This window comes from Xiphophorus hellerii, chromosome 23 (genome assembly GCF_003331165.1).
Source record: "Xiphophorus hellerii strain 12219 chromosome 23, Xiphophorus_hellerii-4.1, whole genome shotgun sequence".
Classification (NCBI taxonomy): domain Eukaryota; kingdom Metazoa; phylum Chordata; class Actinopteri; order Cyprinodontiformes; family Poeciliidae; genus Xiphophorus; species Xiphophorus hellerii.
The window spans coordinates 6122212-6235901 of NC_045694.1; the positions used below are offsets into that span (position 1 = coordinate 6122212).

Sequence of the window (113690 nt, forward strand, 5' to 3'; positions counted from 1 at the left end):
AAATCTCTAACAATTTCTAAGCTAAATTTCTGTTAGTCTCAACACTTGACAATGCCAGCAGACTTAGTGAGCAGCTCTTGAAGTGCTGATTCAATTTTACTTTGTTTTGCTAAAAGCTCTGAAGATGTTATTTGATAGATAGATTTTTATTACAAACTCATAGTCCATATCACATAAAACAACAATTAATAAAAATATAATAAAAAATAAATAAATAATAATAATAATGCCCACGTTTAAAACAAATGTTATTATTTAAACATAATCTCCTTAAATTGATAATATAATTACATTATTGATCTTTTTGTTATGTTTGATAGCTTTTTATGATTTTACCGTGTCCATATTTCTTATAAAATGTATAATGTGTATAGTCTATATGCTCAAAGGTGGATAGCGGTTTACCTGGTGAACCTCGGAGAAGCACGTGCACTCTCACGAGAACGAGCACGCGCGTGAGAAGAGGTAAGGTGAGAGAGCGCGCGGATCTCGCTGGATGTTTAAAGGCGCGTAAACGTGCTGGGCTCAGACTGAGGCGCTCAGAGAGGAAGCTGGAGGAGTTTAAATGATGTCGAAGTCTCCAGACTGATGGAGCGCACATGTGAGGCTGAATGAAATGGAGATCATGAACAGGAGAGCAGATAGGTGACCGAGAGCAGGAGAATGAGACGGGTCAGCTGAGCCGCTGTTTTCCAGTTTAGATGGAAGGTGTTTACCAGACTGACTGGGGAGATGTTTGCCGTCACAGAATGTGTTTTCCTGAGCCTTAGAGATCGAGATTGCCGTTGATCCTCCGTGGGTGTCCAGTGGGATAAACAAAAGACAAAAGTAATGTCTTCTGAAATATCCTGTCCTACCTTTGGAGGCTCGGGCGCGTAAAAAACTGAACCGCAGCCGAGCGCGCAGCCATGCGCACCCTTTCCGGCTGTGCCTAGTCTGACCTTCGTGCGTTATGCTGAATGGACCCACTTTCCGCCGCTACGACCCGATGCGACTGGTCGATCCAAGGCACCTCCCGCAACTGATGTCCCTGGAGGACCATGAGCCCACCATGGCGGGAGGGACCCTGGAGCCGCGCAATTCCACGGCAGCGGCGGGCGAGGAGGGTGCCCCGGGTCAGCAGCAGCACTCCTTCCCGTGGGTGGCCACCGTGCTGGCCGGCGTCCTCATCACGACCATCGTGGTGGATGTTATCGGGAACCTGCTGGTGATCGTGTCGGTGTTCAGGAACAGAAAACTCAGGAAAGCAGGTACAGACACGGACACAGGGAGCTGTTTGACAGTGTGAACTGAATGAACCGAGAGGTGTGAAAAATCCTCAATTTGATCACTTTTTCAGCCAATTTGATGCTCTTGTGATTTCGTATAACATTAGGAATCCCTGTAAAATTATTTGAATTCCAACAATTAAACAAGAAACATTTTTTTTCTGTAGGACTCATTTCAAAAAGTTTTATTTTCCTAAAAATATATATATATTTTTACGTGTTACTTAAAAAATGTAAGTAACACGATAAAGTAAAAATGTTAAAGTTAAAGTAGATGTACACCAAAATGGTATACCTAATTAATGACATTATTTAGATAAAGTCCCAGGAGTTTTGGATCAAAAGGAAGTTGCTGCTCATTCTCTAACCAGGCAACATGACTGATGAGTCTGGAGATGATAAATCCTCACTTTGCCCTTTTTGTTGTCTGCCATGAAGAAAGACCTGCAGCGGATCTGACTCACCTCGTTGATTTCTGAAGGTCTAAACTTCTGAAGCAGACCTTACTTCTCCTGCAAATGAGTTTGTAAACCTGATAGTTACCCCATTCTGATTAAAAGTCCCACTGCTCTGCACAGTAAAGCGAAAATAATTACAACTAATTAAACAAGAATTCAGAAGGATTCTTCTGTTAACTCTCATTAATCACCAAACCCGAGAATGATTTGAAGCAGAAAATATATTTAAATCACTTACCAAGGATGCTCACCCTATTAATGTTCATTTGACAATATCAGAATAATGATAAGCAACATTTATGAGTTACTTATAACTCATAAATGTTATGAGTTTGGCAGCATGCAAATAGTGAGGGAGGCTTGACTTCCATAAACAGGAACGTAAATCCAATTCATGCCTTTCTGTAATAAATAAGAAATAAAGTGCAATAATGGTCATGCTAATTCCAAAGGCAACAGAGGAGAAACGGAGGAGGAGAAAGGCTACATGTCCTCCCTGGAAGCTCAAATCAAGAGGCACTTAGTGAGACACTTAACTCAATCAGTGTTAATGGAGATCAACAGGAGGTTGAACATGCAGCGAGCCGCAATTAAATTCACACCTCTGCTGCACAAACAGAAAAGTGACCATAAAAGACTGAATGGAACAATATTTTAGGGGAAGCTTAACTTTAAGAGAGAGATTTTTAAAATATGATTTGGGTGCATATAAATATTAAATATTTATTACCTGAGTTTTGGTTAAAACACCCAGATCAGTTGGTACGGTTTTGTTGTTTTAGAGCAGCTTTATAGTAGAGCTGAGCCCAGTTTTTGGGACCAATACCCATTTTCCTTTTTTATCATAAAGATCATGCTCATGAATGAAACAGAAAATTAAAATATTAGAAGATATTTCATATTTATGCATCAAAATTATGTCCACAAACTTTATCAGATTTTTATATTTGAAGCATTTTTACTTTAAAAGTGGGGCTTCATTGTTTTCTGTGCATTTATTCAGCAGTTAAAAATATCAGCATATGAGCAGCCAGGAACTGAACAGAGCTGATGAGGAAAAAGTTGTGATCTCTGGCTGATTGATCAGTGAGTCTCTGTTCAAAAGGTTTGCGTTGCTCAGCAGTTGTGCGATCACACTCTTTAGAGAGCAAAAGCAGGGAAAATGGCAGATGCGAAATATCCACCTCACAACTGGACAGGTCAGCTCTCCTCTATGAACTGGCTTAAATGCTCCATGAAGAAAAGTGTCTGACAGGAAATTTCACAGAAGCTGATGGGTTCCTCTGAAATTTCTCTCCACACGTAGAAAAAAGTTGATACATTTTGCTCTGTCTTGATCCAAATTCATCGTATGAACGTGTATTTTTGATAATTGCACAAACAGCACTGAATTATTATTAAAAACGACAAAAGATAGATTTAATAGTTTGACTATTCAGTGAATGTTTTCAGCCACATCAACAGGTGTTTCCGTTTGCACTTCCATGCGCTTCCACAGTGTTTTATCAGCCAACAAATGCAAACTATTTTCAATAAATGTGTTTTATTTTAGTGCTAAAATAAATAAATAAGCTAATATAGAGATAACCGTCCATGACAGCAAAGGGTAGGGGTGAAATCTTGGAGTTTTTCATGTCTTTATCTTATTTTTCTAATACTGCTAAACTGCCTCTAAGGCAGTAGATAAAGATAAAAGCCCAGATGTGTCACTTTTTTAATGGTTGTGCTGCTCTGGTTATATGGATTCTGTCTCTGTACTCCTTGATTCCCAGGCCAGGAATGTAGCAACCAAAACTAGAAAACCTCATGGACTGCTTCCTTCTTTTTTATATTCATCCTGTAGCTTTGCTTTCTGTCCTCTCCTCTCATTTGTCCTCCACATTTTCCCCTCATTCATCTCCTCAGCTCATCCTTCAATTAAGCTCATTCTTTTCCGTTCTGTCTTTTCTTGCTCTTCCAATTTAATTTATCCCTTTAAGACTCTCCTGCTCAGTCGTCCTTTCAGGTGTCCTATTTTCCTTTTTCAATGACTCTCCGTTGCCTCATTTCTTCTCTCCAAGATGCAGCTGTTGAATTACTCTCATCATCTCTTCCTTATCATTCAACTGACACATATTATCAGATCAAAGCGAAACTATTGCTATTGTTCATCATGTAACTGCCACCTGATCTATGAAAAGCTGTCAGAGTACCTTTAGTCATAATGTGCAATCTCTCCTTCTACTGACATCTTCTGCAGGAGAACGTGACCTGAAATGGTTTACATTCAACGGGTCAGAACACTCAGCTCAAGTCGCTGTTAAATCAGAGAAGGAGGAGGGAGGAGCGCTTTGTGTTTGGCATGGATGGGTTTTGGCTCACTGCCAGATCCCGCCAAATTAAACTCGTTTGCTGTGCCTGAAACCACGAGCTGCTGCGTTCCAGATGGAAATCAATCTGAATGAGTCCGACTGTTTCATTGATCCTCTGGCCAGTAGATCAGCGGCGCTCAACCTTTTCAGAGGCAGAGGACAGTCCCGCCTGGATAGAGTAATCCATAAAAGACTGGGCCGGTTGATGAACTCAAAATATCACCCAATAGTATCTATGACCATGCATTTCTAATACGCCTCTTCTGTTGCTGCTGCTGCTGACCTCACAGGAAGACATGTAAAGAATTTTTTATCAACTGAAATGTATTACTAGACTGAACCTTGAGAGAAAAAAATAAAAATCTGTGACTCTTCCTGGGGCTGTTTCCAATTTGATATAACAAACAACAAAACAAAAAAACTCACTATTTGTAAATATGGGTAGACTGCATCTATACAATTCTATTTCAAATGTTAAATATTTAGAGTAAACCGTTTTATTCTCCTGAAAACTGATTTTATGACACAAATATCCATCAGAACCTTACAACTACCTCTTTGCATGGACATCTGCTAGCCTTTTGCTTTTTTAACCACATTTTCATTTTCTTTAGAAAAATTCATAAGGAATCATCTTGGGAAAAAAGAAACTAATTTAAATGGATTTGTCTCTGTGGAATATCATTAGTTTAAAATCTTCCTATTGTATTCTGACATTAGTTGCAATCTTTATGTCTTGGCTTAATTAACTACCTTTTCTGGTGGAAAGCAATAATGTGCCAATAGTACCATCTGCTTGGTACTATTGGCTTAAACATATTTATTGTTTTTAACTTCTAACTTATATGAGGAGATAAAAAGGAAGTGGGAAAATGCAGAATGGCAAAAATTTGATGAACATTAAGGCTTTCTGATAAATAGTGTCAAAGTTTCACAATCTTGTCCAAAAGGCTTTAAAACATTCCAGCCTTGGTTTTTATTCACATCATTAGGTCACTAGTACGCTAGTACAGAGTTTGCTGGGCAAACCTGCCCGATGTAAGTATATTTGCATAAACACTGACATGAATAGTTTTGGAAAACAACTGAAAGGGTAGACAAATTCTGCTGGATTTTCAATTTTACTGTAAAAAAATCTTTTATGTGGAAAAGCACAGGTGGGCACCACAATGAGCCCTTTGTCATGCCAACGTTGGGGCATCCTGACTCAGTCTGTGTGTGGGCTTGCTTTTCATCCAAGAGAGTGGGCTTCCTCTCAATTCTAACCAAGAACACTGCTGTGAATGAAGAATGGGATAAAGACATCCAGTGGTCTGCCGTAGGCACCGGTGGTCTGTGCAACCCATCTCAGTTTCAGCTTTCCTCACGTTGAGACTGAATGAAACCATCTGTGTATAGGGTGTAAATGTAAATGAATTTGCTCTGACCCAGATCATTACTGAAACCAATTTGCTGAACATTTTCCAACTTCTTTCTAAACCAATTCCTGATGCACGTTTTCTTGCCATTATCAACAGTCACAGAACAAGGCTTCAAGATTGTGATTTTTAAGCTACTTCATGAAAACAGGATCATTCTTCATCTTATTTCTGTCATTTTTATGGTTGTTCACAAATGGAAATTTATCTGATTTAAGACTAACGAGTATACCTCGTTCCCAAAGTTACGTACAATAAAACTCAGCAGATGGTTGTTTTCCTGTTGCAGAGCAGAATCAGAAACTGGAAAACAGTGGGGCAGTCGGTTTGACATAGAAATACCACCAACTGAGGGGATTTGTTTGAAAAATAAGCTCACGATTCTTCCTTGACATTCATTTTCTTCTTTACATCCTTGGAGCTCCCTCTGAACATCTCCACAATGCCCTGTAGCTCTCTGCCTGGGAAGATTATTACGTAAATCAGTCAGCTCTCTGCAGAAGGTGGCCCCGAATTGTTTGGAGGCATCTGCGAGGACCAGATTTAAGCATACACGAGCAAACACACCGACCGGCGATGTGATTAGATTTAGAGGCTTTAAAGAAGTGAATCTATCCATCACAGCATCCTTTTAAATATATATTTTTTTATTGTTAAGTGAACAACAGCAGATGGATGAGAAGGTTTTATGATAAAAGCAGATAAAATCAGGACTGGTACAGCAAAAAACACTCCCTAAAACTGCAGAAGTCTTAATAAATGAATAATAGAAATTAAAACCTGATGTGTGAAGAATAGGATTTGCTTTGCCACAGCAGAATGAAGCCTAAGTCTCTGATATTAAAGTGTTGAAAATAAAGCTTTTGTTGGAATTATTATACTCTATCCATAATGATTCCTTCTTATGATTAATATTATGTCTTCATATAAAATAGTCACCTCCAAATTAAAAACATCAGTAGTGTAACTATTTGCAACAACTCTGAATTAAATGTATTTTTACAATGATGAACCTTAGTGTACACAATGTGGTGACATTTAACATTTTTCTCAGGATTTTTTTCCTCTATAACGTAAATATCAGTCAACAGGAATAAAACATTTTTATTCATATCTAACTTGTTTGGACATGTGCCTGAAATGATCATGACAACACTATATTTTCCCTATGGAAAATGACATTGTGAGATGTAAAAACTTACTTCGCAAGCACAGTATTTTTGGGCGGCTGTGACTTTTTTTTACTCTTTTGACTTTTTGTCAAACTTTTCCTATATTATCTTTCTTTCTTTCTATTTCTGCTGCTCTATTGTCATGTTGGGAGCTCAGAATATCATTATATCCTGCTTCAATTGCACCACAACTGACCTATCTGTTGTGTTCCTTGGTCTTCTGCTGTCTAACACACATGTGAGGCAGCCCAAATAACCTCTACAGAGGCAGGTGTCCATATTATAGTTGCTTCTCTGCTCAAACACATTTTATTCAGAAGTTAATGACCTCCTCAGCATTTCATCAAACTCTACAGGAGCCTGGTAATTCACCCTTATGGAATATATCAAACCAGGGAGGGATCTAAAACAGGTAGGATACTAACTCTTAATTAGGTGCACATTTTATTTTGGTCTCAGATTAATTTTCCCCCATAAGTTTGTTGCTGTAACATAAATGTGGAAAAGTTCAAGACACAAATATTAAGGGTCACTGTCAACAGAAACATGTTGTCGATCTTTACACATAAAAAAACAAACAGATTTTCTATTTCAAATGTACAATTAATATGAAGCAGAACAATGACAGAAAAAGTATTTTTTTAGTTTTTAGAAACATGAACCCACATTGACAATATTGTTCACAAGTGAAAGCGACATTCCTGGAAACTTCCTCTGGGTTTTCAAATAATGCAGCCTTTGATATCCGCTGGATATGTGATACCTGCTTCTTACTAGCCTTTAAATTAGCTGTTTTATCGCCCTTTAACAACTGCACAACTTTTGATAAATATTTCAGTTTAATGTAAAGACCATTTCTGGCACAACCTTGACAATAAAGAAAAATTAAAGCTGCAAGAAGCTTCGAACAGCCCTGGCAACTCACCACCTCAACACCCAAAACAAGCATGTCAATTAATTCTTCATGTCACCACTAGGCGGAACAATGAGTGAGTCTGAATTTTACTTTCAGGCAAGCTCCTGTGAGAAGGATTTAAAATTTGGTGGAAATCGAATCTTGATGAAAGCTGCTTTTGGAGTACTTTAGCCAGGCCGGCCATTCCTGAAGATTGTGAAACTTCACCACTGATTTCCATAATTTTTCAATTTTTAGATAATAGCTCACTGAGGTTTGCTGAAGTTTCAAACTTCTTAGCATTGACTTTGTCATGTTATCCAAGCTGATATTGGATTTTTCTTGAATCTCTCTAGATCAGGGCATGATGTGTTGCAATTTGCGACCAATTAACCTTCTTCAAAGAACTAGCAGTTAGGCCTGGGTTAGGTGGCAGAAATGGAAATAAACTTCTCAAAAATATGGTCAACAGTAATACATGAATTGACAAGGGGGCAATTTGTCACACAGAGCAACGTTGGGTTGGATAGCTTTTTCTGAGCAAAACACAAACAGAAACAATCTGTAAAGGGCACATAGTTTTTCACAGTGGTATAACTGTATTTATGTCTAAAATCATCCAGACACATGTACTGTTTCATTCATGAGTGAATTAAGGATTTATTGTTACGTCCTTTTCAAACCTGGAGACAACCAATAATTACCTTGGCATTGCTGATAAACATATCAGGCAATAATTCAGACTAATATCCATAGTTCTGGGTTGGTTATTATATCATCTTCCTGCCTCAGAATCTCACTGATAAAAGTTTCAGTGCTTGTCTTTCTCTCCATCAGATTTAACCCTTTTGAGGTACAGTAAAATCTATGGACTTTGAGATGAATATCTTTTCTTCTGTTCTTTGCAAGCACTCGATACCTAGTGGTGAAGATGTAGGAAAGGTTTCTTTCAGATGACTTTTACATAAAGGTCATTGAAATGCAGGCATGACTGCACACTAGATGAGAGCGTCGGCTCTCCAGAGTCTCTTGAATTCTCGTTTTGTGCATTCATGCAGGAGGTTTGATTCTTTCTCTTTGGACAGTTTTCTGAAGCTATCCTAGACCTTGAACCCAACTTACAAACTGAGAACAAGAGATATAAAACAATCTTGCCATCTCTGTATTGATTCTTGCACCTCTGCGAACATAAATAGGAATTTTCCAGCATAACTTTTGGGTTTTCTCTAAAAATCAGAGTTTCATTGTGTTTGAGTCTGTGTAGCAAAGTGTCATCATTTTAAGCTGTTTGATGAATTTCTTTTTGGTGAAAAAAGTATATTTTCAAGCATTTTGATACATAAATGATACCTGTAGATACTTTGAGTGCTGGTAATTTATTTTCTCATTATAGTTTCAGCTTTTCTTAGCTGCGGTTATTTGGAGTGATGACAGTAAGACTCTGTGACCCATGGAGAGCAGACGAGAAATGCTGTGATAACAACAGCAACAGCTGGCAGAGAGCCTAACAAGGCAGCAGTCATGCTCTCTGGTGTGAAGGCTCGTCCCGGCAGCTTTTCCAACACAGAGTCGCAGCCTCTCTGTCCTCCCTGACGTCACGTCCAATGGTGCTGACCTGAGCTCAGCCCTCATCCTGCCGCCGTCGCTGTAGCTCCAGGAGTCAGACGCTCATGTTTGCTGCCGAGCCTCCGTGATTTATTTTGTCTAATTTCCTTTAAGCGCACAACGCTTCATCATTCGCTGTAACCCTGTTTATGCTCTCAGTGTAGGTGAGGATGCATCACCTGCTGGAGGCCTTTGAGTCAGAGCTGTGATGCTCATCTTTAACTCTCAGACCCACCAATGTATATCTTCAGTTTGTTTGTCATGGGGGTAAAAATTAGTCTGTGCCCTGAAGCCACCCAGTCCAGGTTTGTTTGAGTTTAGGCTGCACAAACTGTGTGAGTCTGGAATTTAAAAGTACTAGATTCTCAATCTTTGGAAAACAAGGATCAAGGCCCAATAACTTTGGGTCTAGTCAAAGAGCCTTTTTGTTTTCAGAATGTTTGAATAGAGACTATATGTTTTTAAAAACTATAAATGAATAGAGTTGTTTTTTTAATTTTAAGGTGTTTTCACATCTGATAGTTTGGTAGACTCGGTTCGATTGGGGACCAAAGTTGCAACATTTGTCACATTTTCAGCTTCTGCAGTTTGCATTCACACTGGACTGTCAAATGAACCAAACTCTTTGAGTAACTTCTTCACCTCCTCATCTGTGGTGGTGCTGCACCAAGAACCACTTAAGGAAATGACACTGAAGAAGACATGAACTTCCATCTTGACAAAACAAAAATGTAAACAATAGAGAGGCATCAGATTTTAGTGGTTGTAGAATTTTTTTGTTGTTGGTAAAAGACCATAACCTATTTCTCTTTCTAGTGCTTGTTTTGACAGTATTTAACCCGGCTGTTGGAACGGTCTTTGGTTCACTTGGCATTCACATATGCATGCAAACCGCACCAGAGTTCACTTAAACCTTACCAAGACCTAGGTTTTTAGGTGGAGCAGAGTTTGCTTGTTTGGTCAGCATCAGAGTTTGATTACGCATTCACAACTTCCCAAATGAATGACCTTCTAGACAAACAAACTACAGAATAAACTGTGCCGGTGTGAATGCACCCTTAAGGAACAGGGCTGCACATTAGTTGGAAGTTGGTCAATACTGATATTTTTGTGGAATATTAACATGACAATATAGGTTGTGATTAAGCCACATTTTCCTCAGTTTTCTAATTCTTTTCCATCACCATCATGTCGCCTCCTCTCTGAGTTTAAGCATCTTGATCACTATTAATTTTGCAGGTATCAAACACCAAACCAGCAGCTTGAGCTTCATCGTTGGTATTGGGAATCCATCTAGCCCAATGTATTATGGCTACATTATTACTCTTTGCAGAGCATTGATGCATTTCTTTTGAAAGCCTACTAAGTATTACAGTTCAGATTTCTAAACTTGACAGAATCAATTTTGCAGACCATACTGTCAACCAACTTGACATTGGTTTTTTGATGATCCTAGGATTGACAGTGACAATCAACTGTATTTTAATTGCCTCTAGTTGAAACTATGTAATATGGTTCCCCAGGTTCTTTCAGAATAATTAATTTTAGTTTTACACAGTTGCTAGAGGGTACAGGTCTTGTCCAAGTCATTGTCTTATTTCTCAGCCACTCCCTCATAACTTTGATATGAGCTTACTATAATTGTGCATTTGCATTTCTGAGTTCTGACTTTTGCCTTCCTTGAAATTAAGATGTCAGTACAAAAACATTAAGATAATCAAGTATTAGCATTTATAGATCATATCTCAATGCATTAAAAATTGTATTTAATCTCCCACCTTATTAGATTGTGGTTTTTGCACCTTTTATATTGAGATTAATTTTGGGCTTCAACATATTTTTCATTTTGCTTATTTGCAAGACTTTTTGTGGTTCCCTTCTCACGTCTTTAATATTCAACACCCATGAGAAGAAAATTAAATTTTCTATTCTATTCTATGAGTCATTACAGATGAATCTCTCAGTGTGATTCAAACAAGAAATCCATGAGTGGAAAAGAAACATAAAGAAACTTCACCTTCCTCATTGCATCACCATAAATCACATGCTGTCATCCCAATTTGAATATTATGACAGATGTGGAACATTATTCTACAAGCTCATGTCATCTTATTTTTTCCTAAACTGATTGATACATGAACAATTTCTCAAATTACATTGGCATTATTTTCATTCAAATACATACAAAAAATAAATAAATAAATTTCACACCACTCATTGTCTTCCGCTTTCTTGAGGTTGAGGTGTAGAGACAACGGGGTCAGAAGGTCAACATGCATATTGTTCTCCCCATTAACAGCCTGGATGTTCTGGATTTGTTCCTCAGGAAGATCAAGTTGCTTCTATGAATGTATGTAAATCAGATGACCAAAACCACTGCTCAGAAAAAAAACACCACATTAAAACTGCAGTAGGTAACGTAAGTAAAAATATGTTTTTTACATATTTGTTAAATCTGTCACTATGAAGTAAATAATCAAGGTCCTCCGCCTCCTCCTGCACTGCCATTTGCAAAAATCCACCGCTCCTGATGAAAAAAAGAATTCAGAGCCCAGAGAAAGGTCTCAGCATTTTCAATCACACTTGTGTACATGCTGCAGCTGTGCTAATGGCAGAGAAACAACTCACCGTTACAGAAAAACTGGCCATGCTAACTAGCCGGAGAATTAATGGCAGGCTTCAGTGTGGGAAACTACTGTAGCTGTAGTGTAGTAGAGAGCAAGAAGGATGGTGTGAGCACTGTTTACACACGGATGATTGAAAGCTCTAACACCCTCCTCTTGGCTCTGATTAGTTGTTTCTGACTGTAGAGTGTATTGCTGCAGATGGCAGTAGAATCACTGGCAGGAGGCAGAAAAGCTTGAATTTTTTCACAGATTATCTGTCTCATGTTGTTAAGACATAGTAACTATAACAAATATGTGAAAAAAATAAAACATTCTTTAGAAACGTTTAACAAATGTTTGTTTTACAAACGTTACTTTGCTCTAAAATGCTAGACCAAAGTGAACTATGTCCTGGTATCCTCTCTAATCAAAGTGGTACAAAAGAAGATGTAACAGTATATACAGCAGTGCATTGAGGAAGTTGGATTGTTGAGTCTTGGCTTCTGAAGTTCAGCCAGAGCCCATTTACAGGGGCTGTTAGTCCTTGACGCAGCTGTCCGGGTTTGAAATCTACAATAAAAGCTTGATAGTAAAGAAAAAAAGATTATGCATCAACAACATGGCACTATATCCATTACAGTCGAGTTTAATTGCACACTATACACTATAATCAAGCTTAATTACCACAAAACATTGGCAAATATATTACAATACCAATTGTAATATATTATTTCAGTTTTTAGAGAAGATGTAGCTTTTCAGACATAATTACAGGGTTGACATACATCTACAAGCCTGACTTGACAGGAAACAGCAACAAAGAGATGTTAAATATCATCATGACAAACTAAACACATTTTTTGCTGCTTTTAACTTAATAGAAAATGGATTCTGCTTTTATAAACCACCCTCCATTCAAACAGAAATTGTAGCCTAAGCCACTTTATCATAACAACTGATGACCGCTTATCACCCGCTGTGACACCAAGTAGTAAGAGTAAAATGTTAGACAGCATGTAAACACATAAAATATAATTTTTAGGACTAGATAAGGATTTGATCAAAACTTTGAGATTCTTCTTTGCAAGCAAAACCATGAAAATGTGATTGAAGACTTAAAAATAGGTGACAGGGATCATTTAATTAATGGATGTGTGACGTTAGAAAACCAAAAACCAAAGAGAAATAGTTGAAAAAAATATCAGTTAAAATATGCAAAAAGCTGGTCATCAATTATGTAAACGAGGCCTTTGATTGCTTATTCTTGTTTAATGTTTGATTTTGCAAACAAATTATATCTGTTTTAAAATGTCTATGTAGTATTCACTTTGAGCTGTTTAAGTGTGAAAAACAAGAAGGAAAAACATGTTTCATTAGCTTTTCTGGACTTTCGTCAGTGTTCCTAAGTCTCAGTTATGTTCTACTAAAATGATCTAATGACTCAAGCCATGCACGGATCAAAGGCTGTGAGGCTTCTTTAGCTACTTGCTTGCAGCAGCACAGCTGGTCTGCTGATGCAACGCGTCCGTTTGGTTAGCATCAGTTTCTGTGATCTGAAGTCCTCCTGTGACAGGCGGCAACATGAATTCAAAGCAGGAGTGAAAATGTCTCTCAACTCCAATTTTCACCAAAAAAAGATGTTTAAATTTGTATTCTGCATTGTTGTTTTTTTTTTTAATAAAGCGAGTCCCTATTTTTAGCCTTCGTTTTAAGATTTTCTAAGTTTATCACCCTACGTTTAGGGCCACTGATTTAGAAGCAGAACTGAGCTTAGAGTGACTTGTTAGAATATTAATGCTCTTCGAATCTTTTCACATTTTGTTGTGTAACAACTACAGGTTTGATTATATGATTTTATCCTGACCCAGAGTAATACAAAATGGTGATGTGAAAGAAAAATGATAGATATATTTATTAAAATAATAAATATCAGTGACTTGTAAACATCGATTTGCAAGTCTTACCAAAAATTCTCCATTAAATTTATGTCTAGGCCAATCGAGCAGTTGAACATGCTTTGATATAAATTTTATTGCACTTCTGGCTATAAGGTTTGGGATGTTGTCCTTCTTGCAGGTGAATGTCGGCCTCAGTCTCCAGCCTTTCAGAGCCTCTAAAAGAGTTATCTTGCCCTGTGTTTAGCTCAATCCATCTTCCCATCAGCTCTATCATGTGTCTTTTAGACAAAAAGCAGGATGTGCAGAGCATGTCACTGGAGTTTCTGGTAAACTTTGTGGGATTTGACCAAAAATGTCATTGTGTGCATTACTCTCTGTTCATCCACTTCAGGCTAGAAAGCAAAGCGACAAAGTTTTGAATTAACAAGTAGATAATCACTGTGTTTTCTGTGCTGACGCATTTGTCTCAAACCAGCAAGTGAACCTCAGTCCCAGGCTCAAGCCTTTCAGAGCATCTGAAAGGGTCATGTTGCCCTGTGTCCATCTTCCCATCAACTCTATTATGTGTCTTTCAGACCAAAAGCTTGCTGAGCATGCCACTGGAGTTTCTGGTAAACTCTGTGGGATTTTATCAAAAAACCTCATTGCTTGAACTACTCTCTGTCCATCCACTACAGAGAAAAGTGACTGTTTTGAATTCAACAATTAGATAATTGCTTTATTTTTTGTGCCAATGCATTTGTCTCATACCTGCTAATGAAACAGGGAGGGGGGAGGGGGGGAATAAGAGGGAGAAAATAATGATGAGACACGATGTTGCAAAAAGCAGTGTGAAGGCTTGTGATGGAGCTCTGGTTCCACACAAAGCAGCTGCTGTGCATCTCCTCCAGTGGGGGGCGCTACACAATAATTTTGCCACCACTGCAGAGCTTGCTGAGAATGGGCAGCAGATGAGTGTGAGTGCATCTGCATGTACAATGAAAGAAAGACGTTTTTAAAATGTCCTCATATTTTTATACTAAAGTAAGCTTCTAAATGCTAAAGTTTTATACCATGAGATTAAAACTGATGAAAAAAGTGGCATAACAAGTTTAAGCTTGTTTTGTTTTCTCTTTGTGTTTTACTGGCAGCTCTGATGCTCCTAAATGAAACATTTAGGTGATGCTGATGCTCACCTAAATGATGCTCCTAAATGAAACATTTAGGATCATCAGTGTAAATTTAGATTACATAAAAAAACTAAATGTAATTAACGTTTTGATTTCTTTTTGCATAATTACTTATTACTATGAAACATAAAGAGTTGTGTATGTCTGTTTTTAACTGCAGCTGACAGAGCATTACTGGACCTGGTTTATCCATTGTAACTTTAATTCTGTCTCAGTCATAAAACTAGATTTCCCATAAATGTCAGCCACAAGGAAATTGAAATATAAATTACAGTGTTTTAGTGTCAAGATGATGATAATTTTGAGCTGATCTATTCTCCACTGATTTATGTGGCTTTACTTTTAAACTGGTTGAGCATTTCATGTCCATATTTTATTCAGCCTGTTTAAAATTTAGATGACCTGCTGAGTCCACATCTTAGCACATCTTGGCTCTGTCATGTCATGGGAGGGGCTGTTTGCTCATTTCATTTTGCGTTCAGAGAAGCTTAAAGTGAGTGAAACAGTGAGAGCCTCAGACAGAAGGACACCCACCCGTGTTAAGGGAGCAAATACTTTCCTTGGAAATCTTCCTCTCACACAGGCACATGTTAGCCTGCTCATATTGTGTTCTAAGATAATGTAAGCTTACAAAACTGAAATGAGAAACTGAAAATAAATAAAACAAACATGTGGGCACTGTTTCTTAGTATTCTGTAGGCTCATGGTCTGCATTCATAAGCTTTAGCTTTTTGAACTGCTTTAGGATGAAGTTGTAACAGCAGCAGCTCAGTTTTAAAACTAGGCAGAGATCAGAGTGTGAAAACCTCATTGGAGTTGCTTTAAATTCACATTTCGCTCAAAAAGTTAGATCAACACCCTCTTTTCCCCGGACACATCCACTTTTTATGTTCTGTCCAGGGCATCCGGGGGGACTTTATTGATTTATGAAAATGTTCAGGTTTGCATAATTTTTCAGGGGACCAATGGGCATGCTGATTGGAGCGTTTCTTTCACATGACGTCCTCCCTAAGCTGCTACCTCGTGGTTAATTCTTATCCATTAGATGGAACAGACAACAGACTGCCAGTCCTGCAGCAGTTCTTTACAAAGTGGCAAAGTGCGCAGCAGAGTGGAGCGCAGCTGCATGGAGCACTGACGAACCGGAAAATACATTTCATTCATACCATCGCCAGTCACAACAATGGTGGCGGAGTTCATAAAGTACATAACTGGTGTGTGTTTCTGTGTATGACAAAGATGACAAAGATGCTGTAGGATCCCACAGGACACAAGCATTAATAATCCTCTGCAAAGTTACAGTTCATCTATTAAATTGACTCAGAATGATGAGGACCAAAACTTAAGACTAGGGGAAGCTATAAAAAATTTTTTTATAGCCTCCCCTACCTATTTCTTTTATTCCAAATGTTTGCATAATTTTTGACTTAACTTATAGAGCCATTATTTTTACAGGTTAACTTTCTAAGGTATAGAAAAGTAATTATTAGGGATGCACAGGCAAGAAACTTTGAGTCAATCATGGTATTAGATATTTATACTGGTGTTATGGCAGTATTTACCATATTTACCCATGTCATCAATATGACATGGGCAAATACGGTTATATGTTTTCCTCCACTTTCGTCACCATTTAAAAGTGATCACACCCACTACATTGCTTCTCTGTTTCAGTTAAACATGCTGTGCTGCATCATTGTCATGTGACTGAATAAATGTCACAGGGCCAAAACCCTCCTGAAACACATATTTTCCATTGAAAGTTGGTGCTATCACACTGTGTTCAACAAACGGCCTTCACTGTTTTGTAGCAAAATGTGAAATGTTCAGTAGGCTCTCATTGGTATAACTGGTAAAAACCAAGTATTGTTTTTGTGCACTGTTTTCTGTTGATCTTTTACATAATATAGCAGTTTAATAAAACACATTCAAGTTTGTGGTTCTTTAAAATAATGATGGAACAACAAAGTGTCCCTTCAATATACCACATAAGCTACAGTTTCAGAGAGAAAAGTAGAAAATAAATTTTTAAAAATGCAATCCTGGCAGACCTTTTTCTTAAGTTTGCCTCGGATGACTTTTCAGACGCTACTGACTTCAGTTTTCTAACCCCAAACTGTGGGCTCCATGCAGTAATCCACATCCAAAGACACAAGCTGACAAACAAGCGGCTATTTTTACCTCCAAACTGCTACCTGAAGTGTGTCTGAAGGTGACAGCCATGTTTGCTGCTCCACTTCAACAGGAATCCAGCAGCACCAGAAGCAGCCGTCAGAGCTGCCGACACGATCAAAGACCCCGGCGGTGCCACATTCTCACTACCGGGAGAATGAACTGAAACACTCGCTGTGTAGAGAGACTCACATTTCAAAACAGCCTCTCTCCGGTAACTAGAAGCGCCCCGCATGCTGGCATCTCCCTGTTTCAGTGAGACAAATATATGGACTTGGAAACACTAAAGGAAAAACGTTCATAGCACTTCTCCCTCCACAGAGCAGATGATCAGATTAGATATTTGTCTATCCCTATGCATAAATTTGCATTTCAATGTGTAAAAAGCAATAACTTTGAAACTACTGTAACTTCTCAGTGCCTTCAAAAGGCAAAGATCACCCCGCTCAGATAGAGATCTTTCTCAATGAAGTCTCCATTTGTCTTAATGAACAGGATGATTAACAGCAGGCTCTGTTTCATTTATCATTAGATAGTTGAGGTGTTTCTAACTGCAGATTGTGCAATTGAGGAGATCAATCTCTACATTTAGGTTCAGGAAAGTGTAGTACAGTTCAAACGTCTTAACCCATTTCACTTTCACATTTGGCTTTTAAAAGACAGACTCTTGTGTAATCTTTTATAGTGGCTTTGATCAATAGTTGTCAAGGCTGTACGTCGGCATGGTTTCTTACAACTTTGGCTGCTTCAGAGAAAAGAAAACTTTTGTTTAAAAGGTCCTTTTATTCTGCATAGCTGCAGTTGATAGATGCATAGTTGATGAAGTATTAGATTTTTTAAAGATTTCTTTAGATAGATAGATAGACAGACAGACAGACAGACAGACAGACAGACAGACAGACAGACAGACAGACAGACAGATAGATAGATAGAGATGATACTGTCGTAGAAACCTAAGCCATTAATTATCTTAACAATGTTCCTAGTTAAAGAGGGTAACAGCAGAGATGGCATTTCCATTAAATGCATCTTGTCTCAAGTATTTACAGCAAGAACCTCTCTAATGAATCCCAACTACTGAGGGAATTGAACCGTTAACGATGTCACCATTTTATTTCTGTCTTATTAACATTTACGTTCAGCAAACACCAGAGGATGGGATCTTTTCTGCCAAGGGCAAGCATGGTAATAAAGACAGAACCACCAACTAATACAAATTGACTGGTGGTTAACAAGTCCCCTGTCTCTGTTCTGTTTGCCACAGCTCTTTGCTCGAAACTTGTGATTTGCAGCAGACAAAGAGTATCATCCGGAATATTAACAGCGAGGATTCCTCATAATGAAGATGGAGTCATGGGGTGATAAACACTGAATTTAGGTTTAACAAGGTCTTATTAAGGCCGCCAAGGTTAATGGCCACACTCCCTCTGTGTGCTATGATAAAAGCTTTCACCACAACATATTTATTACAGAAGCAGCTGAGAGGTGAGATGCTCCTTATACACACTGAGGCGTTTCAGCTCAGCAACAGCTTATCTTCACTATTTAGTCACAGCTCATAATTAGACTTAGTCAGTCTGGTCACGTTTAGAGGTCTACTTGGGGTCTAAAATCCAAAGTTTTATAGGAACAGTTAGGACCAGAAAATGCAACTTAGAGAAAGAAAAATTTTGAATTTGCCATTTTATTAAGAGACTCCTCAAAAACTGTAAAAACATGGAGTATGTAGAGTGCATGTAAGAATATCTTAGACATCAGGTAGCTGGACTTGGACATTGGTGCCAAAAAAAAGCTGTAGATTTCCACAAGGACTGAGAAGAAAAAGTTGCCTGGTATTCCTTACAGACTCGCCACCGTCAACTGCTAAGTTGAAATTAGAATGAGAAATATAGACGTATACAAGTACATCTAAAAAAAGTTGGAATATTGTGTAAAAGTACAATATATTCACACATGGACTGATATGTTTCAAGTTTTTTTTTGTTGTAATTTTGATGATAATGCTTTACAGATAATGAAAACCAAAAATGAAGTGTTTCAGAAAATTAGAATACTGTGATAAAAAAGGTTAATTATTGGAAACTTGTGGGGTTACCTCCTAATCAGCTAATTAGCTCAGAACCCCTGCAAAGGTTTCCTGAGCACTTAAACAGTTTCTCACTCTGGGTCAGTAGGTTACACTATCCTGGGTAAAACTGCTGACATGGACAGCCTTCCCAAGGAGAATCAGTTACGAAAGGTCATAGGTGAAGAAGCTGATTGCTCACAGAGTTCTTTATCCAAACACTTTAACAGAAAATTGAATGGAAGGTGCACCAGCAACAGGGAGAACAGCAGCCTTCAGAGGATTGTCAATTAAAATCTATTCCATGAATACCACAAATGTTGTACAGTATTCCCCATGTCAGCATACTCCTGAACCAGAGACAATGTCAGAGGTCTTTTACCTGGGCTATGGAGAATAGGAACTGCACTGCTACACAATGATCCAGAGTACTGTTTTCAGAATAAATTCTGCATTTCATTTGAAAATCATGGTCCTAATGTATGGAAGGAGAATAAAGAGGCACATAATCCACATTGCTGGAAGTCCAGAGTTAAGTTTCCATGGTCAGTGATGAATTGAGGTGCCTTGTCACCTGCTGATGTTGGTCCACTGTGTTTTCTGAAGTTCACAGTCAATGCAGCCATCTACCAGCAAATTCTGCATCACTTCCTGCTTCCCTCTGTTGACTAGCAGTAAGGCTATGCTGATTTTATTTTCCAGCAGGACTTGGCACCTTCCCACACTGCCAAATATACCAACGGCTGGTTCAATGACCATGCATGGTGTTCCTTTTCTTGATTGGTCAGCAAACTCCCCTGACCTGAACCTCAAAGAAAATCTATAGGTTGTTGTCCAGAGGAAGATAAAAGACACCAGACGCAAAACGGCAGATGACCTGAAGGCATTTATCAAAGCAATCTGAGCTTTTATTACATCTACTTAGTGCCACAGGGTGATCACCTCTACAAAATGACCATTTCATTTTCTGAGATTTCTGGCAAGAAATATTGCACTTTTAGGAAATATTAAAAGAAAAAATTAGATGTCCTAGTACATATATATGTTCATATTAGCTTTAAATTTGTACATATGTATTTCCTTTCCACTTCTTTGGGGGCTTTCAATAACTTCATGTCTTCTGCAGTGACTCAGGTATTTAAATGTGTGGTGTTTGCATCCATGATAAAATCCTCCTTTTATTCTTGAAAGTTTGTTTTTCTCTGCTCTGTGTTGTTTGATTCAGTTGCCTCTGGAATGTACACAGGGAATTCTGTGTTTAGTAAAATGTCTTTATGATGTCTAGAAAAGAAAAAAAAAAATTCCACTGAGTCTGAAACAAGGTAACAAAACAAGATTTTGGATGCCCTCTGTTGATCTAATAGAGAGCGATTTGAAACAGTCTAAGCAAAGCAAAAGGCCGAGGAATGAGTTGCATCTAAAGTCTAACCCTTCCACAGAGGTAAGGAAGGATGCAGCACACTGGAAACCTTGATCTCCACACATTCTATGCAACATTTCCACAATGTGAAGTTTTGTTATTTAGTAAGATTGGGTTGCACATTTGTTCTAGTATGTTTTAAAATCAAACAAGCAAAATCTTGTATTTTTAAAACAAGATGCATACCAGTAAAAAAGAGAGAGAAAAAACAAAAAGTAGGCAAGAAAATAACTTAATGAAAAAATATACAGGATCTCCAACTTCTCTGCATAATTAATCTCTTCAAAGTTCATCAGTGCACTTTAATAGTGCCATCAAGAGTTAGAAATAATGAATATAACTGTATTATAACACTATAACACTATTCAGTGTAGCAGTGAGCTCTCTAACCACTTCAGGCAGCTCAAGCTGACTTCACCAAAAATGAATGTAATGTGTTGTTGCTCGCTGGGGGAGATGTAAACACAGCTTTACCAGCCACAGTCGCAGGTGGTTTCAATTTTGTTCCAATTTGCAGCTGTTTGCTTAGGCAAATACAGTATGTTTCAACAAAAAAAAAGCTCACCTGATGTGTTATAGAGGTCTCGCTCTCACACATAGGAAAGATAGTCTTTGAATGTCTGAATTATGGGTTTAACATTTACCTGCTGCCCTTACTGAAGAGCCCTGCATTTCAATTGTTCCTTCCTTTGTATTATTGCATCTGAAAAGCTCAGTTTATTAAAGTAGGGTACATGTGGACACCTCAAACATGCAGAGCTTACTCATATGCTGTAATACAACCAGTTTATTCTGTAAATGTATTTTCACTCAAGTTATATTTTACACAGATCCATTCATCTATCCACTTAATTAATGTAAAGCATTGATCGGTTTAATTAATATATTTCTGCAATGGGTTTGGTAAATCATTTTTTTGTCCCCGAAAACAAGAAAGATTTTCTGGATCAAACACCCCAAATGTGACTATTAGATGATGGGAACTATCCTATTATAATTTACTTATGAAATACAACATAACCATGGACTTTATGTGACGAATTACATTCCAAGTTTTGATTTGTTGTTTAGTGCTCCTTTAAAGTCTGCGTTGAAAGACTATAAAGTTTTATGTGGGAGAACGTTCTTCTTTGTCTTGTAAATAACTACTGTGCACAATTCCCAAGTGTACACTGTGACTGGCCAATGGATGCTGTTTCATAAATGCTGCATGGAACCATGAAACTTGGCCCTTACGTGTGTTAAATGTCCTTCGCTTATCAGGCAACTAGTCCACGAGGGAAACCCCAACATGCTTCTGCTTAGAAACTCTTCAGATCCTCAAGAGGAATTCTAAGACCTTTGCAGGACAGAAACGATAAATAAAATGTAATCAAATGTATTTCTTCGTTGAACAAGTATCTTAAAACTTGTTTTTTTATTGTTCTTTAATTTACCACAACATTCAGTTACCTACATGAATCTGGGAACATGTAAATATTTGTTTCTGCAAAATCAATACAGATGAAAAGGCTGCCTGCTGTCTTAGAGAATGATAGAATGAAAAAAGTGATAGAAGTCTATTAATCCTTCCACCCCCAAAAATCTGCCTGCAAAGGCTTGAAAGGTAATATTTTTCTTTTGTGTAGCTGCCATATCTGAAAATCAATCTGCTCAATGAACTTCAATGGGAGCCTTCTGTTTCTTGGCACAAATTTAGATAAAGAAACAAGCACAAAAGCACTGCAACTACTGAGTCTGTTCATTACTCTCATTTCTTGACGTTCATCAAAAATATCACTTTTGAGATGTCAATGCCCAAAGAAAGTGAGTTGATTTATTTAAACAGAACCTGAGTGTGCTTTTTAAATTACCAAATTAAACTCCACCTATTACAAATAATTTATGTTGTTTATGTAATTAGGGAACTGGTTAAAAAAAATGAAATAAAGTAAATGGGAAAAATTGAGGTCATAGTCAATGACCTAACAACCAAAAAGCATGTACCTGACAACTGTTAGACAATTAACCAAAAATGAGTTATGAAGCAAACAAAAAACTTTGAAAGCTCCTTGAAAATAATTATTAAGACCACTTTAGAGAAGATTGTAGAAATCTGGCTTTTTGAAGACTAAAACAAAACAGGAGATGAATTTAAATGTTTACACAATATACAGCTGTATAAAGCATTTGTTCTATTAAACTTGTGTCTTTTCCTCACTTTCTGTTTTTTGTAGGAAATGCCTTTGTGGTTAGCCTGGCCTTTGCTGACTTGGTGGTGGCCATCTATCCGTACCCACTGGTCCTGACAGCCATCTTCCATAATGGCTGGATTGCAGGTTACATCCACTGTCAGATCAGCGGCTTCCTCATGGGCCTCAGTGTCATCGGCTCTATCTTCAACATAACTGGCATCGCAATCAATCGATACTGCTACATCTGCCACAACCTCAAGTATGACAAAGTTTTCTCCAGCAGCAACACTATGTGCTATGTTATGCTTGTCTGGACGTTCACAATCCTAGCCATCGTGCCCAATTGGTTTGTGGAGTCGCTGCAGTATGACCCGCGGGTGTACTCCTGCACCTTCGCGCAGTCGGTTAGCTCGCTGTACACCATCACAGTGGTTGTGGTGCACTTCATTCTGCCCATGAGCATTGTCACCTACTGCTACCTGCGCATCTGGATTCTGGTAATCCAGGTCAGACGGAGGGTAAAGCCAGACTCGCGGCCCAAAATTAAACCCCACGACCTTCGCAACTTTCTCACTATGTTCGTGGTGTTCGTGCTATTCGCCGTGTGCTGGGCGCCGCTGAACCTGATTGGCCTGGTGGTGGCGCTGGATTCCAGGCTGAGCCGAGCCATCCCAGAGTGGCTGTTCACAGCCAGCTACTTCATGGCATACTTCAACAGCTGCCTCAATGCCGTCATCTACGGCGTTCTGAACCACAACTTCAGAAAGGAGTACAAGAGGATCGTCCTGATTATCTTCAAGTTTCACTGCTGAGATAAAATGCCCAGAGCTAGAAGTGTTTTTTTAACACCCAAGAAACGATTATTAAAAAGCCATGAGCAAAAGAAATAAAATACTACAAGAAAAGAGGACTAATACAAACAACACTGTGAAAGGAAGAAGCAGGAACATGTATTATAAGAGAAAAACAGCTCTAGGTGAAGAGGAGGACAAAGAAGAGGTAAAATAAATGACGCCATACTGAAAGTTATCAGTGCTGCCTTCAGGGAAACAGAGATTTTAAAATGTAGCGAGTCAAACTGAGACCAGAGATTGAAAGTAACTCTTAGTAATTTGTCTCCTCATGACTGTCTTTGGCAAGGGGGTTATTACTCATTGTTGAATTTTAAAAGTTATTGGCTGCTCAAATTTTAACCAGCATCACAATTCATTTAAATGTTGGAACATCCAAATGTTATGTCCATCTTCCTCCATGTGATTAATTTTAACACAGAACATGCTGCTGAATTTCTCAGAAACTGTGAGCTTATGTGAATAATTTTTTGAATGGTAAAAGGTGGTAAAACAAAAAAAAAATCTGCAAAATTGGTGCTTCTTGGAGGAAAAAAGAAAAAGCATAAAATATTCAAGATTAAATTTTCTCGTTATAATTGTGCTGATTTCCAAATAAAATTATTTTGGGTGAAGAAAGAGAGCAAGAAAAGAACAAGACTTTAAAGGACTTTGACTTGAAATGATTTACTAACTTTCTTTTGCAGAAAAACTTATTCAAAAAAAGGAATTTTTTAAACAGTTTTATATTTTATAAAGCAGAACAACAGAGCTGTGTCTCATTAATTTAGCTCAAGATTTGAATTATTTCAGATATCGATTTCCAATACTTTACGGTGAAGTAAACACACAGGTGCCTGTTTTAATACTGGCTTTTAAACACAGAAATATAGTCTTCATGTGATCATGATAAAGAGAATCGACTTCAATGTAAAAAAACAAGCTGCCTGTTGTTTAGGTGCAGGTTGGGAGTTCTGGGCTTCATTCAAGGCCTTTTCTCAGTGGAAAATGTCCAAAAGAACCTCAAATTGAGGTGATTTAGGTGACATACAGTTATTCTGTATGAAATACCCAAACCATCCCAACTGGCTTCTTTAAGTGCAGAGCAGCAATTCTTAAACAACATGTGAAATGACCAGATCTTAATCAACTAATTATTGGGCAGAGAGGTTGTTTGTAAGGGATGCGTTGCCACTGCAAAACATAAAAAGCTAATGAACAAATGACTTTTACATTCAAGGGACTATGCATCAAAAAGCTAAGCAATTTAGCAGAGTTATCTTAAATAACTCAGCTCACTTCAGTAGCTGAACTATATGCAAATGTCCAATTTTCTAACCCAGGATTACTGGATAAAGTATGGACTGCATTGGTTGTAACACTTGTCCCTTTTCTAAGAGGTAGTTTAGGTGCTATTCCACAGACATTTGTACAATTTTGTCTGTAATTTTAGTATTTTTATTTGGGGACATAACAAGAAAATAAGCTGACCAATTAATTTGCCTTTTGATTGACTTTAAATATTGCAAATATAATCTTACTAGTTTTCTTAAATATAAGCCAAATATTAGAATAGTGTCTTACTTGCAGTGTTGGCTTTATAATTTAGCTGAATAAATTTGAGGTTCTGATTCATTCACCTTGCAAATATGCAATGCTAAGGAGCGGGTTACAGCTTTATCTGGATATTTTTTCATCTGCGTATTACTTTATCCCAACTCTGTGATAGTTAGCAGTGACACAAAATATGTTTAATAAGTTAATGAACATGCAACTGCTGACTGTATCACTGTAAGATCTTTTAATAGTCTAATTGTTGCTGCTAACCTTTTGGATGGTTTAATTCAGTCCTTGGATTAGTCCCACCAGAGTTTGAAAGTAGAGAAAACCATCAAACTTGACATCCTGTAAGCCTGGCCTGGAACTTCAGCTTTGCTCTTGTGCCAAAACTCTTATTTCATGAACATTTTTGATGAAGGGATGTCCCTCTTTCTGCTTTTTGCCTTCCATCTCTGTTATTGGACGATTCTGAGATTGTTTTTCTGAGGTACCTGGCTCTCTCAGCTTACAACACATCACCCTCATAACACAGCTAGAACCAATGCACTCAAAGCAACACATCAGTCAGGGTTCAGTAACCCTGTAAACACTCCTTTGTGTGTGTTCCCCAATGCCTCCATCCAAAAGGGTGTTATGCCATATAGCATAGAAATATGAAATTATTGGTAAAGGTTCCTCTTACTCCTGTTGGTAAAAACCAGTTTGCAGTAAATTTTTAGAAAACGGAATAAATTCTCAGAGCGGTTAATGACAAAGAGGACGTCAGAAGTCCCTATAGCTGGTTTAAGCAGATAAAACTGCACATTTTAATATGCATACTAGAACAGATATTAACCATCTATGTTTTTATAAAGTTTGTTTACAAGAGCAAACTTTACAACATAACACCTGCCATGCTGTTTTTTCAGCATAACAGGTACCCAGCTGTGTCAATCCAGTTGATGAGCTGACTGGGAGCCTGTCAGTGAAATTTTCAAAGAGATATGAGGTAATGAAAAGCATAGCAATTTACCTACCTGTGTGATTAAACCTATAACAGCCTGTTGCAAAATTAAAAAGCTTACATCTGTTTTGATGGTCTTAGAGCAGACTGGCAGCTTGCTGCTGATGAAGATGATTAATGCAGCAGGTACTTTCAACCACTATGATTTTAGCATTACAACATGGACATTGTTTGACTTAAATGGCCTCTTTGCCTCCCAAAAACATAATGCCTGTGTTGGAACAAAACACTGCAGTTTATACACTTTTTCAGCACAACATTGATGAATGAATATCTAAAATTATTCATAGTAAAGCCACGTATACTGAACTTATTGAGCTCTTGGTAATAATTAAATGTTAAGTATTATCCTGATGAAAGATTTCTTGCACAGTTTCTGCATGGCATGCCCTTTTGTGAAGATTTGCTTGAAAACTAATATGGCAATGCAAACAAGGAAAGAGAAACCAGAGATTTGCCTCTAAAATCAACTCCTGTTGCCATTACTTTGGCCTTGCAATATTGTTATGACTTATATTCTACTGCTATTGTTTCATTGTGGCTCAGTGACTTTACTTAAGTCTGACAGTTGGATTAATGGCAGTCACAGTATCTTAACTTCTTTTTTATTAATTTCGTAAATAGAAAAGATTGCCTCATTCACTTCAAGTATGCCGGACTTTGACTAGATTTTTGATTAGAACTTACAATGATAAACTGAAGGGATTGCATATTTGGCTCCTTCTACTTAGAACAAGACCAACTACAGTGGAAAGAAGTGTCAATGTCCACCACTTACATAATCTGATATGTAAATAACAGACCAGAAAAGTTTCTGTTTCTGCCAATCTGAAGCAATAGAGAAAAATTTCAACAATTCCACACTCATTTAAATAAACAATTTATGTTTTGCATAAACACTTGTGTAATCAGGTTCGACATCAGATCCTCCCAGCAGCAAGAATACTTACTTAAATATGGTTCTGAAACATCCATCCATTTTCTAACACCCTTGACCCAGGGGGTTCTGAAACATGCTAAATAAAAAACCAAAAACAGATAAAAATGAGGAATAAAGCCGTGATTGTTCTGAATGGTATTCTGACCACATCACTGTGTATCTAACACCCATAGAAAGTGTAAGTTCTGCATGTATGACTATAAGGGGTTTTGCTGCTGATAATCTGACTGCTTAGTTCCCATTTTAATGAGTTCCCTTTCTGTGCATTGGCGTGTGTGTGTGTTCATCCGGCTGCTCTGGGACCAGTTCCTCCCCAACTTAAAGGTCCACTAAGGACACCTAAATTGGCAACAGGGTAATCAGTTGGAAGGGGACTTTGTTTTGTCTGTGCCAAATTGTTGCTGGCTCCCATCCTAGTTTAAGTTTTTATGTGAAACCTCAAAGTGAAAGCCCTTACTCTACAATTTAAAAGTTCAATCCACATGAATAAACATAGCACACATCTTAAATACCAATTGCACAAGTGGTGACTGATTTACTGTGTTTTCAATTAGATCAGGGGTCTCATACTCCAGTCCTCGAGGGCCGCTGTCCTACAGTTTTTAGATGTGCCACAGGTACAAAACACTGGAATGAAATGGCTTAATTACCTCCTCCTTGTGTAGATCAGTTCTCCAGAGTCTTGCTAATGACCTAATTATTCTATTCAGGTGTGGTGCAGCAGAGGCACATCTAAAAGTTGCAGGACTGCGGCCCTCGAGGACTGGAGTTTGAGACCCCTGGTTTAAACCAACAAATGTGGTCTTTATGTTTCCCAAGACTAAATGGAAGCTATAGATATCCTTTCATTGAAGCCACAAAAATAGTGGAAACTAAACAAGTCATTTCCCTAAACACTACTAAAAAAAGACTATAAAGCTATGTCAGTGAAATCAGTGAGGTGAAAAAAACAGGCTCTTTAACGCTCCAAAATGACCTCATTACGCATTTAAATCAGGCATCACAACATCAAATTCACCCTTTCCAAAGGCTGCAAATCTTTGAAAACACTGTAGGCGTTTCACAAAATGATGGGAATGGTCTTATTCCAAGGTGATCCATTAGCTTAACCATAAATCTTTGTTTTTTGGTTGATTTCTTCTACCTTTCCAAAGAAACTGGATAACCTCGCTTGGGAGGATTGCTAACACCCTGCTATGGACCCTCACTCTAAAATAATCTGTCCAAGTTACCATGCTTCAATACTAACATAATATATCTTTATTCTGTCATGTTTTTTCTCACCATGATCACCATTTCCAATGACTATCAGTTCTAACAATTGTCTTTCCTCAGCCTGTTATTGCCTTCACTTGCTCTGTGTTAGTCTAATTGTGTTACATTCTGAGCTTGTATTGTATTGGTATCTGTGGGTAAAAGTTTTTAATTAAAATAAAAAAAATAATAAATCTCATCCGTCAAGAAATTCCCCCCCAAATATAGAAAATCCAACATTGCACCAGAAGTAGAAGAGGATACTGTTTTTTTAAAACTGCATTTATTATTAGTTTTCACATTATAACCACAATCTTAAATGGATTTTATTAGAATTTTATATGGTAAACCAACTAAAAGTTGTTTTTGTGTTGGTTTGTCACAGTGTATTGTGTTCCTTCTACTTTACAATAATATACTACTTTATGTTGGCGTATCTTAGAAATTACAATAAGATACATTGGAGTTTGTGGTTCTAATGTCACTAAAAGTGAAGGGGTTTAAGTGAGAAGGATTTAGGTATATGATTATATTTGTAAGGCACTGTAGTCTAAAGCATAGGTGCCTAGTGTCAGTTATCAAAGGGCACCATCCTACATGTTTGATATGTTTATTTGAAGACTTTTTTTGCTATGCAGCAGCCTGCTGATTGCATCCTCTCTATGGAACCAGGAAAACATCTAAAACATGTAAGACACTGGCCATCGAAAAGAGATAGATAGGATACCACTGGTCTAATAATTCATTATCTACAGTCCATGAAAAGCCATTTTGTCCTCTTTGGGGTATGATAGGATGACCAACAGAAACTGACCACAAAACTTCAGCTTCGAATTTACCTCAAAAAATTTTTATTCTGTCAAGAAATTTAAAAGCTTCTCCCAATAGTTTTGTTTTCTGCTTAAGATAAGTGGGCATCATTTGGTTTAACTGGACTGTATAACATAAACATAATGAAATAAACTCAACCATGACAATAAAGTGAATCCTTATAGCTTTAAAGTAAGTGCTCATCAAAGTGTAAAGTGCTTTGATAATGACCTTTCCTTGAGTTAATGTATCCTGGAACAGATACATGTATGGTAAATTAACATCCTCAGATTCTGCAGAAAGTAAATGAGGCATCTGTATTGGCTTTTTGGAGGAGTCCAATGAGGGTAGTTGCAAATTTAATTGGCCCACTGAGGATGCAAAAATACAGAATCAGCCTTTTACCTGTAGTTATGTGCATTAACTAATAAGGTATTTTTCTTGTTAGTGCTGAAGAACAATGCAATGAGCCAAGCTCTGTTGACGTTTTGTGTATTTGGAACAGCAGCAGCAACAAAAAAAAAGAAAATTTAATACTGTGTCAGTATGTGTGGTCCAATGCCAGCCAGCTGCAATAGGAGCTATCAGTATTCAGTCTAAGAATGTAACTGTTTTCCTTTCATACGCTGTTTTTGCACATCGCCATGAAGAATGTTTTCTCTGAATGTCTGTAATGTTGATGAGACAAAAGAAACCCACTGAATCCTGGAAAACATGTCTTAATAAATGAACGTTCACTGTGAAATGCCTCCCTTGTTGCCTTTTTCCCCAGCTTGGCAGTACTGTACGTCTTAGCACTTCATACTTTTAATTTGACAAATATTCACTGGCAGAGGTGAAATAGTGCAAAAAAATGTTTTGTCTGCAATGGTGTTTGTTTTCATAGCACAACTCGATGAAGAGAAGGAGAAAAACTGAGTCAGGGTCATGCTGTTAGCCATTGAGTTTTTCCTGTGAGTCAGAATACTAACTGAAGAGGACAGAGAAATCACCAATGTCGTGTTACTCTGTGATTTTTGTCGACAGAAACCTGACAGCTGTCTGTTTTCGCCGTAGTTACACACACATACCTGTACAAACTCCATCCCAACACCATCCTCTGTAGTCTGAAGGTGATGGTTGCGGTAACAGCAGGATCTGACAGCCAAGCTGTCGCCAGAAGCAACACTGCAAGTCAAGCACCGTCTCCACCAGGGGGTGAGGCGAGGAAATGAATTCAGACGGCACATGAGGAGAAAGATAAATAGAGGAATGGAAAGAAAACAGGGCAGTGATAGCACTGAAGAATGACTTGACAACTAGACAATAAAACAGAGAGATGATCTTTTAAAAGCAAATTCAAATGATAATGTCTGTCGACCCATGCAGGTGAATCTCATATCAAGTCATTGAGTTAATTCTTAATTATAAAAAAAATCTACAGACTCATTTGAGAGACTAAACACTTAAGTCTGCACTTCACAGCCTGACTGAAAGTAGAATCAAGAGTCTAATCCAGCTCAGTGTCATGCTGTGCAGAACATCATATGGCTGCTGAATGAACTCCAGCTAATTATGTAATGCAATGAACTGTAACTTCTAAAATGTAAACTTTGGTGAGAGGAACAGTTTAAGTTCTTTCCTGCCTTGCTTTTTTGACGCATTATTCTCCCATCCTAATAATAACTGTTCGAAGAGAAAAACCTGATAGGGTGAGAACTGAGAAATGTTCTCAGCTGAAAGCTGAAGAACTTACAGGAGAAAATTTGTAATTAATGACAGAAAAGCTGGACAAAGATAATTCAATGCATGATATCAGCTTCTAAACCAGGTGATCTCTGGGTGAACTCATGCTTGTCATATTAGAACTTTGTCACAGTTTGTAGCTTGTTTATCCACCTGCTTCTTGAGAGCTGACTACAGATCTGAAATGCCACTGTTGTGTGCAGAAATTGTGACAGAGCGATGCATCATGATGGAAAATCCTCAACTCACAACCAGAATGTTCATAGGTTCAGTGGTGCCGCCAAAAGAGTGTTATGGACTCATTAAGTAGAGCAGGTACTCTTACAGGAGAAAAGTATTATCGATTCGATTGGAGACTAAAATTACTGTGGTCTCTTTCAGCACCATCCAATAATTTTGCTCTTTCAATCATTTTATATTTTGAGATAAAGTAATCTTGGTTTGATTCATTACACTTGAATATACTGTAGTTAGTTGTGCTAGCGTGGTTTCCTCCGTTTAAGTTTAGCTTCATGTTTCCCACGGGAAGTTTGATTTATTTTTATAATGGGCCCTCCAACTATCCCACATCCTTGGCTTAGAAAAAAAGAAAAGAAAAAAAACAAACATCTGCAGATAAAGTTCTTACACTTATATCTGCAGAAGCCTAAAGCATCATGCTGCAAGACAGGACAATTCCCTGCAGGCTTCCCAGAAACATTTGATGCAACACTGCGCAGATCAGTGCTGCAGCCAGAGGAGTGAGATGAAACACACAGCAGTCATTAAAATAAAGAGAAGGAGGAGGAAAGTGAAGAAAAGTTTGGCTACTGCTGTTAAAAGCGATAACGCTGAAGCAAGGATGAAATGTGACAAAATAAGAGATCAGGCAATACAGAAAGAATGGTAATAACGAGAAAACAAAAGGAAGGATTTTAAATGTTGGAAAGGGAAGAACTTTGAAAAATCAAGCTAAATCCACAACTTGAATCAAACCATTCTTTTTTTTTCTGCATATCATCTGGTTAGCTGATAAAGTTTAGACTATCAACATGTATTTGTTTACAAACTAGCAATATTAATTGCTAGTTTTATTCTTAAAATGATTTTAGGTTATTTGTATCTCAGATAAATGGAAATTATTTACTTAGCACTCACAGAGAAGAAAGAAAGAAAAACCGAGGTAGCTGAATGGATAAATAGCAACATACAAACAGCATACAAGCATTGGACAAATAATAATTAAATCAAACGTAGCTAAACGTCAAAGTAACAAGTAATACTAGGGAATGTGGAGCAGGTGCTACAGAAAAGAAAAAAAAAATGGCCCAAATAAAGCACAATTTACCAAAGCAACAGGGCTACTCCGACTCAAAGCAGTTGAGTTGGAGTAACTGCTTTGAGTAACTGCTTTTGACAATTTAAAAACCTTATGTAAATGTACAAAATGAATAAAAACAAAGTCCTTAAACTTTATATAATTTTAATAAAACAAAGAAGATAATATCTGCTCCTGAAGTTAAACTTCTAAATGTTAGAGTAACACCCAGTAAACACATATACAAAGTTTTTCTTCTTGTCAGTTGGGAAACTACTTATTTGTTTAAAAATGCTAATTATACAAGTCAATGTCACTAGTGGGTTTGTCTTTCACAACTGCATCTAAAATAGTGGCTCAACATTAGTTAGTGCCTCCTAAATCACCAGTGAAGGTTTTTCTCATTTATATCATCTTCACTAATTACAAATTACATTCTCTGTTCCATATTGTGAACCTAAGAGTGGGTCTTTATGCAACAATGCCTTCTACAATGCCTTTAGAGTCTTTAATCCCGCAGTATCTCCAATCAGACATTTTGGGTTTTTAACCCAGAAGAGAAATCTGGCATTTCTGGAAGTGAGCCAAAGACAGCAGATACCAGGTACCACACACAAATAAGTTTCTAATCACTGGTTGTTTGTACTTAGGGTCTGAAACTGAGGCAATTAGAACAGCAGCTAATGGGTGGGTTGTGAGATCCTTTCAGAGTTAATCTGAATTTTCTCTCTCATTAAGACCCACAGAGGGAAATATGTCAGTTCGCTGCTTCTTCAACAATGGCATGGGTCTTCTTAACAGCTTATGTAACAGCAAACAAATTGACAAAAACCATTTTTCATTGCACATTGCAAAATTCCTGAAATTTCCTCAGTGTGGGTGACGCTTTTCAATTAAAGAGAAGTACTCTCCCCCCCTTCTGCTCATGGTGAGTCACCCACCATCTCTGCAGGAAATTATCATCCTCTTAAACAGAAAACACACATTATGCTCTGCTCATCCCGGCTCTTGGAGTTTTGAAATGGAAAACAGCTTTCTAAAGATGAGGAAAAAAAGAGCTGAGGATCTTTTAAGCCGAACGTCCGCAGGGAAGCTCTCCTTATCTCCCTGTTCTCAATAAAGGCTGCATGCTCCAGACAGCGCCGACAGAGCTGCCTGCTCGCCCAACTTCAAAATATTTCAGCTCCGTCCAAAACAACATTCTCAGAGGAGTCCAGAGTAACAGCGGGAAGCAGATTCATGCCTGGACTTTTAACTAAAATCCTGTGGAATACAGGACAACACTCACTGTTGAATAGATGTTTTGGGGCCTATAATGTAAAATTTATTAAAAGCAGGGTATGTGTAAGAAGATATGTGCACCATTTAAAAATTCACAGTATAGAAAATAATTTACAAGTTTAAGGTTTAAATTGTTGTTCTGTAGATGGAGCAAATAATGAGCCCGAGTTCCTGCCTAAATAAGAAATTAGGGGTAATTAGATGTAATGTTCATTTTGTTGCTGCAGGGGGAAAAAAGAATTCTGGGTCAGATTTATAAGACTATTCTGCAATTAAATCAAAGTTCTGCAAAAAAAAAAAAAAATCACAATCCTGAAATCCAAATCTCATCTTCAGCAATGAAACGAAGGAAACGCCCAGATCTGTAATTTATATCTTGATATTTTAGAGTTAGATTGTTTTGACAAGATTCTATAATCTTCTTTCTAGATTACAATGAACAAATAATACTATAAAATAATTTATTCTTGTGGAATCTGTTTTGGTTTTTCTATGTAGAATTTAACAGACTTCCAGTCAGCAAAAGAAGCAGGGCCCACAACATCTTTTCTTTTTTTTTTTTTAGCTTGGCTTCATTGTAAAAGACTAACTATGCTGTTAATATTCTTTTTCTAGCATACAACACTTTGCACAGTCTGTCCACATATTCTTTTATGAACTTGCTTTTGTCTGTGGATGTTATTTTTACATCACTCATCAGAGCTTCAGAAGAAATTTTGGAGTAGGAGTTACATGAGCAGGTTTCAATCTACATATTTATTTTGAGTAAAATTACACCGCAGACTCAAACTACGTATATGTATATATAAAACTGTCTTCTGTAGGAGGAATTAGCATCAGAGATGATTGTTATCGGAGCCGCATCATCCTGCTGTGATTTTCCTATTCAATTGTTTCTAATCTGTGGTGGGCGAGTAATTCAGGTTCCATGCAGAGGTGCAATTATTGTACATACTGGATTTAAAAAGCCTGCATTATGTGTATGAAAAGTTGTTTCGTCTCATTGTCGTCATAAAAAAGAGGGTGTCTTTACAATAAATTGTTGTGTGTTGAATTTGTGTCATCGATTTGTCCCATTATTTGTTTGGCTGGGATGATAACGAGCACAAACTAGAAGCACAAACTTTTCATTTCAGGAAAAAGTGCAGCAGGGAAGGGGACAGTAAAACTTTCAGATAAGTGATCTTAAGAAAATTATAAACCAGACCAAAAGCCACATGTACAAATTTATGCAGCAACTTAAAGATAAATGTAAGCATTCACACGGTCCATGTCAACCAGTTCATTTGCCAGGCATTGTGCTGTTAGCAGAATACATCGGTCCACATTAGCGACTGCTTACCCCCAGGTTAATCATATGCTGTCTTCGGCTATTCATAAGCACAATGCGACGTGTTTTTGTTTGGGGTTTGGTTGCTGTAATGCCAACAGAGTTTTTTCAAGATTACATCATTTTGTTGTGCTTTGAGTCATTCCTATATAATTTCCTGTCAGAAACAAACTTCTTAAGTAAAAAATAAATCTTTTTAAATTAGACCTCCCAGCAGTGGGAATAGTCTTGATATAGGGACCAGCATTTTGTGCTACAATGTTGAAGATGGTTTTGCACATTCCTTGGAAAATAAATGATGATTGACATCAACATTCTTCTTCTACAACGTCTGTCAGCCTTTCCTCGTTAATAGTCACTTACTGTAAATCTTTTTCTTCCTCTCTCTACAGATGGATTCTGTAAAGTAGCTCAGTTTGACCCAAGTGTTCACACATAAAGAGACGCTTACATCACTTTATGTGTTGAGTTGTGGCTGATTCACTATTTGCTTCAACAAGCACAAAATTAACAGATCCACCGAATAGATTAGCCAGAAAGTGTATAATACCCAGGTTGCATTATATTCTAAATGAACTTTCTTTTTTGGCTTCACCATTCTTATGAGGATAAAAATCTCAAATTAAATTAGAGAAAATATTAGTTATAAAATCACAGTAAGGAGAAACTAAAGCCAAACAAATAATTTAACTAAACCCTGAGCGGAAAGATAATCCCAAAGATATTCTTAATAATTAATGGAACAATTTTACAGTTCTCGTCAATTATGCCATATAAAATAAGGTTTTTAAACGCTTTAAAATGTCATTGCTTTGGAGTCTTTTTGATACTCCAGCTAATAAAACAGCTTGCACTAACTGCTTTATCTTTAAAAATCTTTTTAAAAAAATGTTTGTGTGTTGGGTCGCTGCCTGGTTCAGTTGGTAGAGCAACCGTTTGCAGTGGCTGTGGTGCTTGGTATGGTTGTCTTTTGTTGACATTTGCTGCATGTCTCCCCCTTCAGTCTCCACCATTTTTATGTCAAATTACAGTTCAATAAAGGCCACTAGTCCAAAAAAATGTTTAGAAGTGAAAACATTTAGAATTTATGTTAATCTCATTCTTTTCAACAGCTACCCTGCAACTGTTTACAATGCAACTTCACAAACTTTGTGAATTATATCTGAATCTTAAATACAACTTAAAGCGGATGTAATTTACTTTTTTTTATTTTTCATCTCTATTAAAGTCTTTGTTGACCAAATAAGATCCAAACCAGACACTTTATTTAATAATCTATACATCTTGACTGTCTGAGGAAGATAGACTGGAGACCTGCTGAAAATAAATGGCAAAAGAGAAATTGAACAATCTGACAAATTAAGGAAGGAATTAGACTCTCTGCGGGCTTCCGCTAGTCTATTAACCTCTCAGATGTAACAGAACTGTGAGAGCAATAAGAGCATCTTCATGCATTTATTCAGCAGCATTAGATCTCGTTACAACATGACCGCTCTGATTAAGAGGTGTCATTTCCTTCCACTAAGACTCTGTCACACACACGTCTGTTTTACGACAACTCTGAAATAACTTCTCCAGTCAGTTTCTGTTTTGACCTGGAGATGAGAAAACGAGTATATAATAACTCCGATTCTCTACATCATGGCCGAAACATGACATGTTTTAATGTTGACACTAATGTGTAAATTGAGCAGATGAATGTTACAAAGCATTCGACTCCAGTGCCTGCATGTATCGTACATGGTGCGTTCTGTGATAAAATTCAATCAATCAATCAATCAAATTTTATTTGTATAGCACATTTCTGCAGCACATTTCATAGTGCTTTACATCATAACACAAAAAATTGCACCATGATGATCATGAGGAACTCATTGTTTTAAACATTTCCTTTGGTTTTAATGTTTACATATCAAATGTTTAGATTGAAGCAGAAATGATTAGATGTTTTTAGATAAAAGCATAGAATGAAAGTATTTCTCAGAATGTTTGAGGTTGATGAAAAACATAAGCAGAATGTATGGAGTTCAAATCATGATTAATGGAGTTTTAGAGGGACTTCCAGCTATCAAAGCATTCAACTTGTCAGCCTATCCAAGAAAGTTTACTCTGCTACTGTGTTAGAAGAGATCATGGACTTTCTTTCCTTGTTGTTACTGGATGTGAGAGGTACTGGAGAATGTAGTTGTGTTTCATCTGGTCTCTTTGTTGCCAAAGTCTAAGCTGTTTCTAGGGTGCGTTGAACTCTGTCAGAACTGCACATACTCACTGATACTATTTTTGAAGTTTGTGGAAAAGATCTCAATGTGGAGTTGTGAAAAGGTGTGTGCCTGTAGTCGTGAGGGCATTATTTTGTTCTGTTCTGGAGAAGAAAGAGCTGAACTGAAAAGGAAGCTCTTTAGCTCAGATATGTTCAAACCCACACATGCATGTAGTGTTCATGCACATCATGGAAGAAAAAACAAGATCCTGCATTTCCTCCATCTTCCAGGTTGGAGCTTGTAGTAGAGTCAGTTTAAGGGTTTGGACATTGGATGTCTCCCTATGTATGTATGAATGGGAAAAAAGGAAAGATTATGTGAAGTAATTACAGGTTATAAAGGTCTGAGTTTAGTGAGAAAAATCTGTGATAGCAGAATTAACAGCTCATCATACCATTGTAGCCACATTATATATATAAATATATTAAACAAATTAAGCTAAAAGCATTTAACTGTCAGAGTGGTTTATTAGCTGATTTTAAGACCAACTAACATGTCATTTTAGAGAGAAAAAAATAAATCTTGAAAGTAAGAAACACAATTAAATACATTTTGCTTGTTTTTCTTTCAGCTCAGCTTTAAATTTATTTCTTAAATTTTAGATATGGATATAACTAAAAAAAAACTTAAAAATGAACCTGTGAAGATAATAAATCTCCGTTAGATCTCAATCCAGTATAATTTTGTTCAGCTGTATGTTGTGATACCATGCAGCTAGAGGTATATTTACCTGCCTTATTAGATTATGTTGCAGGAAGAACATTAAAATGAGCATTAATTGTTCATATAAATATATAATTTAAGATGCAAATTCTCTAATTTCAACCACTTATGATCTACATTGAAGTCTTTAAATTATGACTGAAAAATATAAGTAATGTACTGTGTAACTCAAAGACCAGGGAGGTTGTTCAAGGTTGTTTACTCTGCAAAAGGGATGAAAAACTTTGCTAAAAGAAAAAAAAAAAAAAAAAGTGTTTTCATCTACTCCATCATTAAAAACCATACAGCAGATAGATGTGGAAATCAGTCCTTTTCAAGCTCATATTGAGATGTAGACTTTTATTTCACTGACATATTTTCTGCTGAAGAGATTTAAAAATTATTATAATCACAATACTCTATATTACAGGTAGAAAAAAAGTCCTTGGGAAATCCTCTGATATAATGCTGCTCCCCGTTTAGCACAAAGTCCTTCCAGGTGGAAGATTAATGGCTACTTTATTTCAAACATTTTCTTTGCAAATGAGCAAACATTTACGTGTGCAACAGATAAGTGATATATCCACACGCACACAAAAAGTTATAGTTCTTTACACACATAAGGCTTGTGGATATGATTTTTTTATTGATTTCCAAACATTTTCTATTAAAAGCTGAAACATTTCTATGGTTGATACCGTCACATAAACACTGAAGACGTGCACAACAGTACAGAAGCTGTTCAGTGAACTTACAGTACATGTTGCATTTTATCTGCTAGATATTGCAGAAAAATTATCTTTTATTATTTCATATACAGTCTGTCTGAAGTTAAACCAACCTGTAAAAGTTAGGTACAAGTAATAAAAAAAATTTTTAAAAATAAGACTTAGTAAAAACATTAAAACAAAATAATAAAAAAATAAAGAACAAAAAACTTTTCAAGACACAGAAGAGCTCCTACATAATTTAGTATCATCTCTCCCAAGTCTGAAACAGTTTGGCTTAATATCTAGATTTATTCTACAGTTTTAGATAATTGAGCTTTTTCATCTGTCTTCTGATCAAATCCTTGTTTGTCAAGATTTTAGAAAAAAAACTTTTACAACCTGAACCTGTAGATTGTAAATGTTTGTCATCTCTGGTCAGGAAAAGTTTGAACATTGGTTGATTTTAAATGAGATTTGGATTAAAATAAAAACATTTCTAGAGTTTTTCTTATTTTTAGATTTTGGCTGAAAATGCCTAATAATCACACAGTGTGAACCCAGATAAATAACAGGAGCCACCCTGGGTGAAAAAATGATAACTACAAACCTCTTTGAGATGCATAAACTGCACATCTGAAAATCATAGTACAGTGAAAGTGAAAGTGGCTTGAACCAAAAACCTTCTGAATAGTGCAGAGATTAAAACTAGAATAAGCTTAAGATGTGATGGTTTTGCTTAACATTCAATGGTAAAAATCCCCAAATAGAAAAAAAATTACAACTGTAGAAGGAACCAAAACACGTGTTCAAACTTTACCTAAATAAAATTTAAACTATAGCGACGCTAAGAAATTCTCTTTACTTTCACCAATATTTCGACATAGTAATATTGCATTGGATGAAATATTACATCTTTTTATCTTAGCAAGCATTAAGTCACTTAATTCTATGTACATTTGCAAAATATCCTCCAAATATCCCCCTAATCACAATTTGGCATAATATATTTATCTTTAAAACATCTGACCAGAGATACATCGATGGATTTGATAAGTGAAGATAAAAGCACAATTATTGCACAAATAATGCGAGGTTTGGTTTATAACCCATAATCTGTTCTCAAAACATTATTTTTTTAAGTTAAACTGTTCAATGTGTCACCGAAAACTGCCAAAGTAGTGCAGTTTTATTTAATAAGGCATAAATCAAAGTGCATTTGTCTTTTATCAAGGTTTTCTTCCTGTCAAGATGTCAGATGGTGATTAGAACCCACTCAAAGCTGCAAACTTGAAGATGTTTGGGTTGAGGTGAAAAACAAATAAGAATCAGCTCTGAATGTGGGAGTCAAAACCAAAAATAACTATTGAGGTAGTTTGATGTGTTGACTGGAGAATTTACATGAATATTTTTAGGCTGTGAATATGATAAATTACCTCTAATACTCTTCATAATCTGATGAAGTGATCTTCTAATTTACGATAGTTATAATGACTTTTGGACTGAACTAATGGCTGGAATTAATGTAACGTGACACTCGTACATTTGTGACACAATTGCATTAAAATATATATACAACAGCAGCAAATAAAAACATAAAATAAATCTGCTCCTTAGAACGGTTTAAACTGGCCTGAAAGACCCAACAGTCTGTTCTACTGCACCATGTAGGCGTAGAATCTATCTTCGTGTTTGACATTATTTCGTGCTATGATTTCTACGACGGCAACATAAGTTCCTAAGAGGAAACCGAGCAGCCCCACCACGCTAATGATCAGGTTGATGACGGTCGTCACTGGCGACAGACCCTCCGTGTGAAAGGTAAGGATCTGCAGGATGGGTGGAAAGATGAGAGCCAGGAAACTGCTGCTGACCGAACCGACCAATGAGATGACGAGGTCCAACTCTGGTATCAGGATGGCGAGAACACCTGGAGAGCAGAGAGGGTAAAAATGTGTTCAGACTAGGATTTAAGACAAAACGGAGTATTTAGGACTAAGATGTAAGACAATACTAGTATTTATCAGGATTTAAATGGATCAAATGGTGTTAAAAAACAAAAGTTGTGTGTTAAACTTGTAGCTTCCTAAGCTTAAATTCTGTATGTTCAGATGTCATTTCTACCCCTCATGTATTTCCTGTGTAAGTGCAATGCCAGGCTTCTGCAGTCAATCCAACTGACATCATCAATCCTTATACTAATATTGACCCAGATGAGTTTCATTCAAAACCTCCTGCGGTTTCATTTCTGAAAGCTCAGATCTGCATTGACATCAGGCTTAATTGGTGATTTAAAAGTAAAAAAGAACTACCTTAAAAAGGGGGCTCATCTTTGTGAAAGAGGTGATGGTTCAATTAATAAACATATAAATAAATTATGTTACTTTTTACACAGCCTAAAGAATCCATGTAAAACTGGTTCTTTGCTTAATTATCTATGTGCTGACTCAGCTCTGATTCATCCCCCTTGAGTTTTTAAGTGTCTGAATGAGTCATAGGTCAGAGTTAAAGCTCTGAAAATGAGCTGAAAGAGTAAAAAAGCTGTCAAAGTTCAAAGAAAAGAGTTGAAAAGAGCTTCAGAAAGCATGAAAACAACTCTTGATCAAGACAACTTTAAAGAAAGAAGAAAGTCTTGCTGAAAGGCAAATGAAATGAGAGGCGTGAATCAGACTTCTGCACATCTCTGCTCTGATGTCATTTTGACAACAATAACGTCAACATTCAATTAAGACTTATTTACTACCGTTCAGTTCTATGCAAGTTCTTCAACACCAATTTATATTTTTATTTATATTTTCCCTACACATAGCAGCTCTGCTAATGGCTTGATGCATTAATGCAGAAGTTCAAGTTTCAGAAAAAAGTCACGAATTAGCATGTATTGCTAGTAGTCTGCCACTCGGGCAGCATTGAATCCAAACATCTCCTGTTTGGATGCAATGCTAAACAGGAGACGTTTGGCATCGTAGATTGGGGGATTCATGTAGCAAATTTTTCTAGTTACTTTTTTATGGTAAACCAGGGAAAGTCACAGGAGCCAAGGTTGGACTACCAGGAGCTTGGTGTTGAACCTTGGTCCTACATCATGTTTCAGGAGGATGCTCCTTCTCCCCTAATATGGGCAAGGTTCATTAATCATTGAAGTGTACCATCGTTTGCTTTTAGTCTGACCTCTTCCCCTGGAAACCCAATTAGGACCCAAAACGCTGAAATGATCAAAGGTCTGCAAATCCAGTCCCATAGCGCTATTGCTCTGTAATTTTTAGAGTGCAAACTTTGTTTAGTCCATTTTAAAACAAACTCTAGTTCATTTTCCTAGAAAGTGGTTTGTTAGGGAGGGTGTGAATGTGCAATCAAACTCTAAGGTGGTCCAAAAAAGCGAGCATTGCTCCGAGTAAAAACCTAGGTCTCGATTCAGTTGAAGTGAACTCTGAATACACAGTGAATGCCAAGCAGACCAGAGATCGCTTAAAAAGCAGGGAGCGAATTACAGCTCAGGACATTCTGTGTAAATATAACCAAAACAAACGCTCAAGTTTATAGTTAGTGGGAGAAATGGGTCGTGGTCTTTTACCAAAGGCAAAAGAAAAATCCTACAACCACTGAAATCTGATGCCACTCCATTTTTGTTTATATTTTGTGAAAAATGAAATTGCGCTCAGTGTCTTCTTCACAGGTTTTGTGTCATTTCCTTCAGTGGTTCTTGGTGCAGCGCCACCACTGGTGATGGGGTAAACAGGTTACTCAAAGGGTTTGATTTGTTTGACACAGAGTAGTTTGAAAATAAACTGCACCAGCTGAAAATTTTGCAACTTTGGTCCTCAATCAAACCAAGTGTACCGATCTACCACGTATGAAAACACCCTTAGAAGCATCCCAAACTTGATGACATGCTGAATTGAACCATTTGATTCAGCTTTGTTAGAGCAGGAATGCATCTAAAAGTTGCAGGGTAGTAGATCTCAAGGACTGGAGTTGAAGAGTTGCTCCAACTTTTTCACAACATTAAAAGATGGTAACAAATTTATGAGGTGGAAAAAGAAGTCAGTTCTAAGTGAGTTGAGGTTGTTCAGGCATCTGATCAGGACGCCTAAACAACCTCACTTAGAATGACCTGGAAAGTGTTGCTTTAGAGAAAATTGTCTGGGTTTTCCTCCTGAATCTGTTTTCCCCATTTTGCTACCTTCAGTGAGTGAGTGGATGACTGGCTGAATGGAAGCTCAAATAGTTGTATCTGCCTATTTACAACTCAATGTTATATAAATCATCTAACCCAGAATGTTGTGTTAGTTGTGGGCACCTTTTTGATAGGGTAGTTTCTAGAAGAGAAATTTGTCCTCTTTTATATGTCCGTCAGGTTTGACGTCAGAACTTAAGTCCCACACTTACAATTGCCTCTAAGAATAAACAGCATCATTATTGGTGGAATGCTTTTTGATATCAACTTCAAGCATTTCTGTAATGCACATAAATACAAACTCAGCCTTCCCAAGTAGATCCTCCAATTTCTCTCCAGCTCTTTTGATATTTGGTGTTCAAAGAATGCAATATTACTCCCCATTTGTTTCTCTCTCCCCCATTTGACTTAAAACGATCATATGTAGTTGACAATCCAGATGATTGATTGAATTCAATGTACAAGTGACTCATTTTTAGGTTTCTGCCACAAAGTAAGAACTTGGGAGTCAGGAATACAACGTATAGGGGCAGAAGAGAAATGAGGTGGCATGCACTCTGATGAAAAAAGGTAGATGGATTAGGTCAAACAGATGACGATGAAAGGGAGAAAACGACAAATTTAGAATGGAGGAGGGACTCCCACTGGGTGAGCATGAAACTGTGATTGTTGGGATTGTTTTTCACGTGTCGGACGGAGCGGAGACCATGCTGCTAAAACCACCAGGGATCAGAGTCACCTTGTGTGGTTGCTACAGAGACAACAGCACAAACACCTCCTCTGACGCGGAGATGCATTCGTCACAGCAGAAGTGTGTGCGTTTGCTCCTCTCTGCACATGAGTAAACGATTCACATGTGGAAAAGAGAAGTCTTACTGCTCTACAGTGTCCGTTAGCATCTCCTCTGTGGTGAGCAGAGAGGACGGGCCAGAGCAGGTGTTCTTGTTCTGTTCATACACCAGGCACATAAAAGCCTCTTTGAACTATAATCAATCGCTCACCACTGCATGTTAAGGTCTATCAAGTTATACTGAAAAGCAAAAAGCAAGGTCGAGCTTTCATGTAACAAGCACGGCACAACTCCCCAGTGTCAAATGTTCATGTAGAGCAAATCTGCCACTGCTCAGGGTACGCAGTCCAACGCTGTTCTTTAGCCTAGATTTAAAGCTTTCCAGGGCATCAAAGAAGGCAGACCTGACTCTGGAGGAGGACGAAGGGGAGGACCAGCTGACTTAAAGAATATGCTGAGCCTTTCACAGCAAATAAACCACAGGGCTGCTTCTAAAAGGCTTGCTGCTGTCCCCTGAGAGAGGCAGCAAACGGATCATCAGACAGCTTCAAAGTGCTGAAGTCGAAATACCGCAAGCACGTTAATATTTCCGCACAAGCTCAGGAACTACAGAAACAAAGAAGAAAACGCTTAACGTTACGATCTGCTCACCGCAGATTCGGGATAACAAGAGGGAGCTCTGAACAGCATGAATGACAAAAACTTTTTAAAAAGGAGGGAAACATGGGAGGTAAGTGGCTTAAGGACAGTGGGTAATTAACAGGTAAATTCTCAGCTGCTAAGCCACACATGGAACAAGGTCTCTCATGGCCAAGGATCCTGAATCCATGCGTCCATGTGAGGCTTGTGTAAGACGGTAGAAGTGGCCTTTCCCTAGGAAAAGTTTACACGTGAAATACATGATCTGAGTTCATGAAGACAATCACTGCCTTTGCCATTCAATTGCAAGTATTTGAATCAATTCTTCTCAAACTTAAGACACAGATCCAGCATTTCTGCAGCCTGTGACAAAATCTTAGATAAATAGATTTTTTTTTTAATTCTGTGGTTCCTCTTTCCATTTTTCGGTGGAGAATTCTAGACAGGTTTTGTTTCCTTCCTCCCTTTAGTTGATTTCCGTTTTGTTTCCAGGCAGCAACACAAGAAACCTCCTTGTGCATTTCCTTGAAACCATTAAAATCCACAACCTTTGCACTGAGAAAGTGTTTGAGTAATATTTTTCACAACTCCACATTTTGAATGCTGCACTATTAAAGAAGATTAAATTTTGAAGTCAAGGATTTTTTTTTTCCTCCTCTTCCCACCCGTCAGCATCAACAGACCGATTGGTCAGGCCAGTTCAATTAAGCAGCCAGAAGAAGGAAATAAAGGAGAGACTGAAAGGGAGAGGAGCTGGCAGCTTTTAAACTGTCAGCAGGCGGTTTCTGAACTGGGCCCACAGGTTTTTAAATCCACTGAGAGAGAGAGAAAGAGAAAGCTCTACAGGCAAACAGAGTCAATTACTTCCCAAGCCACGATGCCACGGCTGGCAGTAGGGATGCTCTAAGGCTGGATTAAAGATTGGTAGGGAGGCTCTTAGCTTTCTTTTCTCCACAGACAACCAAAATATACTGGAGGCAGTCTAATTTCTTCACCTCGCCACCAGCAGCCACCACCCAGAAACAAGTGGAGCTGCCTCTAGCTCTTTCAGGCCTGAACAGACTTTCATCTCGCTCACCCAACATTGGCTGATCTGCTGCATAGTGGACTGAAAGTCATTAAAACATGGACCTTTTCTCAGTCTGCCTGAAAGGCTCACGTCTTTTAACGGAGCAGTTGGTACCTGCATAAACTAATATTAATGAGCTCAGGGAGGGTGTGCTCCTCATGGACCCTTTGGCAGCATAAATGTCACTGAAAACTTCACTGAGCTTTTCAAAATATCACCAGTAGACAGCATTATAAGTTTTCAGAAACTGGTGACCAAACCGGTTCAGTCATAGTGGGTCTCAATGTGGGCTGGTATTTTTGGGATACAGTTTAGATTTCCTCCACACATAACTTTTTGTACAAACATGTGGAAGAAGATTTGTTATGTCCCCTACATGACTTGTGCAAAACAGTTTTGTTTTTTTTTGCCTTTCAACGACTTTCTTTCCATCACCCTTCCATAAGGGCCAGATTTGTGGATTACTATTTATCCATTTGAGCTGTGGGTATCTGAAGCTCCCCCAGAGTAACCATAGGTCCCTGATGTGCTTTTCTGCTCTCCTTGCACAGCCTGTAGGGTCAACTATTAAGTCTTGGTAGGGATGTTATTTCATGACCAAAACCCACTTTTACCTTCTCTACACTCTTGTCCCTGATCTGTCTGGTGTTTTTCTTGGTCTTAAAGGTGCCATTGTTCACTAATGTTAATTCAAAAAAGATGACACTAAGTGACTTCTGAAGATCAGTCTTATTTAGGAGGCTGAATTCTCATTCAAACCTTACTTTTGAGACATTTCCTTAAAGAAAAGTAAAAAGACGCTAAAATGAAAGTTCAATTACAGCCAAATGGGTCTACTCATATTAAGTGCTACTATTTCTTGAGAAGAGTCGGTAAGAGTATAATAATAATGACAAACAGGACTGTTAAGAATGACACGCTGAGTGAAAAAAGCTCTTTCTGAATAGAGATTTCCTGAAACAATGCTGAACCTCCAAATCTCAGAGAAAACCTGATGGAGCAGAAAGTATGTGGTTTAATAGAGAGCATTTTTGTTATGTAAATCAGGACATTTACTCAGCCTTTATTGACAAACTTTGGTGCAATTTAGAGGTAATGGTGCTTAATGATGGGGCAAAAGCTAATTTGGGACTTGAGAACCTCCTGAGTAATTGCATTAACATTTATATAGAAGACTTTGCTGTTGATGTAAAGGATTCTTAGCTGGATTTAACTCTATTAGAAACTGAGTTGATCATGGCCATATAAAAATGACATAAATAAAAACCTGAAGAGGTGGACTATATTCAGATTAATAAACTGTTGCACAGTGCATACAGAAGTATGTCCAAACCAAGCAATGATAAACATGGTAGTGAGTCCAAAATAAAAACACTTAAATGCAGACGGGTTTCTTTTACTCTAAATATATTCCCTTTTTGTCATATCTGTAATGCAAATTTTAAAAAAATCAACTGAAACCATATTATTGGAAGCAAAGCCTTAATGAAGCAAGATTTAGAGTTAATTACTGGAACCAGTTTGGTAGAAAAGGCTTCCTTTTTTATAGAAAAATCAGAATGACTTTGCCAGAAGCAAACATACATTGTGAACTTTTGCATTCCCCCCCCCCCCCCCCCCATCTAATATTAATCCTTCAATGTCATGCTGAAGTCCTTGCTGCTGGCTACCAAACAATGTGTTACTGTTGTACTGTTACTGTTGTGGTTTTCTGAATTATGCCATAGTAATTAGAAGCATGAGTTCATTTTTTGTTCCCACATGCCATTAACAGTAATGAACTCCAAGCTGGATCCAGAGATATTCCACTCAAAAAGCAGTTAAATACAGTTATAATTAACTTTTAAAATAAATACGATATGAACTAGGAAGCATTGGTGAGAAAACTGAAATAAATATGTTGATACATTATTTCTCTGCTAGATTTAACGCATGCAGAGAACATGGTTCAGCTAAAAGAGATTGATCTTCAATGATCATTTACTTGGCCTCAAATTCACCCCCTCTGAATGAATAGTCTGTTTTCACCCCATCTCCATTCCTCAGTTTCACTAACAATATAACCTCTGGCTCACCTCCCTCATCACTGTGTTGAGTCACTAGTCAATGTTTCTTTTGCACTAAGATGAGCTGACAAAGGTAGCAAAACTTCTCCAGAGACGCTCCGGATTAAACACTTCACAGTTTTGCTTTAGGGGAAATTCTTCAGTTGCACCAATTCTTTTTTAGAAAATCGTTCGCATGACAAGTTTTACAGAAAATGTCTTCCTGAAACATTTGTCAATACCTGGCAGGAAAGAAAAACAAGGAATTAACCAAAAATATTTCCATCCGTTTTAATGATGTTGAATCTCCAATCATGAAAGACTGATCACAGGAGGCATGTGTAAAGACTGCTAATCCCACAATGCACTGCAAGAGGAAAACTCTGATCATGGGGAGGTTATAATAAAGGACTGACAATATCTCAGTTCTGATCAGGGTGACAAAAATACAGGTGGCTGTATTGCATGATTTAAAAAAACAAAACAGTATCTAACAGGTAAGCTATAATTTAAATTCTTGTTTTCATTTTCTATTAAATGAAGCATAAAACCTGTCTCACACAAACACATAGTTCTGTTATATTCAGTATAAACTTAGCCCTCCTCAACATCAACAGTCATAGCTTAGGTACAAAATAAAAATATATTTACTAAACAACAAACTCATTTTCCACCTAAAGAGGCTTTTCAAGACAAAATCTTCTTGTGTAATTACAGACTTTTGCAGAAAGGAGAAGATGATTCTTTAGAAAACAACTTAGAAAATTACAATGAATATTTCAGCCGTGGGGCTGGTTCTAGGAGTAATTGAAACAACGGGGCAGTGGAAACAGGATGCTCTGTCCCAGTTATCAATTTGAAGCTGCCAATTTATTTTATCGTGGCTGGTGGTTGTTTGAAGTTACAGGAATACAAGGTAACAGAAGCAGTGAGTGAAGATTTGTTTAATCAGGAGGCGGCAGTTTGCTGGAGGGGCTATAATCTGTTCCTGCTGTGATGGGGATACATTTTATTTTTATTTAACCAGTAATTCCTCTTAGAGGTACAAAATAACTTTACGGCAACTACATGCAAATGAAAATCATGGATTTTAGGTGTTGTGTTTGTGATATTTCTGAATTCATTTGTAGGAGCAAAATCGATATACATGTAACTCCCTGCTACAAGAGAACCAACAAACTGCTCAGGAAAACAACTGTATCTGATCAAAGCTGAACAGCATGTAAATCTGACAACTGGGAATGGAAACGTCTTTCCATAAAGAAATCAATGTACAGTAATGGTTCAGGATTTTCTGTATGTGACGAGCTCTGGGCGGTGGACATTTGTAGCATTTTGCACTTTTAAAATAATGTTAGGATGAGGGAAGATTTTCTGAAATAATGTTCAGTTGTCCTTTAATAGATTACAGTCTGGAAAAAAATTAATGATATTAAAATATACAATCATGTGGAGTAAAAGCAAGGACAAACATCTATAGTAAGATTTTAAATAAAGAGCCAGTCAGCCTTGAGCAGCCATTTGAATTTAAATCTAAAACTGAGAAAATGATGCACGTTTCCTCCGCATGAAGAAGCCACTGCACTGCCCTTAGGTAAGAATTACAAACAAATGCAGGACATATTTTTACCTTCTGCTGCAAACATGACAACTGTGGAAAATGATTGCAGTAAATTGTATTTCAGGACAGAGCAGAATGATAAATAAAGACGTCTGCTGCTTGATTGGAGGGTTGTTTCACAAGTCAATACATCCAATCTGCCCTGCAAACCATGTTTTTGAAAAGAATGACGTACAGCTTGAAAAAAATAAAATGCCGAGCAACAGCGGAAGCGGTTGCGTTTCCCGAGTAAGATTGAAAAAGGTCACATCAAATCATGAGAAAAAAATGGTCATGAGCACAGAGATGACAAATGAACAAGACATTTAAGAAATTAAAAAGTTTTCTTCTTGTAAGTGAATTAATACGTTTGGATTTCTGTCAAACAATTAATTTATACACAAGTCACATGCCATGTAAAGGTCTACTTCAACTGGTTGTCACCACAAGGTGTAAACAAACAAAAACTAAAAAAATTCTACCTGCTTTTATTAAATCATTCTCGATATTTTAACAAAGTTTTGATACACAAAAAGCACACACTCTGGTACCACAGCGCCATGACCTGCGTTTTTTTGTGAGCTTCATTGTACAACATGAAAATGTCATCAAAAGACCTTTGTAGGCTGCCATGTCATCTGCTGGAAACAGAACATTTCATTGTGTGACACCTGCAATGCAAGATGGCAAATAAAAGAGCCAAACACAAAAGATGTGCTGGAGCCCTTCAAATACCAGTAACAAGCTCAGGGAGTCTGCCTAGGAGGAGGCATTTTTGAGAATAGAAAGAAAAATGACACACAAAACTAATAAAAAAGGCAGAAAAACACAAAAAAATTCTCTTCGCGTTGCTTGGAGACAAAGAATCTCCTCTTGAACCATCAAAAGAAGTTTTCAACTCAAAACGATTTAATTACTGCATTCTGACTTCTTGTGATTATATTTCAGGAAATGTAAAAATCCTGTAGACAAAATCTGGCAATCAGACAATTCTTGACCTCGTTCAAGGCATTCATGGTGAGTCTGCACCCAGGAGATGTTCTGATACAGGAAAAAAACTCAAATTTATGACTTACACTTTGGAAAATATCCAGTTGCATATCTCCTAAGTACAATGCCTAATCATTGTAGGCAACTGTCACTTTTTGCTACAAGTATTTGACTTTATAATCTGAGTAAATTTCCTTAAAAACATTATTGTTTTCCTCGAAATTTCAAATTTTGCAATGTGAGTAAACATGCTAATTTTAACATTGTACATTTAGATCTTAAATTGTGAAAAAATGAATGTTGACTGAGAATTTCCTAGATATTGAGGGAAAATATGTTTTTTGGGACCAAGGACTGTATATTCAAAGTGGACATAACCACTATGTTCATTATGATTATATGATTACTGCTGCTTGAAACTTTCAATGACATTTGGAGAGGAAAAAAATCCCTGACAGACAGTATCCATTTTGAAGCATTGTGGAATATTGTGCCAAATTTATTTTACAATAAGTAGATATTATATATGTAAACAATTTTCTGTAAATGTACTCTTTGTTGTATTTTCTATCAGAGAACTCTTTTCCGACTCACTAACTTTAAGCCCCACAGAAAAATATTCCTCTCTCCGATTACAGTATTTTGATAATGTCATTATCAAAACACAGTTTTTTCAAACCATGAGCACCCCTCTCTGTCAGCAGGAAAATCTTTTATGCTTGGAGTGTTCAGTTAACGGAAGACTAAGCAAACAAAGTGGACACTTCGTCAGAAAGCTTTTGCTGTTCTTTAACAAAGTCCAACAAAAAGCTGAACTGATTCTTCTTTGAACAACAAACATATTAGGCTGTAAGGACCTCAGAGAATACTACAAAGACAATAAAGACAAAAAGAGCTCAGCTCTGCAGGCAAAGACTCTCCCAGCAGACTCTCAACTTTATCTCCTCAACAAACGAGGCTGAGAACAAACGAGCAAAAAGGATCAGAGATGGACTGTTGTCCTTTTCCTGGCTCCACATCACACTGACCCATCTGTCTTTAAGAGTCCTTGGGTGCCACTATGGGTTTCTGAGGGGTTCAGAAAGGGTACGAGAAGCTTTAATTACCAGAGCCAGCACTTTTCCAAACTACCATTCTGTATGTCCTGCAATGTGAGAAGAAATGAACTCTTGCAGAGTTTTAAGAGGAATTGTGGAGTAGAAAGATGATGTGAATGCTGGTAAAGTTCTTGATGCAAGTCCTTGAAACACTTTTCTGCTCTGACTTTACAAACAAACTTTATCCTATTGTGCACATCTGCTATTCACACTGACCTTGTATATTTAAAACACAAAAGCTAAAGCAAAACAATGTGTTCCTGACATAAAGCCAAAGTTTTTCCTTGAAGGTGGCATATGACTGCAAAGGATTTTTGATGTACGTATTTTGAAGACTAAAATTATGCAAATCTGTATAATGCTCTGCGAAACAAAACACTAACGGGATTGATATACAAATACATAAGTTAACTATCAGGCATTTATGAAGTCTTTATACTGGTAATCTTAGGTATAATAAATATTTAAATAAAACGATTTGAACATTGCTAGGTTGAAAATGAGCCCATAGTTGCAGCATATGTATTAATAACTGAAAAGCAAATTACAATACATTAAGATTTCTGTATACTGAGCACTTTTTATACTTTACAAAGTGTATGAAAAATTTAAGCTGACTCGCTCTTTATTATAGACAGGGAAGAAACCTGAGGGCAAAATATGTGCAGAAAAATCTGAGGATGGAGTGGAAAGGACAGGAGGAGCAGGACGAGAGGTAAAATTAGAGTTGGAGTGTGAGTCTGACCTTCCCTACCCTGCAGGAGATTCTTGGTAATGACAGAGATCCTCTAGCTGACTGTGTCATGTGACATGATAATTGAGCCAGAAGGTTGGGTTGTTTAGGGACAGAGGCCGTCATTTAGAGATGGGTCTAGTTTGAAACATTCAGATGCGATGTGATCTGATAAATATTTCAGATATGACCTTTAGCGCTTACTGCTGCTGTCTTTTGAAAATTATGCGGACAGATTTTTGTGTCAACAATACAATAAGGTGCTTTGCAAAACCGTGCTGAGTTCAATTATTCTGCCAACAACTGAATGAGTTGGTTTCACCTCTAAAGTTTACTTCTGGCATCTTCCTGGAACGAGTGTGAACGACTGCCATCACAATACAGAAACATGAATATGATATAAACAGATTACTAACCGTAGAACGATGAAATTATAATAGACGTATCATAAATCACTATGTTCATTTGACTCATCACTTTCCATTTATGCATCATCTGCAACTATTGTTGAAAATGTTTGTGTTTTCTTGGTTTTTCTTTACATAGAAGGTACTCCTGGCACAATGCTTCTGTGTTTAGTTACATTTCTTTTCTAGAATAAACCAGTGATGGAGTTAAGTTTAGCCATAGTAAGTATTTTTTTTTTTTCCTATAGAAAGTATTCTTTGCACAGTGCTTCTGTATTTAGCCATGCTTTCTTCAATGCAGATAAAGACATTGATGGGCTACTGCTGGAATTTCGATTGTGTTCTCTTTTTTAACTCAACATTCCCTTTCCTTTAGTGTTTAGCTTTTACCCTATTCTGGATAAAAACCTACATAGTTTATGACTGCCATTAAATTTGTTCTGCCCTTTTGAAAACTTTTTTTTCCTCGTTTCTCCACTGAAAGTACTCTGGAAATAGTGCTCCTGTGTTTAGTCATGTCACTTTTCTGGATTAACTATAAACTAAGGAGTTGTTTCCATTACCTTTGTGTTCTCTCTTTGAATTTGTATTGAAACTGTTTACAACCCAACACTCATGGTTTTTAAACTTACTAGTATTATATGATCAACTGAACATGGTGGTATTGTAAATTGGATTTAAATGGGTGGTACTAAGGAAATCATACTAAGAAAATTATGTTTCTTTTCAGGAAATCATTACAAAATGTATCAAAAATAAATGTCTTCCCTAGTACCAAACCATGAATATTCAACTACTCTTCAGGCCCAATCGCAGATTAGAAATCTTTTCAAAAAGATCTTTAGATTTCGTAAAATTTAAACATAATTTTAGATTCAAGCAATCCAGCCTCTGTCAGAAGAGAGAAAGTCAGAAAGTTAGGATGTAGAAGGCAAAAGGGCAAAACACAGAGGGGAATATGCTCCACAACCTGCAAAGGTGAATGCACCCATCACATTCTTGAAAGGGTAAAATAAATAAATAAATGACAGCACTACAGTCCAACAAGCAGCTTCCTTTCCAGTTGGAACGTCACCTTAGTGACACTGCTCCAGAAGCAGCACAAGAAGAAGAAAAGAGGAAGCTCACGCCACATCCTCATGTGTCCTCTCCTGTTCCCATCAACAGCTTAGCAGCACACGCAAGCTGCTCACCTCAAGCCCGTGGCAAAGTGACTCAGATGAAGGGAAGAGAAAAAAACGACCAAAACCGGCACAGAATGCTGAGCTGGTTTCTCAGCTCATGAAGACGAATGGCTGTTACGTGCTTAGATGTATTATGGGAAACAATTTGTTTTAGATTATCCTAGATCTCCTTGAAGAAGAGTTATGATGGGGATACACTTTGTGTTGCTGCTGCTACACATGAACCTTACTCCCATAGAAATGGGTTGTTTGTCATAAAAAGGTTATGGTGAAATTGGTGCAATCTGTTGCTTGAGGCCCCATAGATGACGAGGGGTTTTCTGGTGTAAATTGCTCTCAGCTAAACTGTCTATATGGACACTAGCAGAGTGAGACGTAAAACCCAGAAATAATTACTGAGTCTCTGCTACAGAACCTATGATGCTGTTGCAACTTCAACTGACACTCATTCCTTTGGGCAATTTTTTGACTTAACCAGTCAAACTTTGGGTCAAGAGACATTTCTAAAACTGCAGCTGTGTTTGATGTAATATTTGCAACAAATCTATGTTTCATTTTATCTTTGATTTAACTTTACAAATCTGACCTTATGTGGTTTAATTGAAACAGAAAAGTAGCTTTGGTCACATTAATATTTAGCACATTAGTATTTTCTTATAACCAAATTTAAATAAATTCAAGAACAGATGAGATACAAGGTCAAAGAGATATTACCTTCACAGGTCATCAGCTCCAAAAAGTGGTCTACACTTCAAAATGAAAACCTTTCTTCAAAGACAAACGATCAAAAGTTTTCCACAGTGATGTGAAAGACTCATTGGCAGATATCACAAATGCAACATATAGCTTTTTAAAAAAATAAAAATAATTTAACAATGACACAGCGCTCCCATCTCTACAGGAGGCAAAGCCTGATTAAAGGATTCACGCAAGAGAATAAAAAAAACTTAAAGGTATACATTATCAACCCCAACTTCAAACATTAACATCAAAGCTTGCTCCTGTGGAGTTATCGCAATCTTCTATCTGCCACTAAATGTCCAAAATACCCTAATATTTCTGTCTTTGAGAGTTCTACCTAGCCTCATGTGACAATTCAAGAACTGCGCCTTCAGGTAATTTTGTCAAACCTTGTGTAGAGACACACAGAATAAGGTAAAGCCATGTTTCAATCCCACCGCTGCCACTCAGAGCCTCTTTGATTCAAAACAGCATCAGCAGCAAGCTCCTCCGTTTCTCAACCTATCTGTGGCAAATTAGAAAAGAGTCCTCACTTCAAAAGAAATCTCAGAGCACTGAAACGAACTGACCTTTTCAGGGAAAATGCAAGTCAAATCAGAGCTCAGCAGAGAGAGACGGGGGAGTGTTTGCTCAGGGCAGTCCTCTCTTTTACCTCTTATCTGCCCGTTTGAGCTCAAACTGAAACAAATGGCAGGGAAAGAAAGGGCTTTGTTGCTGTAGCGACGAGTGACAGCTAGGTTTGTTTTACAGCTCTGCCCGTTAAAACAGATCCTAAGTAAAATCATAGAGGATCTGGGAGGAGAGAAAAAGACCTGGAACATCAGTCAAACCTCTGACATTTACCGTCAACAGAAAGCCATTTTCAAATCGCACACCAGAACCACCAGGCTAAGTTCACGTTATGTAAAGTCCAAAAAGATTTGGATTCCTGCTTTTCAGAGATTACAAGAAATCATTTCATCGTCATCAATCAGATTAAAACTTTTCTTTGATTACTTTTAAATATCTGCTAATCTATTAAGTGTAGTTACTCTTAAGATCTTTTGGTTGAATCCCGACATGTGTCGACCTTGCATTCATACAACAGCCCATGCAAGGTACAGGTTTGTGCATAATTAGGGGTTTTCTAATTAACGGACCAGGCCTAAATTCTTAGCAGTAGCACCTTTAATGAGAAAACACACCTACACCCCTGCTGACTTTACCGCACGTGGAGAATGAGCTTTTAAACATCAGACAGTAGAGAAGCAAAGTGACAGCAGTGTTAAGGAATCAGCAGTCCTGACTCGATGGTAATCAAGAGCAATCGTTGAACTATTAGAGGCCCATTACAGGGTAGTGTGTTCTGCTGCCTGAAAACAGGACAGGAATGAGAACACGTAGTTCTCGGCATGCACTCGTGAGCGCAAGTGGAGAAGACATGTGGCTGTTAGGCTGATGACTTTAATTTCCATTGACTCGCCACCTCTCCCACCGAACCGATTCCCGGAAGCAAACGCACACTTGCATGCAATGCTGCAAACAAGCCAGCTCTGAAGGACATGCGGGCTCCTTCAGATGCACGGCCAATCAAATATTAGTCCAGAGGAAGAGAAACAAAGGCCAGCATTGATAAAAACACAAACATGAAGACATTTACAGATAATCAGATGAATACCTTCCACAAAGACATAATACATTACAGCTTCTGCTCTGACGAGGATCGACTGAATGCAGCTGGAAAATCACGCCGAAGAACAATCTTTTTTTTTTTATCATTTTGTTTCCATAAGAATAACGTCTTCTTTTTACCTGACACTTGAAATAAGCATAGTATTACCTACTGAGAGACTCTGACTGAGGTTCGACGTCTGATACAGAGAAATGCTTACTGGAGCCTGAAACTGTTGGAAAAATATAGGAGTTTCATCTCCATCAACTTGACACATTGTCCAGCAAAAATTTGCCACATATGTGGGTGGCTGAGTACTTTATTTTCACATCAATTTGCCTTTTTTTTTTTTTTTTAAAGAGTCAAACAAATATTACATTATGTGTTCATCAGATTAAATCATCTAAAATATTGACGAAACCAATTTATTTGAGACACAAAAAAAAAGAACGACCTCCCCACAAGGTCGTTAATATAAATACAAATTTGTTGTTAATAAATCACATGGTTAAATAAAGGGTAAATAAATAAAAGCCCCCTAATTGAAAAAGGGCCAATGATATTGTGTTTTAATTATTTCCTTCCTTTATTTCTGTTTCTGATATAATTTGAAAAGATCAATACATAAAAATCATTTTAGGAAAATACAAGAAAGCTTTGATGTTTAGAAGTAAAATATTAAGGAATGCAAGATAATTTTAGTCATTTGCACAGTTTGTTAAGGTTATATTCACACTTCACTCTCACTTACTCTACTTAAACTACCGTTGGGGTGTGAGAGGCTGCAGTTATATCAAAGTGCTTTTCTTCAAAACTTTAAAAGTATATTTTCTGGTTTTGGAGGTGAAAGTCCAGAAAAATTTTACTGCAGTGTAAACACATTTTTGGTTGGTTACTCAAGAGAAAATGTTGCTCCAAAACACCTTTTGCATTCAAAAATAACTGTGTCTTCGCAGATGTGGAAGATGTTCATGTCATTTATACTAATGCACTTTTGTAGCATTATGGATGATGGGCTGTGAGCTGTGTGCTTCGAAAAAGATGAATGGTTCTGCTCAACTTTAGCTTGGAGCAAAGAGAGGCTATCATTTCTGAAATTAAGGCCTACTGGTCCAACCAGAGGATGGCTCTGACATAAATGAGCTCAGGCTCAGATAAGAAGACGACATTGCTGAATTTGAACTGAGAAACACACTTTCACTTCTGTCAGGTTCTCAGGGATGGGCAAATGAGGTTTTAAGAGGATTGTGGAAAGTTATGCAACTTTTAAAGCCTGGATTACCCTTGACAGAGAATCAGCAGGGACAAGACATAAAACAATTTTACCAATTAGCCATTTTATATGTCCAGTCATGTTTGAAGATGCACATTCTTTTATAAAAGAACACAATTAAAACTCTGCTCCTCCATTAACAAAATGTTTGATAGCAAGAAAAAAAAGTCCTGATACAAACATCAGATGTAGAGTTTGCATTTGTCCTTTTAGCCTTTCTAACCACCAAATGACATGCATGCTAACTTAGATGCACAGTTTAATTTGGTACAAGACTTTGTTTAAGTCACACAACTGCATAATTACCATCATCATCAAAAAAATCATAAAGCTATGAGTATTTTTAGGTGTTTTGTTGTCAGAACTTTTTATCTGTTTTCAAATCTACATAACCCCAATGGAAAATTGCAGACTAATGCAATACAGAACACATGAATTGGGTTTTTTTCATTGGCGTCAGAGGGGTTATGCGTATGCATGGAACTGAATTGGACATTGCATCAGACTGTGACTTTATATCATCATCTGAGACAAAAAAATCTGAATATTCCTGTTTTAATTTACAGAAATTGGCCCCAAAAAGCAATAGCAAGGATTTTGTTTGAAAGTAGGACCGATGCACTTCTGATTAAAATAAGTGTAATACTTTTAAACTTTTGAGATCTACAAGCTGATGGAGGGCCCTGCTATAAAAACGATCAGAAAACTGATGTACAACGTAGTAAAAGTATCTGACAGGAAAGGAAGAAAATTCACATTACATCAACACTTTCTTCTGATACACAATAATCAAACACCTTGGCATCTCCACTACACAAACGTTTACAATATCAACTCAAAACTTAGAACTTATTACATTTCAGCCGCCTTAGATAAGAGTTACAGCAAAGCACAGAGAAGGGAATCCTGCATGTCACAGATTAATGATTGGGTTATCATCAGTGGTTCCAGAATCTGATTTTATAGAAAAACTTAAACCAGTCAGAAAGGTGGTCTGAAAAAAAAATGCATCAAAAATAATTTATTTTACACAGACCACAGTTTAGTTCTCTTTTAAACCTCGTCTCTCAAATGCATTTCATTTATTTTTTCCTTTAAGTCCATTCTTTGATCAATTTGGCCGATCTGTGTGCAAATACAGATGAAAATACAAGCAGGGCTCTTCCAAGTGCTCTGGACTTGTGGGATCACCTGGAAGTAATTAGTCACAAAGGGGCTTGCTGAAGTCGCTCAATACTTCTCCCTCACCCATTTAGGTAAAGCAGTCAATCAGCTAAAAACTCTCCTCAATGAGGAATGAAAGGCTGCTTTTATTTTACAATCAAACCAACAACCTTCTGAGAACACATCCGTTTTTCTTCCTTAAGAGCGTTTCAGCTAAAGTGAAGAGGGGGTTGTTGAAAGGAGGCCCCAATCTTAAAAGCTTCAAGACTTCAACACTTTGAGGTGTTCATCACAAACAATCAGCTTTGTTTGCTGAGTAAAACAGAAAACTGACTGTCTTTGCTCCAATTTGGTTTAAATAAACCTAACGAAAAAAAAAAAATCCAACAACAGGAATAAAGAGAAAACTGCCTCAGAAGTAGTAAGAGAAAGTAAGTGTGATTCAATGTTCTTGATGGAAATACAGAACGCTCGAGAGGAGTCACTGAACATGATCGAGTATTTTGCAAGGCACGGTACTTCAAGGAAAAACTTCTCCATCAAAATATGAAACTATTCCACTCAGACTAGTGAGTGGAATCAGACTGTGACTTTGTAGATTACTTATTGTGGCAGTAACAATAAAAACTGGTCATAAATGTTTTGTAAGCAGCTCAAAGTGACTGTTGGCTTATTTTATGAAAAGAAAAAAATATTCTTAATCGTTTAAATAATAAAATAGTCATTTTAAGATGCAAAAGATGACTTTCAGATAGGAGTGCACCGATTGCAGTTTTCTGGCTGATCGCTGATTACCAATCTTTAAAAGCCTGACCTGCCGAGTCCTATTTTGGTCGATATCAGTTTTTTTTTTTGTCTGAAATGTTGTTAAATATAGCAAGAAAGTCATTGAGTTGATAACAGTGAGGTAAATATTGTTACCTGCAAACAAATAAACATGACCTGCTGGGCCAGTATATCAGTCAAGCATCTCTCAAGGGAGAGCAGAAGAGGACAGTAGTTGATTTTTAGACCTTTGCTGAGGTGAAGAAGAGTGGGGGATAAGATCAGGTTTATATGCAAGTATTGGCCTATCACCAATCCCAAAAATGAGGGAATCGTCACTGATAAATCTGTGCACCCCTAACATTAAGAATAAAATAACAGAGTTCCTACATGTGATGATGACCAGAAGGGTGCGAAGCAGAAGATCGACCGGCTTCTCCCATCTCTCCGGCACGCGGGCCAAAACCTGCGGGATGAGGATTTCTGCAGGGACGTAGAACTGCAGGGCGAAAGTGATGAATATGCCGAAACAATAAAGGAGTTTTACTGCCTGGTACGTCCTGCAAGCAGACACAAATCAGCACAAATATTACCACAAAACCTCAATTTTCCTTAAAAATACTGACACAAAATAAAAGTTATAAACTCTATGATGTGTAGTTTTTATAAACATCACTTGGTCTCTGCTTTCCTTTTGAGACAGATGCTGCTAATTACAATCTTTGAGTTTTCAACCTCATTGAACAGCCAATCTATTCCACTAAAACGCAACATCAGTCCAGTCACAAAAGCCACTTCAATGGGCGTCGTTCTCCTGCAGCTGTGATGATAGCAACAAGTAATGAGTAAACAAATTCTGTCTGAGACTTCGGTTCCACTTTCGTTACTGCGGGCACGCTTCCATCAGAGGGAACCAGACTGATGGCCAGAAAAATGACACCTTTGTTTCTGAAATGCTGATTATCCAGCTAACTTTATTTATAATTACCGAGGGTTTCTCATTAGCTTTTACGTCGGTCTGTGCTGAACTTTGGGGAAAATAAAAGTTTCAAGTAAAACTTTGTTTTACACCACAGAAATGTGGTAATGTTAATAACATAATGTCAATGTTACCATTACTGCCAGGATAATTTATTCCCTTGGGAGGGTGGAGGGGCTTTACAGGCATCTCTGATCAGAGATATGTTTAACGTTAAAATTACACCAGGTTGTCCAAACTGTTGACATATTTCCATCAGCTTATTTATTTTATCTAGACTTGTCACTAAAAGCAAGTTCTCAGGGTTAAACAAGGTCAGCATTCCCAAAGTAAAGACCTACAAAGCAATTTGTGTTTGTTAATGTAAAATGTTTCCTCTCTTAAACTAAACAAACATTTCATATCATATTAGACTCTGTTAAAAACTGCGGATCGGATATTTTACTGCAGATAAAAGGAAAAGAGCAGCCCATTCTTCAAGTTCTCTAAACTTCTTGTTGTTATCTTACCAGCAGTTTGGAAGGTTTAAAGTGATGCTGCCGCCGATGTGCTCTCCAAAACACATGTACCCTATGGTGCCGAGGCTGATGTAGAGGAACGTGACGATGCCCATACCCAGATACAAAACCTGGGTGAATTTCTGCGACCGCTGCATTTTATTTTCCAGAGGGAGGACCTTCCAATGCACAAAGACACAAACAAGGCAGGAAAATTAAAACGATGGCTCAGCAGGTGAAAACCCAGTGAACATGTTTTTGGAGTCTGCTTATTATCAGGTTGTGATCTCTTGATTTCAGCATCTGGACATTACAGGAAAGCCCAAATTTGCATTGACATTTCAGGAAAAGCCTATGGCTCCATTTCATGGCATTCAACATGTTCAAAAGCATTATATTCATCCCTTCATACTGTGCTGGTGGCAAGGGAAACAAATGAAGGTTTTGTTTTCATATCCACAGCTCCCTCAGAGACCTATGTGATCAGCAGGCTTTACAAAAAAAAGATACAAACAACATTTGGGCCTGTGATCTTGTCCTCTAGATATTTTTGCCAGGATCACATCCAATTAAAATCCCAAACAAGGCTTTGGCAGAAGAATCTAACACATGTGGACACACCACATGCCTGTGTATTTGAACAGGGTTACTTATAGTCACCATGAACAAAGAAAGTCCAATATGTTTCAACTGTCAGTATTTGGGCATCAGGAAATAATGATTTGGCATTAGGTTCTAGGATTATTTTTGTGGATGGCGCAAGCAGCAACATTTTTCTGTTGCCCTATCAGTGGACCATGTTGTGTGACGCCAGTAGTTCCAGTTTACCCATAATGTTATTCTATGGACCTACCACTAAAGGAGGTCTGGAAATAGTGCAGTACAGGTCAGTTGTATGGGCCGTTTTTACACTGGAAATAGACAAACGAGCGTACCAAACAGCACCGACCCATGCCATACTGCTTAGTGGAAACGAGGCATTAATGTCTCACCACAGACCTTCAACCTGATTGGCATGTATACTTTAACTAACTCATTTGTTTGGGCTCTTGGTCCCATTGAAGATGTTGGGCCAGTCTTCACTTGGACTTGGATAGATCATTTTGTTCTTTTATGCTAGAATACAAGGCAGTTCAAGGTTAATTTCATGGCTGCCAAATCCTCACCTTTCAATCACAATATCTAATAAGATTTACCATAAATAAGATTGATCAAATATTTATCTTATTATCAAGTCTTATTTGACAATAATATTTGTTCTTAGGGTTTTTTTGGAATTATGATCAGACATCTTCACTTCAGCCCCATCTGGACAATGGAAATGGTTCCAGAAGTCCTGTTGTTCAGGCAACATCTACCTGAATGAACATAAGAGTAAATGCTCCTCACCTTTTTGTAAAGTTATTTTAACTACAGTCAGGTGAAAAAGCTGTGCGCAACATGCAATTACTTATTTACAGACTCTTGAAGGCTGGTCAGAAATGTGATGCAACAGTTGAAACATGGCAGAAAAGAAATGCTGCTGAACTCAAACGATGACAAAGGAATAACAATCTGGTTTCAAAATGCCACAAAGCACTAAGAAGTGTTTAAAAGTGAATCCTGAGGTTTTAGTTTTTTGGATACAAATAAGCATTTTTAATGATTTTATGAATATCAGGGATATCATTATTATTTGTAGTTCTATTGGCATCAAACTGCGATGAATAGTATATTCTGAAACTTTCAATCAGAACCAGCATGACCTTGTTTAGCAATCTGAGCTACAGTCTTGTCTGGACAGTTGTAAACCAGGAAATCCTAACAAAGGCTGCAGTTTTAGAAATGTTCTGACCCAGTTACCTTCACATCACAATCTGGACCCTGTCATTCTCACTCAAAGTCTTACATTTGATTATATAATTAAATAATTTCCCTGCTGGGATGAATAACGCAATTCTATTCTATATCTTCCTGCTTTTAACACACAAACTTTAACACGCAATCTCCATTAGCTGTGAATAGAAAAAAGCAGCATTGTTCAAATGTCACTACTCACAATGTTACTCTGGTTGGTACATTTGTAATCATAAAACAGCACTTTGGAAAAAAAACAATTTTTGCTATTCCTGTGTTCTAAACAGACGATACTATGGATAAATAATAGATGTGGTTGCATAAAACACCTGAAGCAAATAAAATTTGAAGCATTTCTTATTCTTTGACTCTGTCATCACGACTTGGTCACTCACCACGCCAATCCCTTCAAAGGCAAAGATGGCCGTCCCAAAAAACAGAGGGTAGTCCTTGGCTCTGCCGACTTTTGGTAGATCAATAGGAAACGTGATGTTCTGTTAGGGTAAAAAAAGAAAAGAAAAGAAAGATTAACGGTTTACTTCAGGCATGTACGGACATTTGATATCATCTTTCAAAGGCTTTCTGGATGCTAATTAGTGATTCATTATGGTCAAATACCATACAACTGTTTCATATCTACCCAAATCAAATCTGCAGTCAAGGGGTCCTCTCCACAGATTACCGGCAGTCACGTTAAAATAAGACCTTGTGCATGGAGGACGCCCCACCTTATGACAGCTGAACTCATTTGCTGGCTGAAGCCTGCAAATTACCTTTGCTTGTAGCAATTATTTAACACAATTACTCTGCTCTGTTTGCAGCAGCAAAAAAAATAAATAAATCTGGATAATATATGAGGAACTCTTAATACTTGTTAAAAAGTCAACAGGGAGAATGACAGATGATGCTAGCTATAAAACATGTTCTCTGTCAGTGTCAATACTTTCTTGTATTGAAAGTAGGGCAGAAAGAAGAATCGGGTTAATAATGATGAACAGATTATTGAAATAATCATAAACTAACTTAGAAATCAATTAATTGTTAACTGTATCATCTATAGACCCAAAAAAGACATTCTGCAGTACTTAAGTCAAAACTGTACAAAAAAAATGACACATTTTGCATTCAAGATAAAAAAATAATAGTCATTTATCTGTAAATATGTTCTACCCAGAACTCAAGTGGTACAGTTTTAGCTTCACCTAGTTTAAATTCTGTAAAAATAAAAATCTATTACGCACCTTTTGATATCCAATTATTAATCGGTTAATCAAAGACAAAACAAAAACTAGACAGGAGATTAGCCGTGTAATGCATTAATTGATTTTCACAAGTTGATGTCAGAAGTGTTTTTTAGCTGCTTTTACTACAAATGATAAAGCCTACACTAAGGTAATGCTATGTTGTTGCATTTCTGGCAAAAAACTAATACATTTTCAAAAATAATTTAAATATTTATTTTTATCTTTTAATGTATTTCTAATCTTGCATAAAAAATATTTAAGTGGTTGCATGAAAAAAAAAAAAAATCAGCAGAATGTGCCAATTTCTTTATCCCATTAATTGATTATTAATTGTTAAAATAATCTATAGATTAATTGATAATCATTAACAATCATTAGTTGCAGCCCTAATTCAAAAATATTTCCCGTTATACAGCAACTCTGATCTCACTTGGGTTAAAACTCCTCAAATGAATGAACATTGATTTATCACTTCATATTTATATCATTAAATACAAAATAGGGAAGGTTCTTCGGTGTAACAAGAACATGTCAACAAATATGAACTATAAAGAAGTGAAAATGAGCAACTGAGAAAGTAAACGTAAAACTTCATGTAGTCAGTGTCCTTCAGTTTTGCTGAACTTTGTTGATGCAGATTCAGCTTATGGGTCACATATCTCAGTCCCAAATCTTTGTGAGGTTTCTGATGCAAGAAATTGCTTCGTCTCAAGGCAAGGCCATTCCTCGGCGAACACGAGTACTATATATCTGCAAAGCACAGAAGCAGGATGATGAAATGGTCGAAGGCCAGGAAACATGTAATCTGGAGACTCTTGTCTTTACTGGTTGTTCAAAAAAAGCTCAAAATCCAATTGGCTTAGCAACGACAAAGCCGGACAGCGGGGAGAGACGGAAAACTGGGAGTTTGTGTTCGGAAGAAAAGTTTCATGAACAAAAGTTCAAGTTGAAGTATTGATTCTAATGTAATCACAAAAATATTGATCTTTTCTTCCTATAGGCTAAAAGATGAGTCATATTATCGCACACAGAATTCTATTGTATCGGCACCAGCAGAGTGAAAAAAATCCACGTTCCCCTACACCGACAAACTTAATGACATTCTCATTGATCTGGATATATCTTGCTGTTTAGGAATCAAGATATTAAATCACTGCAATATTTACTTTGTGGCTGTTTCCCAAAGAAAGTTAGGTTCTTAGGTTTCATTTGAATGAAACTGAAAGCTTTCAGAAAGAGGGAAGTTTTAATGTTGGTTAAATGGTTGATCCAGATTTGAGAGGGGGAAATAATCAGAGAATAGTTTTAAGTAAACAAACATAACATGAGCAGCTGAGAGATGTACAATAATTATTTTGAGACCTTCAGAATAAGAATGAAAACAAAACTGAACAAAATGTCCTTCAAAGCAGCAGTCAATACGTTCCTGCGACTTCACTGAAAAAAAAACATTTGCAGATGGAGGATAAAAGAATAAGATTAAATTTCTGTGATTAGAGCACATCAGTTTTCCTCATAATGGACTAAAACATTCTTCTCATCATGTGGGAATAATATAATCATACTCTCTAAATTAGCTTAGATTTTAGGTTTTTTAAGTCTGGAAAAGTAAAATAATGATTTAATTGACAAGGAAGCAAGCTGAACAGGCATATTTCCTCCATAATCATGTTGGAAATCAGCTTGTGAAAATGCATCTACACAAAGCTGCTGGAATTGTTGCCTCAATTCCAAGTATGACATTTTCTGATTCTGTGCTTCAGTTTGAAAATAAAGTTTAAATCAGGACACCATTGATCTGATTATGAAGAGTGAATAAACTATATTCCTGCATGGAATGCCTTTTTATCTCAAAATAAATAATAAATTAAAGTTTGTACAAAGGCATTTACTGGATTATCCAGATTTCTACAGACTTTAACCTTTTTTAATCATTTTACTTACAAGATCATAAAAGCAAATATATGCTGGAGGCTTAAAGGAAAGTAAAGCTTGTATCCAACAGAAAATAAAAAGTTTAAAACCCACCTGTTTGCATCAAAGCTTATGTCCATAACCTTTTCTAGATTTTTTTTTAAGTGTGTGTGGTCAGGGGAAAAAAAAGAAATTTTCAGTTTTGATGCCTTTTATGAAAAAGAAAACATAAAAAAATCTCATTTTTAGCATCTGGTCTGCTAACAGCAAAGGGAAAATTGAGAGGAAACTCAAAACATTTTCTTTAAAATAATCATTTGAATTTTCCTTTATTCGGGCTGAAAGGTCTTTGGGGACAAATTGTATTAGATAATGAATGAGTTTAATCTACAGCTATTATTTTAAGACTAGTTATTTAAATCTAAACAGACCCAATCAAGTCCATTCTGAAGCAGATGGATGGAGGACGTCTGGGTCCTGTGAGAGTCCTGAAAGGATTCATCTTCCAGCAGAACCTCCACTGATCCTCATGACTCGAGGGAATGCATATATCAGAAACCTGAAATGAGGCCAAGATATGCAAATCCTGGCATCTCCTGACAATCTGCGTTTACAGCGGCGATGCAACTGCAACGCCTGCACAGATGAGTCAGTGTGAGAATTTTCTGTCACACGCCGTTTCAAACTAAGATTGATTTGTTTGTCTTCCACATGTGTAAACATAGCCCAGAGAGTCAGCTGACATAAAGATTGCATGAATCATAACAGGAGACAAAAGATAAATGAGGTGGTTACCATGAGGGAGTAGACGTAAATCAGAACCAGACTCAGGGTCATGACCAGGTTTGCAAGGAGAGATAAGGGAGCCAAGAACTTCAGGTTGGGGGTGAAGACCAGGAGGATAAAGAAGGGCAGGAAGAAGAGCATGTAGATCCGGGAGTCGAAACTGGGAACCAGGACATTCGTCTGGTTGGTGTGGTTCACCTGACAGCTGAAGGTGGTGGCATTGGCTGCTTCCACAACCTGGAAAACAAAACAAAAAGTGATTCAAAAACGAGTCAAAGAAATGCCTTCTATACAAAAAACAAGTCAAAAAGCACAACCATCTTAAACCAGGAACAAATAATTGTACTTTTCTCACAAAGAAATACAGAAAAAAAAACAAAACCCAAAGAAAAACTACAAACCCTGAAGAACTATTGATGAATAATGCTTTGGCAGTCCAATCCAAATCTAAAAATATAAACATGTATGTCTTCAAGAATGGTACCTCTCTTAGACAATTAACGAAAGGATGCTACCCTCTAGTGGTGAGAAGACACACAACAAGAATTAAACACCATGCTTCTTCATCAGAAACATCAGCGGTTATCATACTGAAGCATTTTTCACTAGTTCCTAAAGATTTTAACAAAATGATCAAGCATTGATTTCTAAAGACTGTTAAAAAAAATTCCAGAGAAAAAAATCGATTAGTGAAAAGTTCAGAAGTCAAAGGTGAACTCATTCCTGTGACGTCACGGCAACCATATTTCATCACACGCTTTTGAGAAAAGGAGATAAAAAGTTGAGACCTTTGAACAAGTTTACTTGATTACATTCAGATTTTCCTCAACTAAATGTTAATCCCTTAACAACCAGGATGAAATCTAAACATGTGAGCAGGAAAATGGGCACACATTAAGATGTTTTATAATGTTTTCTACTGATGAGGACAATGTAATGTATTTGTTAAAGCTAAAGGGATAAATATTACATAAATGAGTGAGAGTGTGAGGATATTTGTAATTATTATTGTTTTATAATGCAAAATCCAAACATTCTTTGTAACCTGAAGAGGAATTCAACCAGCATTTCCTGGGTTTTTCCACCACATCCTGCTGTTAAGGCAAAGCCAATAGCTGTTACTGACCTTCTAACTTGTATAACCTTTGAATGATAGGATCTGCAAACAGATCCTTTCAAACTGTGTAAACTTCCATTCTAAGTAAAGGTGTCTTTGTTTGACCTGAGAGAACCTAAAGTTTTGAATCTGAGTAAAGAGATCCAGCTCTGTATGTCTACATTTCTGCTCTTTCTAATCCAGTAGTCCAGGTGGTCTAATATCAGCGGACAAGGTGACCTGAAATGTCATGCCGACAGGGCAAATATTATCCTCAAATATCCTCAAGTGGGACCAGCAGGAGAGACAGTTCTGAATGTAAAAGCAGGTGTTGTAAGGTGTGCAAGTGTGTGAGCGTTCAGGACCTGCTTGACGTTGTCACTAAGGAAAACGAAGTAGACGCAACAGAAGCCGATCTGAGTGATGATGAGGAACAAGTTCACCGTCCGACTGAGAAACAAGAGACAGAGGAGGAGCACACAGTCAGATGTCAGTTGTTAACAGCTGTTATTTACCAAGTTTAAAGCTTTCACAACTTTAGACGATCTTTGTTTTGCTTGGACTAACTAAATTTAGTTTGTTACATTTGTTTTACTCTTCAAAAACACAAGGACAATAACTACATTATTTTTGCAAAAACACTTTAAAACTACAAATAAATTTCAAGATAAGATTTTGCTGAAACCTTGGAAGACAATAAAAATAACAGTGTAATAAGGTATTCTAATTTTCTAGTAGCATGAACTACCACTTCTTTTCTGTCTTCAGTAAAAGTAATTATACTTACATCATGTTCAACATTTTGTTACAAATTTTATACTTAAATACCATGAAACCATAGTAATTCTACTGAGGTTTATGCCTAAGACAAATCATTTTTATTATGCACTAACAAATAAACCCTAGATTTTAGAAGGGAATAGAAGAGTGTGTGCTTTCTTTTCAACATACATCTGCTTATTTCATCATTTTATTTTTTTATTATTGCAAATTTTCACTAACTTTAATCAAAGTTTTCTGATAAGAAAGTACATTTATTTTTTGTCTAATAGGAAAACCTTGCCTGGGATATTTTTCTGGGTTTGAGTAAAGATATCAACATCGTAACTGATTGTTTTCCTCTCACCTTCCCCATCGTGAACGGTTCCTCAGCCATGACACGTTTTCCATCCCGTACTGCATCACCTCTCCGTAGGTCATAGACGGCCGGTTCAACCTAGGAAAAACAGGAAATGGAGCAAGAAAGTGAAAACTAAATGTAGAAAATGCTGCTCTGTAGCTGAAAGGTATGGAACAATTGGCAGGAAATGAACCCAATAATACAGCACAGCTTTAAATGAAGGCTTGGAAGGAAACAATAAACCAAGAAATGGAAACCAATGGACCAATACTTTTTCCACCTATATAAAGGTAAATATTTAATCATACAACGCAGTTTTTTGCAACGATATGACCCATCTGTGTCTATGAGAGGAAGTGATGACTCTGCGTTAAAGAAAACAGAAGAGTCAAGTTCCCATGAACGTAGTTGTTGCACAATTTCAGACTGATAGCATTTCTTGACTTCCTTTTAGACTTCCTAGAAGACTGTCTTCATTCATGTTTCTGGTCCAGTTAATCTCCTTTAACCCAAGTGGCAGAGCTACAGCAGATCTTTGTATGAACTCTGCAAAGGTGAACAGAGGGAGCATGGGCTGCAGCTTGCAAACTAGTGAAGACACAACAACAGCTCACTAACATACAGGACCCCCAGGGACTTAATGGTTCAGCGGCAGGAAATGTTAAAAACACCAGCAGCACAACTCCCAGCTTCTGATTAGTCGAGCTGATTACATTCAGCGTATACATGGTGTTTGGGATTTGTCTGGCAGCGTTGACGAAAGTGTGAGAGCACACGATGAGCTGCCAAAGGGCTCCTGATTACTGAGCAGAAAATAGAGACCTAGTGGAAAGTAATCTGTCTACGGCAGCTGGCAAAACACACAATGAACCAAACAAGTCTCCTGAACTGAACGATTGATACAGAGAGGAAATGCATCTTTAGGTTTCAGTTACAGTGACCAGAAAGTTAAATTAACACAATCTAAACAGAGAAAAAAGCTGCACTCTGAGTTGAGCATGGAACCCAATCATCATTTTAAGGTGTGTACATATTTAATTAAGTGGAATCACTTATGGGGTTAAATTAATTGCATTAAATTGCGTCTGATCTCCACCCTCCTGTGCAAAACCTGACACAAGCAAATATTTGATGTAAGCAAACTTTAAACGCCAGTATTTGACTTTTAACCTGCGGCTGAAATATGTTTTTTACTTACTTTGCGCTGAGGTGGTGGGAACATTTCACCAGAAGCTTCATGCAGTGGACTGCAATGATTCCCATAACCAGGAGACTGACTGGTCCAAGCTGAAAACAAGAAGACCGAGCTAGATAAATAATAATAACAACCAGGGTTTCACCAATTCTAGTTTAAGACCATTATTAAAGGAATTTAAGATCTTTATCTCCACAGAAACATTTAAACATTGTACAGCTAACCGCCGATAGATTTACACTTATCCATGAAAGACGCAAAAAAGTTAAATACCTAGCTAGTTTTTTCTAACTATCTAGAAAGGGTATGTTAGCAGTGAGTTAGTGGTAGCCTGAACTGTTAGGAGTCACAGAATGAAATGATGATGTCTGAGTGCAACTCAAACTTTTGACTGACAGAAAAGTCCAGTGAGAAAAAAAAAATACTCAGAATACACAAGATTAAATAGTTCTGTCAAAACAAAATTTAGGACCAATGACCCATGAATTAAAGGCCAACTTACCTTTTTAAATGAATTTAAGATATTTTAAGGCCTTAAAAAATAAATACATGAATTTACTAATTCTTAAGAATGCGCAGACACACTGAACAGCAAGTATTATTATTAAATAAATAACCAAATAACAAATTCAGCTAATAGTAATGTGTTTGGACAAGGAGAGAACCCACCAATGCATACTGAGAACATGCAAACTCCATGTAAAAACAACCCAGGCTAGGATTCTTGTATTTTCTCGTAGGTCCTTGCTGCAAGTTAAGTGATACTTAACTGTATCACAAACTGTTAACACAAACTTAAATGTGTAGATCTAAAATCTAAACAAAACTTAACATTAAGGAAAGTCTATGTGGAAACCATTCAGTATTTCAAAAGTTCATGTTCTCAAGATGCAGACAGGAATTTAACAGACTTGAAATCTGGAGAGCTGAAACATGATCAGTCCTGCTCAGCCTCATCTCATCTTCAATAAAGCCAGAACATGAGAAGTTTAGGCGTGGTTTATTTTAACAAGGAAGCCACTTACACACACCACTGTGCTTAAAAGCATACAAATTAGATGATTGAAGGGTAGACTCAATATGCTCTGGGAACTTAACTCCACTGTCCTAAACAAGAAACTTAGTTCAGCATACTACGTGAATGAACAAGTTTGAATTGTTAAAAACTTTTTTTAAACCACTTATTGTAGGAAAAGAGAAAAAGAGCTGCAATATTTTCCCAAGAAGCCAGAGTTTTGTAGCAGGCATACAATTCTTCTTACTTTAAAATTATCCATTAGCACAGGACAGATTAGTTTTCTGAAGCATTGTGACAATGATGTTTCAGGACCCTATAAAAGTAGCTCATAGAGCTTTGAAACACAAAGCTCTGATATAAAAAAATGTGCTTTTTACATTCAGACGACCAAAACAGAAAAAGTTCATGGATAAAATAATCCAGTTGGAGTTTACCCATACTAAAACAGCTTATGTGATCAAACACCACCAGGACGAAACAAATCATATACAGCATCATGACTAAGTCAACAATTCAAAGAATAACAATTCTCTTTACTTGTTGCACAAGCAAGATTTCTTATTGCATTGACCACAATTTGCAACTTGTAGATGTTTTGTTTTGATACCAGGTGCCTCTGAAAGTGCCGCTGCTGCGTCTCCGTCTTTCATCCAGCTGAAAGGGACGTAAGCAGAATCTAATTTTTAAAGGCCAGGCCTCTGGTTTTACCTGGAACGATTGAACAATAGCATCTTTGTGCTTACCACCAGTCCGGCGTTTTTCACAGCCAGAGGCAGCCCCAGCAGACCAGTACCGATGTTCCCCTTCAGAAGGTGGATCAGAGTCTGACAGAAACTGAAAAATGGCAGAAAAAAACAGTTTAGAAGCTGTTCTGAATGACAGTTCTTAGTGAACTGTTTGAATGTATTTCACTCACGAGGTTCCTGTTCTTTCCCCGATCCGCTCATAGTTCCGCTGCGGTCTGGATGGCTCAGGATCAGACGGAAACAGAGAGTCCAGTTCTGATGGGTTTTGATCAGAGAAGAGAGAACCTGCCACACGGAGGGAACAAGTGAAGAGAAAGACATTTACATTAGAGCTCTAGAAAATAAATACATATTGAAATATTTGTCAACTTTATACTCATAGTTATGTGTAAAGTCAACAACACGTAACACTATTATATTTTTCTTATTCTATTCTTAAATTACTCCCTTTTGCATGTAAATCACACAGTTTGTGTTAAGTGTGTGAAGCTAGAAAATAAGGTCTGTGTGAACATTTCCATCCACACATAATGGGAATGAAAGTCATTAGTTTCAGGCTTTTAATTTGTTGCTTTTTTTATGACTAATTGATAACATGCATCAATCAATTTTAGTGAATGCTAAATACATAAATTACAAGCACAAAATTAAATCTATTAGTTGCTGAAATGTTGCTAAGCAAGTTGATCACTTCTCCCAACAATCAGACATTCATGACAATGATGGGGTGTATGTAAACTTTTGCACAAATCTTTAACAGAAATATATTCCATGTTTCTTCACATCTTTACGTCCAACTGCGTCGAGGTCTTGCTTGCAGCATGAGCTGGTTCACCACAAACAACTCTTTCATATTAGAGAAGTCATGTGTCAAACCTATTTACAGGAAATAATCCATTCTATTTAGGATTCACAAGACATCCCACACAAACGTTTCAATTCAAAACTGAAGATACTTTTAGACACTGAACATGCAGAGGGAAGGAAATACAGATACATTCATTCTGCTGGAAGTTTATCACCTCATTTGTTTGATATCAAGTGTGCACTGAGGTCAGTGCTCATAAAAATAGATAAACTGAAACCTCATGACTTCATCAGAAACCAGTTTAATGCAGAGATTCCAGTCCTTTTGGAGGGCAGCTGACTCTAATGAACAAGAAACAGAAGACTTTGTTTGGTCGTGATGAAAACGAACAACGATATGAAGCTCTGCAGCTGCAGACTGATGCATGCCTGCCGACATATTTTCATTAAAAACACCAAACGGGTCACCGCAGCAGCAGCTAGACTCCAGAAAATCAGCACAGTTCATTAGCTATATTGGAACAAAGAATGCGTCATCTCAGTGTGAAGATGGACTTTAAAATGAAAGGAAGGCCCATCTTTAAAAGATCCATCCAGTCAGAAACCTGCTTATTAAGACAGCAACATTGATACTCGTGACTCTAGCACAACAAGAATAGTCAGAGGTCTGAAATGAGTAAATTAAGTTTACTGCCTTACAAAAGGTGGTGTATAAAATTTGCATCAAGATCAAAAGTTGCATTTTTTTCTCAAAAAGTTTTGAGTTAAATTAATATAGAATGGAAAAAAAAGATTCTTTTTAGAGGCACCCTACTAAAAACATTTTAGGCCTAACTTCACTATCAAACTGTTGTCTCATGTAACTCACGCCACAAAAGCAAAGGAAGAAATGTTTCACTGAGAGATTTAATCTACAACACTGACCAGATGCTGAGTCTTTAATCATTAATAAACATGCAAACCTAAAATGCTCCATTTGTCTTTGTCATTCTTATTGGTAATGACAAGCTAAAATTCAGAAAATTTGTATTTATCACATTGGAGCATTAAAAAGCGTATTTAATATAAAAAATTGTTATGTGATGGGGAAGGCTAATAACTAGACTGTTCAACAAACACTCACCAACACCATCCACATGACTCTAAACCACAAAATGCCATTGCTAAAGAAGGTGTCTGTTCTCAAAGTGCTGTGTCACGATATTTTCAAGAAAGGTTAAGTGGAAGGAAAAAGTATGGTAAAATGGGTGAGCGACATGGACTTAGAATTTTATCATGATATTTTATGGTAGCATAGCATGCTAAATATGTTAGTTTCTTAAATAAATTATCTATTGAAGATAATATAATTCACTGAGATACACAAGTAATAATGAAACAAATGTTTGTGACCTCCTGCCAAATAGACACAAGCCAGCCAGCCAGGCCATCAGACCGATCTCAGAAATGAAATAAAAGCTGCTTTGATGATTCAGTGGGATTACATGTAATCTGTCTGTGACCAAGTTCATTCTGTCTCATACTGCAACAGAAAGAATATTATACCTTCCAAGTTTTATGATATTGATTACATATTTCCTACCCTCTGCTCTGCTATCCACGTCGCTGGATGCCATCATGGTGGGTCGGGTGGCGCTCGCGGGTGCACAGGTGTCGTTTCTCCCAGCCTCACAGATCCCGATGCAGCAAAGATAAACGGCTCAGCATCGACAGCTTCTAACTGTGAAAACATGGCGATGATTGTGCTGTTAGATGCAGCAACTCCAGGAAAACATGAAGGAGTTCCAGCGCAAAGGCAGATTGTGTGAAATGTTGCATTAATAACTGCAGCTTAGAAAGGATGCAAAAACAGTGGAAAAAACATAAAAGTCCTACTTTTCAAAAGTCTAAAAAACTCCAAAATTCTATACTATGAATTAAAAGAACTTCTTAATAATTAGAACAAAGTTTCTGACGTCTTCCTGTCAGAACTGAACATGTAAACAGAACGCGAGTGTGGACCTCACATGCTTCTTTATGCCAGAACTGTTGTCGTCAGAATGCTGAGCTCAGCACCTGACCTGACCATGACAGTCCTTATTCAATATTTAAATGTTTCTGTGGAGAAAAAAAACTTGATGACTGAACAGAATGTGTCTGGAACAGACTCAATATATGTAAACAGAACATGATTAAAAAGAGAAAAACACCTACACAGTAAATTATAACCTTTCACTACTTTTTTCTTGAAGCAGAGAAAAACAGTGAAATGCTAAGGAAGTATTGATCTTGGTAAATATAACACAAATTGACAAAGAAGTGCTTTAAAAATTCCACTGTTGTACTGCATTCTAATTATGTTTCATCTGCAGGTAAAATCAAAATAACCTGCACTTTTCCAGTTATCAAAGCACAATGAAAATAGAAATATTACGTGTGTTTTAGTAGATTTCATGCAAAACTTTATTTTTTTCATTTTTGAATGGAAACCAAGCTTGCACCTGTTCAAGCAGGTCCAATATTTCTCACATTTTGGCCCAAATAGCAAAGAAAAATACCCTCCTACCAGGCACCAATTGCATTGAACTTTATCTGATCCACTGAAATAGAGAGCTAATCTCTAAGTGCCTCTCCCATCTTTAAGGCTCCTATAGTCACTATCGGGGAGGATCCAGGCCAAATAAACCCAGATGTTATGCAAGACGAGCACAATGGACGGAAATTCAAACAGATCCCATTTGGCATCTGCTGTATAATTAAACAGGACTTTGTTTGAAGATTTTGCTGTGCACCTGTCTGCTAATAGCTGCAAAAAAGACAAAAGGTTTAGGAAACAACCTGTCTACATATTTAGTGAGCTGAACCGTTAAGAAATCAGGAACAAACAGAAAGTTTTAAACCACAACTTCCTGTGTAACAAAACAGTATTTTCTAAGCTAAAGACTACTTAAGTGCAGCTATACAGCAACTTTTACATGCATCCCTCTCCAACACACGCATTAAATGAATGGCTGGTTAAAAGAGGTGAAGAACATACTGGTGAGGGAATTCAGCCATTATTCAGTTGTGCTGGAAATGAGATGCAGCTAAAGTTGCAGCTAAGGGATAGTAGCTGTCGAGGACCCTGGTATGGCAAGTCTGTATGTGCATGACAGAATGTATAAAAACAATCCTGCGTGAAATAAAAATAAAATTTAAAATTCCAGGGAGACGGAAATGTAGCGTTTAAACCTTTTTTTATTTTTAAATGATTTTAGAAGACTCCATAACCCAGGTTACAGGAAAAACACCATCAGATCATTAGTGAATGATAAAACAAAATTTGTAAAAGCTTGTAGGTTTTATGATTGCAAAAAGCAGTGGATTAAGTGGAAACTAAAAGAAGTGACGGCAGAATCATGCTGTGTGGAGGCCATCCATTACTCGTCGTAAGGCAGGGGTCTCAAACTCCAGTCCTCGAGGGCCGCTGTCCTACAGTTTTTAGATGTGCCACAGGTACAAAACACTGGAATGAAATGGCTTAATTACCTCCTCCTTGTGTAGATCAGTTCTCCACAGCCTTAATGACCTAATTATTCTATTCAGGTGTGGTGCAGCAGAGGCACATCTAAAGGTTGCAGGACTGTGGCCCTCCAGGACTGGAGTTTGAGACCATTGTCCTAAGGCAAAGTTTGAAACGCAGTCTGCTACTTAGCAGACTACTTATCCTACATTTATGGATAGAATGAAAATCAAAATGACTAAATGGTATACATAACATTATACAACAATTATAAAATGGATGAAATCATCAATGCTGAAGTGTTTCAGAAATAGGAATTGCTGTTTTTATTTTATAATAACAGTAATACAATCATGTTGGACATTTTGATTTTCATGTTTAACGTTTTCCATGATACAGTCTTATTTTTATTGAAGATCATCCTGCTTCCTGAAAGTCACACGACTCAAATTAGTCAAATGACTAAGAAGGTACCTTGTTGGGTGCATTAATCCACCCAACAAGGGTGAAAACACTGATCTTTGCAGTCAAACGTCCCAAAATAAAAAGAGAAACTATAGCCCACTCTTAAAACAGATAACTCTGTCAGATTAGGGTGCGGCCAAACCACAGCAACTTTGTCCAAGTGTAAGACCAGTTCCAGTCGGAAGCATTTTCCAGTGAAAGTCGTTCGTTCTCCTTTCATGAGAACAAGCAGACATACAAGCTGCAGACCGTATGCAGATTAACGCGGTAATCCTATCAATATTGCCGGTAATCTTTGGTCAGGAAGACGTGCAGGTTGTCAAAGCGGACATGAAGCTGATAACCGGGGAAACGATCAGGTGAATCGTGTTTTGAGACAACGAACTGCCCCGGGCTAAAGGTACCGGGGTAATACAAAGCTAGGAAGTCTCCAGGGTGGGATGTACACTTAAATATAAGATAGACTGAATTACCAGCTTCAGATATTGTCACTTAATAAAACATCAAGAAGGTAAAGAGGGACTAAACTGATGTACCGCAACCAGATAGCGTTAGCCAACATTAGCTGAAGGTTTCGATTCCATCTTTGAGTTCGCAAACAGCAGCGCGGGTCATCATAACACACCGGCATACCTTAATGATATATCTCGGCCTCCGTCCCTCTGCTTTCCTGCTTCAGCCTTTATCTGGATGACCTGACCGCAGGAGCTCCTACGCTCATATCACTGCTGAAAAGGAGCGCTGGCCGAGGTGCTGTACACAGATTGCAAATTAGAGTCGGTCCTATTTAACGAACAGCCGTGAGGTCACATGACACGAGTCCCCGGCCGACGCAACCAACGACGTTCCACGTTTTGTTGCTACAGAGTCGGAAACCTCTCCCGTTTCTTATCATGTGAGGGAAACGAAAATTATACCTATAATATTAGCAGATTTTGGCACAACTAGCTAAATAAATAAATGTTACAGAGTTTGCACTGCATTTTATTTTTGTTTGTTTGGTTTTTGCAAATGTTTCGATTAAAGAAAAATACTTTTTTAATATCCAAAGCAACAAGAAGTTCCTGGTTTTGACCGCTGAAGAGAGGGAGAACCGGGTACATTGGGATGGATAATAATAATAATAATAATAATAATAATAATAATAATAATAATAATAATAATAATAATAATAATAATAATAATCGTTTTTAATGTTATTGCAACGTCATATTAAAAAGCTTTTATTTTGAAAAATAAAAGCGGTTAGGATCAGGGCCATAGAGAGACACGGTTAGGATGATATGGTCAGTGAGAATTTAAAAACAATTTTCAGGCGAACCATTAACCCAAAGTGCCTAAAAGAGATACTAGTTTAAGACCATGATACAAAATCAAAACTTTAATGATTTTGGCCAGAAATGTTGGACAAATATTATTTATTTTACATAACTGAATGGTTTCCGTCAAGTTTTTCAAAATAAAATGAAAATGTGGCAAACCGGAAGTGTGTAGCTTTACGTCACGTTGTTTTATTTAATTTAGGATGTTTGCTTGAACTTCATATGCTAACACGTAATGTTGGCATATGAACATGTGAACATATGTTTAAAAAATTTAACATACATTTATTTTTTTTATAAACAAACCAAAATCTTTCATAGTACATTGTCTTTTATTACTTTACGCCCTTTCAATACCGGATATCCTGTTATGCTGCTATAGTTAGCTTGAAAGTAGTCAATCCTACAGGTAGTATCCTGTTTTTCAGGTTTATGTACTCTTTGGCGACATTTCCAAGTTGATAAAAATAAAAAACCCGTAGTTGGTCAGCTCGCTAAGCGCGAAACGTCACTGACAATATGACTGTGAGTTACTTTTAAGTAATTTCAGCTTGTTCCTGGACGTGTTTTAGCTTTAGTACGTGGCAAATGCTTTTAGTTTAGCCTTCAACAAACTAAGACTCCATACGTCCCTCAGCCGGACCGTTTATTAGTCACGGGTTATGTAACAACCATTAAAAATAATAAGCCAGTTCGTTTAGCATTAAGTATGATTAAGAATTGCCGTCATCACAGCAGATTATATTCTGGGTTGTAGTTGGTTCATGTAAGGGGAACAGGGCTGCTATAATGTCTAGGAATTTTTGGATTTTGCTGTAAATATTTTCATGTCTGGACCAGTATAATTGAAAACATTTGTATTTTTAGGCTTTGTTCTATTTTGCATTGCTTACTTCAGGAATGTCCGATCCCCCCCTCCAATCAGATCAGTTTTACACTTCTTATAAAATAAAATGCACATACTAGCCACAATGGTAACTTTTTTTTACTTCATCTTCTCATTAGACTTTTAATTAATCATTAACCTGTTTTTAAAGAACCACAAATGTACTTCTCAACAAATTATCAAAGAGTCAATATAATCCAGAAATTCAGTTGTACTTCGAAAGAAATTTCCTTAACCTCTTGCTGAAAATTGCTACATTTCAATCTTAGAATATTTTTCTGAGACTTTATTGCAGTAGTTTTCTATTCATCATGAAATTCTAAATTTACAGCTAAATAAATTCTCTGTCTGTCACAGAAGCACGAGTTTGAGGTGGCGATGACCTGTGAAGGGTGCTCTGGAGCTGTTACTAGAATCCTCAACAAGCTTGGAGGTAAGACCGACACATCTCTGTCATCTTCTGTTAAACTTTCATTTCTGGTTTCTCCTCTCATTCCTTCTAATTTTTTTGGCACTCATCCACTGCACAAAATGCACACATTTACAAATAATATCGATGTTAAAAATGTTGTGCAGGAAGTTTGTGTTTTACAGGAGATGAAAAGGAAAATAAAAAACTGATAACATCAAAAGACACAGAATTGGTTACAATAGGAGAAGAAACAAAAAAGACAGAAATGACAAAGCATTATGTCTAAACAGGGAATAGTGTTAGGGATATGTTCTATGATTGACTTTGTGTGAAAATATAATTGCAATGGTTATGCAGGATGGCAATGATATAAAACACTCTGGAATGCCCCCTTCAGAATGGATGAAAGCCATTATAGTTTTCGAGTGGCCTAGTCAAAGTCTGGATTTAAATCTTATTTAAACATTGTAGCATTAATCACAAGCCATTCATGCTTGAAAACTCTCCAATTAAGAATGATTCTGCAGACCAGATTGTGCCAAAGTTCCTTCATAGCAATATTAAAGATCCATTGACAGTTGTTGCTCTCTTATTCTATGTAACATCTTTTTTCTTATTTATTTTGTACAAATTAATTTACACTTTGTCATTAAACTGTTTTTTTGTTTGTTTTTTTTTGGTAAGGATTTTTTGTCATAATATCCATATTTTGCTGATCATGACAGATTTGTAAAAGCAATAAAATGGTAAAACATCCATTGTTGTGAATAGTTCTTAGAATAGCAAAACTCTTTATTGTCCCACATTGGGGAAATTTAGGCATAGCAATGGTAAGGTACGTTTTAAACGCACCGTATGTCAAGATATTGAATTCTACTTAGTTTTATGACAACTTACAGTTCTGTGCAAACAAATCCTAATTTGAGTTTTGTGAGAAGGTAATTCATATCAATTCAAACGGGTCCTGCATGCCGGAGACAGATCAAGAAATGCTTACAGGCAGCTTGTATTGCTTCCACTCGTGACTTCTTTGCTCCTAATGTTGACTCAGCCGGTCGGTCACCTGATGCTGAACAGCTTGTTTGTTTCACTTTTATTTGACTTGGTCATTAAATTGCTTAGAAGCCAAATTTCAGTTCCATTTTTCAATTTTGTTCCAGTCCCACATTCTAAGCTGTGACTTTTCAACAAAATAAAGAAAATCTATTCTTCAAAACCTCCTTCACAGTCAGGTCAAAGAGAGCTGAAAAATCTTTCATCCATATTAGAAAGAGAAGCAGATATAAAGAGGAATTTCTGTTTGTTTCCAGTCTGTTGAATGAACAATGTTTCTACTTCTGTTTTCGGCTCTCAGATGTGAAGTTTGAGATCGACCTGCCCAAGAAGCTGGTTTGGATTGAGTCAGACAAGGATGTGGATGTTCTCATGGAGACGCTGAAGAAATGTGGAAAGGAAGTCAAGTATAACGGCACTAAATGAAGGAGTCTGCTTCCTATGTTTAACAGGTGACACTATGCTGACAATAGAGTTAAAGTCCATGTTCATGTTAATGATTGCTGTAAAGACCTTTAGCTTTTTCTTGATGCGTTTGTGAATTAAAACATAGTCTGCAAAAGATCTGCATACATTTAATGTTTCTGAAACTGTTTAAACTGTATTCATTACTTAAAAGTGAAATGTTGAATTATGCTTTGTTTTAGGAAACCCTGCTGCTGTAAAGTGAAGAATTAAGCTAGACTTGAAATCAATTACCAGGAGACCCCAAAGATGCCACGCCTCATCAACCCATATGCTTGGAAAAGACCTGGGAGGCCAGCTCTCTCAGATTGAGCTCCCCCATTTCAAGTTGACAGTTGGCAAATAGCTCTTGGTGGAGGATGTTATCATGCATTTAGGTTTGGAAAAAAGAAAAAAAAACTTCTAATTTCTGTCCTGGATTGATTGTTGGATGTTTTTGTGGTGGTATAAAATTTTGTATTTGAAATCCTGTTCTTTATCCAATTTGCTATAATTTTCACGTTGTGTTTTGGGCCTTAGTGTAAGAGCCAGAGTGGGACACCCCCTGCAGTTTGGAAGACTTTCAGTTGAAGCTTAAAGAATGTCTGTTACTGTTTGTGGTGAACATTCTCTTAAACCTGCTAAACGATCCAGATAGTCTTCCTTCAGAGCAGTTCAAGAACATTCCCTGTAAGTGTTTTAAATAAAATGAACTGTTGCTCCTTTTGCTTTTACATTGACTCAGTATTATTGACAGCAAATGTTATCCGACACTGCTTCGTGGATAATATCTATAGTTATAATTTGGGGTGGAAAGATAACCATGTTTTACCGTTTAAGGACTACCACTTTTTTACACTACAAGTCATCAGACATTGTATAAATCATAATCATGTAGATTCGATTACTGGCATCTGTGTATCTGTGTTTATATTACCACCTTCCTTCTCCTGAAGTAAATAAATTTGATTCTCAGACTGTCATATTCACGCACAATGGAAATAAAATCAATTATGTGTCAAACCTGTCCCTGTATTTTATTAGATCTATGCTAACCACTACTTTTGGAGTGAAAGCAGTTTTCTCAGGTTTTTTCAGGACAGACGTGTTGCCATTTACATACAGTTTGACTTGTTTTAATTTTATGATTTTTTCATTATGTTTGCACTGAACCTAACCTTAGGAGACGTTTATCAAGCTAAGGTGTCATCTTGAATCTACATTTCAACCACCAGGAGGCACTGTGGGACAAATATGCTTCAAGTGTGGGAAATGTTTTAATGAAAGAATGCCTCCCACTTCAGATGTTTGAGTTTTTCTGAAGTGGACAGAGATTGGTTGCGGAGGGAAACCAGTGTTCTATATAAATCAATCCAGAGGTTTGCCAAATTCATAAAACATGTCTGAGGTAAAACCCTGTAAAACATGTTAACTTGATTCTTTCAAGATAAACTGCATTATTTAACACCTCTAAGCTAATGTCTGTATATATCACATTGATATGGAAGTTTATATGTGGAAGATACAGTATCCTAAATTTAAAAAATAAGCCAGAGAATGGTTTAGATCCCACTACAAATATTGCAATTTATGTATCACACAGAAGAATTTGAACAGCACCTTTTTCAGTGAGAGCCACTCAATATGAAAAAATAATACAGAAGATCCAACCATGGTGTCCATAGACAGGATGAACGGGGCAATCAAATCCAGATCCAGGCCTTTTCATAAAAGACAATATCAGCACTGATGAAGGATTCAGCAGAAGAATAAAAGTCCAAATAAAGTGCAGTACTGTATGGTTCTGCTATTTAAATAGATGATCACGCTGTTTGCACAGACAGCCAAGGAAAAGAACAGATTAGAGGGTGTAACCTTAAAAAGCAATAAGATACGTGTTTTGTGTGTGTGTGTTTTTTTTATGTGTGCACCTGGCAGAGGTGGATTTCCTTCTCTTTGTCACTATTTTAACTGTTTTCTTTTTTTGAAAGCATTAATATTGCTTATCAGGACCTCTTTCAGAGGTTTTTATAAAGTTCATTTAAGTTTATGGTTGTAATGTGAAAAAGTGTGAAAAATTCAAGGACGGACGTGAGGGATTTTTGTTTGTTTGGTTTTTTGAAAGGCACTGGATATTTAGTGTGCTAGACATTTTAAGCTGCTTTGTATCAAGCACATCTTGTAAGTATTTCACATACAATTAATGCTGAAATTGATAAATAAAGTTCATGCTGCACTTCTGTTCTTTAGCATCTCGAGGTCCCAGGCCTGCCATAGTTGAGTTTGCCATTTGATTCTGAGATGTCTCATCACTGGATAAAAACATAAAGATAACCCTCTAAATGCTTTCTGAACCATTATTTTCAGGTGATTTTAAATAACTGAACTGATCCTGCTTGCTGTTTTACTTCCAGGTCATTTTTTTTTTTTTTTGCTGAAAAAGAGCCTGATGACGTACGACAGCCATTGTGAAATTGTATGAAAAATGAATGATAATTTAAACAGACCATCTCCTGTTTACAGTCATTACAAAATGTTTTACTGAGGCCTGACGTCTACAAACAGATAATACTGTATAATTGATGCTTGCTCAGCCTTTGTGGAAATATGGTGAACATGTTGAATCCTTTGTAGAGGCTGCAGTGGCTGAAGAGTCCCTGGCTGGCCTCAGTCTGAACCAACCACTGAGGAGAACAGAGCTTCATTGTGTACAGCACAAACTCCACAGATAACAAGGTTGTCAGCACGTCACTGGGTCCCTCATCTTACTCTTTTACGCACACAAATGTAGTGTCATTGTAATGCCTGTGATAGCTTCTGATTTCACAGGGAGAACCTGTACCTTCAGCTTAAATGTATGAATTTCCTTGACATCACTGAAAGGTGAATTCCTCTCAATCTTGTGCAAGAGGTTCAAAAACAAAACGGAGAAAAGCTTCAGTTCACTTCACACACAGCTTTTAATTTTTTGAACAGAAAACAAAGAGTTTAAAAACTGATGTTTTGAGCACAAAAAATGGCGTGGTAGAAATCGCTAAAGAGTCGCCAACGTTTGTCAGTGATGTATTTAATGCGTCAGTTTGTCACTTTGAAGTGCTGAGCCGAACGAGAAGGCTTTATAGTTTATTCAGTATTTGGAAACTTGGCCAACACGGACTGAAGAACTTTGTTCACTTCATCTGCTCCCATTGCTAAAACCATAGGCAGACTACAATTTTAAGACAATGCAAAAAATTACGTCATTGTTCACAATCTCTCCTTTTTTCAGTGATTTTACTGAAGAGCTATGGATTCAACACATTCAAATGACACACAACCTTTTTATGAACTGTGCGATGCTGTGAGAGTCTGCTAGAGCCAACTGCTTATTTACAAAAAAACCCCCCAAAAAACATCATCCTCCTACTACTTCCTGTTGTCTTCACCTTTTTTGCCAGTAGTAACATCCGATTGTTGGTCACATGACTAGTGTCATGCAAAAAAAAATTTCCATTCCAGTTTTGAGAAATACATATATTTCAACATGGCTGGAAAACCACGTTATCCTAGTGCAAAAACTTTTTATCGGAAAATGTGAGTTTGCTGTGTTTCCACTAAGCAAATTTATTTTCATAATTTCAGTTTGTGTAAGTTTATGGTTATTGGAAATGCTGCTACTGAGACCCCTCAGGTCTACACCATGGTAGCTTTGCTCATATGTTGTGTTGTTGTCCCATCACAACAAGTCCTAATATGATTGAGGGGTAGTCGCACTTTTGCAATGCACTGTACCTGTTCTAATGCTGGTATTTTTGTATTGAGCACACAATCCTCAGTTGACCGGTGGTATAAGGTTATATCATGATACTGCATACAGTGTATGTATCTCAGAGGTTGAGAAAAGGTGGCTCAGGGTGCAGTTACAGGTGTCACATCCTGCCCTGTGTGCCAAAACCAACTCACCCATCACCAGAAGGTTACAGCCAGTCAGCGAAACGCGCAGCTTGATGGACAAGAGCAAACACTCAGTCGTCTCTGCGGCTTTACGTCTTGGTGGGAGTCTCAGCTGTAGATTGCCTCACTGTTTGGTGGAATTAATCATCCTGTGCTTGATGAAAGAAATTCTTTATGGTTAATATTTACTTCTTTTTCATAGAGCTACCACCTTCTCTTTAGTTCAAAAGGTGAGATTTTTGAAAATATTTTGTCATCTAAATGAAGTTATTTTGTTTTTGGCAGACTTATCATTTATCTTTTCACCATGAACTGTTATAAATGGAGTATTGTCAGACTTTAATGTGCATTGTGTCCAGGCTATTATGTCTTGCTCCTTCTTCTGCCATTTACCAAAAATAAATCATTTTGGTAATCATACCTGACCTAAATAAGGAAAAGTCATTGTAGTCACATGTTTCAAACTTCAGTCCGTGATGGCAGGCGACTGCAAAACATTAGATGTCTGACACACCTGGATCAAATAATTAGGTTATTAAAAGTGTTTCTGTAGAATGTGACTGAATGCTGAAGGATATATGAACATCTGGTTTCAATTGTATCTAAGGTTTTGTTGATGAAAATCTACACAATGTTGAGGGAATCCTAAAAACATCACAATGCCACATGGTATTTTTTCTTATCTTCATGTTTTACTGCTTCATGCAGCTGTCTTGTTTTGACTTGTTTCAGATGCAGAGATTCCTTTGATTTGCATTCCAAAGATGAAAACCTTTTCCTAATCTGGGATCATCCATGAGCGCAGAGAAGAGGACACTGATACTGGAATTCTGTCTATCAAAACAATTCCCTAGACCATCATCAGCAAAATGTATAATAAACACATAAACAAAATCAACACGTAAAAGGAAAAACAACAGACCAATTTGGGAAGATAACATTTAAAGTTAATCTATTTTGAGAATTCTTGTTTTTGCAGCTGTCCTTTGTTTTATTTATTCTGTTTTGCTTCCGATTTTGTTTTGGGGTTTTTTTTTGGACACCAAGTCCCTCTCTCCTCATCTGTCTCTCTTTTTTTGTGCAATCTATACAATCATTGGCTTATAGTTGTAATTTTTTTTATTACCTAACAGATTTTTTCTCTGCTTAAAATGCTTGTTTCTGACCTCATTTCTGTCCTTCAGCCTGCTTTTCGGTTCTTCATAAAATGTTTAGGTCAGGGGTGCCCAAAGTCGGTCCTTGAGGGCCGGCATCCTACATGTTTTAGTTCTCTCCCTGGTTTAGCGTACCTGGATCAAATCATGTTTCACTGGAAGGCTTAAGAAGAACATTGACATGCTGGAAAGGTTGTTACTACCACCATGGAGAGATCTAAAACATGCAGGATGCCGGCCCTCGAGGACCTACTTTGGGAACCCCTGGTTTAGGCAATGGACCACCCACAATGTATCAAACACAAACATGATTTTCTTCTCTTGAAAGGATGTTTATCTTTTGGCAAATCACTGTAAACAAGGTGAATGTGGAAAGTTCAGGTAGAGTTTGATGATAAAAAAGGTACAGTTTGATGAATTCACCTCTAAAGAGACAAAACCTTGTTTTATTCTGTTTTATGTAAGAATTTTTTGACTGCAGCTTAGTGCCTGGCTTAGATGTTGTGTGTTGGACATGGACCCATAGTGAAATGGAATTTTTCCTGCAATTTTTGTACATTTTCATCAATTATCAACATGTGAGAATCTAAAGAAATATGTTTGAAGAATCTTAATTGCAAGGAACTGTTGGGATCCGAGGTTGTTGAGTTGTTTGGGTAGCTTGAGTTCATTCTTAGATTTTTGTGAGTTTGTTTTTCCATATTCTTTCATGAAATCTTCACTGGCCCGCTCCGTGTCCTTCATTTGGGTCTTACAACAACCATCTATTGATCATGAACAACAAAAAAAATCCTTAAAATTTGTTCATCTCACTTGGGTTACAGTAAGTCACCAGAGAAGAAACATAATTTAAAAAATAAATAGAAACAACATCACTGAAGGAAAAACTGTGGTTTCACATAACCTGTGACAGAGTAATGTGTCGAAGTGAGTGAGACTGACATCTCACTAAAACTCATTAAAATAGAGAAATACACAATGAATGTATTATACCAAGACTTAAAAGCATAGAAAATGCCAGTGGATTATAGTTGCAGATCCCAGGGCTACAGGTGGAAAATGGATGTCCTGAGTGAAACACTGTGGTTCAACTGACCTAAAAGCAGAATGAATATGAAATGCAAATGCATGTTGGTTGGTTGCTTGCTTTCATGATGTTTTCAGGCAGTTTTTGGATGTTGTCTTACTGCTGATATTCAGATACTAAAGTGCCTTTAATCAACTGCACCTTTCTGTTTCTTTCCCTCCTGCTGCTTTAGTCTCATCTTTGTGTAAGAAATAATGCCGATATGTAAGCTGCTGTGTGTTTTCTTATCTGAAGTGAAATTCCAGTAGTTCACAACCTGGTGGCAACCAAATCATTGCATGAATACAAAAATAAAACAGACTAAAAACATTTATAATCAAACAAGGAGTTGAAAATGTACTTTTATTTTAAAAATGCAGGAGGATTCCGGACATATGCTTATAATTTTGTTCTCCTCAGCATAAATGTTCAAATTTTAGAACAAAGCAAGAATCTAAACACAGCAAAGAACTTCAAAGCTATTTTTAACCTCTCTTCAGACCCTCTGGCTCCTAGAATGATTTGCTACTAAAAAGAGCGACAGCCCTTTTCTGCTTAATAGATGTTTTGCCTTTATTCACTCTGAGCCTGCTTCTTCAATCTCTCTTTCTGTTATTCTTGCTAAACAAACACACACAGAAATAAAGTCACATGTTAATGTTCTGAGTATTTTTGCTCATAGGAACATTCCTTGAGGTGTAAATGACATGTTTGCTTCTCACTGCCTCAGATCAGTTGCATGAAAACAAACTAAAAATGAATTTAACATAGAAACCTCAAAAATGAAGCAGTTTTAGAAAAGATTCTTCATGATTTCAAGCTTGATATATTTACCATCCAGTAAGAAGTTTGTAAAAATTCTATAAACTTCTATATTTCACACCTGAATTAAGCAGAGACACTGTGAAGATGAAATGTAGCTGCATGTTTTGTTTTCAAAGGAGGTCTGGGATTTAGACGTTCCTGAAAACAGTCTGTCAGAGTCGCCACACTTCCACCTGATGGAAGGTTTCAGGCTGTAATTACACCAACACACTCCACAAGAGCTCGCCGCTGAGGAGTCTACCACAGGTTTCCAGGATTTGTAAGGGACGCCTACAGTCAGGTTTCCAGAATCATCCTCAGAGGATCAGTTAGATCACAGGGTGTGGCTAGAAGAACTGGTCAGCATGCTTCACATCATCAAAACCACAAAATGTTTATGTTCTGGATTGTAGTAGCAAAAAAAAAAATGCCTTTAGGCAAAAACATCTGACACTGAATAAATTTGCTCAATGTTTTGGACCACCGGATTGTTAGATTTCAAACAGGTAACAAATAAGCTTCTATCTTAAGAATGCAAACAGAAATTTGCACAGAAATTTGCAGAAATATATGTGTCAACCAAAGAGCTAAACCAATGCTGTGAAACCCATTTCTTTTCTTTTCTTTTTTTTTTTGAAAATAGGCTCCGTCTTAGCATCACACACTGTTTGGAAACATAAATCAATTTAATCAATTCATTTTTTTTAGTTTATAGAAAAGTCAAGCTTAAATTAAAAAAAACTACATGATTTTGAGAAAACGTGGCATTGTGCCACCATCCTCCAGACTTTCCCCTTCTTAGAAACTGATATCAATCAGCCAGTCACTATCTGGATCTGGATGACAAAGACAAAAGATAAAGAAAAAAAACATCAGACATTTTCAGCAGATGTTCTCAGTATGATCTTCCAGCTTCATCTGGTCTTCATTTTCCTCTATTTCATTTTCACTTTAAACTCACTGACGTGGCTTGGACAGCCTAATTGTGCTTAATACAGTTGCCTGAACTGCCTTTTGCCTTGTGGCCACATTGCACCTCTAATCTTACTGACTTTAGGATCTGAACAGACTTCAAGCTGCAGAGCTGCACTTAAACAATAAAACAGCAGCAGGCAAAAATAAAGCGTAATTGCAGCATTTTGCTAAATATCTTGTTAAGCAGTCAGGCGTAGCTGCCACGTTTACATGAGAGAGTGACGAGATGGCAAAGGGAGCAGGGTGTGAGAGGAGAGAAGGGAGAATAAAAGGCGATCAGAACAGATGGGAGGAGAGAAGAGAGTCATGTTCTAACAACACCTCCTCTCCATCAGCAGCTGGATTTCCCGGCAGAATGGAAAAACGCCACGTTGCATTGCAGCTTTCACCCCCTCCCTCACTTCATCCCTTCTTCCTACTGCCTGATCCTGCAGCTGTTCTTCACATCTGCACTGGTCTGGTCTGTGGGAACAGACAGGAGCAGCCCACAAAACTCCAACAGAGGAAATAAAAACAACAAATAAAACCCCTAAGCTCAGAGTGAGAGTCAGGGGAAGTGTGTGGCTGTCCTTTTCAGACAGGTGTTTGAACATTAATTTAATAAAATAACTTAAGCTAACTTAACTTAGATGTGGAGAACTAATTGTTCCATAGACGGTGAGTTTAATAATAGCTCCCCCGAGGACTAAAAAACTTCACTGAGTCATATAAATAAATATAAACCTCCAGAGGCTTTGAAACAGAAACATTAAGATTTGTAATACAAAATTAGAAAGTTAGGGGATTTTAATAATTATGATGCCCAGATGAACTAAAATAGAAACACTGTGTTTTTGACTGGGAATTTTTACCCAGAACATTCAATGCAAACCTAAACTTTACTGTGGATGAAAAGGCTTACAAAGATTTCAGACACTTTCACATTTTTTAGGCTGGGAAGGTTCCTTGGAAACATGGATTGTGGATCAGTAATCCAGGTCTTTCTGTGAAGAACTAAAACAACGTGGAAAAGGATCCAGACTTTGTCAGCAACAAGTCTGCAAGGTTTATTTGCCCTTCCGGCAAAAAAGAGCAGAAGAGATATTAGAGTGGGACTGCACTTTCAAGAGCATATCTTTTCATGCATTGTTCTGCAATGAAATGGAACATCACAGTCTGTATGCATTCCTAAAGCTTTTCTGGATGGCTAATCTAATGTGTTTGTAAAGAGCTGATTAGAGGTAAACAAAGCTGAAGTTTTGTTCAACACATCTGAATTAAATGAAGGGTTCATTACCAAGCTTCTGTAGACAGTGATCACATGCTAAGGTGGTCATTTAGCTGAACTGATCCAAAGCATAAGTACATTGATAGGACTTTTGTAAAAATGCAGGTTGGTTCCTGGATGTATTTTAGAACCGGTGTTGTGTGTTTCCACAGAAAAATAGGTTCCACAGCACCAACTGTGGGTTTTTCTGCACGATTTGTGACATTCTCTGTGGTCTGGTCAACAGCTGGCAAAAAAAACCTGGTCAACTGAACAAAGAAACAACAAAGAAGCATAGCAGTAAAAAAATGCACAGTGGTGTGTTGAGGAACAGCTGATTTTATTTTGGCCTGACTGGAGTGCTGGAAAGCAGAGACACGATGACCTTTGTCTCACTGTTATGTGCAGTAAGAGTGAACACTGTTGATGTTCAATTGAAAGGTGTGGGGATTATTAAATTAAAGGAAGATCTTTAAAGAAAGGAACAACATTCACAGTTCAGCTAGCTCTTCCATCTTGTTTTTATGAAATCAAGTTCTATGAATGTTCATAGAGGTATTTCTGAATCAGAGTAAATATGTTAATGCTTATGGAAAACTCAATGGAAAAGCTTCATGACTCGTCTTGTGTAAGTGCTTAGGATTGGACCTCTAACCCCTCAGAGTGAAAATACAGACATGTAGATAATGTGTCAGCATCCCAGGAGCTCCTTGAAATTAGACCAATGCAAAGCTTTCTTACACCCCCTGCCCACTGGATGAGGACCCAACTGAGCTGTATGAAACAAAAAACAATCAAAAAGAACATGGATTGTCTTTTCAGAGTCATGCCACCCACTAGGATTTAACCAGCTTCAACCAAACAATGCAGACTTTCCACACATTCCTCGGTGCTTGTTTGTCTATTATTCCCCTTTTAATTCACATCATGGTTTTACCTTTGATGACAATTTCAGCTTATATCATTTAAGTAACACTACTCACAACAACTGTCAATTCAAGGCATTTTATAAAAACATCAGATCTAGTTAGTATTGATAAAAGAGGAAGAATGGATGTGTCAAGGTTCTGCACAGCGATTCTTTAAGTCCGGTGTTCTTAGTTCAGAGGTCAACAGCCTTTACAATCTTCTACTGCCATTTTTACCCTCTGTGCTACAAAGTGAAAATTGTCTACATCTGCAGAACCCACACAAACCTTTGAAGAAGATAACTTAAGTTTTGTAAAGATTTTTAAGAAATTGATTTTTAAATGATTGATTTTATGGAACCAAATTTTTATCTCTACTTTTGAACTGAATGTCTAAAATTTTTATAAAACCAAGAAAAAAACATGCATTTGTAGCCTTAAAAAAAGAGTAAAACAGTAAAAAACAGTAAAATCATTACTTTTAGAAATTACTTGCAAAAATTATGCATTTATATTTGTTTTTGTATTTCATAAAACAAATGTCACAAATTGTGTTTTTTGGCACCTTTATAGCTAAAACACAGAAGAGTTTTATATTGTTCTTCCATTTTCTAAGTCCAATTTTCTTTGAAGGGTTGCTGGTGCAGATCTCCAGCGGTCCTTGGGCAACAGGCAGGGTTCAAACTGGAGAGCCCATCACAGAGACACACAAATACACACCCACACACACACGCACACACACCCCTTCATGCCAAAGGACAATTTAGAGAGATGTGCCCTCATCTGTTGGGGCAGCAGCTTCTGAGTCAGGGAAAGCTTAACAATCTGATAAAGAAAGCTGGTTCTATCCTCGAGAGATGATGGGGAAAAAGGATTCTGCTTTAAATGACGATCATTGTGGACCACTGGGAGCAACGTCTTCTTCAGATTGTTACACAACGACAGTGTCTTCAGTCAGAGTTTTTTAAGAGCTGATGTGAGACAGACCTATGCCATCAGGAGCTACAACAACTCTTTGAAGAAACTTGTATGAGTTACAACATTATTTGATTTACCTTTCTATTTCTTTTTGTTCATTGCAAATTCTCTCAATCTCAGTTGACTGAATGAAAGAAATCTGCGAAAAACAGTGTTTACGTCTCACCACTGATTCTCAATTTAATTAAGGTCTGAACTTTGACTGAGGCATTCTAACCTTGTCATTATAGCTTTGCTTTTAAGATATTGGGAAGTTTTATACCAATTCTCCCCGGTATTTAACTCCTTCCATCTGGCTATCAGCTTTGATCAGCTTGCCTGATAAAGAAAAGCATCCCCACAGCATGATTACAATGTTGCTGCCACCATGTTTTATTGTTTACCAACCAACATCTTTCCTATACATGGTTGGTGGAAAATTATAAAGGAGACTTCTGATAGCTTTCTTTATACAGTTTCTTTCTTTGTTCTGTTCTCGCCTAAAGCCTCTACATTGTAAAGTGCACTATGAATAGATAAGTTGTTAACAGACTCTCCAACCTGAGCTGTGCATCTCTGCAGCTCCTCCAGAGTTACCACGGATCTCTTGGTCTCATTCTTATTTAAAATGCTGCATGAGATGGTCAGAGCTTAGTATTCAATTTATTACCTAACTCATCTCTAAACGCTTTCACATTTTTATTGCTAAAATAAAAATGTATGTTCCTTGATCTTGATGATATTGTATTTTTCCCACTGATGCCTTCCCAAATCAATCACTGAAAGCGACAAAGACACCATGAAATGTGAAACTATGAAAGACAACATTTCTGTTAGCTGCATTTGATGGATGAGCATCAACCAGACAAGACTGCTGTGAGCTGGAACATGGACAGATGTGGGAGTACTGATGGTTTTGGGGTGTTATGTTGGTAAATGTAAATTGCAGCCTTTAACAGTTGCTCATATTTTCATATTTTTTGGATGTACACACAGCAGATAGAATGTTCTCACTTTAAATCTGAGTTGTTTATGTTTAATAATTCAGTTTTTTTTCCTGAGCCACGCTAAAAGTTTTATGCATCAAAGAAATTGAAGTAACTAAATGACATTTTTTTGTCTATTTTATAGATAGACCTGCCAGAAAATGATAAAATATGCTCAACCTCAGACATCTGTAAAGAAACTTAAGTGAATTTCTCAAGCCGGACTCTTGAACTTCAACCTGCCTAAGGGAGCGGAGAGTTAGTTTTAAGCCCATCCCACCAGTGCAGGAGGAGACTGGGAGGAGGGGGGCAAGAGTTGTGTCCAGACTGGGACGTCCCACTGGAAATGTCTTCTGAGTGAACTGGTGAGGCAGTTAGATCTTCCCGGGGCCCTGCACACGGCTGACTTCTCTCCAAGCGTCCTTGCTCTGCAAAGCTGAAGGTAAGAGGTCTCACTCTGCCCAGCAGTTACTGCCTCAGATTGATATTTCTCCTTATTTGAGCTCTGAGTTAAAGCTTTCTGCAACTTGTGCAATTATTTTGGCATTCAGTTGTAAAACTGCTTTTAAAGGTGAAGTTTGGCCACTGATGGGTGTGGGGAAATTTTGTTTTCATCGTTGTAAGATTTAAGAAATTCTCTTCAAAAGAGTTTCTGTTTTCCTAAAGTAGGTAGAATCTTATTTCTATATTTGCCCACATTTCCTTACTTTACAGTTCTAATTTAATGTCTTTCTGATTAGGCAAACTTATTTCAAACTAACTTACTGTCAAGCATTTCAAACTGAAATGTGCTGAAAATGGCTTCTTTGTTCAAACATCTGCCAGGAAAATCATTCATTATGTGTACACAGTCTGTGATTTGGGAGATTATTGACTGTGGAGCTATTGTGTGCCACATCGGCAACAGGAGGAGGAGGGGGAAGAGGAATTAGGACACTGGTGTAGGGGAGGAGGGATGCAAGCAAGTCTTTCTGCAAGTTCATTTTTATTTTCCTTTCTTAGCTAATTTTATTCTTTACTTTAGTTTGATGCATTAAGTGCCATGCTCTTTGTTGCTTTGAGATTTCCCAGTTTTGCAGAGGGTATCAAGTTCTGCTGGTGAAAATTGGGGAAAGAAAAGAAGGAGGGATAAAAAGGGATAACATTTTAGTTAAGCCAGGCAGAGAAATGGGAGCATTTCTCCACAGATATCCCTCTCTTCCCCTTCCCTCCCTCCATCTCCTCTATGACTCCATTCCTTGATTACTCCCATGTAAAGGAATGTGGGTTTCTGCGGTGATCAGTTACCAGCTGTTAGCTGTGAGTCAAAGCAGACACCTAAAAATCTTTTAATTTGATCATTTTCTTTGTCTTACAACCATGTAGAAACTTTCAGAAAGTCATTTTCATGCACAAGTCTAGTGTCAGACAAAACATAGCTTCCCTAGTTTGGTTAGAAACATGATTTCCAGCTGATTTGGCAAGACATTTTATGGATCACAGCTCTTTATCTGAGCTCAGAAATGATTAAATATCATATGACAATCGCTGTTGTAGCTACATATGTTAGAAGGTTTTGTAATAAAATTTGCATCATGTAGGTATCTGAAAATTTGATTAACGTTGCATTTAGTTAAAAAGTAGTTGTACTACAAATGTTAACACCAAAACAAGCTACAACGGACTAAATTTTCTATGCCGCCAGATAAATTTCCTCCCTTTTCTTCATTTAGAAACACTTCTTGTTTTCCTCTTTCGTCACACCTGTTTAAGAGTTCTCTGAAGGCTCATTTAGAGGGAATAAAGCACAGTAATGTGTTGGCATCAGTTAGAGCGAAGCCGAAACTGAGTCTCCGGTGCCTAATTGTTGAGGTGGCAGGTCTGGGCAGAAGTGTTTGGAGGAGGAAAAAGAGAAGGAGGGGAGGAGAAAAGGAAGGGGAGGTGGTGTTGGAGCTAAGGATGCTGTGGAAAACTGATCCAGAAAAGCTGTAATCTCTTGACAGGAAGAAGGAGGACTATGGTGCAGTCTAGGCTGACGTGGAAAGGAAAAAATCTGGATATTGTTCCGCTGAGAAGGAAAATAAGAGGAAAAACATTGCAGGCATGAAGAATTAAGGCACGAAATGGAAATAGATTAGAGAATAATAGAGACTCATTTTTGTTTTGATCTGATTTCCTCAGAAAAATTCTAGGGCAAATTGCTAGAACTGTTTGTTTCTACATTTTTGGATGAAATTTGAACTACTACGGTAGAACCTTTGTGCACATTTACGTACTTCCAATCATAAGCACAACTATTTGTTTTATTTAAATAACCTTTTAAAGACCAAAGCAATTAAACTGTGTTTGGGAGCCGAGAACAGATAGAAGAAACAGAAAATTATGGCTTTATTTCGCACTGTCTTCAACATAGAGCCTTTAAAACCACAAAATAAAATCTGAATATTTTTCTATATAAACCCTGGTGTGAAGTGTTATGTTTAAGTTATAATACCCCCCACATATTCATTTCTATCTACTTGTTGGTTCTCAATCATCCAAGACATGGCAAAACTAAAAAAGGCTTAAAATAAAGCAACTTCACAAGTTATCATTTAAATAGCCCATAACTTGTAATGGGAGCTATTTCAATACATCAATGTTTATGAGAAATTTTATTAAGAGCAGTTACTCATTAAAGCTTTTTTATTTAGCACCTTAAATTTTTGTAAAGGTGTAGCAGAGATTAGATCAGTTTTGATTACTAGTCATTTTTGGTCCTGCAGCTTCAATGTGGTTTTAAAACTTTTTAAACCATATCTTACGTTACTTTTCACTGTAACTTTGCCAACCCCCCAAAATTGCTCTTGAGAAATTTTTCTGTTTATGGTCCCCCCAATAATGAGATGGGATTTACGCCCTTGGCCAGGCGCTGCAGAGTGAATTTATTTATTTTTTTGTGATTTGTAAACAAATTAGAGAAATCTCTAATCTGCATTATTTGTGGTATCAAATTGAATTAAATGTTTAAAAATACACTACCGCTGCTATTTGGTTTCTGTTTTTTTATCCTTTTAAAAGGCTTATGCTTTATTATTTTTCACAAAATAAAGATATTTTTTATGTTGAGTAAATGTACTAACTTTCATTTATAGGACAGAAATACAAATATATTTTTTGATTACTTGATTTGATCAGAATCCACATTGAGAAAAGTTTTAACAATCTCAGGTTCAGATCAAACACACAACTGGGATATATTAATCAAATTGAAGGAATATTTTTAGTATTCCAGTGGTTCAATTCAGGGAATCACATTATGGTTTTGAGGCACACCTAACAACTTATTGCTACAAAAATTGTGAAGTGGTAGAAGAAAAGTCTGCTACGTATGCCGGGTCTCTCAGATTCCAGAGACATGGGATTTGATCCGATTAGCTCCAACGGGGGAAGGGAAAATCTGAGTTATAAAGAGGTCAGGTGACAAACAGCCCAGGCTAACAAAGATCCTGACTTTTCTCTTCCACCTTCACACAGGTCCCTTTCATGAAAACTGCTCTTTGTCCAGACGATTCAATGGGTGTGCCAATAATCTCAAGGGAGGAAAATTGAATTTATTAGTCACTGCAGGCCAACAGGAGTGCACCTTTTCAGCTGCCTGAACCAGAAACACAACCAAAAACTAAGATTTATGAAAAAAGGAAAAGGAAAATCAAAACAAGAAAGGTGTTGGCAATGTAAGATACTTAGAAAACAGTAAAATATGAGATTTATATTAAAATCAGTGGGTAAAATTTACTTAAATATAACTTTTCCTATCAAAATATTTGAGAACGGATAACACAGTTTTGATTGCATTTGGCAGTGTCTATAAAGTACACCTGTACTTCAAATTAGCTCCTTCTATTCCAACCTCAAATGACATCAAGATAAAAAATCTGAACAAGTCTGAGAAAGGCTGCAGACTTTCAGCAAGAAGGTCATCAAGAAGAATAAAACTAATTAATCGATTGATAAAAACTGACCATCGCTCATTCTTTTTCTGGAGCTACATGCCTCCATCAGATCATCATTTCATAACTACACAGGAGGAGCATGTTTCTGATCTAAAGACACTTTGTTAGCACTGCTTTAAACTTTGGAGATTGGTCACAGATGGGTCTTTCATCTTGACAATGACTCAAAACAACACCAAGGCAACTGAACAGTGGTCAAAGAAGGATTACATTAAGGTCATGCAGTGATCCATCTTATGGACAATCCTTGGATGAACCTGACCCTTCAAGTTACCTAGCAGCAGCATAAAAACTCCAAATGATTTATAGAGTTTCTTCGAAGACAAAAACTCCCAAGATCCACCCAAATCTGGTGACCAGCAACAAGAAGTGTCTTAGTGGTGTGCATGTCAACAATTGTTGTTTTCTTTTAAGTATTTGTTCTGCACTTTTTTTAAGGTTTTGTTGGCTCTAGTGGCCTTTATTTGAAAGTAGTTCGACATTAAAGAGGGTAATGAGAGAGGGGGAAGACATGCAGCAAATGTCACCAGGCCGGGAATCAAACCTGCGACCACTGCCACGAGGACTAAGGCCTTAATATGTGGTTTGTGTTTTGCCCCTGCACCACCACAGCACCCTGTTCTGTTGTGTTCTTTCTTTAAAATAGAAAACTGATCATTTCTCCTTAAGAGAGCAAACTTACAAATTCAGCAAGAGAGGGGACCAAATTCTTCATGCAGCAATTTCAACCTCATTAAATGTTCTTCAAATTAATTGCCAGACACCTGCTAATGCAATGTTACCCTTCTTATGTGTCTTGACAGACTTTCAAGCACTTGTTTGACCTGCTTAACCTCTTTGATTTGTTTGTTTTCTGCTGCCCCATAAAATCCATCCAGATGGTGGAGGATGTCATAAAAGATGTCATCCATGTTCTGGTTTGGTCAGACAGACAGTGTCATATGTAGGAATTTTACTCGCCAGGTTTGGCAGAGTACAAATAAAGAGCCAGTAACATTATATAAAAGACTGCAAATTACTGGAGACATTTTCAGGATCAAATCTAAGCTATGGCTGTTTATGTCATAGAAATGCAAGTCAACCATCACACACTCCTTATATTTTAAGAGTATTTCTGTAATTTATCCCATCCACCTCTGGGGCTTGGTGCAGACACAGGAAATCACTCTTCATTCTGAGAGATTTTCCAAATATTTCTCTGTTCCCAGTGTTGTTTGTCCAGACTGTTTGCTGTCACACAGACTGTTTATCCTCCAAAACCTGCCTGTTATGTCACAGAGGAGGGTGAGAACGAATTCCTTCAAAGCTCCAGTGGAAAAAGCAACAGATATTACTGCAAAACTAGAGGAGAAAAGTGAATTGGTGACAGTTCAAGCTCAGGCTGTTTTCCTCCAAAGCAAGTTTACACTTGCTTACCTAACTAACCCAAATTAAATAGATTTGTGGGGAGAAGGGGCCCCTTTATGAGCCTGAAGTTTCCCTTTTAGCCTCAGTCCTGTTTGATTATGAGAGCAGCTTTCCAAATAAAATAATTTGTTTTGCTGTTATGTCAGTTAGTCCCGCCTCCTCCGTCCTGACTCTTCGACTAAACAGGAATCTTTTAAAACTAAATAACGAGTACATCAGGCCTCTCCAAGTCAAATATTGACGCCACACACTTTAGAGATGACACCATTTCTGTTTTCTCCTCTTCCAGGGTACGTTTTGATATTTTTTTCTTATTGATATCTGCCAATGAGTTCTCCTTCGCCAGAAGCTTTTTGTTAGCTCTGCTTCTTCAAAGGCACACTTGTGAAGGTTATTTGGACACAGCATCTGCCAAAGTTTCTGTAATTTTCCACCTCTAAGCTTTAGGTTTTTGACTTCCTGGCTTGGTATTTATGGACCTTCTCAAACAGCAGACACTTGCTTTAAACACTTTGCTTTATAGTGATAAAGGTGCATTAGACGTTCTGTATAGTAAACTGTTGGTTAAACCAAGAACCAATATAAATCTTTAAGAACAACACTCAAGACAACACTGGTAACCAATCTGAAGGTCTTAGGTCATATAAATGTACTTTTAGCTTAAGCAGCGCAAAATATGGAAGAATTGTACTGGAAAAATCTACAGTTACACAGTTTTGAATTTATTGTTGATACTTCTTTATAATCCACACCTTGTTAGAATTATGTACACAACTGGTGCTGAAGGCTCATTTTCATTTTCATTAAGCACAAGCAAAAGAGAGCAAAGTGTGTAAGGCAATCATTTTAAAGTGGTGCTCAACATTTTAACTACAATTTCTTATTGAGTGGCTTACGGTGGAAATTTTGGAAGGTATAATACTATTAGTATAGTCGGCTACTGGCATTGTAATGTTAGTGTTACCATCCTAGTTATAGATTTCAAACTTAATTTGAAGATTTTTTTTCTTTGACACGAGGCCAAAGCAGATATACAGACTGAAGCATGTATTTATTTATGTTATTCATTTATTTATTTTTATAGTAAATAGTATTAGCATCCACCGTTATTGGGAATTTCATGGTTTAAAGGTCACAGGTAGGAATTCCCCCAACATCTTCTCCTTATTTTATTTCCAATGGGTTTAAGTACTAATTGAGTGAAAGTTGACTAAAAGTTGTTTTGGTTGTTATTTAAAGAGGTTTTTTTTATTTATTTATGTGGAAGGACCCAATAACAGTAGATAAGCAGGATGAAGGTAAACAGTGGTTTAACAAAATAAAAATTCATGGCCGTGGCAGAGGTTTTGAGTTATACTGTTGTGTTCAGCTGTTATTGTGTTTTAAGGTGCTTTGGGTGTAACTGGTTGTAAATGACTGTTGTGTCTTGTGTTGGTAGAGGGATGATGGTTGTAGTAGTAACTGCTGTGCATTTTGAAAACGGATTATGTATATTGTTATTAGTTATTTCCACCACAATGTTCATTTTATGAAGAGGACAAGTTCAGTAATTTGAAGATTAGATACGAAGGTACCGTATAGTTACTGTTGCAGTACAGCATGACTCTGCTGTCTTTTTCTGCTGTCTCTAGGTGCAACTCACTCCCAGAAAAGAATTCAAATTAAACCCAAAGCAAACATGCCTGTCAGACACAGCTGAGTGTGTTTGCAGAACAGCATAGCAAATCTCTCTCATTTAAATGTCAGAATTTCACTCTGCTGGAAGGTTTGTCAGACAACAGATTACTGAGTGCAAACAAAATATTGCTGCATGAGTCTGAACATGTCAACCTATTCTGATGCTTCGTGTTATGAATACTTTAACTCCACTCAGCAAAGAGCTTCTTCAGTCTTGAAACCAATCCCACATCATGAAGAAACTTTGCAAAGTTGAATTTTCCAATTGAAGATGTCAAAACTGAAGCTAATTACTCTAGTATTGGTTTAAAAAAGCATAAACTTTATTCATCTTCCCTTTGTTAAGATCTGTCTGTCTTACTGCTTCTGTTACTGCATAAAAATTATTTTAAACCAGCTAAGGAAAAACAAAACAATACTAAAAGAAAGGCTGTTTGTCTATGTTTTTTGTTTTTTTTTAAATTCAGATATTTTTATTTATTTAAAACAGTTCGGACTTTGACTTTTACACGTGGCCTCTGCTAACATGACTCTTTGATGCCTAACAGACCTTTTTGGATGTTTGGGAGGAAGCTGATTTCATGGAGCTGAAGAAGGGAATAATCTATCCAGAAAGAGAGAAAGACTAAGCAATGCAACACTCCTTTACCAAACAAAGGAACCTTTATTTCTTCTACATCAAGAGAAGCTCTTCATTGAGTTTCAAACAACGAATGCTCAGACAGGACGCGCGAGGGGGGAAACAGATTCTCAGACAAAGACTTTTCTCATGGCAGCTAAAACAAAACATATGCACTATGTTCTTTTTAATTAATAAAGTGATATTTTCAAACAGATTCTGTTCGATAATAGTACTGTAGTCGTAGATAAAAAAATATCCGAAATGTAGGTCTAAAGTTAGATTTTGTGGTGAAAAGGCAAGAAACTGTAAACTGAATAACAACCAGTTACCATGCTTAAAAATAGGGTGTCTCTATATTGTGTTTTGTGCAGAAAATCCATCTGAAAGATCAGATTTAGAATAAATTGAGTGAAATTGTTGATAGAAGTCTAATTTATGTTGTAATTATCAAGGAATTGGGATAATACACAAACAACAGACAATTGCAGTCACAATATTTGTAGAAGATGAAGCAAACACAAAAAGTTTAGTTTTAACTGTCTTTTAAACAAGTTATGTATGTTTAAAAAGTTGCAACAGAATAGTGTTCTCTCAAAAATTGTATAAACATTTCAGTTTCTATAATTTTGTAAAAATATTGGAGCAAATGATAAAACTAACTGAAATCTCATACAAGTGGTAATGAATATTAGTTTAAGTGGCTTCTAAAGCAGTTATATTTTAATTCCATAACCATAATATCATTACAGGTACTACTTGAATTTGTTTTTTACAAATATAAATACAAAGGAAAATTCAGAAAACATGTTGGAGGTCATTATTTTGAAGCTGAGACCTGAGTGGAATAAGTTAGGAATGAAAACATGTTGCCTCAGTTCAAGGGAAAATGTTGACTGAAAGTGCACATAAAGACAGGAGCCTGTTGACATGATAGTTTCCACTCAAATGTCAACACAGTCTGTGTGCAGAAACATTTCTGAAGCTTAATTTGACACATTCAGTAGCTACTATGTGCTTTGATTAATGCAGCACAATGCAAAAATCCTCTTTGAACTCATGAGATTATTTTCTAATGGAGTTCCTTGAACAAAGGCGTAACCACAGACCGTTATAACACTGTTTATTGTGTTGTTGTGGATAAGTGGGTTGTTTAAAATTTGACAGGTGTCATACAATTTGTGCAGTACATATATATGATTTTAGACATTTAATCTTTAGTGTCTCTTTTAATATTACAATTTGTTATAATTGCAATAAGAAAAGTTATTTAAAATAAATCCTATAAGCAGATTCAAATCAAGCAACATGATTCAAGCATGTTTTTTACTGACTTTATTTTTGTGTTTAATAAAGAGCATGTATATAATATATCTTAAGCTTCAATGAACATCCCCATGTGTGACATTATCTGCAGTAATTCTTAATCACCTCACTTTACCGTAATTGTACAACCCTCCCTTGAACTGTGTTGCTAGTTTCTTTTTAGCAGGCTCAGTTTTTCAAATGGTTTCCATATGTGTGTTCAAAATCACTTGTCTATTTTTTTTGCCATTTAAAAAGTAAATGATCTCTGAATTAAGATCAATGTAAAAACAACAAAACTTTTTTAGTGATTACCAAAGTAGATGATACATTATGACATTACATGAGTAGGGAAACAGACTGACTGGATGTGGGAAATACTAGTATGTGACTTAAGGGTAAAAAAAAAGATGTCCATCACTAAATGCATCTTGATATTTTGCAAAATCCATATTTCTAAAGTCTGGACTCACATAATATGTGATGTGTTCTCAATTTGTTTGAGAAAGATGGTTTGGGGATCTTTAATCCTGCAACTTAAAGCAAACTGTGAGCAAGACATGAAACCAGAAAACATAAGCAGGAAATCAAAATGGTGATTATTAAATAAGGACTGATGAAGAGCAGATGTAGGGAGTAACAAACCAAGACAAACGAGGATCAAAAATATCCTCAACTGTTCCAAATACTTTAAAGAAACAGAACAAATCAGTAATTCCTCCTAAAATACAATGAAGAAAGAAAGGTTTGGATACAAAAGATTTCAAAACTGAACATAGACATGGCATGACAGAGCAAACTCTTAGATTTAAAGACCTGATTGTCATAAAACAACCAAGAAGTACTAAGAATTGCTGACTTTGTTTTTAATGTGTTGCTTTTGATCAGATTCTAGATTCTGGGTTTTCAGATAGTTATAAGACTTAAACTCAATCAGAATCTGCTTGCTATTGTACATCTTATTTGCAGTGTCAAAATTCCTTCCATCAGGAAACTCATCAGATCTCCTGTCATCTGACCTCTTTAGCTGCACAGGTCATTAGATCAGGAATGACCTGTTCATCTCTATACTTTATAAACTAAGATGTCAAAGTTAGGGAAATTTGTATTCACACAAAAACTCTGAGAAGTTTATCCCTGAATGCACGCCAACTTCTGAAAACAACATCTGGAACAAATAAAGAAGTGGAACTGCAAATGTTTACACAAATATATTAAGGCTCTATGTCATCTGTTATTCTAAAGCATCTCCTGCACTCTTTAATTTGATGACAAATAGAAAAATTGAATTGTTTCTCTCTCTTTCCTTACAGTCTTTGAAGATGAGGGTGTGGATCGTCTTCCTCCTGTGCCTGGCTGGCCACGCCATCGCTGCTCCTGTAAGTTCAAGTCTCTGTGGCCATTTCTAGTCCTTATCCTTTTGTGAGCATTTTCCCTTTTTGATTCCATTCAGCTTATTTACATAGTGCCATTCCAGAATAAATGTAACCTCAAGGCACTTTACAAACAACAATTTAAATTCAATCACACACATTTCAATTGATTGTAGTTATCCAACAGTGCATTAAGCTCAGTTAATTACTGAAATTAGCTACAAACTTTCTGTCTAACGAAACACATAGAGTAAGTGACTTGCAGCACTTTGTCTTCGACAACCATTTAGTGTCGTGTCGATGGCTTTATACCAATCCTCATACTGGAGCATGTATGTAGCAACAGTGGGGAGAAAAAACTCCTATTTAATAGGAAGAAATTGGCAACAGAACCAGAACCTGACTCAGTAAAAGTGACCATCTACCATGTCCTACTGTGGGAGAAGGTAGAGCAAATACACAAAAAGAAACAGAAGAATTGATATAGTAGTAATTTCTATGTCAATGGAAAGTAAAAAGTTAATAGCTAAAGAGGTAGAAAGATTTGTTGATAGCAGCATTATGTCAGCCGATGTTCTCCTTCATAAAGGTATCAAAGCCAAACAAAACGCCAGTCTAGATGTAGCTTCCAGGGAGAGAAAAAACTGAGAGAAAACATAAAAATAACTGTTGAAATAATGCAAATAGAAGAGTAGTAGGAGAAGAATGAGAGGAAATGTGGTAATAAACATGTAGCAGCATAACTACAGGTATAGCTCAGGATAACCTAACGCCTTATAACGAGGTCTGAGAGGCAGAGCCAGGAATAACTGTCTTTCCGGTCTGTACTCACTGTTCTTGATGACGTCTTCTTTCCCGTGATCACCCCTCATTGTTTAATAGACTTCCTCTGCAGTTCTAACTGTGGGTGTGCTTTCCCATGTAAAGTTTGTTTGTATTAACAATTTTTCCAAGGCCAATTCCTCCACTGAGAGTTGCTCTGTTGTCTTGTTCACGTATATTCAATTTTTCATTGTGCGGACATTCTGTGTGTCTGTAATCAGATCATTCCTGTTTTTGTGTTGCAGGCTGAGGAGGAGCCAGTTGTGGAGGAGCTGGTTACTGAAGAGCCAGTTGTTGAGGTCAGTCCAGATTATTTTTTTGTTGTTTTTTAATTTATTTCTTCTTCAATGTATTTCTTTCACTCTACCTTGAATTAAACTCTATAATTTTATTTCATATTATATTTCAGGAAAGCCCTTGAGAGAACCGCAGAAATTCTCTGAAGCACAGAAAATGACTTGGTTGTCATTAAAGTGCTAGTTAATTCCTTATTTAGTGGGGTTTCTCTGCAAAACACAATAATAGCAACAAAGGGAAATAATGAATAACTAACTTACATAAACTAACATTTCATTTGTTCTGATTCTGTAAACTGGTATAAACTTTTAAATACTTTATTTTCCTCATGAGACATTTCTTCTGTTAGGCGTCTGTGATATGTTTTCCAAACCCCACAGCTGTTCTTAAATTTCATCTGTGACACAACTTTGGATTTTTTAGATTTGAAGACAGAGAACTGTTTCACAGACTTGTAAAAGCTGTGAACTTTTGTGTAAATATTAGCAGCTAACTAACATGCTGTAATTAAGTCATTAATGGACTTTAACCACCAAGTAAAACAGCAGAAAGTTGAGTTTGTGTTGCTATTGTCAGTTCCGTAACCAGATGAGGTATTAAAGTAAAAATTGCAGCTTTCAATCTTTCTGCCAGAATTGCACCTCAAAACACTTTTACTAGTCAATTGCCAATAAGGAAAATTTGCTTCATGTTCAGTAATTTTCCTTATTGTAAGAAAATACCAGCTTCAACAGCATAATATGTTTTTAGCAGTGCTGGATTTTAGACAAATTTATTCAAAAGAAAATCTTGGGCTTTCATGTGAACGTTTTATGGTTTCCTGCTCCAGAGGTCCAGCGGGACCAGAGATCCCACAGCTGTTAATTTTAGCCACTGGTTAAGCTAGCCAGGAAACCATTAGGTTTGTTTTTTTTTTGGCCTGACCACATGTGGATCCAGCTGTTTTTTATTGCTGGATCTTCTGGTCTCTCAGACTCTGTTGGCCTTCAGGGAGGACTGGTGATGTTTCAAGCCTTTTTGAAGGCAAACAATGAGTAGTTTGAGGAAACCATGGAGAAATGAATCTGAAACTAGATGTTCCAAAAGATTATTGATCATTTGTTCAAAGCCTGACCTCTGACATGTGCTGCGTTCCAGGAAACAGAGGTGGGAACCAACCCAGTGCAGGTGGAGGTTGGAGAGTTTGATGAAGCCATCGAGATTGAAGATGTTGTTGAGAGTAAGTTTGTAACTTGTTAATATAGGAAGATTGGTTATCTAAACCATAAACATCTCTTGCTTCAGCAGGAAGCCAAATCCTCTAAAATTAACTCTAAATGGCTTGTTAGGAACCAAGTTCACACCTAATGCAAATAAAGCATTTGCATTAGTGTAAACAATGTCTGGGAGTTTTTTAGCATAGCCTAATTCTCTACATGAAGGGTTAAAAATCTAGGTACACCCCAGTATGCATGATTATACTTTTGTGCAAACACGTCTAAGAGGATTAATTTTGACACAAAAGGTTGCTTTAATTATTTTTGTCTACAGCAGCAGCCTTCTTTGATAAACAACCTTAAAGTATTTCGGCTGCATTCTGAAGACTGGGTGCAGCTATGCAGAGGCTGCAGGGTTCGCTCGAGGCTCAAGCTGGCACACTAAGCAGACATAATGACAGACTGCCTCGTTCTGCATGCAGATGCCTGTGATTATATGTTCCACCCATCTTAAAGAGGCAATTCAACCGCAGAAAACTTAATAAGCAGCAAAAGTTGAAGACTGGAGAGGCTACAGGCTGTTTAAAACAGTTTAGGGCATATTAAAGAGTATACTTCACGTTTTCTGCACTTTCTCTTTTCCAATTGTGTTCAAGTATGTAGCTCATGATAATTTTTTATTTGTTTTCATGCCCAAGACTGAGAAATATGTTTAAAAAACATTAAGGACAGAAAGTAAGTGCAATGTAGCCAAAAATAGCTGAACAGTACAGATGTTAGGTTTGGAATGAACTGTGGGCAACTGTGCATAACACAATGAGCCATGCAAGACAAAAGTCGTGACAGTAAAGCATAAAGCTCAAAATTGACTTCAAAAAAATAAACAATTAAATGATGATTTATTCACTAAAGAAAAGAAAGTTAAGAAAATAGCTGAGTTACAGACTGAAACAGTAACAGTAATTAAAAACTCAAGAAGCGTGGCGGCATTTAGACAGACATTGTAATCAGTGATCAGCATTAGTTCACATCAGACTGTCCTCCCCATTTCTCCAAACATCTGTCACCAGAAGGATTTTTATGAGCGACACATTCAGTCATTTTGTAACTCTCACTTTTTTCCTCAATGTCGTCAGCATCTCAAGCTCTGAAAAGTCTGTCAACATTTAGTTTTCAACATGTCATTTAGCCCTTAAAGGTTTTTCAAGCTAATACTGCAAAGCTAGTGGTTGGAGGGGAAGTAAATACTTGATGCTTCTTCGGTTAATTCAAAGAAAATTCTTCTGGGTGTCATTTGCAACTATGGCATAAACTTTTATGTATTGTGTCCAATTTCCTCAGCTTTGGGTTGGTCCTAAAGCTGAGGAACAACCTAGAATCTTCGACTCCTCAAGTCCAGGATTCCAGTTATTTCATAATCCAGGGGGGAAAATGTGGAAACTGTTTTTCTGAAGAGAAATTGGTCTTAATCCTAGATTTTTTTTTCCAAAGAACTCATCTGTGTTTCCTGTCTGGCTGCTGTTCATTACATCCCTGTTTAGCTGGAATTTGTCATAACCATTGGACATTTTTCTATTAAAAGTAATTTTTTGTCAAATAAACAGTACATTCTGTCTAATATTGTGAAAGAGTTCCACATGGATCAGACATAGATGCTACATTATTATATATTTGTCGTAGAGTCTTACTGTGTTAGTGGGAAAATACTATTTTTGCTTCAGAAAAGTAGAGTTGAAAATTATATATCTAGTTTGAACAACAATGGATAATAACTTTCACAAGTTTCAAACTTTTGGTTCACTGATTCAGTAATTTAAATTGGGATATAAATCAAAATGCACAAACAGCAGCAGCTAAAGTAAAAATTAAGAACCTAAAATATTGAACAATTTTGCTGAAGCTATTTAGCTTTTACAAAATTGTGTCCTTAACTTCTGCATTAATATATTTTTGTTTTTTCTTGTAGATCCTTGCCTGAACTACCACTGCAAGAAGGGCAAAGTGTGTGAGGTTGATGACAGCAACACCCCCATGTGTGTGTGCCAGGACCCCTCCACCTGCCCTGCTGCCGAAGGAGAGTTTGAGCATGTGAGTTAACCGGTGATACCTGTCTATCACCTATCTATCTATCATACATAATATCTATTCAACATGAGGTACTAAACCCTTTTTGTAAAAGAAAAAGCAAATAAACATTACACACTCTGATTTTATCCATTGTTTCCCCTCTTTCTCACCAAGAGTCTTCCTTTTGTTTGGGTAAAAAAAAAAAGAAACTACAAAAAACAAAGAATTTACAACCCATACAGAGAACGATAAGCCATATAAACAAGCCATATATATCATTAATGTATAACCTTTTGCCAAAAGTGCAACACTTAGTCTTGTCCTATAGGATTTCACAAGTTTGGATCATACAGCATCTCGATGAACTAAAAAAAGAAAAGCAGAATAAATAAAAATGCTTCAGTTATGTATTTTTTAAAGACCTTTTTGTAGAAACTATGGGTCACCATATAATTCTGCACTGCATAAATGTATCCAAACCTAAGATGGATTTTTTTTTCTAAACTTCTCAGTTTGAAAGGGCTCAAAAAAATTTGTGTGAAAATACATTTGTCTCTAATAAAATTAGCATCTATTTTACAAACCACTGCATTTTTACTTGAGTTGATTTTTGTTTCCAGGTCTGCGGCACTGACAACAAGACCTTTGATTCCTCCTGCCACTTCTTTGCCACCAAGTGCGCTCTGGAGGGAACCAAGAAGGGCCACAAGCTGCACCTGGACTACATTGGACCCTGCAAATGTGAGTGCTTGAACTCTTCCAACACTGTATAACATAATTTAAAGCAACACTCTCTGCAGTGTATAACTCAAGAGGATGCAATACGATTTAAGATCTGCCGATATTAGTTAAGTAAAGGAAAAGCAAACCTTAACTAGAATTTATGCCTCTTTCTCTTGTGCCACTTTGTGGATTGGACTACTATTTGTTTTGACACCCTGCTGGCTTCACCAGTGTCTTGCTTGCGCACATGTGCAATGTAGTTTCTTCTCACATGTGTGAAAAAGTGAAGGAGCTGAGTACTGTCTCTTCTCATGTCTGCACTCTCTGCTGAGATTGATGGGTGGGTTGGACTGTCATGTCGGATTCTGCAGGCTCTGTCCAGACACGCTGGCTGCATTTCTTTGTCTGTTCTCTCTGAACATGACACATGCAGCTCAGGGAGATGAGTCAGGGCTGTGGGGTTTGGACGGAGATCACGGCACATCTCAGCTTACAAGAAGAAAACAGTATTCAGTCTGTGGCATAGTTGAGGGCAAACAGATCTGAGTCATGTTAAATAGTTAAATATGAGCTCACATGTAAGATGAAGAAAAAAACAAACATTTGTCTTTAATCAAACTGATTAAAGGCAAATGCAGTTTGAAGTTTGCAAAACTTGTAAAATGTTTTGTCTTATACAAATAGTTTTCCTTAAGTCATTAACCAAGATGTTAAGCATATGCTTTAAAGTTTATATTAATTATTTGTATTAAATGATAACTATTTGCTCTGTGCAGACATCGAGCCCTGCCTGGACAACGAGCTGAGCGAGTTCCCTCTCCGCATGAGGGACTGGCTGAAGAACGTTCTGGTGACTCTGTACGAACGCGACGAGGACAACAACATGCTGACCGAGAAGCAGAAGCTTAGGGTGAGAAAATGCACATTCAAAGACATGCATGAGTGCTTTTCTTCTTTTCAGCCATTGTTACAAACTTTTCTTGAGCGAAAGCCTGTAACTCACTAAATAGTTGGAATCAACAAAAATGTGACACTCTCACATGTTTGAAAGGGTATAAAATACTAATCTGCTGCATAAATAGTTGCTAACATGCTTGAAAAAATTTTAATTTTGAGATTTGATTATTAAAGACTAATTGCTCTCCTGACCACTTCAGCTGGCCGGCTGGATTGTATTGATCTATCCTGAATCAACTCTTAGTTTAGCGAGAGTTTATCTCAAAATAATGGCCCTCCAAGCTGTTGTTGTTCTGATATTGTAACTCATTCTTGATATGCTGCATCAGGATGTTAAAGAAATGAAGAGATACAAGCAGATGGCTAACTGTAATGATGTTTGATTTGCTTTTAAATGAGGGGAAAAACTAAAATAACTGAATTATTAACTTCCTAACATCCCACGTTGCTCTTAAAAGTACATTTTAAATAGCTCATTGATTTTCCATTCGGAATCTCGGATATAAAACCACACCTGTCCTGTTTTTCAGGTGAAGAAGATCTTTGAGAACGAGAAGAGGCTGCAGGCTGGTGAGCACTCTCTGGACCTCCTGGCCCGCGACTTCGAGAAGAACTACAACATGTACATCTTCCCCGTCCACTGGCAGTTCGGCCAGCTTGACCAGCACCCCGTCGATGGGTAAGGATGTGGAAAACATGCTGATGGAATGTGTTTGGAGATCTACTTGGCTCCTTCAGCTATGCTGCAGTAGCACTAATACACTTATCACCTCTCAATATAAAAAAAGGAAAAAATGAATGTATCCAATATTGATATGGTTGCTTTGTGCAGCAAACTTAAGTTAATATCCCTGTTATTACCACCATCCAGGAGTATTTTAGTGTTTTTGGAAAATTCTGTCTCCTATTGGTTGGGGGGAAGGTAAGGGGAGCTGAAGTTAGCTTCCCATAGGTGACTGGATTTTGTATGCATACTGTTTGGAGCTGGAGATACGCAGCTGTTCTGAAATGAACCTTTGAGGGCATTCAGGCGGCTGATCAAGATGCTTTTCTTAAGAATATGTCCTTCCAGTTCTGGGTTTGCTTTAGGATCCCCATGAAGGAATTTCAAAGAGTATTTGTGGAGAGGAATGTCTTAGTTTCCCTGCTGAATGTTCAATGACTGTATTGGAGGGGAAAATATACATAGTGTATCCAAGTATCATTTCTGCCCTGGTATTATTGAGTCAAGTTTTTACACTATAAAACATGATTAATGCTGTTTTTGTTTTTCATCAGATACCTGACCCACTCAGAGCTCGCCCCCCTGCGTGCTCCCCTCATTCCCATGGAGCATTGCACCACTCGCTTCTTCGAGACTTGTGATGCCGACGGCGACAAATACATCGCCCTGGAGGAGTGGGCTTCCTGCTTTGGCATCAAAGAGCGTGAGTGACTGGTGGACAAAATGCTCCTGTTTAATTTTTTATATTAACCTGTGACCTTTGACACAGCCTGAACTCTAGACTATGTTTTATCTTTAGAATTTAAACTCTGATGAAATTTTAATTTAAAGACAGCAAAATTTCCCTTTAACCTCAACGTTAAACACAACAGATTCCACACTGCCATTATTTGTTACAAATCTTTTCAATCTTGTTATTTTCTGGGTTTTGACTAGGCCATTGCAACGCCTTAATTTTTTTTTTTCACAACCAGTAGAGTTTAAGAACTCTTGAGTATATTCATCATTTCTCTGAACATTGCATGGTCTGACCCTGAGGAGGATCTGCTGGCACCCCATGGAAGATTGGCAGCTATCTTTAAATGTTTTCACTTGCAGATAATCTTTTGAGTGATGGACTTCAAATTACTTTTAAATTACCTTATAACTGTTCTCAGCATGGTGGACAACAACAGTTGCTTATTAAAGATGATTGCTGATGTTTTTCCTGCTTAGCAGCGTATTAACTTACGGTACCCGTACTCACCACAGCAGCAAGCTGCTAAAACTTATACTTTTACAGAGGAGATCACACTGATTACAACATATTGATTAAGTGCATTTAATGATCAGGACATGGCTGGCACTTCTCTTCCTAAATACCACATAATCAGCAAGAAAGTACTTAACATACAGCAGTTTAATTTAGTTTTTATGTTTGTTTAATAAATTATAACAGTGTGGAATCCGTTTGGAATTAATTGAGGACATACTTCCTTTTCACCACATATGTAAATATGTGCGTTTTTATTGTCTTGAAACTATTACGTGGTTTCCATTATAATCTGATGTTTGGCTTTTAGGAGTTAAGTTTGTAAGTACTTGTGAATTGATCTTTACGTTGTCATCACACTCTAACTCATCGATATGTTTTCTTTGTGTTTGCAGAGGATGTGGACAAAGACTTCATCATCTAAGTTCCTCTGATGGGCAGCAACAGTTTGAGAGAAACTTCTAGTCGCTACTAACCGGACAAGGTGTTGATGATCCATAAGTTAATAAAGAGAATACAATTAAGGTGCTAACTGCAAGTTTTGTGTTACTTTCTTATTATTAATTATCTTTTCCAGCTATACCACTAAAAAAAAACCTTCCAAAACTATAAAAGTTCATAGTCTGCAATAACATCATGTGTTTGTGAACATTTCAATTCTTTTGTTTGTTTTTTAACAAAAACCCAATAACGTAAAACTAAAGACCTCCGATGTAAATTTACATTGATATTTTATATGCTGTCTGTTCCATGATGTGTTCAGGGCTTTTTTTTATTTGGGACCAGTTGAGACCAGAAGAATGAAACTGTTAAGTCAAAAATAAAGTTTCTAAATAAATGCTCCCTCTGCTTGCTTCCTACTAAACTTACTTTTCAGTTTTTGCACTTTTTGGTGGTGGACTCCTTCATTTTTACTGTCATTTTGTGTATTTTTTTTAGCAGTTTGACTACTGGTTGCAAAGTTGTAATTTTTTTTATCAATTTCCAGACAAATCTGTGCTCTTAAAAGCAGTGCGTGTGTGTGCTTATATTTGAAAATAAGTTTTAAAAAATGATTTGCTAATGAGGGGGGAACCTCGCAGGCTGAGAGTTTTTCTCACCATGTTTTTTTTTTTTTTTTGTGACCTAAAGAGCTCGGTCTAGTTCGTTTCCTGAATAAATGTCTTCAAAAACATCTGAGCATGGCTCCATATCTCCATCAGTCTTCTCTGCAAAAGACTTTTTTACCCAGATAATCTGACTTGACATCTGTACAGCACCACAAGCCAGACTTTGTTTTTCATGTGTGACATTTTTGAAATTTTTTGGACTTTCAAGCATGAGAAAGCTTATCTTGCTGCTTTATGCAGCATACATGCTTAACTGTTTTGAACTGTTTTGCAAACCTCTAAATCAGAATAATATTTTTAAACATTTTATATTAAATTCTAGGGGTATCGTAAATCTATCTTAATTTTAATAAAATGATAAAATTATCAGTTTTATTTTTTTGCAATCAGGTTTAGGGCATCTTTATGTGACAGTTGATATAACCATTTTCTCCATCCCTCCCAAATTAAGCAAGCATACACATCTTAGAAAGCCACAGAAACGGGTCCAGTCACCGTCATTATGACCAGATCTACACAGAGCCTTAGGCATACTTCTGCTATTTAAATTCACAAAAAGTCAATTTTACTGGAATTACGGAATATGTGCCAGCAAGGCCACAGCAACTAACAACTAACTGTGAAGCAGAGGAAAAATGACACATGGTTGACAAAATTTTTCTAACAAAAATCTAAAAAGTGTGACATGCATTTGTATTCAACCCCTATATTCTAATACTTCTAAGTAAAATTAAATATTCTAAAAAGTAATTAGAGTAACAAATTAGAGTCGACCTGTGTGTAATTTGATTTATATAGAGACGGAGTTGTTCTGTGAAGGAACATTTGTGAACAAACAGCATCATGAAGACTGAAGAACACACCAGACTCACCTGTCTGTTCTGCTCTTTATGAAATTGTGGAAAGGGTTACAGTGGAGTTGGGTTATAAAACCATAAACTTTGTACATCTCAAAGAGAGCTTTTCAGTTTTTCATGTGAAGATCAAAAACATGTGACACAACTGCAAACTCACGAAGGCATGGCTATCCATATAACAGGTCAATCAAGATGAACAAAATCCAGAGAAGACACCAAGGAGCCCATAGTGATGGAAAAACTTCAACTCATGTGAAAACCTGTTAGAAGCTGCAGGACTAGAGCAAAGGTTCATCGTAGTCATGAACCTATGTAGTCGTCAGAGCTACAATAGGATTGATTGGATCAAAGTATTTTCAAGTGTAAGAATGGTCCAGTCAAAGTCCAGAACTTCATTTCATGATTTTCATAAGCTCCAGTCCTCCATTTGAGTATTATGATGTCAGATTGTGATTTGTCACAATTTTACTCTACTGTCATTCATCAAATAATAAAGACTTTAAATTTCATTGATTGCATAAAATGTACTGACGATCACTTCAAAAACATAAATGAATCATTACTGAATTGTAATTTGTGTCATAAAATACCTAAAAGTCCAAATAGCATAGTATTATATTCATAAATGTTACAGAACACATCCAAAACAGGATGTGTTCATGTTGTCTGTCTGTGAGGACATTGTGTTCTCATACATATTGCCTTATTAGGCTGAGTTTCTGTGTGCCTTTGCTCCAGCATTCTTTACTTTTTGTGTTTAATTTTCTTCTGGTCGACTGAGGTTGCATATGGTCCCCTGGGAGACAGCAGAGGGAGAGCCAGAGCACCCAGTTACCATCCCCACCCGCTCATCCAGACTCCAGGGTTAGGAATGAGAAACAACTTCTGGGGCTCGTCCATAAAGCATGCAGTGCCTCCTCTCTGCCACAGCAGGAAAAAAATAAATACTTCTTCATTCTGCCCCAGCAGAGAAGGCAAACCAATAAAGGAATCAAACGTAAACTCATGTCAATGTTTCTAGCTCACTTTTTCTGATAAAAATCAAAAAATCAATTAAAGTCTAGGTAAACAATGTCGCTGCAGTACTGAAATTATGTTATATTGGCAATTACTCCTGATATTTCTATCATTCATTCTAAGAAATGTAAAGGGATATAACATGAATTTATCTTTCGTTTAGTCTTAGCACATATTCTCACCAGGATTTAGTTCCTAGCTCTGACTAGGCCATTTTCATAACTGAACAACATTTGACCTGAAATAGCACTGCAATAAATAAATAAATAAATAAATAAAAACTCCAAC

General features: G+C 37.1%; 4 protein-coding genes across 4 annotated transcripts; 3 read left to right on the forward strand and 1 right to left on the reverse strand.

The window, feature by feature from the left end:
• Window positions 1-301: 301 nt before the first annotated feature.
• Window positions 302-27663, forward strand: mtnr1al (melatonin receptor type 1A like). The gene is made up of 2 exons (XM_032555597.1): window positions 302-1250; window positions 22714-27663. The coding sequence occupies exons 1-2, from the start codon at window positions 953-955 to the stop codon at window positions 23481-23483; spliced, it is 1068 nt and encodes a 355-aa protein (XP_032411488.1). The 5' UTR covers window positions 302-952; the 3' UTR covers window positions 23484-27663.
• A 10602-nt stretch (window positions 27664-38265) lies between these two features.
• On the reverse strand, window positions 38266-76703 carry slc36a1 (solute carrier family 36 member 1). Its single transcript, XM_032555153.1, has 12 exons — window positions 76514-76703; window positions 73517-73654; window positions 71298-71412; window positions 71125-71215; window positions 69367-69455; window positions 68175-68264; window positions 67414-67498; window positions 65962-66189; window positions 62404-62502; window positions 60185-60351; window positions 59087-59256; window positions 38266-40301 (listed from the first exon to the last, which is right to left on the reverse strand). Exons 2-12 carry the CDS (start codon window positions 73551-73553, stop codon window positions 40027-40029), a joined length of 1446 nt encoding a protein of 481 aa, XP_032411044.1. The 5' UTR covers window positions 73554-73654; window positions 76514-76703; the 3' UTR covers window positions 38266-40026.
• An 833-nt stretch (window positions 76704-77536) lies between these two features.
• On the forward strand, window positions 77537-81020 carry atox1 (antioxidant 1 copper chaperone). Its single transcript, XM_032555595.1, has 4 exons — window positions 77537-77727; window positions 78446-78521; window positions 79855-80005; window positions 80201-81020. Exons 1-3 carry the CDS (start codon window positions 77722-77724, stop codon window positions 79977-79979), a joined length of 207 nt encoding a protein of 68 aa, XP_032411486.1. The 5' UTR covers window positions 77537-77721; the 3' UTR covers window positions 79980-80005; window positions 80201-81020.
• An 11317-nt stretch (window positions 81021-92337) lies between these two features.
• sparc (secreted protein, acidic, cysteine-rich (osteonectin)) lies at window positions 92338-111593 on the forward strand. The gene is made up of 10 exons (XM_032555035.1): window positions 92338-92468; window positions 102322-102387; window positions 103449-103502; window positions 104638-104719; window positions 106663-106784; window positions 107384-107504; window positions 108263-108396; window positions 108974-109122; window positions 109722-109870; window positions 110815-111593. Exons 2-10 carry the CDS (start codon window positions 102331-102333, stop codon window positions 110841-110843), a joined length of 897 nt encoding a protein of 298 aa, XP_032410926.1. The 5' UTR covers window positions 92338-92468; window positions 102322-102330; the 3' UTR covers window positions 110844-111593.
• Window positions 111594-113690: the final 2097 nt, after the last annotated feature.

What these genes read in the sequence shown, in the direction of transcription:
- mtnr1al (XM_032555597.1), top strand. Translation starts at nt 953, where the DNA reads ATGCTGAATGGACCCACTTTCCGCCGCTACGACCCGATGCGACTGGTC. An exon ending in CAGAAAACTCAGGAAAGCAG is followed by an intron (nt 1,251 to 22,713) that starts GTACAGACACGG and finishes TGTTTTTTGTAG; the next exon opens with GAAATGCCTTTGTGGTTAGC.
- slc36a1 (XM_032555153.1), bottom strand. Translation starts at nt 73,553, where the DNA reads ATGATGGCATCCAGCGACGTGGATAGCAGAGCAGAGG. An exon ending in CGTGGATAGCAGAGCAGAGG is followed by an intron (nt 71,413 to 73,516) that starts GTAGGAAATATG and finishes TCCGTGTGGCAG; the next exon opens with GTTCTCTCTTCTCTGATCAA. An exon ending in GGGGAAAGAACAGGAACCTC is followed by an intron (nt 71,216 to 71,297) that starts GTGAGTGAAATA and finishes GCCATTTTTCAG; the next exon opens with TTTCTGTCAGACTCTGATCC.
- atox1 (XM_032555595.1), top strand. An exon ending in AATCCTCAACAAGCTTGGAG is followed by an intron (nt 78,522 to 79,854) that starts GTAAGACCGACA and finishes TTCGGCTCTCAG; the next exon opens with ATGTGAAGTTTGAGATCGAC.
- sparc (XM_032555035.1), top strand. Translation starts at nt 102,331, where the DNA reads ATGAGGGTGTGGATCGTCTTCCTCCTGTGCCTGGCTGGCCACGCCATC. An exon ending in CTGAAGAGCCAGTTGTTGAG is followed by an intron (nt 103,503 to 104,637) that starts GTCAGTCCAGAT and finishes GCTGCGTTCCAG; the next exon opens with GAAACAGAGGTGGGAACCAA. An exon ending in CCGAGAAGCAGAAGCTTAGG is followed by an intron (nt 108,397 to 108,973) that starts GTGAGAAAATGC and finishes CCTGTTTTTCAG; the next exon opens with GTGAAGAAGATCTTTGAGAA.